Source organism: Capricornis sumatraensis, chromosome 19 (assembly GCF_032405125.1).
Source record: "Capricornis sumatraensis isolate serow.1 chromosome 19, serow.2, whole genome shotgun sequence".
NCBI lineage: Eukaryota > Metazoa > Chordata > Mammalia > Artiodactyla > Bovidae > Capricornis > Capricornis sumatraensis.
Genome location: NC_091087.1, coordinates 40,976,083 through 41,098,551, shown reverse-complemented (window position 1 = coordinate 41,098,551; position 122,469 = coordinate 40,976,083). Strand labels below are relative to the sequence as shown.

General features: G+C 50.1%; 8 protein-coding genes across 14 annotated transcripts; 3 read left to right on the top strand and 5 right to left on the bottom strand.

Moving 5' to 3' along the window:
- Positions 1-1,089: 1,089 nt before the first annotated feature.
- Positions 1,090-12,693, top strand: LMAN1L (lectin, mannose binding 1 like). The gene is made up of 14 exons (XM_068990970.1): positions 1,090-1,267; positions 3,802-3,956; positions 4,071-4,178; positions 4,270-4,328; positions 5,770-5,869; positions 6,241-6,361; positions 7,139-7,194; positions 7,818-7,950; positions 8,228-8,379; positions 9,280-9,354; positions 9,634-9,701; positions 10,574-10,697; positions 11,351-11,482; positions 12,568-12,693. Exons 1-14 carry the CDS (start codon positions 1,090-1,092, stop codon positions 12,691-12,693), a joined length of 1,587 nt encoding a protein of 528 aa, XP_068847071.1.
- A 1,064-nt stretch (positions 12,694-13,757) lies between these two features.
- CPLX3 (complexin 3) lies at positions 13,758-17,066 on the top strand. The gene is made up of 3 exons (XM_068991522.1): positions 13,758-13,921; positions 15,054-15,141; positions 16,842-17,066. Exons 1-3 carry the CDS (start codon positions 13,758-13,760, stop codon positions 17,064-17,066), a joined length of 477 nt encoding a protein of 158 aa, XP_068847623.1.
- Positions 17,067-22,357: 5,291 nt separating this feature from the next.
- Positions 22,358-29,263, bottom strand: ULK3 (unc-51 like kinase 3). 4 transcript variants are annotated; one of them, XM_068991045.1, is made up of 16 exons: positions 29,143-29,263; positions 28,343-28,483; positions 28,138-28,258; positions 27,344-27,448; positions 26,518-26,661; positions 26,253-26,335; positions 25,484-25,639; positions 25,202-25,307; positions 24,956-24,996; positions 24,628-24,730; positions 24,427-24,491; positions 24,263-24,341; positions 24,146-24,186; positions 23,726-23,773; positions 23,508-23,574; positions 22,358-23,388 (listed from the first exon to the last, which is right to left on the bottom strand). In XM_068991045.1, the coding sequence occupies exons 1-16, from the start codon at positions 29,242-29,244 to the stop codon at positions 23,372-23,374; spliced, it is 1,419 nt and encodes a 472-aa protein (XP_068847146.1). In that variant the 5' UTR covers positions 29,245-29,263; the 3' UTR covers positions 22,358-23,371. The 4 variants fall into 4 exon arrangements, with proteins under 4 accessions (XP_068847146.1, XP_068847145.1, XP_068847147.1 ...); XM_068991044.1 differs by having other exon boundaries at positions 22,358-23,574; XM_068991046.1 differs by having other exon boundaries at positions 22,358-23,574; positions 23,732-23,773.
- Positions 29,264-29,999: 736 nt separating this feature from the next.
- On the bottom strand, positions 30,000-53,030 carry SCAMP2 (secretory carrier membrane protein 2). 2 transcript variants are annotated; one of them, XM_068991031.1, is made up of 10 exons: positions 52,896-53,030; positions 40,693-40,761; positions 40,174-40,272; positions 39,508-39,636; positions 37,993-38,110; positions 37,353-37,481; positions 36,539-36,698; positions 35,288-35,389; positions 31,759-31,876; positions 30,000-31,500 (listed from the first exon to the last, which is right to left on the bottom strand). In XM_068991031.1, exons 1-10 carry the CDS (start codon positions 52,950-52,952, stop codon positions 31,366-31,368), a joined length of 1,116 nt encoding a protein of 371 aa, XP_068847132.1. In that variant the 5' UTR covers positions 52,953-53,030; the 3' UTR covers positions 30,000-31,365. The 2 variants fall into 2 exon arrangements, with proteins under 2 accessions (XP_068847132.1, XP_068847133.1); XM_068991032.1 differs by lacking the exon at positions 39,508-39,636.
- A 12,699-nt stretch (positions 53,031-65,729) lies between these two features.
- On the top strand, positions 65,730-73,014 carry MPI (mannose phosphate isomerase). Of its 2 annotated transcripts, XM_068991349.1 has the most exons (8): positions 65,730-65,745; positions 66,243-66,370; positions 67,711-67,911; positions 68,653-68,794; positions 69,400-69,582; positions 70,924-71,097; positions 71,786-71,994; positions 72,294-73,014. In XM_068991349.1, exons 1-8 carry the CDS (start codon positions 65,730-65,732, stop codon positions 72,510-72,512), a joined length of 1,272 nt encoding a protein of 423 aa, XP_068847450.1. In that variant the 3' UTR covers positions 72,513-73,014. The 2 variants fall into 2 exon arrangements, with proteins under 2 accessions (XP_068847450.1, XP_068847451.1); XM_068991350.1 differs by lacking the exon at positions 69,400-69,582.
- A 2,030-nt stretch (positions 73,015-75,044) lies between these two features.
- FAM219B (family with sequence similarity 219 member B) lies at positions 75,045-80,647 on the bottom strand. Of its 2 annotated transcripts, none has more exons than XM_068991257.1 (5): positions 80,452-80,647; positions 80,160-80,247; positions 79,380-79,457; positions 78,894-78,942; positions 75,045-77,079 (listed from the first exon to the last, which is right to left on the bottom strand). In XM_068991257.1, the coding sequence occupies exons 1-5, from the start codon at positions 80,645-80,647 to the stop codon at positions 76,915-76,917; spliced, it is 576 nt and encodes a 191-aa protein (XP_068847358.1). In that variant the 3' UTR covers positions 75,045-76,914. The 2 variants fall into 2 exon arrangements, with proteins under 2 accessions (XP_068847358.1, XP_068847359.1); XM_068991258.1 differs by having other exon boundaries at positions 75,045-77,076.
- A 9,920-nt stretch (positions 80,648-90,567) lies between these two features.
- On the bottom strand, positions 90,568-101,160 carry COX5A (cytochrome c oxidase subunit 5A). Its single transcript, XM_068991300.1, has 5 exons — positions 100,982-101,160; positions 96,463-96,579; positions 94,290-94,411; positions 92,888-93,010; positions 90,568-90,711 (listed from the first exon to the last, which is right to left on the bottom strand). The coding sequence occupies exons 1-4, from the start codon at positions 101,085-101,087 to the stop codon at positions 92,897-92,899; spliced, it is 459 nt and encodes a 152-aa protein (XP_068847401.1). The 5' UTR covers positions 101,088-101,160; the 3' UTR covers positions 90,568-90,711; positions 92,888-92,896.
- Positions 101,161-114,180: 13,020 nt separating this feature from the next.
- RPP25 (ribonuclease P and MRP subunit p25) lies at positions 114,181-114,780 on the bottom strand. Its single transcript, XM_068990842.1, has one exon. The coding sequence runs from the start codon at positions 114,778-114,780 to the stop codon at positions 114,181-114,183; it is 600 nt and encodes a 199-aa protein (XP_068846943.1).
- Between the last annotated feature and the right edge of the window lie 7,689 nt (positions 114,781-122,469).

The window sequence follows — 122,469 nt, the reverse complement described above, 5'->3', positions numbered from 1 at the left end:
TGCTCTGCAGCATGCGGGATCTTAGTTCTCCAGCCAGAGATCAAACCCACGTCCCCTGCATTGCTAGGCGGATTCTTAACCACTGGACCACCAAGGGGAGTCCCAGGATTTCTTATTTTTTCAAAACTTCTTTCATTATGGAAATTATCAAACATATAAAAGTAGAGATTAGAATACAAGGACCCCTCACGTCCCTACTACCCAACTTTAACAGTTATCAACTCAAGGCCAATTCTCTGCCATGCACACCCTGTTCCCCTCTTCCCACCCAAGTTCTAGGAGACTTGGAAGCAAATCCTAATGTTATATCAATTCATCCATAAAGCTTTAGTATAGTTCTCCAGAAGACGTAAGACTTAAAATAAGAAATTCTACCACAATACCATTATTATTCCTAAAAATTCTAACAAGAATCCCTTAATCAAATATCCAGTGTTCAAATTTCCCCATCTCATTTTTCCCCTCACAAGCTCCATGCGATGCATTTATTTGCTCTGTCTCTTGAGACTCCCTTTCTATTTTCACATAATTTCTTTTTTTTATTCTCACATAATTTCTTTGTTGAGGAAACCACGTTGCTTGGAGGCATGAGTGTTTGGGAGTATGGGAGAGAGCTGAGAATCAAGGCAGCGAGAGCAGGACAGGGAAGGATGGGGATGGTGGTGATGGCCAGACAGCAGGGACAGCCATCCGTGGGAAGGAGCCAGGATGCCGGGGCCCATCCCAGGCAGGGAGGAAAGTCAGAGCTGCTGATGGTGGCTCGTCCCAGTGATCCCGAGGAGGCCGTGCAGCCGCGGGGACAGAAGGAAGGAGGAAGGATGGCCTGAGCCTAGGAGCCGGGCAGAGCTCAGGTTGGCAGGAGGTCAGGCTGCCTCATCAGGCTGGAGGTAAAGGGTGGGGCAGGGCCTGAGATCAGGCCTGAAAGGAACAGGATGTCTGTGCTGGGGAGGGAGGGAGAGGACAGTGCCAAAAACCCAGGTAGGTTCTGAGCCATCCTGGCTCCTCCCCACCTGGCCCCGTCCCAGGAGCCCCTCCCTATCCTCCCAGCTGCAAATCCACCCTGGGGCCCAGCTACTAGTTCCCTTCGCAATGAGGGTGGTCCGTGGCCTGGATCCCTTGCTCTGCCTTCTGCTCCTCCTACTCCTGGACCCCCAGAGCCCTGAGGGGGGCCATCTGCCTCAGCGAAGATTTGAGTACAAGCTCAGCTTCAAAGGACCGAGGCTGGCATTGCCTGGGGTTGGAATACCCTTCTGGAGCCATCACGGAGGTAAATGTCGGGTGAGGACCAGCCTTGCCCAGTGTTCTTCAGAGCACGGGAGGGGCTGACCAGCTCCGGGTGGCCGTGACTGGGTGGGGAGTGGGCCTGCCAGTACAGCCACTGCCAAGACTGGGCCAGGCCTGGAGCAGACATGCCAGGGGCCCCAGCACTCCCCAGCCGACCTGTCTCCTGCCCCACCACCACAGCCCCACCCCTACCCGTCCGCCTCAGCTTCTCTTCTCTGCCTCTCCCCTTCTCTGCCCTGGGACTTCTCTCTCCTTCTCTTCTTGCCTCTCCTTGGAGATCCCTTCACCACCCTGCCTCATGGACCTGTGCACACACACACACACCTGCTAATAGGCTCAGACTCACAGACGCAAGGCAGCTTGGATCAGCACAAGCCGATCCTCTGGCGCTACACCGTCAGGCCGTGGCTGTCCAGGAGGCCTGGGGCAGCCTGGAGGGAGGCAGCCTCGTGGCTAGCTGTTTCACCAGAGAGGGCCCCAGCCCTGCCCTGTGCGTGTGTGTTGGGCAGAAGCAAGCAGAAGAGCATCTTAGCCCGTAAGTTGTATTCAGGGCCTTCCAAACCCAGACCTACAAACAATCTGTATTATACTCGGTCTTGTTCTAAAAAGATTTTCGAGGACTTATATGGACCTATGCAACTGAGAGGAATTTAGATTTGGAGTAAGCCAGAAGAATGAGACACAGTGTTAGGACTGAGGCATGAAATGAGTCCGAGAACATGGCTTACTGCCAAAATATATGCTGTGAAGCCTTCCCACTCTTCAGAGTTGAGCCATGAACCGGGTTTAGAGCCTCCTAGCAGCCAAACCGAAGAGAGAAAGCAGATCCATTGTGTATTTCTGTGTCTATGAGATGTAATGTCTGAAAAACAGCATCATTCCTAAGACCACAGCAAATATCCCTTTAAGAAGACAGGCCCTCTTAGCAGGGTTTTAGGCCCAGTTCTCCCTCACAAAGACCCAGGAGGTAAACAAAGGAGGAGGCTGCTCCCCGTAGCACAGAGCAGGCCCTGCCTCAGGTACAGGATGGTAGGACCACACTCGTTGTTCTGGGCCATGCCAAGTCTAGGGTGTTCCAGGACATATGGGGGAGCAGAAGCACATTCTTCAAGGTCACTCAGAGATATGCTCACTGTCCATTCACTCTTTCATCCTTTTATCTGGCTCACCCCCATGTCCTCTGTGCCCCGCCCAGAGACACAGGGCTGAGTCAGTTTTGAGGAGCCTGCAGTCTGCAGTGAGGTCCCCTGAACAATCCACCGGAGGCCCAGTGCAGAAGTGTGGCAGACGTGGGCAACCTCTGCCTCCTGCATGCCACTTCAGAGGCGGTGGTAGCTCCCAAGGGCTCCAGCCCTCCTGGCCTTGCAGCCTCTGAGCCTCCCTGCCCCCAGCTCTGGCCTCTGCTGAGCAAACAGGCTGGATTAGGAGTCTCCAGGACATGCTGGCAGGGTCTGGGCCCTGGGCCAGGTTCCAGGCTGGCAGGCCACAGGGGAGTGGAGGCAGCTGGGGCAGGGCCTCTGGCCTCCCTTCTCTGTTTCCTGCCAAGCCTGCCTCAGTTTCTTGCCCCTTCCTTCCCTCTCCCCCATCTCACCCACATCAGTGGTAATTCTCACATCCACTCCATCCCCACGGCCAGTCCCCTCCTCTGCTTTCATGCTTTCCCCACCTTGAGATGCCCCCTAGGTGCCCCCACCAGGAAGGCTCACCTCTGTCTGGACATACCCATGTGTCCACAGCCTGGAGCCCTGGCCCTCCGCCTGGTTATTCTCTCAGGGTGCTCCCCTGCGTTCGTGGTCTCTGGCTGTCCTTCCCCTCATAGGCCTCTCTTTCCTCCTCTGAGAACACAATGTTCCCATGCTCACTTGCTCAGTCATGTCTGACTCTTTGCAACCCCGTGGACTGTAGCCGCCAGGGTCTTCTCTCCATGGGATTCTCCAGGCAGGAATACTGCAGTGGGTTGCCATTCCCTTTGGACACAAATCTCTCTCATGGTGGAAATGGCTTGTACTTTGGAATCAGAGGGAGCTGGGTTCCCATTCATTTAGTTCCTTAATTTTTCTGAGCCTCAGCTTCCTCATCTATAAAATGGGGCCTTGGGACTTCCTGGTGGTCCCGTGGTTAAGACTCTAAGCTTCCACTGCTGGGGCATGGGTTCGATCCTTGGTTGGGGAACTAAGATCCCCCATGCCATATGGCCAAAAATAGTATAATAAATAATCAAAAGATAAAATGGGGCCCTATAAAAGCAAGCTGCACAGACTTGCAATGAGGCTTATGTGAGAATGCAGGTAAAGCACTCCATGTGTGTCTGGAGACTTTGTTGACCCTCCCTCCATCTGGCAAAGACCCAGTCCCCACTTCTCTGGTGGATTCCACTGTCTGACCAGCCAGCTTATTACCTATTGGCTGTGATGTTCCCTCCTTCTTCCTTCTGGAGCCCAGCCTAGACCAGTGAGAGAGAGCGATGGGGGAGTAGGGGCTGGTGGGGCCCAGGCCCTGAGCTGCCCTGGCCCGCAGATGCCATCCCGGGCCTGGAGGAGATACGGCTGGCCCCATCCATGCGGAACCGGAGTGGCGCTGTCTGGAGTACAACCCCCGTCCTCTTCCCTGCCTGGGAGGTGGAGATACAGATGAGGGTGACCGGGCCGGGGCGCCGGGGAGCCCAGGGCATGGTGAGTGGTCCCCACGAAGGCCCGGCAGAGGGGGTGGGTCAGAGAAGCTGGTGGTGAGCCCGGGGTTCCAGCGTCCTGCAGGGACCCCTGAGCTGAGCAGCTGTGGACCCACAGGCCATGTGGTACACCCGGGGCAGGGGCCAGGTAGGCCCTGTCCTGGGGGCGCTGGACCTGGGGGACGGCATTGGGATCTTCTTCGACTCCTCAGCCCAAGATGCCCAGGTGAGTGGTGGTCTCCTGCCCGTTGTCCCGCCCACACCCTCACCCTCTGCCCTGTGCCCGGGTCTCAGACTGCTTGTCACCTCCCACACAGAACAGCCCTGCCATCCACGTGCTGGCCACAGACAGACACATCCTCTATGAGCCGCTTGGGTAAGAGTCCACCTGGATTGGCCCCTGCCTCATTCCTGGGCTGCGAGGAGCTCGGTGGGTACCCGTGCAGCCCACACACAGAGAGCCCTCCTCCTAGGGTAGTGTGTCCTTGGTGCCCTCTCATCTGAGCTGATGACACTGCCCAGGGCCCTCCTCTCACTAGGTCCCAGCCAAGCCTCCTCCAGGGCCTGGGACCAGGGTTGGCTTGCTCTTCTTGGGAATTACTCCACGGAGTCCTCAATTCAGTGAACCCAACAGCCCCAGGGCAGCGGGTGTAGTGAAATGACGCAGGGTGAGGCCTGTGGTCAGTGTTTTCACTCCCATCATCTCCTCTTGACACTCTTGAGAAGTGGGGATTATTAGGCCCCAATTACAGGTGAAGATGTTGAGCCCAGAGAGGAGAAGTGATTTGCCCCAGGTCACACAGCTGTGCCCGGAGCTGAGATTTGAAGCCAGACTTGCCGGTGGAGGGTCCACGCCCTTTCCTGCACCAGCTGCCTGCCCGCCTGCCAGCACTGTCACTTTCTCTCCAATGACATGGCTCCCCATCCCTCCGCAGCCAGGATGCCTCCTCAGTAGCTGGGCCAGGTCATCAGTGTCTCTTAGCACATCTCTCTTAGCTCATAACAATTAGAATAATTGCTAACATTTATGACCTGAGCTTACTGTACTCCAGGCACTACGCCAAGCACTTCAGGCTCATGGCTTGGTTAACCCTCATAACAATGTTATGAGATAGTTTCAATTATTATCCTCATTTTAAAGATGGAGGATCTCGGGTTTGGAAAGGTGAGGCAACTTGCCCAAGGTCACAGGGGCTCAGAGGGCAAACACACGCCGCCGGGGCCCCTTCCCCTGCTCGGTGCTGCCCCCTCTCGGCCGAAGGCGGTGGTGACGGGCTCGCTGCCGTCAGAGCTTCTGTGTTGTCCACGAGCCCAGACACACTCAGAATGTCTCAGCACTCCTAACTCTCTGGACCAGCTGCTTCACCCCCGCGGGGAGGCGGGCTGGTCATATTGTCCTTGGCTGCTACGATGGGTCTCGTGCTGTCTGTCCTGCTATGGGTCAAGAGTGGCAGAAAGAAGAAAGAGAAGCCGTACCCGGAGGGAAGCCAGTGGGAGAGCATGGAGGCGGTGGTGGGCCTGTGGGATTGTGGGTAGAAATCCCACTGTTGGTCCAGGCTGAGCCCTAGGGAAGCGTCCCAGGGCGGGCCTCGGCCTCTTCTGTGGATTCCAAGTCCCAGCATTCTGCCAGGCAAGGCTCACTTTCCCGCTCCTCTCTCTTCTGGTGCGAGAGCAGAATACAGCAACGGATGCTGGAGCTAGACCATACCAGTGGGGGCGGGTGGCACTGCAGGCCTAGGCAGCACGGCCTCTGGGACCACCCCTACTGGTTAGGCCTTGGGTCCTGTGTGGCCCGGCTGGATTCCAAGTGCCCACAGGGATGGAGGCAGCCTGCTGCTGGGCTCCTGCCGCCAGGACTTCCGGAACCGGCCGTACCCCTTCAGAGCACGGATCACCTACTGGGGGCAGAGGCTGCGTGTGAGTCGTCCCTCCTGCCTTTGTGGGTCTACTGGGGCAGGAAGTGCAGGTTACAGGGCTCAGAGCTCTATGGATTCCCACGATCCCACAGACACACCTGTGACAGCACACGCGGTCCCTGGCACACACGGGCAACACCGATAGGGATCCCTGCTCTCTACACAGACTCTTAACTTGCCTCCAGCACATGCCTGGGAGAGCTGGCACGAGCCCAGGTGTGCGAGCCCCTCCATGTCCCTCTGATTCCAAGCTGCCCGCCCGCCTTCCAGGTCAGGGAGCCAGTGAGTCAGGTGGGGACACTGCCCCCGCTGGGGCTGGGGGAGAGCAGCGGGCTCCCCCTGTGAGGGACTCATGCCCTCTCTGTCCCTCAGGTGTCCTTGAACAGCGGCCTCACTCCCAGCGACCCAGATGAGGTCTGTGTCGATGTGGGGCCCTTGCTTTTGGCCCCTGGAGGTTTCTTTGGGGTCTCGGCGGCCACGAGTATCCTGGCAGGTGAGGGCCTTCTGGGCAGAGGAGCGGTGCCCACTGAACACCCCTTCTAAGAAGCACTAGGGTGGGGCCAGCCAGTTCCTCACTGTGGGACCCAGGAAAGCCACAAACCCTCTCTGGACCTCTGTTACCATCCGGGGAAGGTCGTGTCTGCCTTGCAGAGTTGATGAAAGTCTCAAATGCGGTAAAACACGAGTCACTTCCATGTCACTGTTGGCTCCACAAGGGTCCCTAGCTGGGATCTGTGGGGCGAGAGGAAGAGGGGCAGCTATGAGGGACATCTAGGAAATGGGGCAAAAGGATGTGATGTAACACAGAGCCTGTGGAGGAACTCAGCTGGAGAGCAGGGTGCAATCAGAGGTGGCGTCCTGGAATGCCAGGACTTCGGTGTTTAGATGCTAGGCACTGGGGAGCCATGGCAGGTTTCTAAGGAGGAGAGTGACGTGGTCAGAATCATGAGGCAGCGGCGGCCCCTGTGTCGTTCCTCTGCCAGGAGCAGCCAGGCTCCGGGCCTGAGGGTATTGCTCGGCCTGTGGCCGTGGCTCTAGTCAGGACCAGTTTTCCCATCCACTGGGGGCCCCCCTCTCCTCTCTGTTGGAGTCAACCCTCACAGCCCACCTGTCTGCTTATCTGATCCTCACACCTTTCCTATGAAGAGAGGCAAGATGAGGGTCAGAGCTGCTCAGTCACCCAGATCTCTTGCCTGCCTGGAACATAATGGAGGCCGGGGGTGAGGGCTGAGGGAGTGAGTTCCCTTCCCTTCGCTGCCCTGCTTTCTAGATGACCACGACGTCCTGTCCTTCCTGACCTTCAGTCTGTGGGAACCGGCTCCAGAGGTAATGCTGAACCTGGGCCTTCCCTGGGGGGAGGGCTGGGGGAGAAGCAGCCCAGTTATCCCTCCCCTCCCCTCCGCGGATGCTCTGCTCATGTCCAGCTGTCAGACCGGTCATTCCAACCCTTCTCTCTACCTGCTTGCGGAGCTCTACTCAGGCCAAGCCTTGTGCTGGGAAGTGCTGGGGGCCAGAGGTGACCCAGAGCCAGGCCCTGTCCTCAAGGAGCTGTGGGAACACCGAGGGGTCCTAACCAGCCAGGGGAGCAGGAAGACAGCATGGCAAAGATGAGCCTGAAGGAACAGAGGGAGTGGCAGAGACAAAGGCCTGAGGGCGCTGCTGCGGTCTGGGCCACAGTGGCAGAGACGGGTGTAAAGATCGGCAGTGCAGCAGGGCTGGGAGGACTGGGCCTGGTGTCTGAGCTGAGGGAGAACTCGGTGTGTGTGTGAGAGTGTGTGTGTGGGTGTGAGTGTGTGTGAGTGCGGCGGAGGTACAGCAGGGCTGGGAGGACTGGGCCTATGCCAGGGTGACTGGTCAGGGAGGGGACAGGGCTTGAGGGAGGCCCTGTGGGAAGATTCCTCTGGCCCGCCTCTGGGTTTGGGGCCAAAGTTTGTGTCTTCTTTCTCCAGCCTCCCTCACAGCCCTTCCTGGAGATGGAGCAGCTCCGCCTGGCGAAGCAGCTGGAAGGGCTGCGGGCAACGCTGGGCCTGGGCACCAAGGAAGACATGACTCCAAAGCTGAACTATGGAGTCCAGGAAGATGGTAGGGACCCAGGGAATAGGCAGGTGGGCCAGAGACTCGATTGAGGGTCACAGTATCCTCTTCCCTTCAAACCAAGAGCCCTTTAACCAGCGGGAAGGGGGGCGCCTGAGGAGGCTGTACCTAAGCAGGCTCTGCCCCACCACCCAGACACATCTTTTCAGGGGAGAGTCTTGGAGGCAGAAGCCACACGTTTCTGCCCCTCCAAGGCGGCTTCAAAAGACAGGCTCTGTTGCCCACCCCAGTGGCCTGGCTGTCTCCACTCTGCCCCGATCCCCAGGGGAACAAAGCTCCGGCCTGGAGGAGACACTGCACAGACACAGCCAGATCCTGCAGGCCCTCCAGGGCCTCTCCAAGCACTTGGCACAGGCTGAGCGGCAATGGAAGCAGCAGCTGGGGTCCCCAGGCCAGATCAGGCCTGAGGGAGGCTGGGTGAGTGGCCCCTCGAGCACCCAAGGGTCTGCCTACAGGCCCGGCAAAGCCGAGCTCCATAGGCACCGGATCTGATGACACCAGTGAGCTCTCTCTGTCCAGAAAGAGGGGCAAGCACTCTACCCAGGAACTTGTCTCCCCCAAGTCTGGAGAGATACGAGTGTGTGCATGCGTGCCTAGTCACTTCAGTCGTGTCTGACTCTTTGTGGCCCCAGGGACTGTATCCCACCAGGCTCCTCTGGCCATGGGGCAAGAATACTGGAGTGGGTTGCCATGCCCTTCTCTAGACCTTCCTAACCCAGGGATCGAACTCGCATCTCTTTTGCATTGGCAGGTGTGTTCTTTACCACTAGTGCCACCTGGGAAGCCCTGGAGGGAAAGGAGGGCAGGGGTGAAATGCTGCAGGTGGCAGTGTGGCATGGATCTGCCAGGCGGGGGAGTGAGGTGGGGGTTGGGGGTCTTGGCACAAGCAAAGGCCCACAGAGCCCATGGCTGGGGCTGGGGAAAGGAGTTGCCAGGTATTTAGATGCGGATCTCTAGACAAGTGACAAAAATAGACTGGGTGCTTATTTGCATGTAGCTCCACACGTGATCTGATTCACATACGCTTGCTTAATGCTCAGATGCACCAGAATCCTTGTTTCCCCTCCACTGCCATCCTGGCTTCTCCCCCAGGGAATCACGTCCCGTGGCAGACCCAGCCTGGGGCCTGAGAGCTGAGCTCAGTCAAGATGTTAGATGCCGAGCAGAAGAGGCCAGCGGCTCCTGTGAGCTGGGCTCTGGTAGCTCGAGGTTTGAACCGTATCCTCAGGGCAGAGCAGCTGAACCTGGGCTGCTGGAATAGGGCAGAGGGAAGGGACCAGGTCCTCCAAGGCCATGTCTCCCTGGTCCTACCACCAGGCCCAGGACTTCCCCTGCCAGGCTCCACCCACCCCTGAGAGAGGTGGCTCCCTCTCCAGGCCACTGGGCAAGATGGCAGCTCAAGCTCTGGGAGCTGACTGGCTGGGACCTCGGTTGGGGTGGGGATGAGGAGGGAGGGGGAAAGGGGACTTCTCAGGGAGAATGGTTTGGGAGGAGCGGAAAATCAGAAGCCCCGATGCAAAGGGTCAGATAAACCTAGTGTATCCAAAATGAGGGCCCAGGTAATGGAGTGAGGCCTCTAGAAGGAAGACGGCTGCAAATCCCTGGGGAAGGTGAACTCTAAGAAGAGGGGCTGTGCCCTGGGCCCTAGAGAAGAGGCTGCTACCCCTGCAGGACTCAACCAAGGTCAGTGCCCTACTCCATGGACAGCGGACTCTGCTGCAAGACCTGCAAGAGATGAGGTAAGGGCACCAGGAGAGGAGGATCCTGAGGGAGAGGGAAGAGGAGTGCCCACCCGCCAACTTGCTTCTCTGCCTGAAGACCCCCTCATCAGTCCTTTAATACTTTTCATCATCTCCTGAGCAGCAAGCACAAAGCCTGGAAAACAGGGAGGGGCTAGGGGCAGAGTTAGGTTTGTTGAACTGAGCTGAATTTAACTGAATCAAGTTTAAAGTTTTGAAACTCCTGGTTTAAACGCAACTCCCTGAGACATTCTCACCCCAGGGAGGGTTAGTAAAATTGAGCCTTCCTTCAGTGATAGCTTCTGGAAGGAGGGTACATTTTGAGGGGGTTCTTGGAGGGAACACAACCAAAAGCAGGCCCAGCTGGGGGATGGGCAGTCCCTGACTTCATTTTACCCACCTCCGGCCCCTCAGCATCCCACTCTAGGCCCAGGCCTCTGGAGTTACCCATGGAGCCCTAGGGGCAGGGGGTCACCTTGATGCCATCCATGGGAGGAGAGGGGCTTCAGGCTGCATACTGTGGCTGCACCCTAACCCTAGCCCTTCTCCCTACGTCTAGATTCCCTGGGGCTGGGGACATGAGGAAGAAGAGGATAATAAATCCCTGAGGGCCAGGGATGGAAGGCAGAGCCCAGGGACCCTGGGGTTGGGATGGACAGCTTAAGGGAGATGCTTCTCTGAGCTAAAGTGTCTCAAGGAGAAGCTCTGGGTTGGGGGGAAGACCACCAGTCCCCAAAAGGGGCCTTATGGGTGGTGCCTGGTTCCTCGCCCAGGTGCTGCCTTTGAGGATTATGGGAAATCCATGATCAGGTACTTTGGGTGCAATCAGAAGGGATAATGGGTTCTCTCCCTTGGTTTCCACTCTGTACCAGAGATGCAGCTGCTCACATGGCCTCAAGAGCCCAGGTCTTCTACCTGCCTGTGGGCACCAAGCACCATTTCTCAGAGCTGGCCCAGATCCTGAGCCTCCTGCAGAAGGACCTGCAGGGCCCAGCGGTGAGAGGGACAGGAGCGAGGACCACGCGGCTCAGCCTCCCTCTAGCACTTCCACCGCCCCAAGCCCCTCCTGCCTTTGCCCCTCCCCCGGGACTCCTGGCAGGCACACCTGTGTCCGTGTCTGTGTGTGCGTGCACACGGGCATGCAGGCACACGGACTGCATCTTCTCTCTGCCTTCTCTGCTCTCTGGAGATTCCCACAGACTGTCAGTACCAGCAGGGCCCTGGAGATCACTTGGTCCAACTCCCACAAGGACCAGAAGATAAATGGGAATGGGCTGTGGCCAAGATCATTCAAAGCTTGGTGGTGAAGTCTGCTCTCTCCTGTGCCCTCCTCCATCTTGCTCTTTTCCTCGCCCTCTCCATCACCTTGTCTTTTGCTCTGTATCTCTCTCTCACTTATCTCTAGAGCCTTCGGCCCCTTGAAGATCCCAGGTCCCAGGCCCTCCTGGCTGTTCCCACAAATAGGGACATAGGAGCTGGGGTGGGGAGGCAGCTTTCTACCCTACCCCCTCTCCGAGTTCCCTGGATGACAGCCAGGGTACCCCAACACTGAGAGAGGGAAACAAAACCCCACAGTGGTCCAGATTCTAGGTCCCTTCCCTCCTTCTGAGTAAGAAGCTGATCTAAGATCTTAGAACATCTCTTTTCAGAGAGCAGCAGCCAAGGACCCTCGCTCACCTGGCAGGTCCCCAAGGGTTTCCTCGTGCCTGCAGCCTGGCATCTTCCTGTTCTTCCTCCTCATCCAGACTGTAGGCTTCTTCTGCTATGTACACTTCAGGTGGGTGTTCCCATGCGCAGGACTTCCCGCACCTACCTGGCATCTCTTGGGTCTGGACCACAGAGATTCAGTTTGAGAGAGGGGATACTAAGGTTCCAGTGGGGAGATCCACATGGCCCACCAGCTGGCAAGGAGCAGTGCCCAAGTTAGGGCCCATTTTTTCCATAGAGATGCTGACTACCTGCTCAGCTGCTGGTCCCATCTGAGTCCTCTCTTCACAGAATTCACTCTCTAATGTGAGAAGCTGACAAGTAACTAACAGTCACATCCTTTGTGATCAGTGCCATGACAGCAGGAAGCTCAGGGGCTTAAAAAGTGCTGGAAAAAGCACTAGAGCCAGCTTGGGGGGATCAGGGAATCACCTGGAAGGGATATTTGATATGGATCATCAAGGCAACTAGGAGTGTTTCAAGCCCAACAAGATAAGTAAAAGCATTGATGTAGAGGAAACACCATGAGAAAAGACATGGAAGCGTGAAAAAAAAAAAAAAAAAATATATATATATATATATATAACTTTTGGAGAAAAAGTGGCAAGTTCAGTACTGCTAGAGCTAAATGTTTGTGGAACTGGGCAAAGAGAATTTAAAAGTTTGGGGGCATGTCACAGTTTCTGCTTGATGAATGTTTGTAAACGAGTAAGACACTTAGAGATGTAAGATGTGCTAAGGAGCTCAGAAATGGGGCCGTCGTTGTCGGTGGTATTTCAAGACAAAAGGAATCAGTACAGGCTGTGATGGTCCTGGAGGAGGAGTGGAGTATGCTGAGCTTCAAAAGCAGAGTGGGAGAGGAGATGGCCTGCAGCTGCGCAGAACAGCAAAGGTATGAGGGTGGAAATGATGACAGGCTTATGTTACACAGGAGTGTGATGGTAGTCATAAGGCTGGAGCCACCTGGACAGAATTTGAATGCCAGGAAGAAAGTGTGGTACTGATGGAGCAGACCAAGGGTGTCATAGAAGTTCTCAGAGCAGGGGGTGCTGTGGTCCAGTGAGTGTAGGCCGGTGAATGCAGTAAATATAGAGCCTGGCCTCAAGGACCCAGAAGGGAGAAGCCCAAGTGACCTTCTTCTCTCCCTGGCAGCAAGCAGAAGCTGGACAAGGGCCTTCAGGACTATTTGTCCACATGCAGCCTTCCTCTGAGTTCTACACCACAAACCCCCAGGGTCCTGGGGGCTCTTCGGAGGCAGCCCTTCTCCCCCAGCATACAGGTGTGACCTACTTCGAAGCCCTGATGAAATGTCCACTTCTCATCACTAGGAAGTCAACATGTACCTGGGGGTGGACGGTTTGGCTGGTGTCTTCTGCCCCTGGGTACCTAGCCCCTACCCACACCTTAGCTTCTGGGGACATCCACCTTTATTAAAGGCAATTTCCCTTTCCCCATGCTTTGATATGCTCATTTACCCTCCAGCATCACCTTAATCTCTGAAGACTTCAACTTCTTCCAGATGGTCACTGGGAGTGGGCTCCAAGCAGGCACGGAGGCCCAGGGCTGGCTTGACTGCCAAAAAACCAAATACCCCATAGGCCTGAACTCGGGACTATGGTGGGAGATGGCATCACAGTTGTGCATAATTCTGCCCCAAATTCACCCAAAACAAGGAAGGGTGCCTCCAAGTGCCCTTCCTGGTCTAGCCCAGCCAGCATCACCATGAACTCTCTCCCTGCTCCAAGGGTCAGCAGGGCAGGCGCGTGACCGAGAACTCTGAGAGGCAACCCATGGAGCCATAATTGGGATTCCCCACTCTCTGGTCTCCCTCCCTTTCTCAGCGTCAAGCTCTTTGGGCAGCTGCTAGGGCGGCGGGTTGGAAAGGTTGGGGTAGAGCCCAGGGCTACTCGCACCTCCCCGCTGAAATCCTAGTTAGCCACCGGGGGAGAAGGAAGTAGGGATAGGAGGGTTCTGGGGCGCATAAAAGCACAACTCATTCCCCTGGGGAGCGACCCCCCCCCCCGCCCTGCCCTCAACAGCAGCCCCAATCCGTTGCCGCCAGTGCCCAGCGGAGCTTGGCATGGAAGGAGGCACGCTGGGGAGGCGGGAGTGAGGTGCAGGCACGTGGTCCAGTCTGCTCAGCCCCGTGCATGCCCCCCGCCCCCTGTGAGGAGGGGTTTGGGGCTATGGAGGCGGGCCCGGGCAGGGGCGGGCGGTGGGCGGCGCAGAGCGTGGGGCGCCAGCCTGCGGCGGGAGCTGTCCCTGAGACCTAGTGCTGAAGTAGGAGCGGACGTGCCTGGGTGCCCGCCGCGTGGTAATCGGCGCCCGGTGCCCGGGTCAGCGAAGACCATGGCGTTCATGGTGAAGACCATGGTGGGCGGCCAGCTGAAGAACCTCACTGGGAGCCTGGGGGGCTGCGAGGACAAGGGGGACGGGGACAAGTCGGCCGCCGAAGCGCAGGGCATGAGCCGAGAGGAGTATGAGGAGTATCAGAAGCAACTGGTGGAAGAGAAGTGAGTGGCATCCCTTCCTGACTCCACGGCCCTTCCCACCCCCCAAGAGCCGCCCGGCCCACCCTTAGGGCAGTCTCAGACCCCGAGCCCCTCCCCTACTTTTCCAGAGGAGGTAAGGGCCGGGCCCTCTAGGTTGCCCCCAGAGCCACCCCGTCTCCAACCTAGAACCCCGCTCCACTTTTACATTCGGGCCCAGAGGGAGTGGGGGCAGGGGCGACAGGGGCCTGAGACGAGGTGGGGGCACGTGCATTTCTGACGAAACAAGTAATCCCTTAATCCGATCTGGTCTCAGCCGTCTGTGTCTTCCAACTGGAGCTCCTCTGAGCCTGAGGCTCAGAGCAAAGCGCTGCAGCTGATATAATCAGTCACAGAGACATCCCGAGATGAGGACACTCTTGTGCGAGGACAATGCTGGGACAGAGAGGTACCTGGAGTGGAGTTAGGAGCTCAACTCCACACTAGGCTGCTTGGGTCAGATCCTGGCTTCGCTTCTTTTTTGCTGGGTGACCCTAGGCAAGTTACTTTCTGTGCCTCAGTTTCTTCTTCTGTAAAATGTGGGTGGTGATAAAACATGCTGTATATGTTTATGAGGGTTAATACTTAATGTACATAAACCGCTTAGCAAGACACCTGGCACATGGCAAACCATTAAATGTTAGCTATTATTTCACTTAATCACGATAACAGTTTTGTGAGCTGCAAAATCTTATCCCCATTTTACAAAACAGGAAAGTAAGTGATTTACTCAAAGACAAAAAGTGGTAGTGGAGCCAGGATGCGAACCCGTGTCTGTCCCAAATACTTTTCCCCACACTGACACAACCTGTCAGAAAAAGGAAAAACAGACCGAGTCAGATGCCACCTATGTTAGGGTCCGGAAAGCCAGACAGACTGCCCCGATAGCTGCATCGGGCGACGTGTGTGGAGGCAATAAAGGGCACTGTGATACCCGAGAGAGGCAGTGAAAATTAATCTTGGCTGGTTAGAGCACCCAACATACCGGCCCGCGGCCGGCGGGGGCGAGAGCCAAGTAAACTTCGGCTAGGACATAGAGACCCTTCCCGCCCCTTCCTCGCAGGCCCCGCCCATTTTCTCAGCCCTGATGGTGATTCCGCCCCTGGTGCCCCCACAGGATGGAGCGGGACGCGCAGTTCACGCAGAGGAAGGCAGAGCGGGCCACGCTGCGGAGCCACTTCCGAGACAAATACCGGCTGCCCAAGGTAAGCTTAAGGAAGCTGGGCTGCAAGACACATCCGGGACCCTGAGCTGTGGGCTCCGGACCCCTTTGCCGTACTCCTGGCGCTGCAACTCTCAAGGAGTGTTTGATTAAATTAACGATTCTCTCACTCCTTCATTCATTCACGGTTAATTAGCGCCTGCCAAGGGCCAGGGCTTGACGCTGAGAGGTAGCCCAGAGGTAGTGCAGATGGGTTTGTGTTTCTGGAGTCAATCCAGGCCCCTTCTCTCCTCCAACTCCCACTCACCCAACCCAGAGTCAGGCCTAGGCATATGAAGAGTTGGAAGGCAGTAGATTCTACCTCAGGGGTAAAATCTCTTGGCGCTTCTGAACACCCAGGGAGGGAGATGGACCGAGAGAAGGCAGCACCTTCTGTGTGCTTGATCTTCATGCCCTTACCTAACCCTTCAGTAACTCTGCCAGGTAGCTACTACCCACATGTACAGATAAGGAAACTGAGGCTCAGAGAGATTAACGGACTTGGCTATGGTCAGACACAGCCAGAGAGTGAAGGGAGTGGGAAAAGAGATCAAGCCTGTACCTGCTGAGCCTGCACTTGCTCCCAGACCCCTGGTTGCCTTCCAAAGTATGAAGTCTGTCTGCAGAGAGTAAAGTACCCCCCTTGACTGCCCAAGTAGCTAGGAGGACGTCTCCTCTAGGCTCTGCAGCATCAGATGACCATGTGAGAGTTCTGCTCCTGTTGCCTAAGGAGGGAACTGAGGCACAAGCCACTGCCCCTGCCCAGAAGCTAGACTCTGAGGAGAAAGGGAAGCACAGGCTATACCTGAACTTGATCTTGCACTTGAATTGGAGGATCAGATATGTGAATGTCATATTCACTCATTCAGTACATGTTTACTGAGCCCCTGGCTGCCTCTGATTTCCCACAGAGCACTAGTCTTTTGAAAATCTCTCAAAGGGAGAGTCAAACTCAGCTAGGAATGGATCATCCTCAAATGCTTGCACTAAGCATATAAGAGAAACAACTCTGCCATCAGAGAATTCTGAATATCCTAGGAGAGGGAAGACTTGGCTGTAACTGAGTAGGACATAAAGTGGAAAGCCAAAGAGCCCCCAAAAGGACAGGGAAGTGGAATGACCATCAGTAGGTAGGTGCTGTGCAAAGAGGACACAGATGTTGGAATGAGGGACATAGGTTTACATTTAGCTCCCCCACTTCCAAGTGGTGTGACTTTGGGCAAATTACTAAAGTTATCTGAGCCTCAATTTCCTTATTTGTAAAATGGAGAAAATAATACCTACCTCACAGGGTTGTTGTGAGCATTAAAAGCACTCAGCTCAGTGTCAACCATGTGATAGGTGTTGGATGAATGGAATCCATCACTGTGATGGGTAACATTCTTCAGTGTAGTTAATGACAGTCAACACACAACTTAGCTGACTCAGTCTGACTCCGAAGTATTTTTATGTTGTCGTTACTCACTGAGCTAGTGTCTTACCATCAGTATCTCAGGGTGAAGTCAGGCGGTGTGAAAGGGCAAGGTCTCCATATCCAAGTGTCAAAAGCTTGATCCTGGCATGGAGAAGGGGGGCTGAGTTCACTGGAACCTGGAGTTCCGGAATCCTGGGGCCTGGAACGCAGTCCAGGCTCCTCCTTGCCCCTCAACTCTGAGTCCCCACAGACCTGCAACCCCATCGCACCCCTTTCCCTCTTCCCTTCAGAACGAGACAGACGAGAGCCAAATCCAGATGGCAGGTGGAGATGTGGAGCTGCCCCGGGAGCTGGCCAAGATGATTGAGGAGGACACAGAGGAGGAGGAGGAGAGGGCCTCGGTCCTTGGGCAGCTGGCCAGCCTCCCTGGCTTGGACCTCGGCTCACTCAAGGACAAGGCCCAGAGCACACTGGGGGACCTCAAGCAATCAGCTGAGAGGTGCCACATCATGTGACTACTTCCCTTGGGGTGACCAGACGGCTGGGCCCACACAAGTGCTGAGAACATGTCTCAGCTTCCAGGGACCCATATCCCATCTTGGCTTTGTCTCCTTGCCCCAGGCCAGCCCCAGGACCCTTCTCATCCAGGGCTCCAGTCTGCCTTCTGCTCTCGCCCTCTCCACTGGGAGCAAAGTTCCCATTCCTCACCCTACCCCTCAGGACCCACCATCCCTACTCAGCCTGGGAAGGCCTCCCAGGATTGTAGGAATAGACCTGACCCTCTCTGACCATGCCAAGTTCCTGCACATAGGAGAACCCATAGAGGGACACACAGAGGGACACAGAGATCCTGGTGTGAGCAGAGGGGTATGTCACAGATGCATCCCAGCACACACAGACACAAACACGGGCCAGCTCCCCAGGTGCCTAGCTCCTCTAGACACCAACAGTCAGATATGCTCAGGGGAGCTTTAAGCAGACACTCACAATAGACAGGAGGCCTGAGTTCAAGTCTCCACATTTATTCTCCTAAAACCCACCACCCTTTCTGGGCCTCAATTCATCATCTGTAAAATTGGAATGGACTGGGTGATTTTTAAGACTTCCTAGCTTGGCCTCCCTGACCCTTGAGAGTCAGCCCCACACCCCTCCTTGGGTAGAGCAGCAGCTGCAGCCATAGTCTCAAGCGGCTGCCACTGTGGGCTCTGGCTCTTGGAAGCTGAGTGATGCTATGTGAGGGGCTTAGTGCCAAGGATGAAGCTGGCAATGAACAGTAGCCCAGGAGGCTCCAGGCCTTCTCTGGGCCCAGGGCCCAGACAATTTCTGTTCTGTTCCTGTAGAACTCTCTCTGGATTCCATAGCTGGATTTCCTCTCTCAGTGCAGTGAAAAATAAAAATTCCAAATGACTTGCCTATTTTACTTCCTACTGACCTCCAGGAGTCTCGGGTTTCACAGGCCCCTAACCTTGCCCTTGGAGGGGTATTCTCTACCTCCTCATCCACAGCTTCATAGGAGTGCCAACTCCTATAAGATACTCAAGCAGTCATCCAGATGGGCTGCACCAGGGGAGGCAGGAGGCATTACCTGAGCCTGCAGGAGGGGCTAAGACTCAACCACAGCTGTCTCTGGCACCTGTGCCTATCCCCTTCCACATCTTGGCCATCAAAGGTGTAACAAAACGCAGGCAGGGCAACTGCCTTCCAGCCCAGGCACTGCTGTGTGACTTTGAGCCGGTCCCTTTCCTTCTCTGAGCCTGTTTCCTCCCCCGCTGTGATATTAAGAGCCCCCACTCAATAATAATAACACCTGGTTCAAAGAGTGGCCATTTGTAAAGCCCTTGGCACATGATGGACCATATCAATAAATGGTAACTTGTTCTTAAAAAAAAAAAGTGTAGAGTCCAAATCTCATCTTGCTCACCTATGTGTGTGCTCCAGGGGTGGGGGTTATCCAGGAGACCAACCAGGAGGCTCTGCAAGCAGGCCATCTCAGGGGCCTGAGAGGAACAAGGTGCTCCAGGCAGATCCTGGTGCCCCCGTTTGACACCAGACTGTAGAAAAGCCAGCCAAGATTTACAGGCAGAAGAGCCATCTCGGGGTTTGGTTTCAAGGGCAAAGCTTCCATTAGGCTCCTTTGTAAAATAAGAACAAGAAACATAAAACCTGTGCAGTAGGTAATGCGGGGAGAGGTGGGAGAGAATGAGAGGACAGTGAGTTAGGATGGTGGGGGCAGGGAGGGACACGGGCCCAGGATCTGGGCAGTGATGCTCAGCTGTCACGCTGGGTCTTCTCTCCTGAACACCCCAGGAAAAGGGGCCTGGGCTGCCCCCAAGCGTGATCATGGGACAAAACCCCTCCTGACCTTCCTGGAGCTGGAGGAGGCCAAGTTCTGGCCCCAGGTTGTGGGGGGTGGGGCATGGGCCACCCCGGCAGCATCAGCAGCAAGGCCCACGTCAGCACTCCACCCTCCAGGGGCCTTCTGCCTAATGGGACTGGACAGACCCTTTCCCCTCAGTGGTTTGCAGGACCAAAAGCGAAAGAGCAGGGATGCAGGCCATGGGGAGGCCAGGGGGTGAACAATCACTGAACCCTCACAAAATGGGCTGGCTGGGGCCTGGGGTTAGGGAGTAGGAGGGGGCCAAGCCCCCACTCTGGCTCCTTGCTCACAGCCTGAGAACCTTGAGGGGCCCTGACCTGTCTGCCTGTCCCTGGAATTGAGGTGGAGGGGGCAGTGAAGGCTCTGGGGCTCAGGCAGAGATGGGCAAGGAGGGCGGGCTGAGGGATGCACAGGCTCTGCTCACCTCCCCGCCTCGCTCTTCCTTCCCCTGCTCTCTGGGCTTCCCTGTCAGCCCATGGCCCTCTCATCTGTATCTCCAACCCTCGGTCTCCTTCCTGGCTGACACCCACCCAACACCTACACCCTCAATGTGAGGCTGACCTGGCCTAGCTGGAGGCCCCCCTGCATCTGCCGCACTCTCAGCCCTCAGCCCCACAGTCCACCACCAGACTGCCACTCTCCTCCCATCCTGCTTCTACTTCCACTTAGACCATCACTTTCTTGATTAGTCCATCCTCCCGGTGTGATGTTAGGGTCACAAAGCCACTTACCACCAAAACTTTCCAGACCGATGCAAGTCCCACCATTAGCGCACCATAGTTTAGAAAAGGTATCTTTCTTCTCCCGGCCCCTCCCTCCTGTTCTCTCCTTTCTTCCTTCTCACCCTGCAGGCAGTCTGAGGATACAGGACATGTTGACAGGTGATAAGACAGCCCCTCCAACCCCAGTCACTTTCAGGAGGAAGACAACAGAGCTGGCCGGCCTGCTCCCTCTCACCCCCACCCTCAGGCTCTCTGGCTCTAGAAACAGGGGACTTCAGGGAGATAAGTGGCGACTCCTGGCCCCTGCCGGGCTCAAGTCCCCTTCTGCCTTCACCCCTGCAGACAGCCCAGGCCTGGTTCCCAGAAGGAGGAGGGGTACAGAGAGAAGTGACTTTCTGGAGGCCAGTGATCTCCATGGAGGAGCTGGAAAGGGTGGTGATGGGTTTGGAGTTGAGAGGCTCTTTCCCTTCCCCCAGTGGCCATATGGTCCCTCCTCCACCACTGGAGGCCCTGGCAGGGGCAGGCAACGGGACATCTGGGGGATGTCCATTTGCTGAGCCCGAGCTGCTGGCAGTGCCTACTGACCCAGCTGAGTCCTGAGGCTGGGTTGGGGGTGGGGAGCCACACATGAGGGGAGCGCAAGGGAACCACGGAGCCTGCTGCCCTGCCTCCCACCCGGTGCCTGCCAGACATCACTGTTCCCAGAATCTGTGTGAGGCTCACTGGGTCTGGGGAAGCAGCAACGCCGAGGCTACCTTATCTCTAATCAACAAGAACCGCGCCTCTGTCTGTTCGATCATGACTGCAAGTCTATGTGGGGTCTGCATGGGTGAGTGTTTTTGTAGGTGTCTGTGGCCCGTGGCCTGTTAGTATGTGTGTGTGTGTGGCGGGGGTGGGTGTGAGTTACTCTGGGGAAAGTGCAGTGGCCCCTTCTTTCATACCCGTGCCTCCGGGTTGGGCCATCTCCCTCTCAGGGAGGGCCTGGATGGCAGCTGGCCTCTGAGGACAATGGCCCTTCTAGACGAAGTCCCTCAGGAACCAAGGTTCTGTGTCCCTCACCCCAGTTGGTCAGGCAGGCTGGCCAGAGACGCCTGGGTCCCTCAACCTGCTCCAGAGGCCCATCTGCTTCTCCCAGGGCTGGCCCCTTGGGAGACAGAGGGCCCTGTGCTGGGTGGGCTGGGGGGACTTGGTGGAGGTGAGAGGACAGGGCAGGGTGAGCACCCAGAGGCTGGGAGGGAGAGGTGGCCTGCCCTGTCTTGGGCACTCTTAAAGTGTTAAAGGTGAGAGATGGAAACTCTTGCTCCTAGGAAAAAAACTTATTAAAAAGGATTAGCATTATTTCCCATAGGCCTCTGTCATTTAAAGAAAGCCCTGGGGAGCCCCAACTCCTCTGGCTGGGCTGCCTCCCTCCATGGCAGGTGGCTTAGACACATAAACATCTCACCCAGGGAGGGCCCTTCCCCAGGGCCTCCTCCGCCAGCCTCTGGCTGCAGGTCTTTCCTATACCCAGTGCCCTCATGTGGGCCCACTCCCCGCCACAATCACATGCAGAATGCTATCAGGCCCCTGTCCTCAGATCGCCAATGCAGACACCACAAATAGAAACTGGGGCCTCCGGGGCCAAGCTTTTACCCCATTATCCTTCTATTTGATTAGTCTTTCACAAACCCCATCCTTCCTCATTCCCATTCTCCCTCCCATCCATTTCTCTCAATTTATCCACCCAACTGGATCCATTCATTCTCCTCCTTCCTTCTCATTTTACTCAGAGGGCTTTCTGTCCAGCCCACTCCCAGAAATAATCTGAATGCATTCCTCTGAAAATAAGTTTTGAATTCTGTGTGCCAGGCTCACAGGTTCCCATGGGGCATTTACCTTCATCCTCATTTTACTGAGAAACAGGCTACTCAATGGGTCCCAAACTTCAGAGCCACAGAGCATGGCCAGGATTTTAGCTCTGCTTCCTGCCTTCCGGGTCACTGCTCCACACTGCCACCCAATGGTCAGGCTTCTGGAGAAGTTAGCCCTTTAAGGTCTGCATGGAAGGCTGAGCAGCGAGGGAACTTGGGCCTTGGTGGCTGCCCAAGGGGGTGAGCTCAGTCTCCCTAGGTCCCCAAAGATGCTTCTCCCACCAGAAGGTGGGCAGAGGGCTGCTGGAAACAGCCCCAACTTGGGGGGCCCTGGGGAGCTGAGCATGAGACCCGAGGGGATGCCCTTTCCCTAATCCAGCTCACTAGCCCAGGGTGAGAGGCGGTGCAGCTAGGATGAGGAGTATGCAGCACAGATGTTCAACAGAATCACACCTGCCACCGGGGCATCCTCCCCGTGCAGACAGGAAGGGCCTTCCCTAGGCTCCGAGGCCTGTGCTTGCGGCTCCCCACTGCTCTCCTGGGCGGTGGGAGGCCTGGCAGCCGGGAGAGCCAGAACCCCGGGGGCTGAGGGGCTGAGGGCAGGGAGCAGATGAGGCTTTCACTCCCCTGACCCTGTGACCTCCCCCAGCCTCCTGCATTCCACCCAGCTTTTCCTGGAGCCCCTCTAGCCCCAGCCTGTGAGCTGGGGCTCTCTCTCCTGTTTTTCCCAGGGCAAGAAGAGAAGAACAAATTCAGAAAATAATTTTAATAGAAAAACAATGAATTATATTCTTTACACCCAGTCTCCTATAGGGAAGGCAGACAACTCTTGCCCCAAGGAGGCATTTAAGGACAGAAGGATTAGAAATCACTAACACCCCCTCTGATTGTTTAGAAGAGAAGGCTAAATAACTCCAGGTAGATATATTCGTTCCAGGTTAAAGACACTTTGTTCTCCTGGAAGCCCACGTAGGGGCTTGAGGAGAGAGTAATAGTGCCACTGGAGAGATGGGGAGAACCCAGCCCAGGAAAGGGGAGGGAGCTTGCCTGGGGACACACTCTGGCGGAGCAGTCGTGTCAGACCCAGGATCAGGTCCCTGGATCACTGGTTCCCCCGGAGCCTGCATGCCTCCCCATCCCAGGCCTGGACCAGCTCTGCGGTCAGTACAGGCATTCCTCAGAGGGATGAAGGTGGGAGGGATGAGGATTGAGGACCCATCCCCCTTATGCCCCCCAGACCAGGGCAAGAACAAGGCATGGGTTTCTCAAATTTGCCCCATCTCTACCAAAGATATTATTTTCATGCATGAAGGATAATCTTAAAATATTGAGAGGGTAGGTCGGGGTCAGCTCCCAGGAAGACTGGTTGAGCTCTGCAGGGCTGAGTGGATATGGTGGGATGGGTGGTCCCTGAGGGGTCTTGGAAGCCCTGTTCCAGTGCACAGAGGGAGGTGAGGCTCCCAGGAAAGACAGGGGTGGGCACAGCTGCCTGCTGGCAGGGAGTGAAAAGAGCAGGAATGCCCTGCAGGGCCCTCACCTCACAGTAAAACCAGAAATCAACAGGCTCAGTGCCCAGCAACCACCAAACAACAAGTCACGTGACAGAAACACACTTCTCCCAGGGTTCTGCCCACCCCAGGCCAAGGCCCCGTGCTCCCGGCACACACCATGGGCTCTTAGACTCTCTAGGGAGTCAGGAGTCTCCCAAGGGGTGCTGGGGATCCTGTGGTATGTGGGCGGGGGGGGGGGGGTGTCCCAGAACTGCCCATCCAGGAAGCCTGCTCCTTAGTGTTGCTGAGGGCCACAGAATTCTGGGGGCCAGCTGGGGTGCATCCCCAGTTCCCAGTGATCTGTCTGATCATCCTTCAGGGTCACTGCAGAGTACAAGCTGTGGAGGGGAAGTGGGGAGCGTCAGTCTTGGGTCTCCGGCAAAAGAGGCAGAATCTAGGGCTGCCCCAGTCTTCATCCCTCCTCAAGTGAAGAGTCAGACCCCAGGGCAGGACTCACAGCTACGAACAGACTCCGACAGCCCCTCTTTGTCCAGGGTCTCGGCCTCCCAGTGAGCCTCTTTCATCTGCAGAACATAAAGGACAGACTGTGATGGAGATGCCTTCAGACAGTAACGAGAGGGAGACACAGCACAGGGGGCAGGGGACAGCTAGCCACAGGCAGAGCGGAGCAGAACGCACATAGCTTCGCCCCAGGGTGGGTCCCCACAGGCCCACCTTGACCTGCTCCTTCAGGTATTCAGCCCGAGCCATGAGATTCTGAACCTGCCAAGGGAAGACATGCCCAGGGATGTGGGGTGAGGAGAAGCCTTCAAGTCAAGCTCCTTCTCACTCCTAATGCTCCCTGGGATCCTCTGCCTCATCAGAACAACTTGCCTGAGTCCTTCTCTGCCCCTTCCTCCAGGAAGCCTCCTGACTGCTGCTCAGTTCCCAGACCCTGCCTGTCCCTCTGCCCTGACCCAAGCACCCAAGCCCTGATGACATGCACAGGAGTCACCAACTTAGCAAATCTATGAGGTTTGACTCTGAGACCTGGGGCACCTTGAGGGAACCCAAGGAGGTCCCCACACATGGAAGCAGGGCAAATGGGGACGAGGAACCCTACCCCCCACCGACCCTCCCAACCCCAGTGGGCACCTCAGTGTGAAGCAGCTCCCGCCTCCGGCATGGGGGCTCCGCTGCAGAGAGAGGGAGGGCGCGTGGTGAGGGCGGGGTGGCCGGGGGCCGGTGGGGAGGGTGGGGTTGGGGCCGTACCTGCCAGCAGCAGCAGCAGCTCCCCCAGACTGTGCTGGTACAGGGCCAGCGCGTCCTGCTCCCCGCCAGCCTCTTCTTCCTGCAGCCACATGGACACTAGGTCGTCTAGGGGCGTGACCTGGATTCCTCCTGCCCTGCCCAGACCCCTCCCAGCAGCTCCAAACCTTGGCCATGGCGGCCGAAGCCATTTCCAGGGCAGCCAGGAGGCGCGGCTTGTCCCGGGCCATCTCTGGGATGAGGGGCAAAGGCGCACTGTGAGCACTGTGAGAGGAGCCGTCTGCTTTCTCACCTCAGGACGCCTACCTCCACCTCCCTCCCCCTTGGGCTGGAGGGAAGTGGCCGGGGAACTGGTGGTCAGGGCCTACCTCTGAGCAGGTCTCGGGCAGAGGTCCCCTGCCTCAGCAGGGCCCGATTGGAGGAGGAGACGATGGCCTTGAGCTCCTCAGCTCGGGACACATACTGCCCTACCTGCTGGAGGGCAAGGGGCTGAGGAAGGGCTGTCCCTCACTGCCTCCCTCGCCAGCACCCAGCTCCAGGTTCACCCTCTGGGTCCTCAGTGATTGCCCCAAACTTCAACGTCAGGAGCCAACTGGGGCCGGCCTGAACCCCTTCCCAGGGAGGGAGGCTCCTCTAGAAGAGCCAAACCCCAGAGGCCCTGGACCCCTCCCCATGTCCTCAGGGGACTCTGATCACCTTCGCCTTAATTGCCTCCTTCCGCTGGGCGTCCGCTTCGTCTGCAGAAAGTGGGGGTTTAAATGAGGCCTCTGAAGCGAGGAGACCTCTGCCTCACACCAACCCCTCTGGAATCCCACAAAGCACTGAATTCCAGATTTCCCCACTGTCTTGTCTCCCACAAAATTCTGGAAGGGGAGCTGCTTCTGGAAGCCAGCCACTGTGGCTGTGGCTGACCCCACCCTGCCACACCTGCCTGGCACTCACAGTGCAGGGCGGGCACAAAGAAGTCCAGGGCCTTGCAGTAGAGAGACAAGGCGGCCGCAGCGTCCCCCTCCTGGTCCTTCTTCACAGCCTGCACCACCAGGGCGGTCTGCGGGAGGGCAGATTGGGAGTCATGCCCCCCCCATAACACTCACTGCGAGGGGTCATCCATACCCTGAGCCCACCCTCTGCCTCCTGCTGGGGATGTCACCTGGTCACCAATGAAAGGGTTTCGATGAAACCCCCCACCTGCCCTCAGCCCACCCGTCTCCACTGGCTGCTCACTGCTCGTGCCAGGCTCTCCCCACTGGGCATGTGCTCCAGGTCTACCCAAGGGTGGGCGAAGAAGTCCTGGAAGGAGATGCGGCGGCTGGGGTCCCGCTCCAGGAGCCGCTGCAGCAGATCTCGGCAGTCCTGGGAGAGTTGGGGCCGCAGGGGGAGCTGCAGGGGTAGGGGCGGAACAGATCACACTGGGCTCTGGCACCCTGGCCCCCAGCCCCCAGGGCCTGTCAGGACCACCCTGTCCTGGGGGGCCCCCAAGACACACATCTGACAGATGGAGAATATGAGACAAGGAGGAAGAGTGACAGGTCAGAGTGTGACAGCCAGTGAGAGCCAAGCCTCGTCCCCAGGCTCCTGTCTTTGTGATCCTATGGACTGTAGCCTGCTAGGCTCCTCTGTCCATGGGATTCTCCAGGCAAGAATACTGGGAGTGGGTTGCCATTTCCTCCTCCAGGGGATCTTCCCAACACAGGGATGAACACGCATCTCCTGTGTCTCCTGCACTGGCAGGCAGATTCTTTATGCCACCTGGGAAGCCCTTCTTCCCATGGGGAACCTGTAACAGGCTGTAGGGCATGCCTCTTACTCCTCACTATGGTTGATCTGGGTTCCCGGGACTGAATGGAGCCAACTTTCAGGCTAGAGCGTGCCCAGCTCCACAGTGGTGGCCTGGAGCCCACACCCCAGTCTGTGCAGGTGTCAGTGAGCTCTGCCACCTCAGGGCCCTGACTCCCGCTGCCCCTCACAGTTTCGAAGGCCCTGCTAGACCTACCTCAATAACCCGGTTGCTCCGGATCTTCTCTTCCAGCTCTGAGAACGACCTGGAGGCAAAGGGGGGCTGCCCGAAGAGGGCTTCTGTGGAAGGGAGGCAGAGGGCAGGCTGGGAGGGGATAGGGTCAAGCTGGGCCTGGCCCACTCCTGGAGAAGGGCCCCAGACCAGGAGGGTCAGTGTTCTCATTAAAACCCTTCAGGAGTGGCCCAGTGATGCTCTGACTGAGGCTGCTCTGACAGTGGGGGGCAGGGGACAGAGCTCTCACCATACAGGATGACCCCCACAGACCAGAGGTCTACACGGGCATCGTACTGCCGCTGACACACCATCTCGGGAGCCATGTAGAGGGGGGAGCCACGAAGCACATGCTTCTCATCCCGGGGGGACATGTGCTGTGCAAAGCCAAAGTCTGCAGGCAAGAGGCCAGGCAGCAGGCTCAGTTTCTGCTCCTGCTTTACAGACTCCCCCTGGGCTCCAGGGCAGGGCTCCTCCCACCCTCTAGACTCACCAGGATTAACCCCACTTCCTTACTCTGCTCATGTCGTTTCTCTCACTACAAACCCTTCTACTTCTTTGAGGGCATATATTCTCCCCATCCTGCACAGCCCACTGCACACCTTTTCCCAGGAAGCCCACCCTGATCACACCAGCAACGAGGATAAGGGGTCACTAGGGGTTGACCTCTCCCTCACTGTCCTACTCAGCTCAGTGGACCTCTCTGGCCTCCAGCTTCAAGTCAGTTCTCCTCCAAATTTTATCAGGGGCCACAACTACCCCTTTTCCCACTCCACACTTTCCAACACTGCCCCAGACTGAGCCATAGTTCGGTGATGGATTAAGGACTAAGTCTGGTCACACTTTGAACCCTGACCCCACCCAGGATATCACATCGCTGGAGTTGAGCATCGGTAGCCTGAGAAAGGCCCTACCTTTCGGTGACAGGGCCTGTCCCTGGACATCCCACCCTGTCGCTGTCTGATGACTCAACAGAGGGCTCCATGAGAACCAGGGCTGCTGAGCGAGCCCAGGCAGAAGGAGGCCTCTGCACACCCACCCTCGAAAACTCCACACCTTCCGTTCCAGACTCACACCTGCCAGTTTAAGGTGGGGCTTCTCCAGGGAGCTCAGCAGAATGTTCTGTGGCTTCAGGTCCAGGTGAGAGATGTTCCGTTCATGTAAGAACTGCAGGGCACTGGCTAGGCAGGAGGAACCGTGTAGAGTGACAGGTCAGAGAAGCCTCTCTCCCTTCCCCTCTCTTACCTGCCTGCCTGCCCAACCCCAGTTCTGGCCTGGTCTACCAAATGCTTTTTTTTTTGCCTGTGCTACATCTCAGCTGTGGCATGTGTGATCTAGTTCTCTGACCAGGGTTTGAATCTGGGCCCCCTGCGTTGGGAATGCAGAGTCTGATCTAACCACTGAACCACCAGCAAAGTCCCTACCAAATGCTTTACATACAAGCACCAGGCTCCGCTCCCCCGACTAAGACTTTGCTTGACCCCCACCTCGAGTGACCTCCTTCCTCCCTTGTACCCCTTCACAAGTCTCCCCTCCTCCTAGAAGCCTCCCTAGATGCCCCAGCCCTTTAGGCCCTTGCTCTTCTTCTTGGCAAAACACTTGGGTCTTTGGTATGTTCCACGAGGTCTTTATGTTACTGAATATGTTTCACGTGTGGAAGCTTGTACTCCCCACAGATGGGACTCCTCTCCCATCTCTCTCACAGCATCCTTAAGCTGGGGATGGGCAAAACGAAGAGTGGGCCCTACAAATCCAAGCTGGGATGGCGGGCAACTGCTAAGAGTGTCACAGCTCTAAGCCTGGGGCAGAAGTGGGGTGGGAGAGCAGAGATCATGAGAAGGGGTGTCAGGCTGGGGTCAGAGGCTTTTACCCAACTGCTGCATGAAGACCCGAGCCACCTTCTCAGGCAGAATCCTGCGGGTGTGGATGAAGCGAGACAGGTCACCTCCTGCGCAGAACTCCATGATGAGGTAGATGTTGTCACTGTCCCACTGGGGTTAGAGGCAGAGAGGAGGCTTGAAGAGAGTGGCCCTTCTCAGCCCCCTTTGGGTGGTCACCCCATCCCAAGCCCACACCTGGAAGTCTTTCAGCTGTACAATGTGGGGGTGTCGAATGCCCTTGAGGATCTCAATCTCTGTCAGAAGGTTTTCCACCGATGCCTTGTTCAGACTCTTCTTGGCCACACACTTTATGGCTACCACCTCCCGAGTATCCTTCTGTGGGGACAGGATATTCAAGGGCTCTGCCTTGAGAGGACCAGGAACCATGCATGGCCAGAAGGCTCTGGTCCCCTCTGACCCTGCTCCTCCTCTCTGGGCCTACCCACTCACACCAGCATTCAGGTTGCCCAGCTGCCCTTTCTCAGGGCAGTAAGGCACCCAGACTCTGGAATCCTGGCTTCCCTTACTAGCCTCTCTGCTTCACAATCCCTTTCATTGTATTCTAGAGTGCCCCTGCTAAGGCATGTTATTTACTGTTCTAAACTGCCCACTCTGCTTCCTAAGTGGGTTCAGCCTTCTAGATCCCTGCCCCAGACTCCTCCCAGCCCACAGGTATCCTCCCTGTTTGGAGCCTATTCTTCAGCCACTAACGCCGAGGCTCCATCGAGGTCTTCACTCGTTTCTCCGCACAACAGTGGTGTATATTTGTTTTGAAGACCTATCTGTGGCGGTCACCGCGCACCTCCTCCACAGAAGGTCGACCTGGCACAGGCTAGGCCATGCACCCTTAGCTCACGCCGTCTCAACCTCTCCCCGTTTCCCGGCCCCGTTTCCCGCTTGCTTAGCGTCTGGCGGGCACTGGGGCCAGAACCTCAGAAGTTCTCGAGCCCCCAACTGCTGCCTCGCACAGAAGCCCCGAGGCGCCCCGCACCCACCTTGGCGTAGGCCTTGTACACCGTGGCATACGTGCCACTGCCCAGGCGCTCAGTGAGAATGAAGCCGTCGAGCCGCGGGGGACCCCAGCCGGACCCCGCCATCCCGACAACCCGCGCCCGCGGCCGGGCGCTTCCTGGTTCCCGGAGCCGGGGTTCCGGCCAGGAGCCTAGAGGGGAGCGCGCGCGCGCGCGGCGGTAGCACCGGACTCCACACTGCCCCGAGCGGCGCCCGCCGGAAGTGCAGCGAGGCAGGCTGGGCGGGGCCCCGGCCCCCCACCGCCCCCGCGCCCCTCCCCTCCAGGTGCTCCAGGTGCGGCTCCTGGGAGCTTCCGCCTTCACCTGCACAGGAAATCAGATGACTCGCCAGTACCCGCAAGATCCATTTGGAGATACTCAGGTCCTTGCAGGCCTAACGGGAATTAGCAGAGGCCAGCGGACGAGGTCCCCCGGGAAATCCCATGCAGGCTGGACAGTATCTTATTAGAGATCGCCCAAGTGAATGGGATAGGAGAGAGAAGCCCCGTTTAAGACGTGGATAGGGTGTGTTCAAAGAGGCCCCTCTCCTCCAAGACCAGCAACTGTGAATGTGGAAGTACTGGAACAAGAAAGTACCATGGAAGAGGACAAGCAATCTCAGTAAGGGGCTCGCCCCCAGGGGTGAGGGACTGAGCCTGCCCAGACTGGCCAGGGAGTAGAGTGACCAGACACAGCACCTTCACTGTCTCTTCTCACCTATGGCTGGCCTGCCTCAGCCCCTACCCTATGAGCCACTCCCAACTTTCCAAATACAGCAGACGTCAGGACCAGTATTGTCTGAAAATGTCTTTTGTTTTTATTTAGGGACAAAATTGAGACATAACATATACATTTGTACACGGAGAAAAAAAATACCAGAAAGGAGTTTACAAAACCTTGGTCACTGCCATCCTCATTCAGTGGCTCTGGGGCTGTGTCAGCTGGCAGCTTCAGGGCTGCCTCCGGGTAGGCCCCAGATGCCCTGGGTTGGACAGCTTTTTGAGAAGTCCCCTCAGTCTACCCACCCACTCCTACCATCTCTGGAGGACAGGATACAGGTTTTAACCTTGAACTCCTAAGCACCCATCAGAGTGACACAGATCCTGGGGAATCCTCAGGACTAGTGGAAGGTGATCTAGGCTCTACTTGGGGAGTATGGGAGAACCCTGGGGGATTAGTCTGGAACCCTCAAAAAGGTGACCTGAAGAATGAAGTTCTGAACTCATTCCCCTTGCCCTCCCTAAGAGTCATACAAGCTAGATACTGCTGATGGTGGGGGGGAGGGATGGGCAAGAGTATGAGGCCAAGCTAAAGGGCAGCTGTTCCTCAGAAAGAGAGGAAATCAAAACAAATAGGGCCAAACAAACCATACCAGGACGATCAGACCCACCCTAATACAAGACTGCCAAAAGCTGGGCAAGACAACTTCGGGTCAGTGTCCTCTATCCCTCTCCATCCCAAAATCCCAACCAACCCCATTGCACATTCAGTAAGTCTAAAGAGGGAAGGGCTTAAGAAGGGCCCCAGAGGGCACCACGTACTGCCCACATCGGGAGGATGCAGGGAGCCTAAAGGGCTAGGAAACTGTTCATTAGAAACATGAGGCAGGACAGAGGCTAGAAGCCCAGAGTTCACCCTAGAGTGATCTGAGGAAGAGCCCAGACTGCAGCTCATCTAAAGGGGAGCCCTTAGGAGGCTCTCAGAGTCTGAGCAGGAGGAAAGGGCAGGACTGTGGAAGTCACAGGCTGGGTCCATGAAGCCAGATTCCGGTCAGGCCTGCTGGGGAGGAGTGGAATCTCAGGACTCCAGCAGAAATAAAACCCCAGGTGGTTGGGCCCAGGACAGCCAGTGATCCCAAGTATGTACGTTTGTGTTTGTATGTGTGTGAGTACATGTGTGTATCTGTGTATGGGAAGAAGAGAACTTCAGTCCCACTGCTTCCAAAGAGACAAAAAAATCCTATCAAACCACCACCAGAGAAGAAAAGACAGCTTTGTTTTTTTTCTCGTGTTAAAAAAAGTCCCTGTCCCTCCCTCCCCTTTCCTCAGGTGGAAGGGAGAGATGGTTGCTGAGGGAGGAAGAAGAGCCACGGGCAAGACCCTCCCCAGGTCTATGCTGGGCATACCCAATGCTTAAGGCACCCATGGAAAGTGCAGCTCAGAAGGCAGGTGAGAGAGAAGGCCAGGGCAGAGGGAGGAATCAGGAGGACTAATTCCCCTGGAACGCTCCTTGGGCAGCAGATGAGGCAGCACTGCGGAAGGTCCTGCTACTGAAGATGCCCTGGGAAAACTCCTCCTGGGCCTGCTGGAAGCTGGCCCCCGTCCTGCGGTACAGGGAGTGCACCTGCAGAAAGAGGCTGTGGTGAGAAAAGTCCACCCGCCTGGGGGCCACCAGCTCATGGGCCCAAGGCAGCCACCATGGACCCCAGCCTGTCTGACCTCCCACCCAGAGCCTTGGAGGAAGCTGCTGGAGCTCTGAGGACCCAGGAGACGCAACTGCTGTAGTGATGAACATCCCCCATGGAGAAAGCAGGAGAGAGGTGCCTACCCCAGGGGCTGGGGCTTCCTTGGGTTTGCAGTTGGCCCAGCACCCACCACTTACCCGCTTCAGGAGGAAGAGTGAGAGCACGGCACAGAGGGTGAAGAAGCCAGCCACCACCATCATGATGACCGACACAGCCAAGTTGTGCTTCATCGTAGACAGGGCTGCAATCCAACCACTGCAAAGGGGGAGGAGGCCGGGGAGAGCATAGTGGGATTAGGCCCCAGAGCTCCCTGTGAGAGGCTCCTCTCCAAGTGGCCACTGTGTGCTGAACACCACCTGGGCATCTCTGGGCAGCACAGAGCCCTGTGGGCCAAAACCTTGGCCTCTGAGGCCAGGCCTCTATAAAGGCCATCAGGCCCCATAATGCCCATAGGGAATCTATGGGCCATGTGAGGCCTGGAAGGGAGGATGTGGCTGCTGCTTTCACAGTTAGGAGTAACAGTGGGTAGAGCCCTTTAGGGGGACAGAGCCCTCCCTCTGGGAAGGAGGATCACTGGCCAACACACTTCATTCATCCTCTCACCTTAGCTCCCCACCCTGCAGCCCAGGGACAGCCCCGCTGTCTCCAGCCAGTCACATCTCCTTCCTGAGCCCCAATGTTCTCATCTACAAAGGGGACATCCTCACATTTTCTGATTTTAAAACTTAATACAAAGCTATAGCTATCAAAACAGTATGGTACTGGCATCAGGATAGACATATATTACAGATCAATGGAATAAAATTGAGAGTCCAGAAACAAATCTATATAGTTATCATCAACTGATTTTAGACAAGTGTGCCAAAACCACTGAATGTTGAAGAATGGCCTCTTCAACAAATGGTGCAGGACAGCTAGATATCCACATACAAAACAACGAAGGTGATCAACACAATATTGTAAAGCAAATATCCTCCAATTAAAAATACATTAAAAAAATTAAAAGAAAAAAAAAAACAATGAAGGTGCACCCTACTTCCACCATATAGAAAAGCTAACTCAAAGCTAACAATAAGAACTAAAACTATTTAGATCTCATTACAATTAAGAACCTTTGATCATCAAATGATATTATCAGGAGTGAAAAACAACATACAGAAAGGAGAAAATTTATAAATTATATACCTGACAAGCAGCTATGCAGTATCCTGAATATATGAAGAATTCAACAGACAATCCAAATACTAAATTAGAAAACAATGTGAATAGATATTTCTCCAAAGAAAATAAGCAAGCAAATAAATGATGGCCAATATCACAATTATTTAGGAAAGAGAAATCAAAATCACGAGTTACCACACTTCTAGACCGGCTATGAAAAGAAAAAAGGAAAAAAAAAGAAAGGAAAATAGTAAGTGTTAGGGAGGATGGACTGGAACCCTCATACACTGCTATTGAGAATGTAAAATAGTTTGGCCTGGACTTCCCTGGTGGTCCAATGGTTAAGAATCCACCTGCCAGCCCAGAGGACACAGGCTCAATCCCTGGTCCAGAAGATTTCACATGCTGTGGGGTAACAACGCCTATGTGCCACAACTCCTGAAGCCCGAGCATTCTAGAGCCCAGGCTCCACAACAAACAGCCACTGCAACAAGAAGTCCACGCACCATAACTAGCGAGCAGCCCCAACTGGCCCAATTAGAGAATGCCCGCAGCAACAAAGACCCAGCACAGCCGAAAATACATACATAAAAAGGTTCAGCCACTGTGGGACCGAGTGGCAGTTCCTTAATAAATTATACATAGAATTACCATAGGACCCAGCAATTCCACCCTCGGATACACACCCTAAAGAACTGAACGCAGGTACTCAAAAACCTATACACAAATGTTCACAGCAGCAAAAAGGTGGAAACCCAAATGTCTATCAGCTGATGAGTGGATAAACATGCAGTATATCTCCAAGAACTATGGAATATTATTTGGTCATAAAATGTAATGAAGTACTAACATGAACTTGAAAATATGATGCTATGTGAAAGAAGCCAGGCACCAAAAGCCAAATGTTAGGCTCAGTGGTAAAGAATCTGCCTGCCAACCCAGGGCACGCAGGTTCAATCCCTGGTCCAAGAAGATTCCACACGCTAAGGAGCAACTAAGCCCATGTGTGCCACGACTACCGAGCCTGTGTTCCAGAGTCCAGGCGCCACATCTGCTGAAGCCTTTGAGTCCTAGAGCCCATGCTCTGCAACGAGAGAAGCCGCTGCAGCGAGAAGCCACACAGGCTGCAGCTAGAGAAAAGCCCGCGCAGCAGTGAAGACCCCGCACAGTCAGAAATAAACACATAAATATAGATATTTTAAAGCCACATACGATTTCATTAAAATGAAATGTCTAGAATAGGCAAATCCAGAGAGGCAGAAACAGCTTAATGGTTGCTACAGGCTCAGTGAATGAGGGAATGAAGAGTGACTGCTTAATGGGCACGGAGTTTCCTTACAATGTGATACAAATGTCACAGTGTGATACAGAATTAGGCAGTGCTGATGTCTGCAGGACACTGTGAATGAACTAAATGCCACTGAATTATACCAAGTGGTTTAAGTGGTAAACAAAATGACAGATTTTATGTTATGCGTATTTTATAATCAGTAACAAAAAAAGGAGGCGGGAGGACATCCACCCAATCCTGGGTGTTCTGAGGTGAGATGAGAAAGACACTGGGAGGCTGGAGGCCTCGGAGCTCAACCAGGCAGACCCAGGCAGGGCAGTGAGGGGCGGAGCAGGACCAGAACTCAAGCCTTCTGGCTCCCAGTCCAGGGTGTAAACAGCAGTTGTTAATCACAGTCTTTTACCAGGATCTCACTGAGGGTAATGAGTAATGAAACTGGGTCACCAGTCAAACAGAAAAGGGGCCAGGTTAGAAATAGCAAGGCAAGAAGGCAGAGCGGAGGAAGGCAGCATGCACTGGCTGCGAGTGTGAGGTGAGTCACCCCTCCCCGCCACTCTGGACTTGCCAGCTCCACTGGAGGGCGGGGACCAAAATAGTGCAGCCCTTCCAGGCTCAGGCTTTCAGCCAAGTGCCAGCCTGACCTTTCTGTAATGTTCCCTGTGCACTGGAGCAGAAAGGAAAACATCAGCCATCAGCTTTTCTCTTTGAGACCAATTCTGAGCTGAGAATTGCAGCAGCCGGGACTCTCAAGCCAGCTGGATGCTCAAGGAGAACAGCCCGAAAGAGCCGATCCTCGAGGGGTGGAGGGCTCCACCTCCTGAGGTTATAGGGCCTCCAGAAAAAGTCGCAGCTCACAGTTTGTAAAGGCCAGGACATCCATGGGCAGCCTCCCAAGCCTCGGGGCTTGTCTGGGGGTGGTAGGAGCAGCCGCAGGCTCTAGGAGGGCATGGCAGGAGAAAAGGACGAGGGGGCCCTGCAGTGCAGGACACAGCCCTGAGAGCCTAAGGATTCAGGCCAACTCCACCCACGACACTCCAGAAAGGGGTGAGCAAGGCGAAACAGTGAGTGGCTACCAGGGAAGAAGTGGAAGGAGGCAGACCCCCGCTGACCCATCACCCCTCTCCCAGCCCATGGTGGAAGATGGGTCATCAGTGGGGCCTTTCTGGGAGCAGGAGAACAGGGCCTAATCCCCTCTGTGCTGTCCCATGTCTCACCTGTCCCCAAGGCTAGGGATGCCGATCAACTGGATGATATAGATTCCTATTTGACAGAAAAATACAAAGAAGAACACGAAGAAGCTGAAAGAGTTGTCAGACCTGTGGAGAGAGGGGGAAATGAGAAGTCACACAAGGGCTTCGGGCTCAGTCCTCATCCTTTTCACTTGCCAGGACACCTTCCTCACTAGGAGACAGGAGGGAGTGTGCCAGAGTAGACAGAGCTCCAGGGGTCAGCCACACTGTCCATGAGGATAGGGACACACAGACACCCTATAATCAAAAAGGACTTCCTTCCGCTGCCTTCCAATTTAAGGGGTCAATGCTTGACTGCTTAAAGAGCTTATAAATAAAGTTGCTCACCCCAAGGACAATGTAAAAAACCTAACAGTCCATTTCCTGAAGTTATTTCCATTTCATTACAGGTAAGAAAATCTAAGCCTGTTATAAAGATAATAAAACTTTAAGAATCAATCTGTAGGCCTGGGTGGAAGAAAAGACATCTAAGGAGTAGGGAACACCAGATAAAACTGGTGTTTTGAGAACTTCCATCTCACCGTGGAGGGCTAGAATACAGTGAGGGTGCAGGTTTTGCCTGCTGACTACATGGGAGGGTTTGGCCACTGCTCCGCCCCCTCTTTCCCAGGACCTGTTGGGCTCCCTGTCTCTCCTCCCTTCTCTTCACTCCCTACTGGGCTCAACTAGGAGTTGAGCATCAACTCCTAGTCTCAATTCCAAAAGTCCTAGTGGTCTGTCAGGTGGATTCATTCATGTCCACAGTACTGGCTCTAGGGCCACTGGTCAAATACTGGCACTCATCGAGGCTCAAGGGTTACTGGGGAGGTGGGGAGAGGGGCAGATATGAGCATGGAGGGATAAAGCTATTGAGAGCTTATCTGACTGTTATCAGACTCTGTCTGGCTATCACAGGCACACAGCCTCTCCCCAGGGACTAAAATCCTACTGAACCAGACAGACTGGGAGCAGGGGGAAGGCAAGAAAGGCTCTTGATTTCCTCTCTGGGTCTCCTGAGCCTGGTCCAAGGATAGGGCCCAGAACAGACCTCTGGTACAACAGAGGAGAAAGCAGCTGCTGATCCCTGCCCGCTCTCGCTAACGGTGGGGATGGGAAAGTGAATTTCCCCACCATTCCATTCTGCTTAAGACTGGGAGGGGGGCCCAGGGCTGATGGGTTTTGACCTGCTACCCGATGCCAGCCATATATTACTCACCCCTGCCCAGCCCCACTCACCTGAAAGCCTTATAGATGGGTCGATACCAACAAAGGAAGGCACACGGGGTGAAGATCACAAACCACAGGATGGAGAGGCCGAAGTCTACTCCCCTGGAGGTGTCGACTAAGAACCAGGCCAGGCAGGCAAGTAGGTTCAGAAACAGTGTCACTGAATGCACTGCGGAAGGAGAGGGGGCCAGAGAGAGAGGCTTGTGCCAAGGTGACCGAAGGCTTCCCCTCTGAGGCAAACCATCCCCTGAAGAGGTCCACGCTGTGAGAGCAGCTGCAGAAATACTAGCGGACCTTGGTCTGTACACAGGCAGGGTGTTCTGAGACCTTAAAACCAGGGAATCTTCAAACTCAGGTTATCCGAGGAATGGCAGTGGAGGGGCGGATACAGATACAAGGGCTGAGCTTTGGGGAATGAAGTCTTTCAGCAGGGTTTCCCCTGCTTGTGGAGAGCCCCCAGTGGAGCTACAAGAAGTCTTCTCTCCTCGCTCCTCATTCCTAGGAGCCGAGGGGACCGTGGAGAGGATAGGCCTTCCCCTAAGGAGGGCTGTTCAGTGCAGGGAGCTCTGTAGGAACTCTGAAGCCTCCGGCTAGTCCCACCCTACCTGACATAGGGTCTAGACTGGCCCTTGGGGATAGGTTCCCAGGATAGGGAGCAGACTGTGGAGGGCCAGTTATGTGGGCAGAAGGCACCCCTCAGCCCAGCCCAGACCAGCCCAGAAAGCGGCTGCAGCCTGCCAGGAGGAGCAACCAGAGCATAGCCAGCACGCTCGAGTCACAGCCCACTTCACCCGGAGCTTGAAGGGGCAAGAGCAAGACTCACGCATCCAGAGATAGTACAGCATCTTGCATATCCGCTGGTAGTCGGCAGGGATCTCTGTGGAGAAGTCCTGATAGAAGCAGGGCTTGACAGGGCACCACACAGGCAGGGGCGGCCAGTTGTTCTCTCTCACTGTGTGGGAAGAGGTGAGGAGGTGAGCCCGGCTTTAGCAGCAGCGTGGCGGGGTACACATGTGGGTCAAGTCCCTGGGCCAAAGCAGGGCTCCCGGCAGGCGCCAGCAGACAGGTCTCAGGGTGTATGGATACAGAGTGGGATGGGGAAAGGATGACGGGACACAGACACCCCTGAGCTCACTCCAATACAATGGACCCCAAATGCACTGGGAAACACAGAGTTTGATGGCCTAAGTGACTACTTTTATTAACAACCAGACCATAAGCACAAGGGGGCATCATCATGGGTAAGGAATCCTGGGACCAAGGCCCCCACTCTAAATTCCAGAGTGGGGAAGGAGTGCAGAAATAATCTACATCTATTAGGACCGAACGGCAAGTCTCCTGACCTTCACCTTACGTGGTGTTCCCCAGGACAATGCCATGACAGAGCTCAGCAAAGCTCTGAGGCTGCCCTGGAACAAGCGGGCTCAGGGAAGTCCTAAGCCAGGTAGCACGGCCTCCCTTACCATGTAAGTTGGCCACTGTGTTCTGAAGCTCCCGCTCCTTCCGCTCCAGCTCGGCTGCTTTCCTGTCCAGTTCTTCCTGCTGCCGGAGCAGGCTTGCCTGGGCTGCAGAGGCCACAGCCTGCAGGGTGCAGAGGAGGTGGAGGGCAGCCAGACACAAAAGACAGTGAGACAGTGTCAGTCTGAGCTGAAGTCGGAGAGGCCCTGCCCCACGCAGGGAGGGCCCAGAGGCAGTCCCAGGCCCAGTGTGTCATGGATACCCAAGACCACCATAGAGAGACCAAGGTGACCTGCCCCCCACCCCCTCCACACCACCTCTGGCCCCTTAGCCATCACCAGGGCTCTCCTCTCCCTTGTATCCCTCAGCTTGAAAGAGATGGGAACTATCCCCATATTGGAGTCATTAAAGTTCAAAGTGACTTTTGAGGTAACAGCAAAGGGAAAAAGACCTCAGAAGGGACCAACCTATAGCCAGAAAGCCAGAGACTCAAGCCTCATTTGAAGAGCATGGAGTGTGCATGAGTGTGTGTGTGTGTGTGTGTGTAGGGGAAACAGTGCAGACCCGCCAGCAGTGAGACAGGAAGGGAGATACTTGAGGGCAGCCTTGTGCGCCCAGAGCCTCGGGATCTATATTTAAGCACTCTCCTCCCACCCAGGAGCTGCCCAGAGGTACAGGTGAACTGTGACCCAGTACCACCCAGCAGCCCTTTAGGCTTGGCTGTGCTTGGCCTTACTTTCATGACGTGCGGAGTCCAAGCTTACCCCTGTCCAGGCAGTGCGGGGAAGGCGCTAGGAGACTACACACGAGGCTGAACAGAGCTGGGCTTGGGCACGGTGTTCCAGCCTAGGGCCCTGCTCCCCTTGTTGGGACCTGGTTCCTCCTAAAGTCTAGGGAACAGGTATCAAACTGGTCCTCTGATGGGGTGACAAGGCAGGCACACCTGCGCATGCGTGTGTGAGCACATACACCACACACACAGCTTCTCCTTCTCCCTCTCTAAAAGGAGTTCTCCAAAGAGTTACGGCTGCCTTCAGGAGGTTTTTCTCTTTGGCGGCGGGGGCGGGGGCAGTGCGGGGGTAGTCTTGGCTCCCTGGCCAGGGACTGAACCCACGCCTCCTACAGTGGGAGTGTGGAGTCTCAACCACTGGGCTGCCAGACAAGTCCCAGGAGGTCAATTTCAGGCAATGGGGGCAGAAGCAGGACCAGAAGTGGCCACACTAGACCACACTGGGGTCCCAGCCTCCTCTCCGCAAGTCTGCAACTTCAGCTGAGTAGGCCCAGGTCCCTACAGCCCACCACTCAGCTAGACAGAAGTCACTCCTGCCTCTAAGTCTCGCCTCACCTCCACAGGGCTCTAGAGCCAGGGGTGGGGCCCAGGGACCCGGGCAGGGGCCGCACGTTCAGAGGAAGCCCAGCCAGACGACAGGAGCAGCCTGGGGCCCACTGGTGCCCACAGCCCAGCTTGGGTGGGCCCCGGGTGCCCTGCCCTCCCTCGTGCTCATCTACTCTTCGCCTACCTTCGGCAGGTCTCGCAGGTAGCTGTCTCTGAGAATACTATCTCCTCCTAGCAGCATCTGCCTCTCTGAGAGCTCGCTCACTGCCAGGAATCTGGTAGGCAGGAACCTGCTGGCCTGTCTAAGCAGGAGCTGCAACACACAACTCCACTGTCGGCCACGCTCACCTGGGGGCCACGAGGAGCGTGGGGTGGGGCTGGGAGGCATGGAGGGGAGTGTCGGGCACAAAGCACACAAGGCTCAGAGTACTGGTGGAGGGACAGAGGGAAGCAGGAAGGCGGGCCAGAATAAACGAGGTTTAAAAAAAAGAAAGGGAGAGCGCGGGGAAGAGAGATTCTGGGCCCTGGGGAAGAGAGAACAAACCAAAGGCCCGAAGAGGATCTGGAAGGACTCAATAGGGGTAAATGCTCTTCCTGCCACCAAGGAGCCTGGCCTGGTGAGTAGAGCTTATTTCAGGTGGTGGTCACGGGGTTAGGGGAGAAGATACAGGTTGGTAGAGCAGACCCTCCACCTGCAAGTGACCAGCTCCCAGGAGATGACCCAGAGGGCCCTGGAAGGGGAGCCCGTGATGAAAGCCCTCTGCCCTCTCCTCAATCTTAGGGCTCAGCCACCAGTCTGGGTGTGTCCCTTTGTGGAAAGGAGAGGCCAAAGGGATCTTGTCAACAGTACCTGGGGGGTTGGCTGGGTGGGCTCCACTGAGGGTTGGAGAACTGCTGGCTGCGAGGGCCCGGGCATCTGTGAGACAGGAACCGTTGTCGCTGCATTTGTCTGCATGGGGCAGAGCGGAGGAGGGAGGTGAGTGGGCCTCCCCCAGTTGGCCACGTAGGGACAGACCCACAGCCGGGAGAGTGATGTGTCCTTGCCCGTTAAGGGCGCTCCCTCTGGGCCTGCCTCCGCAGCTTCGTGGCCAACAAGCCTCAGGTTCTGGGCAATGTGTGGCCTAACCTAGGACCCTGGATCCAGACCTTCCCAACACTGCCTGGCCCTCCTCTTCGGGGAGGAGCCCAGATCATGGATCCTGAGGGGAGAATGGATGGGTTCCTCTTCCATACCCCACCCCACTGAGTTCACATTAGGACTGTCCCTTTAAGGAATAGAACTTCTCTGTCTCTGCCAAGTCTCCTTACCCAGAGATGCCAGCACCACCCAGAGGACCCAGGGACTCAGAAAGAGGGCATGCCCACCAACCTCTGAGAAAGGGTTGAATTCAGCCAAGCCTCCTTGTGGGGCATTGGTCAGCTGGGTCACAGAGGGATCCTGAGAAAGTGAAAAAAGAGTCATCAGACACTGGGGAAAAAGGAGAGTCTTGGTGATGGGGAGGGAGACCACCGTCTCTAGGCCCCTCCTGGGGCTACCTGGCTGAAGTAAGCCTGTTGATGGCCCTTCCTAGAGTGCTGGAGAGCCTCTCCTGAAGGCTCCTGTGCCCAGCCCCTGCCATACCACAACTGCAGTCATTTCTCCCTTGCTGGAAAAGGAGGGCTTCAGCCCAGATGACTTGCCAGAAGAGACCCAGAGCAAGGTTTACATCCTGAGGCCCAGGAAAAGACACCACAGGTGTTCTCTTTGGAGCCCCTGAGAAATTCAAAATGTTTAGGGAATTCCCTGGTGGGCCAATGGCTGGAATTGGCACTTTCATTCCTGGGGCTATGTTCAATCCCTGGTTGAGGAACTAAGATTCCCTAAGCCATGCAGCGTGGCCCTCCCCCACAAAAATAGAAAAGAGATTGAATATGGTTTAGCCTGAAAACTAGTCCAAGCAGTATACACCTGAAGTAAAACAAACTGAAAGGATGTGTTAGCAAGTGGGGAAGTCCACTAGGTTACAGACTGCTTCTGAATGGACCTGACTGCTCTGTGGGACCCAAGTGAGCCAGCAGGGTCTTTTTTTTTTTAAAACAACAACAACAACAACTGTACCACACAGCATGTGGAATCTTAGATCCTTGACCAAGGATTGAACTCTGGCCCTTGGCAGTGACAGCACTGAGTCCTAACCACCGAACCATCAGGGAATTCTGGAACCTATAGGTTTGACTCCAGAGGGGGGTGGAATATAAATGTCCTCACCACTTTATGGCTGCTCTTTACTGGTACTGGCCACTTGCCAGATTCAGCTCCCTCAGAAAAAGGGGAGTCATCTGGGACCCATCAGCCTGCACTGAATGGATCTGGTGTGCCTTGGACACACACGGACACACACGGACACACACACACGCCCGCACACACACACACACACACACACACACACACATTGACTACTTAGAATGAGTTCCTCTAGGATTGCCTTGATTGCCTTTTTTCCTCTAAATTACTTCTTCCTTTAAATTTAACTTTCAGTTTTGAGTCACTTGGTTGACTGTTGAATCAAATGATTCTATGGTTTTACAGGTGGTCTCCTGGAGATGCCAGATGGGATCAGCACAGCCCAAGTACCAATTGCTAACACCTATAAAATAACCCCCACCTCCTAGAGGAGACTCTTAAGAGTTCTTTGGACTTCACCCTCAAAAGTAGCTAAAGAATTCAAATGACAGGTTATCCCAGAAAATCTTCTGCAGTTAGTGAAATTTAGGGTGTAACTAAGAACATTCAGAACACACAGTTTACGTGGGGTGGGCCAGCATGATTATAAAATGACAGTAATTAACGTGTACATGCTCTGTTAGGGAAGACTAAGGGGAAATAGGTATTCAGCCTAGAAAAACATTTCTCAGTGGATTTCCTATGAAGTCAATGTGTCTTGAGCTTAACTTTGAAACAAAGTTAAAAACGTTTTTTAAAAATAAAGTAAAATAAACTGGTTTAAAGTATTTACCTTCAGGGAGGGTTTGTTTTTTTGGTGGGGGAAGCGGGTGGGGGAGGGTGGGTAAATAAGATGGTATGAGTGGATACTTTTCACTTTATAACCTTTCTATACTGTTTTGTTATTTTTATTATTTTACAGAAAGCATTTATTCCTCTCATTTTCTAAAGGACAATTTAAGGTTCTGGAACAAAAACGTGCTGCTGGCTGCCAGTGCTGATTTTATTAAACCATGCACACTTGCGAGGAATACAGATTTGAAGGACTCAGCTGAAATGCCAAGAAAATGATGTTTTTGGATTTTTTTCTCCCCAGATTCTTTTCAAAAAATGCAAAAATGTCCTCAGAACACAGCCTTTCCCCAAGTTTTCATCCTTCCCTTTTCGAGGCCAACCCCTCAGGCTGAGGGCCTCACACAGGGCTCCCTGCCATCCTCTCTAAGGGTGCTGGCCTGGGGCCGGGCTGGGCATCTAACGCAGCTCCTGCACACTCGCACTCCCTTCCCTTCCCCACACAGAACAGGTACGGGGCTCAGGTCCAGCCCAACAGCGACGCCTCTGGGAGAAACAGCTGCCCCCAGACTCTGCCAAGGCCTCAGCGAGGCTCCCCTGTCAGCACAGCTCACCCCTAGTTCCTCACGGCTCATCCAGATGCTCCTGGCCTTCTTGCCAGCATCCCCTCCAGCAGCAAGCCTTCACAGATTGGATTCTTAAACACAGTATTCAAAGTAGACAGACTCTCAGAGACCCAGGCCTCAATTTTCAGACGTAGAAATGGATATTCGCCACCCTGCAGGACTGGCTCCCTTATCTGAACATTTACACAGCCAAGGGTCAGCGCTAAACATGCCTCTCTCTCTTTTTAATATTTGTTTATTTATTTGGTTGTGCCGGATCTCAGTTGTGGCACACAGGATCTTTGGTGCGGCATGTGGGATCTAGTTCCCTGACCAGGGATCGAATCCAGGCTCTCTGCACTGGGAGTTCAGTCTCAGCCACTGGACCACCAGGGAAGTCCCTAAACGTGCCTCTTTCACACATTCTGCCATCTTCACACCGAGGCCATCTGTCCCTAGAGGGCAAGCCTGTGTCTGCAGGGCCCCAGGGCCTGGCCCAGAGCTGGACACACAGCCTCAACCCACTTCCTGTCTCCCCCGCACCCCACCCAGTCTCCTCCGCAAAGAGGCAATGTGGCCGTGTCCTTTCTGCTGGACACCATCCTTGCCAGGTGGCTCCTGCAATTTGGACAAAGTGACAAGGTGAGGCTCGAGAGGCCAGTTGGAGGAACTGGCCTTGAGGTTTTTTGTTGGCTGAACGACTAGCAGATTTCTCCCAGAATTACTGGGCTGGCTTCCTGCAAGAGAGATCTAGGGCTCGGTATCTGCTCCCCTTTCAGACTCCACAGACATCAAGTCACAGCCCAGTAAGTGAGCAGAAGTCACTGAAACCAGATCCACTGTCCAAGGGACAGGTTACTCGAGTCGGTCACTACAGGACAAGGGCAGAGGGGCAGCCGTGGTAGCAGTGTCAGGAGCCAGCATACCTGCTTGGCTGAGCTGTACACCTTAAACAGGCAGCCTCCATACCTGTGAAGGGATGTCATTTTCTTACCAAGGTTAGCCAGAAGAGGATTCTGGCGGGTGGGGGTACTGATCACCCTGTCCAAACTGACCCCCCTTCTTTTCTCAACAATCTTAAGGACTTGGCCCTGGGCCCCTAATCAGGCTCACCACAAACAAATCCTGCCTCCTCTAGCAGGCTGTACACCGCGGCCAGCTGCCTCTGTGTCTAGTTCATACTTCTGGCTCCTAGTGCTTGGTGGAGGGCCTGATGCAAGCAGAAGCTCGGGTATGTCTGGAATAAGGACTGCAGGCTGACGGCCCTTCTCTGCTTTCTCTACGAGGTACTGCCCAAGTGCCAAGGCACAGAGAAGGGGAGGGCCGCCTGCATCAGAGCAGCAGCCCCAGGGGCTAGAAGGAGTCTGCTTGGGGAAAGGAGCCTGGGACACTCTGGGAGACACGGGTGCTTTCCATCTGAAGAGGACCTAGGCACTTTCTGACAGATGTGTGTGGTTTCAAGAGAGACTGAGGCCCAGTGAGAGAGCAAGGGAGAAGGGACAGACACGGGAGCTGACATGCAGAGTGTCCACCATGCGCAGGATCGTCACACAGTGCTGCTGCTGCTGGTCATCCCAGAACTGGCCACTGTGCCACACCACCGGAAAAGAAGGCTCTCCCAGCCTTTCTCAACCTGGGTCCTTAAGAGAGTCAAGCCCCACTGCCCCAAGCCATCCACTGTCTGCAACGACCTGCCTTCTTTCCTGTGTATTAGAACAGTCCTGGTGATGTTCCATCCTCGGGAAAATGGAGAAAACAGTAGTTCCAGTCAGCTTCTGTGTTTTGTGGCTCAGCTGAGGAGCCCTGGCTGAGAAAAGCTACAACCCACCTCCTCATTCAACCTTACAACCACCCTGTGAAGGAGGAGTATGAGGATGAAGAAAGGCCCAGCTCAGAGAGAGGAAGACCTCAGGGACTGTAGTGGTTGAGCCCAATTTTGAATCCAAGTCTGTCTTTCTCCAAAAACACAAGTGATAAACCCACATGGGGCAGTCTCCCCAAAGCCTGGCTCAGGAACTGACCAACAGAAGGTGCTCGGTCAACACGGGGTTGAAGGGTCAGACAGGACGACTGGGGCCGCTCGGCTATTTGTTCCTGAACTTCAGAGCAGTCCTTCTGGGAGAACACCCTTGGAAGGACACTGGCAGAGAATCTTGTGAGTCAGGACCACACTGACTGGCCTGAATGAGGACCATCAGCTTTCCCTTCGAGTCACAAATAAGCCAATGGCAGCAATCTTCCTTCCCACTCACCAAGCATCAGCCAGCTCGTAAGTGGGTCAAGCATTTAACAGCATGGTGACAGCTAAGTCTCACCTACCAAGAAGTAAGCTGACACCCCCTCAGCGCCCAAAGGACTCAACCGGCTCACGCCCGTGACTGAATTCCTAACAAGGAGAATGCGCCTGGTCGCAGTTCCTTTCATGCAGTGAGCAGCCACACATAAGGTGAGGGATACACTGAGAGAAACAGGGTGCAGCTCCCTTCAGGAGACCATAGTCTGGGAGCTGAGACAAGCGCACACAGCACGAGCGGCCGTGGGAGGGGAGAGGAGGCCGGGCGCGCTCGGAGGAAGGCGAGCACACACCCAGTCGGGTAAGCTCGGGCCATACAGCTCCGGGGCAGGGGGCACTTGGTAGAGCTGGGCTGTGAGGACTGAGAAAACGAGGCGGTACAGCTGGGCTGTAGTTCTGCTGCCGGGGGTAGGGGTGGGGCGGGGGAGGGCCTTGAAAAACATGCTTGTTTCCACTGGTTTGGCAACCCCTTTCCACACATCTCCCAGGTCTCGGCTGTGCTCGAGTTTACAGCGACTTTTCCTTGCTTTCCCACCCTCCACTCCACCCAGGCTCCCAATGTGAGGTTTATTTCAGGCTTCAAATAAACACGTTAAATAAATACCTCATAGACTAAAAAACAAAACCAAAACTTGGCCACTCCCTCTGCGAGGCAAAGAGTCACCACTACTTTGGATCGTCTGTGAAGTCCTGTTTGCTTTAGTGACCAGGCTGTGTCACAGCACAAGAAGGAGCGGTCATCCCCAGGCTGGCTGGCTGGGTCCCAGGCGAACGAGGCGCCACAGTTAACCTTGGTTTCTCTGAGCAACGGCCCGAGAAGCCATCCAAAGGAAACATGACAAAAACATGTGAAAATCTGTATCTGCAAAAGTATTCACTGCACTGGCATTTACAACAGGGGAGAAAAAAGCAGGGAACAACTTAAGTACCCAGCGACAGTGAGCTCCAGTACGTTTCGGTGCACATCCCCTCAGTGGCCTAAACAGTCACTAAAAATCACTGTTATGAACACAGGGCAGCATTACAGAAACAGCTTGGTTATACGAGTATCAAATGACGATTCCATCAGAAGTACTCACAACAGAAAACACATCAAAACAACAATGGCTGCAAAACACTAGGAGAAACAGGGATGGTTTAATTTGTTTTCCAAATTTTCTATAATGTGATTATGTTATGTTTATGTTAAACAAATACATACACACTTCTTTTTTAACAAGAGAGCCTGAGAACCCATCAAATGAGCAAGGTGCACCTTGGGGCCTCCCTCTCTGCCACAGCAGCGATGTACAGACGCTCCCAGAAAAGGGTCCAAGTCCCTGGCCTGGCATTGAGGCGCTCCATGACCTGGCAGCAGCTTTTCTCCAGGTGCAGCCTGTTCCCCATCAAATGGAGGCCCCTGCCCTCTCCTTCCACCGCGGTCTCTCTACTCCCTACACAAACCATTCCACACCAGCGCACGGTGAGGGTACCAAGAAAAGGCCTTGGTTCCTGCCCTCAAGAAGCAAATAGCACAGAGAACACAACAGAAGCCAGGGCAAGAAGTGACAGCATGTGACCAGTGCTGAATAAGGGCACAGGCAAAGGGCTCGCAGAAGAGGGAGTGAAGAGGTTGTCTGGAGACTCGGGGAAGGCTTCTCTGAGGTGGCATCTGAGCTGGATCTCAAGAGAGGAAAGAAATTAAGCAAGCACTCAAGAGGGAGAGGAGAAAAGCATGTGCAAAGACATGGGATCTTTAAAAAGACCTTGCATACGTTCAGTGAGGAGGATCAGGAGACTACAGAGCAAAGTGTATATACAGAGAGAGGAGCACCAGGGACCCAACCTGAAGATGGCTGGGCCAGACTGCAGGCTGTGGCAATGGGGGCAACAAGAGATTGTGCAAAGCCTGTGCGTTCAGTCATATCCAACTCTTTGTGACCCCATGGACTGTAGCCCACCAGGCTTCTCTGTCCCTGTGGGTTGCTATTTCCTTCTCTGGGGGATCTACCCGACCCTGGGATTGAACCTGTATCTCTTGCGCTTCCTAAACTGACAGGTGGATTTTTACCACCACGCCACCTGGGAAGCCCTCAGAGGTCGTGAGCAGTGATCATCTCTGCCAGCAGCGAGGAGAGCGCAGTGCTCAGGGAAGGAGGATGGCAGGAAGACTGCCGGGGACACAGAGTCCACATGGGTGACAGTGAGGCCTGAGCTAAGGGATGACACAGGGGATGGAGAAGAGCGAACGGGCTCCGGAGGCCCTCCTCAGGTAGCCGCTCCAGGCTTGACCACTCCACAGGGTGGTCAGGGAATAGAGTTACTGCAGGACAGGGACACAGGGGAGGGGAAGGGGGGGGAAGGGGCGGAGTAACCGAGGCTGCCAGCTCGGGGGACCTGCAAACAGTGCCACCACTGAGCACGACAGGCGGTCATGGGAGAAGAGAAAAGGATTTTCAGGGGCGGGTGTGTGGGGGCAGGGAGAGGATCTGGGAAGGTATTGATTCGCATCAGAGAGACTGAGAAAATGCATCTGGGTGGAATGGGCGGAAATGTCCAGGTAAGAGCTGGAAATACTGGTTTGGAGCTCAGGAGAAGGTGAGGGCTAGAGCTCTAGATCTCAGACCACTGGAATGTGGATGCTACTCTGAAGCCATGAAAGTGGGAGGACTTACTCAGAGAGGTACACACTGAGAACAAAGTCAAGGACAGAACTCTAGGACACCCCCAAATGCAGGAGACAAGAAGAGAAAACAGGCAGAAGGAGGTCAGAGTTATCAGTATAAAGAGGCCAAGGACAGAGAGAACTTCCAGGAGACTGGTCAGACAAGCTGGTGCACCACAAGCAGCAGACCCATCATGGGCCCACAGATCCCAGAGAGTCCACAAGAGTGAGGTGGCGCGGGGGGCGTGGAGCTGAGAGTGTGCGGAAGTGACTTAAGTTGGTGCTCCTTCACCTGGAGTACCTTCTCGTGCCATAGGCTTTCTGCTCCCAGGACCTCCTACCACAGGACTCTGCCCCGTTCTCCCTCAGATCCCTCACAGGCCCTTTTGGCGAGTTCTGACTGCCCTTATCACATCAGGACATGCTGTCAGGATAAGCGAGCATTTCTTAGCTCTCCTGTCAAATTAGAAGCTCTAGCGGGCCATGTGCCCACTTATCCTGGTCTCCTGCACAGGCCTCAGAGCAGCAGGGGCTCAGTGATGTGCATGAGTGTGTCAGCATCTCATAGGAGCACTGCTGGACGGGTCACATCTTGCGAATTTATGTGCACGGCACTCTTCTCTGGACCAGCAGCAAATACCCCTTGTTTGTCCTGGTTAAATATTACCATTTCTCTGAACCCAGGATTGTCCTACTCCAAACGGCTCCAAAGAAAACTTAATAGACATGTAGGGTCAAAGTTCAGCTGTATCACTGGCCAAGGGCTTTCTAACACCCAGACTACCTCCAGATGCAACTATTAAGGCAAAAATACCTTCCCACCCCAACCTGGGCAGCTGCCTGGAGTCAGTTAAACTGTATGAACCTTGCCATTTTCAAGTTTCTTGAGACAATGCTCCTGTTCCCAGGAGCAAGTTCTACCAGGTCCAATGGGGGGTTCTGAGAATTCCCAAAGCTACAGTCAAACTGAAGTCCACCCTCTCAGGGAAGTGACACAGCCCTCAGTGTCTCTGCAGGGAACTTCATGTGACTGTTCACGCCCAAATCACGTTTCTGCCACCACTTTCTCCTCCCACAGGAGAGAAATGTCTTAAATCCTTGGGAAGCAGCCATACCACCAAGATTATCTTTTAACTGCAAGGAGACAAGGTGTGAAAGTGATATGGTGTGATTTGGCAACTCATGAACGCTGAAAGGTTTTCTCTGTTTGGAACCACCAGCTAGTTCGCTCCCAGATCAATGTCGACTGCCTGGGGTAACCTAACAGAAACAGCAAGCAGCAAAGCAGCCCAGGCATTTGCTGGGGTCTGCTGTTTTTCAGTGGACTGCTGAAAGAGAAAATGGGGAGGACCACGCCCATCTGGAGCCCTCAACCTCTCCATCACCCGGCATCACACTTTCTGAGAAACTTTTGGGAACAGACATGCTGGAATCAATAGAAAGCAGAATACCCAGATGGTACACAGCAGATGCACCATAATGCACAGAGGGATTAGGGAGTGCCAGGGGAGGTTGGGAAACCAGCCACTCTCGGCTTGCACTTTCCTGCTTCCTCCTAGGAGTTTGGTAAAAAACCTCTGCTGCACTCTTGTGACAACTTTCCACTTACAGTCTGACTCTGCATGAAGTTTTCAAATAATTCCACTATAACCGTACAAAAGGAGGAGGTCATAAAAGCCCACAGCCACAGTTCAAGTATAAGGAAGTCAATCTAAAAGCACACCAGGAGCTTCAGGGGATATTGCAAGAGTTAGAAGAAGGATTCCATGGTTGCCAAACTCTGAGAAAGGCTGGATCAAACAAAGTTGGGCAAATATCTTTACTGCAGGATTTCTCAGAGCCTTTAACAAATGAACGAGCCTGGTCAACCTTCAGGAAAATGATTCCTGACTTTATTTGACCACAGAACCCTGAGCACCTTTCAGGACTGGCATTACTCAGAAAACATGCTATATTAAAATATCATCTAGCGCAATACAGGAGATTTCCTGGTGGCTCAGTGGGGAAGAGCCCATCTGCCTGTGCAGAGGACAAGGATTCAATCCCTGGATCTGGAAGACACCACATGCCATGAGGCAACCAGGCCCACGTGCCGAGCAACTATTGAGTCTGCGTTCTAGAATCCATGCTTCTCAACAAGAGAAGCCACCACAATGAAAAGCCCAAGCACCGCCACAAAGAGTAGCCAATGCACAGCAATAAAGATCCAGAGCAACCAAAAATAAATAAATCTTAAAAAAAAAAAAGGCACAATACAATCCATATTATTCCAGCCCCACACACCGAAAAACAACAAAAAAGCTCACTTAATTTGTTACTTTCATCCTTACCAGTACTCTCATTTTAAAAATGGTAACAGTGGTGATGATGTTACATTCTTTTCTTAGCTGGCCTAAGTAACTGCCAGAGCAGTTTAAAATCTTTAGAACAGCACTAACCAGAGAAGACAGTCCAGATCTGAGTCCCTTCCTGCTTCAATTAGCTAGTGACTCTGGCATGTCCCATCCTCACTGCATTCTTGGTTTCTCATGTCTAAACTGAAAGGGTTAGAAGAGATTTCTGAGGATGTTCCCAGCTCTAAAAATCCACCATGGAACTCCGAACACTAAGTATATTTTCGTAAACCACCATGGAGAGAAGGGGAAAAAAAAAAGACTCCTGAAGGCCGGTTAGGTGTGAGTTTCTGGGTCTATAGCCTCTCCACCTTCTCTCTTCTGAGCTCTGTGCCAACACCCTAAGTAAATGAAGCTGGGCTCACACCCAGCCCCCCAAGGGCTGTGCCTTCCCAGTGTCCCAGCCCTGGAAGTCAGAGAAGCGGAAACCACTATCACAAGGAGAGGGAGGGCAGCTCTCCAGGAAAAGAAGTTTGGGGGCCTCACACCCAAAGCTCCTTCTCCCTCCACAGCTGTGCGCCAAGAGGAAAAACCCAGCGCAGAGTCAGGAGGAGCAGAATCGCAGCCAACTGGCTCTCGCCTTCCCCCACAGGCTTCCCCACCAGATGTTACTCTTTACAGGACCACAACTGCTTCCTGTCCTGCCATATCCTGGGGCTGCCTGATGGACAGACTATCTTGCTTCAGTGCAGAAGTTACTTCTACCACAGTTTGCACAATCATTTCTGGGGTTGGAGATGTGGTTTAAGACTTTCAAGCTGCTATTAATACAGGGCAAAATTTAGGCCAATTATCTAGCCCACTGCTAGCCCTGAAGACAAGCTCTCTGCATCTCTGGAAATCTGACTGCCCCTTTCGGATACCAGTAGACATTTGATTTCTGATTCTGACAGTACAAAAAAAGAAAGAAAAAGGCACATCATTACACAGCACACATACCAAAAGGCTTCTGAAAGTGAAGTCGCTCAGTCATGTCCTTGACTCTTTGCAACCCCAAGGACTGTAGCCTACCAGGCTTCTCCGTCCATGGGATTTTCCAGGCAAGAATACTGGAGTGGGTTACCATTTCCTTCTCCAGGAGATCTTCCCAACCCAGGGACTGAACCCGAGTCTCCCCCATTGTAGGCAGACGCTTTAACGTCTGAGCCACCCGAACTCCAGTATCATGCAGCAGTTTTGTAACTAAAGCAAAACAGTTATCTGAAGACAATGGCACAGAAGAAAAAAAAAAGCAAACGTCCTTTCTTTACTCAAATAGAGATTACTGCATTACATAAAAGATAACATCCTCCAAACAGTTCTGTCAAGAAGCATGAAGTTACTAGAGGAATGTTAGGAATTCCCTGATGCTACCAAGCTATCAAAATTTGCCTCAAGGGCTCCCACTGGCTAAGTCACCTTAAAACCAAGAAAGAGATGTAAAATATTCACTCTCTGACATTCATTCTAGTCTCTTTTGTGTTTATTCTGACCCTTGAAAGAAAGGATTCAAGGTGGAAAAGCTCATGCTGTGTCTTGCAGGAAGGACTCCCTCCAAGGACTTCCCCTACACCTGCAGGAAACTTTAAAGTTGCCAATGACCAAAATAATGAACAAGCAGGAAGAGTTCACATGCCTGGTGACATCCTGACAAAGCAGAAAGCTCGAGGCTCATAAATCGCTAGTCAGCACAAGCAAGCTTCCCTAGAACTGGTTTTGAGCATACACAAAACAAGAGGTACCGGAGCTTTCGAGTTAAAGGAGTCCCAACCCCTCATCATGGAAAAGAATAACCCTATGCTCTCAGCTCAAAGGTGGGAAGGTTTTGGCTTTTATTTAATTTTTTTTAAGGTTTTGGCTTTTAAAAGGAAGTCTCTTCTTCCTTGGGCAATTGTTAAAAAGTCAGACCAGCTCATAGATCAGTGCATCTCATCTACCCTGCCACCACACACAGGTCCATCAGACCAACATTCCTTGCACTTCAAGTCCCTCAGAGGCTCCTCACTTCTCCTCCCCCTCTACCCTGGGCTCTCTCATCTAGCCAGAGCCCAGTCAAAACTAGATCCATGGCCAAGGTGTGTAATTGTCATCAAGGCCATATTTCAACTTGGGTTACCAGCCTTCCCTTTCTGACAAATCTCAGGGGCTCTCCTATATCTTATAGACTAGTTGGCTGTGTGTGTGTTGCGGGGGATGGTCTTGGGATTTTCTCACATTTCTCCATCCCTCTACAGGCTTCCACCTCCTCATTATGTTGCTGTCACCCTCTCTCCTAAAGTGATTCAAGGCTAGCGTCTCCCCAAGACTGCGGGATGTGGCAGTCACACTTTCCCCTCAGGTGAAGTCGCTTCTCTCCCTGAAGCTGGGGGCTTCCCTGATCCTGTGCGCCTGTCCCCTTCCCCAGCGGTATCCAGTTAGAAGGGCTACGTTCCTGGGAGCTAGACAGTCCCACCCTTTTCCCAGAGTACAGCGCCCCGCCCCCTCCGCTGTTCCACCTGCTGCTAGTCCCGCCCGCCAGGCGCTACGATAGGACAACCCTCGAAGCCCGCTCTCCCATTGGGCAGACAGCCCGTCCCTCCTACGCCATGTCTCCCGGCTCTGGCGAAAGAGGCCCGGGCGGCGGCCTTCGGGCACTGGACAGAGCTGTAAGATGAGGGCTCTACCTGGAAGGGGTTTACGTCCACTGGGTCCGCGAAGGGGTTGGTATCGAAGGACGACATGGCGGTCGGGGGCCGACGAGCGAGCTCCGAGAGCGTTTCTGCCTCCGGGCACCCAGACCCAGCGGCGCTCTCCGTGCTGACCCTCCACTTCCGGGAGCGAGGCGGCCGTTCTGGCGCAGGCGCAACGCCCTCCCAGAGGGGCGTGGTCGTGTGACATCACAGAAGTCCGCTCCGCCCTCCTGCCCAACCCACTGTGGAGCCTGGTGGTCATTCACTTCCCTCTGCTTGCTTATTCCTTGTGTCTGTGCTCCAGTGGTCGGCGAGGCACCGAGGAACTTGGGAGACGGAGGAGGGGCTGGAGCCGTTCCCAGCTGCCTCTCCGTCAGATAGGTTACAACACTGTGTTAGAAACTCCTCAAAGTAAACTCCCAAAAGTGGGGCTGGAAACTTAACCCCTTCAGCTTTCTTGGAGGGCAAGTTTGGGAAATACTCCCTGGTTCGGGCAGGGGACAGGAGTTCCAGCCAACGCGGGGAGTGGGGAGTGGAATTCCGACTCAGGGGACTTCGCCAAGCTAGGAAAGGGTTCTTTTGGTAGGGGCCGAGCAGAGAGGATCTTTTCGAAAGAATGGACTGTGCAGCTGTCCCCCATACTAGCTGAGCCCTGCCTCTCTTAGGCCTTGACCCCCGACGTCAAGTTTTATCGTCTTAGGCCTGAGGATCCCTGAGCTCAGACAGGTTTAGGGCCTGAGCTGGGATTAACCTGGGCATCCAGCATTTATTAAATGAATGAGGGAGTTCAGCAATAGAGCCATCAGTATGTGGAAGATGGCTGACTCATTCCCCACAAACTCAGGTTATTTATTCATGTCTTTGTGCATTTCTGCTGTAACTGAGTCCAGCCACTCCTCCATACCTTACCCTGGACAAGTACAGGGCTGCTAATTGGTCTTTTGTTGTTCATGTTGTAACCAGAGATTCATTCAAATGGGGCAAAATCACTATGGAACTTTGAAATCTTTCAGTTACTTTCCATAAAGGTCCATATTCTTAGTTTGACCTCTAAGACTTGTAATATCTACCCTTCACCTATCAATCCTTCCCATTCCTTCTTGTGCCTTCCCCTCCACTACACCCCACGCCTGAGCATCCCAGCCCTCCTAGTGGCTTTACAGGTCCTCAAACTCATTTGTTCCTTTGCCTGCCTCAGGACCTTTGCACTGGACTCTCCCTCTTCTTGGTATGCTCATAGCACGTGCGCTCATCATCCCCTAGTTAACTCCTACTTATTCTTCAAATCCAGGCTTATGGATCTCTTCCTCAGAAGTAGCCACTCTTATAGATTATATCAGCCCCTCCCCCACAACATAAACCCTGTGCCTTTCCTTCATAATACCTATTGCAGATTGTAATTACATATGTGTAAAGATGGTTATTTATGTCTGTTTCTCCCACTAGACTGTAATCTCCACAAGGGCAGGAATAGCATCTGTTTTGCTCACTGTTGTATTTCTGGCACTAACATAATACCAAGCAGATACCAAGCAGATATTTCATAATTATGAAATATTTACTATTTACCTCATCCACTTTTCTGAGGGTCCAGCTCAACTTTTTTTTTTTTTCAGGAAACATCCTCAAGTGGAAGAACAGGAGGGATTTATGTTTGTGTGCCCTTAGAAACTTCTTACCCCTAACCCCCATGGCTACCTCTCCGATCACAGTGTAAGCACACTTGTGTTTCATCTTTACTAGTGACACAAAACATTTCTGTGATCAGACATATAGGGTTTTTTTTTTTCCCCACACTAATCAATTTTCTGACACGAGTTGGATGTCATTCAATTTCGTTCTGACACTATCTACCTGGATTTAGCATCAGATCCCACAACTTAAGTAAGCACTCAGTCCCACAAGACTGCCCCCACTTCAGAGACCAATTTCAAATCCCAGGGTGTCATCACTTGTACTTCTGTAAATCAAGGTCCCCATCGGCCCCCTCCTTAGTTTTAATAATTTGCTAGAATGGCTTCTATAACTCAGAGAAACACATTTACTTATCATTAGGTTGGTGCAAAAGTAATTGCCATTTTGCATTGTTGAACTTTGCCGTTTGATATTGGAATACATTCTTAAATAAACGTGCTTATGTGACATCATTTTAATGTGCTTTTCTCGCTTAATGTTTGTGTGTGTGTGTGTGTGTTGGTTTTTGAGGGTTTTTTTGCTAATGACATCACTTGCTGCTGCTGCTGCTAAGTCGCTTCAGTTGTGTCTGACTCTATGCGACCCCATAGACAGCAGCCCACCAGGCTCCCCTGTCCCTGGGATTCTCCAGGCAAGAACACTGGAGTGGGTTGCCATTTCCTTCTCCAATGCATGAAAGTGAAAAGTGAAAGTGAAGTCGCTCAGTCGCTCAGTCGTGTCTGACTCTTAGCAACCCCATGGACTGCAGCCTACCAGGCTCCTCTGTCCATGGAAGTCTCCAGGCAAGAGTACTGGAGTGGGGTGCCATTGCCTTCTCCTTATTGCTTGCTATGTATTATTATTTTAAACTAGGGAAATGATGTTAGACAAAAAGCAAATTCAAGTGATTTTCTGATTTGAGTTCAAAATGGGTTGTAAAGTAGCAGTTAAAACTCACAACATCAACAATGCATCTGGCCCAGAAACTGCTAATGAATGTTCAGTGCAGTGGTGGTTCAAGAAGTTTTGCATAGGAGACAAGAGCCTTGAAGATGAGGAAAATAGTGGGAAGCCATTGGAAGTTGACAAAAAACAATTGAAAGCAATTATCAAAGCTCATCCAACTACATGAGAAGTTGCTGAAGAACTCAGTGTTGACCATTCTCCAGTCATTTGGCATTTGAAGCAAATTGGAATGGTGAAAAAGCTCAATAATTGGGTGCCTCATGAGCTGACCACAAATCAAAAAAATCATCATTTTGAAGTGTTGTCTTCTCTTATTCTATGCAATAACAGCAAACCATTTCTCGACTGTATTCTGACATTATGAAAAGTGGATTTTATAGGACAATCGGCAATGCCAACTCAGTGGTTGGGCCGAGAAGAAGCTCCAAAGCATTTCCCAAAGCCAACTTTGCACCAAAAACAGGTTATGGTCACTGATTAGTGGTCTGGTGCCAATCTGATCCACTACAACTTTCTGAATCCTGGTAAAAACATTACATCTGAGAAGCATGCTCAGCAAATCAATGAGATGCACCAAAAGCTGCAATGCCTACAGCTGGCATTGGTCAACAGAAAAGGGCCAATTCTTCTACAGGAAAATACCCAACTGCATGTCCCACAACCAATGCTTCAAAAGTTGAACAAATTGGGCTATGAAGTTTTGCATCATCTGGCATATTCACCTGACCTCTTGCCAGCTGACTACCACTTCAAGCATCTTGACAACTTTTTGCAGGGGAAAATGCTTCCACAAACAGCAGGAGGCAGAAAATGCTTTCCAAGAGTTCGTCAAATCCCAAGGCATGGATTTTTATGCTGCAGTAAACTGGTTCCAAATTGGGAAAGGAGTACGTCAAGGCTGTATATTGTCACCCTGTTTATTTAACTTACATGCAGAGTACATCATGCAAAATGCCAGGCTGGATGAAGCACAAGCTGGAATCAAGTTTACTGAGAGATATATCAATAATCTCAGATATGCAGATGACACCACCCTTATGGCAGAAGTGAAGAGGAACTAAAGAGCCTCTTGCTGAAAGTGAAAGAGGAGAGTGAAAAAGCTGGCTTAAAACTCAACATTCAAAAAATGAAGATCATGGCATCCAGTGCCATCACCCCATGGCAAATAGAAGGAGAAACAATGAAAACAGTAACAGACTTTATTTTCTTGGGCTCCAAAATCACTGCAGATGATGACTGCAGCCATGAAATTAAAATACACTTGCTCCTTGGAAGAAAGCTATGGCCAACCTAGATAGCATATGAAAAAGCAGAGACATTACTTTGCCGACAAACGTCCATCTAGTCAAAGCTATGGTTTTTCCAGTAGTCATGTATGGATGTGAGAGCTGGACTATAAAGAAAGCTGAGCACCAAAGAATTGATGCTGCGGTGTTAGAGAAGACTCTTGAGAGTCCCTTGGACTGCAAGGAGATCCAACCTGTCCATAGTAAAGGGAATCAATTCTGAATATTCCTTGGAAGGACTGATGCTGAAGCTGAAACTCTAATACTTTGGCCACCTGATGTGAAGAACTGACTTATTGGAAAAGACCCTGATGCTGGGAAAGATTGAAGGCAGGAGGAGAAGGGGACGACAGAGGATGAAATGGTTGGATGGTATCACCGACTTGATGGACATGAGTTTGAGCAAACTCCGGGAGTTGGTGATGGACAGGGAAGCCTGGCGTGCTGCAGTCCATGGGATCGCAAAGAGTCAGACATGACTTAGTGACTGAACAACAATGTGATTTAAAGTTCACAGTCTGAAACTGAAATTATATTTGCATCAGCCTAATATATAGTAAAGAAGGTGATAAAGGATACAGATGAATGCCTAGTTGAAGAGAAACATAAGACAAGATCTGGGTTCTGAGTGCAGGAGCTTCTGTTCTTGTAAAGCTGGGGTTTGTCACCCTTCTGATTAGGCAATGTATTCACCAACACTGAAGCTCTCTAAACTAGCAGTTCAGGATTTTTTTAAAAAATAATATGACTTAAAATTTTTATTAATTTATTTTGGCTGCACTGATTCTTTGTTGCTGCAGTCGGGCTTTCTCTAGTTGTGGCAAGTGAGGGCTACTCTTCTTTGTGGTGTGCAGGCTTCTCTGGCTTCTCTTGTTGCGGAGCATGGGCTTAGCTGTGCCGCAGCATGTGGAATCCTTCCGAATCAGGGATCGAACCCTTGTCCCCTACACTGGCAGGCAGATTCTTTACCCTGGATCACTAGAGAAGTTCAGTTCAGGGACTATCAGTGCAGGGAGGTGTCATCATGCAGGCATGATCAACCCTTAATTCAATCTCTCCTCTCACTATAAGATAGGAGATGTGGCTGAAGATTCAAAGCTTCTAATTGTGGCTTCATCTTTCTGGTGACTAGCCCTCATCCCAATGCTATCCAGAAGCCCCCAACAGTTGCCTCATTAGGACAAAAGATGCTCCCATCACCCAGGAAATTCCAAAGGATTTAGGGGTTCTGTGTCAGGAACCAGGGTGAAAGACAAAGTATTAGAACAAAAGATGTTCCGAGTAGTCTCACTGCTTAGGATATTACAAGATTTTAGGAGCTCTGGCCAGGAGGCAATGATTCTATGACAGTATGACAGGCAGCATGCAGAGATCTTTGCCGTCTGCAGCCTGAGAGGAGAGCAGTCCACACAACATGGGGCTGTCCTCCCACCACCTTGTTTGCCCAGCCTAGGACATTGCTGGACTAGGAAGAATGAATGGAATTCTATTAAATGTATCCCCAATGTGAACCTTGTCCACCCACTTATCTCTGAAGACCGCTGGGTTCTGTATGCTTCCGTGTGGGAGACATCAAGCATTTATTCACCCGTTAACTTATTTGACAGGGGAGGAGGTATAGCAGATTGGAACTCTATGCTCTTGAACCTGTTACCTTTTGGACACCCATTCTTCTTATGTCAAAATAAGGGGCTAATGAGAGTACCTATCTCATAGTGTTGCTTCCCATGTAGCTCAGCTGGTGAAGAATCTGCCTGCAATGCGGGAGACCTGGGTTTGATCCCTGGGTTGGGAAGATCCCCTGGAGAAGGGAAAGGCTACCCACTTCAGTATTCTGGCCTGGAGAATTCCATAGACTGTATAGTCCATGGGGTCGCAAAGAGTCGGACACGACTGAGTGACTTTCACTATCTCATAGGGTTAACTTGAGAATTCTTGCAAAGGGTTAGCTTAGTATTTGTGCATGTGTGCTAAGTCGCTTCAGTTGTGTCTGACTCTTTGTGACCCTACAGACTATAACCTGCCAGGCTCTTCTGTCCATGGGATTTTCCAGGCAAGAATACTGGAGTGGCTGCGCAGGCACAGGAGGGCCTAGAGGAGCCCTCCCACGTTGAAGGTCAGGAAGGGCAGCACTGAGGAGATACCCTTCGTTCAAGGTAAGGAGCAGTGGCTGTGCTTTGCTGGAGCAGCCGTGAAGAGATACCCCACGCCCAAGGTAAGAGAAACCCAAGTAAGATGGTAAGTGTTGCAAGAGGGCATCAGAGGGCAGACACACTGAAACCATACTCACAGAAAACTAGTAAATCTAATCACACTAGGACCACAGCCTTGTCTAACTCAATGAAACTAAGCCATGCCCACAGGACAACCCAAGATGGGCGGGTCATGGTGGAGAGGTCTGACAGAATGTGGTCCACTGGAGAAGGGAATGGCAAGCCACTTCAGGATTCTTGCCTTGAGAACCCCATGAACAGTATGAAAAGGCAAAATGATAGGATACTGAAAGAGGAACTCCCCAGGTCAGTAGGTGCCCAACACGCTACTGGAGATCAGTGGAGAAATAACTCCAGAGAGAATGAAGGAATGGAGCCAAAGTAAAAAGAATACCCAGCTGTGGATGTGACTGGTGATAGAAGCAAGGTCCAATGCTATAAAGAGCAATATTGCATAGGAACCTGGAATGTCAGGTCCGTGAATCAAGGCAAATTGGAAATGGTCAAACAAGAGATGGCAAGAGTGAATGTCGACATTATAGGAATCAGCGAACTAAAATGGACTGGAATGGGTGAATTTAACTCAGATGACCATTATATCTACTACTGTGGGCAGGAATCCCTCAGAAGAAATGGAGTAGCCATCATGGTCAACAAAAGAGTCTGAAATGCAGTACTTGGATGCAGTCTCAAAAATGACAGAATGATCTCTGTACGTTTCCAAGGCAAACCATTCAATATCACAGTAATCCAAGTCTATGCCCCAACCAGTAATGCTGAAGAAGCTGAAGTTGAACGGTTCTATGAAGACTTACAAGACCTTTTAGAACTAACACCCAAAAAAGATGTCCTTTTCATTATAGGGGACTGGAATGCAAAAGTAGGAAGTCAAGGAACACTTGGAGTAACAGGCAAATTTGGCCTTGGAATGCGGAATGAACCAGGGCAAAGACTAATAGAGTTTTGCCAAGAAAATGCACTGGTCATAGCAAACACCCTCTTCCAACAACACAAAAGAAGACTCCACACATGGACATCACCAGATGGTCAACACCGAAATCAGATTGATTATATTCTTTGCAGCCAAAGAAGGAGAAGCTCTATACAGTCAACAAAAACAAGACCAGGAGCTGACTGTGGCTTAGATCATGAACTCCTTATTACCAAATTCAGACTTAAATTGAAGAAAGTAGGGAAAACCGCTAGACCATTCAGGTATGACTTAAATCAAATCCCTTAGGATCATACAGTGGAAGTGAGAAATAGATTTAAGGGCCTAGATCTGATAGAGTGCCTGATGAACTATGAAATGAGGTTCATGACATTGTGCAGGAGACAGGGATCAAGACCATCCCCATGGAAAAGAAATGCAAAAAAGCAAAATGGCTGTCTGGGGAGGCCTTACAAATAGCTGTGAAAAGAAGAGAGGCGAAAAGCAAAGGAGAAAAGAAAAGATATAAGCATCTGAATGCAGAGTTCCAAAGAATAGCAAGAGATAAGAAAGCCTTCTTCAGTGATCAATGCAAAGAAATAGAGGAAAAAAACAGAATGGGAAAGACTAGAGAGCTCTTCAAGAAAATTAGAGATACCAAGGGAAGATTTCATGCAAAGATGGGCTCGATAAAGGACAGAAATGGTATGGACCTAACAGAAGCAGAAGATACTAAGAAGAGGTGGCAAGAATACACAGAAGAACTGTACAAAAAAGATCTTCACGACCCAGATAATCACAATGGTGTCATCACTCATCTAGAGCCAGACATCCTGGAATGTGAAGTCAAATGGGCCTTAGAAAGCATCACTACGAACAAAGCTAGTGGAGGTGATGGAATTCCTATTGAGCTATTTCAAATCCTGAAGGATGATGCTGTGAAAGTGCTGTACTCAATATGCCAGCAACTTTGGAAAACTCAGCAGTGGCCACAGGACTGGAAAAGGTCAGTTTTCATTCCAATCCCAAAGAAAGGCAATGCCAAAGAATGCTCAAACTACTGCACAATTGCACTCATCTCACATGCTAGTAAAGTAATGCTCAAAATTCTCCAAGCCAGGCTTCAGCAATATGTGAACTGTGAACTTCTAGATGTTCAAGCTGGTTTTAGAAAAGGCAGAGGAACCAGATATCAAATTGCCAACATCCGCTGGATCATGGAAAAAGCAAGAGAGTTCCAGAAAAACATCTATTTCTGCTTTATTGACTATGCCAAAGCCTTTGACTGTGTGGATCACAATAAACTGTGGAAAACTCTGAGAGAGATGGGAATACCAGACCACCTGACCTGCCTCTTGAGAAACCTATATGCAGGTCAGGAAGCAACAGTTAGAACTGGACATGGAACAACAGACTGGTTCCAAATAGGAAAAGGAGTACGTCAAGGCTGTATACTGTCACCCTGCTTATTTAACTTATATGCAGAGTACATCATGAGAAACGCTGGACTGGAAGAAGACTGCTGGGAGAAATATCAGTAACCTCAGATATGCAGATGACACCACCCTTATGGCAGAAAGTGAAGAGGAACTCAAAAGCCTCTTGATGAAAGTAAAAGAGGAGAGCGAAAAAGTTGGCTTAAAGCTCAACATTCAGAAAATGAAGATCATGGTATCTGGTCCCATCACTTCATGGGAAATAGATGGGGAAACAGTAGAAACAGTGTCAGACTTTATATTTTTGGGCTCCAAAATCACTGCAGATGACTGCAGCCATGAAATTAAAAGATGCTTACTCCTTGGAAGAAAAGTTATGACCAACCTAGATAGCATATTCAAAAGCAGAGATATTACTTTGCAGACTAAGGTTTGTCTAGTCAAGGCTGTGGTTTTTCCTGTGGTCATGTATGGATGTGAGAGTTGGACTGTGAAGAAGGCTGAGCGCTGAAGAATTGATGCTTTTGAACTGTGGTTTTGGAGAAGACTCTTGAGAGTCCCTTGGACTGCAAGGAGATCCAACCAGTCCATTCTGAAGGAGATCGGCCCTCAGATTTCTTTGGAAGGAATGATGCTAAAGCTGAAACTCCAGTACTCTGGCCACCTCATGCGAAGAGTTGACTCATTGGAAAAGACTGTGATGCTGGGAGGGATTGGGGGCAGGAGGAGAAGGGGACGACAGAAGATGAGATGGCTGGATGGCATCACTGACTCGATGGACGTGAGTCTGAGTGAACTCCGGGAGTTGGTAATGGACAGGGAGGCCTGGCGTGCTGCGATTCATGGGGTCGCAAAGAGTCAGACACGACTGAGCAACTGAACTGAACTGTCATGCCCTCCTCCAGGGGATCTTAACCCAGGGATCTTCTCAACCCACATCTCTTATGTCTCCTGCATTGGCAGACAGGTTCTTTACCACTAGCATCACCTGAGAAGCCCTTTGTATTTAATACATAACAAACAAATGTTATCTGCTATTACTGGTTGAATGTCAGCTGAGCACTGGCAGAAATGTGAAGCTGAATTAGACATATAGTCTAGAAGGAGAGAGAAGAAAGCAAATTATCACTAGATAATAAAATATGATCAGTTCTATTAGATCTAGACAAGTAAGAGTTAAGGGTGAAAGGTTCTAGGTTCTCCAGACACCCTAGTTTCCCTTCTAGAGAGATATATTTTTCTGTATATGGGAGGGTGGGGTGAGGCGGGTGCTCTGTCCCAACAATCTAAGTTCTCCCTTCCCCGTGAAAAATACTGTGAGGAAGGAACTCTAACGTTACTTCAGTGGTAGTGGTGTTAGGAGGTGCCCCAAGAAGCCCCTGTGCCCAGACTAATCCCTTATTCTTCCCTGAGAAGGTCCATTTGGCTGGGCGAGTGGGAATGAGAGGAAGAGAGGTATTCAAAGTCAGGAGGTAGGTGAGATGTGCAGCTTGTATGTTTCGTTTTATTATTCTTTAGTGCACGGTGAAGCTTTCTTTGAAATGCAGGTAGATTTATCTGAGTGAGGGGACTCTTGCTGCTGCTGCTGCTAAGTCGCTTCAGTCGTGTCTGACTCTGTGCGACCCCATAGACGTCAGCCCACCAGGATCCCCCGTCCCTGGGATTCTCCAGGCAAGAACACTGGAGTGGGTTGCCATTTCCCTCTCCAATGCATGAAAGTGAAAAGTGAAAGTGAAGTCACTCAGTCTTGTCCAAGTCTTAGTGACCCCATGGACCGCAGCCTACCAGGCTCCTCCGTCCATGGGATTTTCCAGGCAAGAGTACTGGAGTGGGGTGCCATTGCCTTCTTCGAGGGGACTCTTAGGGAGGTCGTTATCAATAGCTAGGCAGAACACTGCAGAGAAAACAGTGGCCTCTCTTTCCCCTGGACATGTATGAGGCCATGGGAATCAGTGGGGGTGGGTGGCAGGGGGAAGAGAGGGCAGAATCAGGATTACAGGTCGTCACTCCAGGTGCCCTGGTGCTTTAGCTGCTATGTTCCTGGGATGCCCTCTTCCTGGGCTGTTGACTGAGGAGGTCTGCATGTTAGAGCCTTTCTCTACAGGATATAGCAAGGTTACTCCACAGCCAAGGTCCAGCCCAGCTTTTGCCATGTAGGGCTCCTGATGACGTCCCTTGACTTCTGCGTATGTGGCTTGTGAGCAACTCAGCCTGGAGGAGGAGCTAGGGTTCTGAGTCCTGCAGTACTTAGGGTGAAGAAAATCAGAAGAACACCAAGCATTGACTGCCTTCCCGAACCACATCATCCCATCCAACCCTCCAACAAGGCTTTCAGTCCAGCATTATTATTCCCACTTTACACACGAAGAAACTGAAGCTCAGACAGATTAAGGGCCTTGCATGTGACATTTACCATCATCACCACGCATCAGTGAGTTCCTGCTTAGATCATAGCAATGCTTTGCTCAGATCTGCTAATGAACACCTGACATCCTCATAATAGTCTACAAAGTACTGCCCACTGCCTTTCCTCTCTCACCACCACACTTTCACCTTTCCTGCTCACTCTGCTCCAACCAGTCTGGCCTCTTTGCTATTTACTCCGAAAATGACAGGCACATTTCCACATTCCCACCTTAGGGCCTTTGCTATAGCTGTATCTTCTGCTCAGAGCATTCTCTCCTCCTCACTTCCAAGTCCACAGTCAATTCTCACCTCAGTGAGGCTGATCTAGGCAACCTTTTAAATTCTACTGGCTGCCTTCCGCCTCCACCCACACCCCTTACTTTTTGTAGCACTGACTTTTCAACTTGCTATGTGATTTACTTGTTTATCATACTTGTTTGCTGTCTTCCTGTCACCAGAATGTAAGCTCTACAAAGACAAAATAGTTCTTATCTTGCTCTTCCTTGTGTCTCTAGCCCTCAGAACAGTCTGTGGCATTTATCAGGTTCTCAGTAAATATGCTACTGTCCAGGCCTGGCAAGTGCAACAGCCCCGCGCGGGGCACCTAGTACTTCGCAGCCTCCTGCCCCCCAGGCTAGGAACCTAGGGCGCTGGTCACTGCTTTGTTCCTGCCTTTGTCTCCACCATGATTTCTGCGAGGCCGCTCCAAATGTCCATCTGCTGCTGCTGCTGCTGCTAAGTCGCTTCAGTCATGTCTGACTCTGTGTGACCCCATAGAGGGCAGCCCACCAGGCTCCCCTGTCCCTGGGATTCTCCAAGCAAGAACACTGGAGTGGGTTGCCATTTCCTTCTCCGATGCATGAAAGTGAAAAGTGAAGGTGAAGTTGCTCAGTCGTGTCTGATTCTTCACGACCCCATGGACTGCAGCCCACCAGACTCCTCCATCCATGGGATTTTCCAGGCAAGAGTACTGGAGTGGGGTGCCATCGCCTTCTCCGAAGTGTCCATCACCTCATGGCAAATTGATGGGGGAAAAATGGAAACAGTGGCAGATTTTATTTTTTTGGGCTCCAAAATCACTGCAGATGGTGACTGCAGCCATGAAGTTAAGACACTTGCTCCTTGGAAGAAAAGCGATGACAAACCTAGACAGCATTTTAAAAAGCAGAGCATCACTTTGCTGACAAAGGTCCCTATGGTCAAAGCTATGCTTTTTCTGGTAGTCATGTATAACATGTGAGAGTTGGACCATAAAGAAGGCTGAGCACCGAAGAATTGATGCTTTTGAACTCTGGTTTTGGAGAAGACTCTTGAGAGTCCGTGGGACAGCAAGGAGATCAAATCTGTTAATCCTAAAGAAAATCAACCCCGAATATTCATTGAAATGACTGATGCTGAAGGTGAAATTCCAATACTTTGGCCACCTGATGCCAAGAGCTGACTCACTTGAAAGACCCTGATGCTGGGAAAGATTGAGGGCAGTAGAGGAGGGCGACAGAGGACGAGATGGTTGGATGGCATCACTGACTCAATGGACATGAGTATGAGTAAGCTCCGGGAGTTGGTGATGGACAGAGAGGCCTGGAGTCCTGCAGTTCATGCGGTCGCAAAAAGTCTGATAGAACCTAAGAGACGGAAAAAGAACAACAATAAATATGTGTCCGGTGAAGGAACGAGCAAAAAAAATGCTGAGACCTCAGACTGCCGGCTGGAAGGCTCTGGACTTGTGGGGGTTCCTTCTGAGAGCGGGAGTGTGGGAGAGGGATTTAGCCTGCCCGCAGTGGCCACACCTGGCACTCAGACGTCCGAGAAGGCGAGGGAAGAACTACATTTCCCATGAATCTCTGAGCGCAGAGAGGTCGAGGGTGCTGCCGGGAAAGATATACGTGCTAGAAGACCGGTCCGAGGCCTCGAGGATGGCCGCTCAGCGAGGTGGGCTGTTGACTGGGGTGCCATCGAGAGTGGGGATGGATTGCGCCCGACCCTTCCTGACCTAATACGGCAGGTCAAACTCCGCCCCAGCCCCTCGGGGCTCTGCGGAAAGATGAATGGGCGCCGGGAAGAGGAGGGGGCACCCGCGATGGGGATCGAGCCCTTATTGCAGCCCTCGAAAGGGGGTTTTGAGGGGAGACGGTTGCACCTGGGTTACTTCTAGACTGGGTGCAGTGGAATAGGTTCCTCCCACGCCCTCCGCGTCACCGTAACGCAGTTATCTGCCTCAGGTCAGCAAGAGATCCTTACTACCCGTCTTACAGACGGGAACATCGAGGCATGCAGAAGAGAAGGGTCTCAACTCACAACCTACAAACCCCTTATTTGACTCTATCCCTCAGATAAAACCCTCAGCTCAGGTCTGGTTCCCCCGGGACAGGAGGGTCAGGCCTCAGGAGTGGGGTGGAAACTAACGCTCTGTCTGTACCCCCACCCAGTATTCCCACTTTCCTGTGTGGTGCAGCAATATGCCTGGGGAAAGTTGGGTTCCAACAGTGAAGTGGCCCGGCTGCTGGCCAGCAGTGACCCCCTGGCCCAGATCTCAGAGGACAAACCGTATGCAGAGGTGAGACCCCGGCTGTATTTCAGCCTACTCGACCAGCAGGTGGGAGGAAGGGACTCCTCTATCAAAGGGGCTGAGGCAAGTCTTGTGAATCTGAGGGGAAGGGGAGACAGAAAAGGGAGAGGAGGCCTTCTTAGGGCTTCAGATCTGTGCAGGTTGATGAACCCAGATGGCAGCACAGAAAAAAGTGAGGTTTTGTCATAATAGACTGAAATTTCCAGTACCCTCCTTCCTTCCCCAAGGAACTGTCAGCACTTACTGAATTTTATTTTATTGAAGTAGAGTTGATTTACAATGTTGTGTTAATTTCTTCTGTACAACAGAGTGACTCAGTTATATGTGTGTGTGTGTGTGTGTGTGTGTGTGTTAAGTCACTTCAGTCGTGTCTGACTCTGCAACCCTACGAACTGTAGTCTGCTAGACTCCTCTGTCTGTGGGATTCTCCAGGCAAGAATACTGGAGTGGGTTGCCATTTCCTCCTCTAGGGGATCTTCCTGACCCATATTCTTTTCCATTATGATTTGTCACAGAATATTGAATATAGTTTCCTGTGCTATACAGAGGGGCTTCCCAGATGGTGCCAGTGCCTGCCAATGCAGGAGACATAAGAGATGTGGGTTCAATCCCTGGATCGGTAAGATCCCCTGGAGGAGGGCATGGCAACCCACTCCAGTGTTCTTGCCTGGAGAATCACATGGACAGAGGAGCCTGGTGGGCAACAGTCCATAGGGTCACAAAAAGTCTAACACAACTGAAGCGATGTAGCACACACACACGTGCTATACAGTATGACCTTGCTGCTGCTACTTTTATTTTCTGTTTTTAGCACTTACTGAATTTTAATTCAGCCCTCGTTGACAATTATAATTTTTACTTTGACTGACTTTTTTAATAACCTAAAATACACAGTTATCCTGCCCATTTAGTAAAGGAAAAGCCAAAACACAGGAAAGCATTAGCTTCTGCTTCGGAGATTGGAATAAATGAATGTTAACCCCTCACAGTGCCATTTGAGAGTTAGAGCTTTTCAGTGACCTTGACAGTTGTAGGTTTCGTTCTCGTCATTGGACAGATGAGAAAACTGAGACCCAGAGACAATATATTAAAACTAGCCCAAGCTTCCACAGCTGGTTGGAGGCAGAGCCTCAACTAGAGCTTTCCTGGTACTCTGTGGTCTGCTGCCCCTGGTATGTCTGTGATGTTATGAACATTTATACCCAGTCCTACGAGGCCTGTCTCAGGACTTGGCTGCCTTATGGGGAGCACAGGGTAACGGAGCAGGGCAGGCAAATGGGTGGTGCCAGGTTCTGCCTTTGTCCCTCCCAACTTTCCTGTTTTTATAGCTGTGGATGGGGACCCACCCCCGGGGAGATGCCAAGATCCTCGACAACCGCATCTCACAGAAGACCCTAGGCCAGTGGATTGCTGATAATCAGGACAGCTTGGGTTCGAAGGTCAAGGACACCTTTAATGGCAAACTGCCCTTCCTCTTCAAAGTGCTTTCAGTTGAAACGGCCCTGTCCATCCAGGCACACCCGAACAAGGTACAGCATCAGAGTAGCGCACGGAGGTCAAGTTAGAGAAGAGCTTAAGAGTCAAGACTCTTGTACAGCTTTTACTTCTGGTTTTACCCTGCCCATACCAGGCTCCAGCCCAGAATTAAATCCGAGCCTGACAACTCCCAGTTTAGCTCTGCAAGGCCTATTGCCAGTGACTCATGTGGCAACTAAGTCTAAGTGGACAGCTGATCAGCTTGTGCCACGGCAGCTTCTCCACGCTTGTTTCTGGCTCCCCTCAGCAAACCCCAGCCCAGCCAATTCATATCTGCCCTTTTTCCACCTGACTTTCTCGGAGTTCACCTTCCAAGGCACAGCAGTTACCCTAGTCATGGCCTTAATTCCACCTCTGTGGTCTTTCTGCCCAAGCCTGTGTGTGAGTCATAGCTTAAGCATTTGTCTGTCCAAACTTCATGAGCAAAGAAGACCCAGAGAAGAGAGGGATTTACCCAAAGTTACACAGCTTGTTTGTGTCAGAACTTGGCTTGGTATTTGGGTCTTCTGGTTCATGGTCCTCTTAAAGTCTGCCCCAGCTCTCCCCCAGAGTTGATCCATGTGCCTGCCTTGGGTTGGCTGAACCCTGAGTTTCTGAATTATGCTTTGACTGGGCTCAGTGCCAAAGGCAGGAAGCTGACTGGGGAGGGTCAAGAACAAGGGCTGGTGGGGACTGTTGTCTTGCTGGGTGATGGCTGCACCTAACCAGCCTCCTCTCCCTTGCCCATCCCACAGGAGCTGGCAGAGAAGCTGCACCTCCAGGCTCCACAGCACTACCCTGATGCCAACCATAAGCCAGAGATGGCAATTGCCCTCACCCCCTTCCAGGGCTTATGCGGCTTCCGGCCAGTTGAGGAAATTGTGACCTTTCTAACAAGTAAGGTTGGGCAAAATGCTAAGAGCCTGCATACTGGACCTAGGATGCAAGGGCAACCCGGGGCAGAGCTGGAGGCTGAGCACAGGGGCTGAGTGTCCCAGGAACTGAAGGGGCTGGTTGACCTCATGAATTTTAAAAATGATTTATATATGTATTTGGCTACATCAGGTCTTTATTGTGGCAGGCGGGATCATCACTGCATCAAGCAGAACCTTTCATTACATTGCACGGGCTCTCTAGTTTGTGGCATACAGGCTCCAGGGTGCTCAGGGTTAATTGCTCTGCGGTATGTGGGATCTTGGTTCCCCAACCAGGTATTGAACCCTCATCTCCTTCATTGCAAGGCAGGTTCTTAACCACTGGACCACCAGGGAAGTCCCGTGGCCTCATGAATTCTTGATGTTCCTGGGGGAGGCTCGTGAGACCAGGCTCAGGTGTGGTTGCTGAGGGCTGGTCATGAGCAGTAAGTTTTCACGGCAAAACTTACATAGCATTGCCTGGCTCCTTGGTTAGGAATGAGACGGGGAGGCCTCCTCCAGCTTTCCACGTTTGCGGGTTCCATCTTAACCATACCTGATGCAGGTCCTGGCCTGACCTTCCTGCAGAGGTGCCGGAATTCCAGTTTCTAATTGGAGACGACGCAGCAGCGCAGCTGAAGCAGAGCCTGAGCCAGGACTCCGAGGCCGTGACTTCTGCTGTGCGGAGCTGTTTCTCCCACCTGATGAAGAGCGAGAAGAAGGTGGTGGTAGAGCAGCTGAACCTGTTGGTGAAGCGGATCTCGCAGCAAGGTGGGTGTCTTAGGCCTGAACGCAGTGCCCCTTCCTGGGCCCCTGGCAGAGTGGCTCGGCTGTAGGAATAGGGTTCTCTACCCCTTTACCCAAGTGGAACACCAAACGGGTCTGACTTAGATGGTCTGTTAGCAACTTAGCATTTCTTTCCCAGTCTTTCTGGAACAGGGCCCTGCTGCTTCTTACCTGGTTATCTCCTTTAGATGGGTGGAGACAGGCTGGCCTGGAAAAGTACTAGGCTCTCACCTGGGCATTCTGAGATTTCTCGGCCCTAGAGCTGCTGTCCAAAGGGTTTTATACTTTGGGGCTGGAGAACAGGAAGGAGATAAAAGCATCCAAAAACCTGAAGTCCTGAGCTCTCAATCAGTAGATCTTTCCTTAAATACCTGCTCTGGGCCCAACCTTGGGCTAAGAAGGAGAGTTCAGGAAATGACTTTGATGGGTGTGGTTGTGTCAACTTTGGGTTTGGAAGTTAATACAAGCAGTAAAGAGCAGGGCAGAATGGACTCTGCTAGGAGCTTATATGGAACACATGATGAGCTCCAGCTCCTTCTCCACTCTGCTTTTAGAGACGCCCCCACCACACACACAGTTAAGGAAACCCAGCTCACTGCCCTCCCCTCCTCCCTGCAATTCCCACCAAGCCTTCCCTCACCACTCTAGCCCAGACTGAGCTCCTTCTCCCCTGGTCAGCCTGGGACACATTTCGACCCTTGGTTGCATCCTGCCTCATGCTCTCTGGGGTGACCAACCATCACTGTTTGCCTGGGACTGAGAGATTGTCAGTGTTAAGGGGAAAGGCCTGGGCTAACTGGGACAGTTAGTCACCCCATGGGGAACCCTTGGGTTCTCTCCTAACTAGATTTTTAAGCTCCTAGAGCAGTCATCTCAACCAGGGGACACTGGAAGTGTGGAGGCATCTTTGGTTGTCAAACCTGGGTTTGGGGTGCTAGTGATGTTTTGTAGGTGGGGGCCAGGGATACTACTAGACATCCTATAGTACATAGGACAGCCCCCACAACAGTTACCTGGCCTCAAATGTCAGTAATGCTGAGGCTGAGAAGCGCTGTCTAAAAGGACTACACTCTAGCCCTTTTAGTGGCCGGTAGAGTGGTGGGCATATCAATAGTCAAAATGGGGCAAATGGCATCTGTGTAGGCTGGAATAGCAAGGAAGGCTGGCCCCCACAGGGTGGGGGATGTGACTAGAACATGCCCACCTGTTCCTGGATTCCTGGACTAGGGTCTTCTCTGGGACGCTCTCTGGCCAGGGGGTGGGGTGGGGAGCTGTGAATGCCCTCAAGGGTTACTGAGTAGCCTTGGGGTGCTCTGTGCCCCTCAGTGGCTGCTGGAAACAGCATGGAGGACATCTGTGGGGAGCTCCTGCTGCAGCTGCACCAGCAGTACCCGGGTGATATCGGATGCTTTGCCATCTACTTCCTGAATCTGCTTACCCTGAAGCCGGGGGAGGCCATGTTTCTGGAGGCCAACGTGCCCCATGCCTACCTGAAAGGAGGTGAGCCGCATTTCAGCAGTGAGCCCCACGGCCCACCCCCTCAGGCCTTGTTTCTCCGTCTGGACAGAACAGGAGGTGTTGGTGGAGGAGACTGCCTTTAAAGTCCCACCCAGCTCTGAGCTCCCAGGACTCCTGGGATCAGCAGGGAGGTGACCAGTCGGGAGATGAATGCCAGCTCGGTGCTGGACACTGATTGGATTCTCACACCACCCCTGTGAGCTCAGGACACCCTCATGTTAAGCCCTGTCAATGTGTGCCAACCGCAGTTTGAATCCAAGCCTCTGTTGGATCAAGGCCATTGTTCTCGCCCCTGCATCACAGTGCCTTCACACGTCTATCGCATCTATGCAGAGATTTTTGTTAAAAAACACATTGCCACAGAAGGGTGTCACACTTTGATGGTTGGCTGCTTATCCACTTGTGGACAGGATTCTTTAGTAGAAGGGAAGAATACAATGCCTCCAGAGGGTTGGAGCTCCCCCAGGGGTTAACATGACTCCCCTTGAGAGTGGTGGGTGACATCACCTGTTTTTGGTAACTGTTATCTTAGCCCATTCTCACAGAAGATGCTGTTCATACAGTTTCATCTAATGCTGCTGGGAGCTCATGGCACTCAGGTTAAGAAAGCCCAGCCCTGGAGAGCCAAACTCCAAGGCACCCTTAGCACATGCCCACTGTCTGTCCCCAGACTGCGTGGAGTGCATGGCATGTTCAGATAACACAGTGCGTGCTGGCCTGACACCCAAGTTCATCGATGTGCCAACTCTGTGTGAAATGCTCAGCTACACCCCCAGCCCCAGCCAGGACAGGCTCTTCCCTCCAGCACGGAGCCCAGAAGACCCCTACCTCTCTGTCTACAATCCCCCTGTGCCAGACTTCACCGTTATGAAGGTGGAGGTGAGTGAGGGCTGTGGTTTTTCTTGTGTGGCATGCAGAACCCTGGCAAGGCCCCCGTGTGGGGTATGCCCGGGGCTGGGCTTCCTTTCTGCCATGCTCACGTAGTGGGCAACTGCTGCAGGGCCTGCCTGTGCCTCTCTGTACAGGGACCAGATGGGCCTTCGTGCCGGTGAAAGCCTGAGCAGCAGGGCAGGAGGCGGCAGAGCTCCCCCTCTCACTGCCCTTGGGGTGGTCCTGGGACCCCTGGGAGCTAACAGCAGCTCAGACCCTGCTCCGTTGTGTCGTTTCTTCCTGCCCAGGTACCTGGCTCTGTCACTGAATACAAGGTCTTGGCCCTGGACTCTGCCAGCATCCTCCTGGTGGTGCAGGGGACAGTGACAGCCAGCAGCCCCACAGCCCAGGCAACAATCCCCCTGAAACGTGGCGGGGTGCTCTTCATTGGGGCCAACGAGAGTGTCTCACTGAAGCTCACTGTGCCTGAGGACCTGCTGATGTTCCGTGCCTGCTGCCTGCTATAGAGGCCACAGCCTTCCTGGCTCTCCTGTGCTAGTCACCCTACATCCTGGCCAGCCTCACCTCCGCAGACCCAGCCCAGATCCCTTCCCTGCTCTGGGCTCTTTGAGTACACCCTGAAAGACTGGGGGAGAAGAGCTTGAAGGTGGTGACTCCTGAGCAGGCCGAGGCTGAACTGTCTTCTTCCTGGTAGGAGGGGCCCATGTGAGGACTGAGAGCTGATACTCCCCTTGGATCTCGCCACACTGGAGCCAGGCTCTCCTCAGAGCTCAAGAACAGCAGCCCTGTCCCAGCCTATGGCATTAGGCAGACTGGTGAGATCTAGGATTAGCTCAGCAGCAGTCACAGCAAGATAGGTAATTAATCTGTAAGAATATAGGCTTCTGCAGTGCAGAGGGAAAAGGGTAGCCCTGGGGCCTGATGCCGCTCCGTTAAAGCAATTAAAGATCACTTGTTTGAGGTCTGTGGGCTAAAGAGCACTCAGCCTTTGGCATTTCAGTCCCTGAAGTGGGCTGAAGGAGCCCTCCCTGGATGTTGTCCAGTTTTTGCTTTATTCAGGTTTCAGACAGCTCCCTGAGGTAGGCAGAGGCTTCTATGGGACAGGTAGCCCACTGTAGCCTCAGTGGCAGAGCTTGCAGGCAGGCCTCAGGCCACCTAGCCTTGCATACAGTGGAAGGTGTGTCTAAAAAAAGGAACTGTCGGTGCAGGATTCTTCTCTCCAATGTTTTAGTTGGCTTTAGGGCGAGACAGGGAACCCTGGTGTGCTGCAGTCCATGGGGTCACAGAGTCAGACACGACTGAGCAACTGAACTGCACTGAACTGAGGGCAAGGGCTGGGCTTCCCTAGTAGCTCAGCTGGTAAAGAATCTACCTATAATGCAGGAGACCCCCGGTTCGATTCTGGATTGGGAAGATCCCCTAAAGAAGGGACAGGATAGGCTACCCACTCCAGTATTCTTGGGCTTCCCTGGTGGCTCAGACAGTTAAGACTCTGCCTGCGATGTGGGAGACCTGGGTTCAATCCCTGGGTTGGGAATATCTGTTGGAGGAGGGCATGACAACCCACTCCAGTATTGCCTGGAGTATCCCCATGGACAGAAGAATCTAGCAGGCTGCAGTCCATGGGTCACAAAGAGTCAGACATGAGTGAGCGACTAAGCATAGCATAGGGCAGGATCATGCACTAAGATCAGCAGCCTGAATCTGGCCACGCCCTTTCTTTGCATACCATTCAGCTGCTTTTCAGGCTACAATGGCAAAGCTGAGTCAGTGCACCAGACTCTATGGCCCGCAAAGCCAAAAGTACTCACTGGTCCTTCACAGAGAAAGGTTGTCAACCACTTCTTTAGAGCACATTCAGTCACTGCAGAAGTGGGGAATGAAGGACAGGACAATCCAACTTGTGTTGTGAAGAGAAACTTAGTTCCTTTTCTCCTTCGATGGCAGGAAGAACCTACACGGGCATCTACTGTCCCTGTGCTTACCCTCTAGAGGTGGGACACCCTCTGCAGGAGGTTGTATAGCTGTGTTTTGCCACTGTGGTTTCTGACTGCCAGTCTTAGCTCCTGTCATCCCAGACTAAGCAGACACCCAGGCTAGTGGCTCCTTCCTGTTGGTAAGGGATTAGTCTCACACAAAAGCATCTTTCTGGGCCATTGCCCACATTGCTGCTACTGCTAAGTCGCTTCAGTCGTGTCCGACTCTGTGTGACCCCATAGACGGCAGCCAACCAGGCTCCTCTGTCCCTGGGATTCTCCAGGCAAGAATACTAGAGTGGGTTGCCATTTCCTTCTCCAATGCATGCATGCATGCTAAGTCGCTTCAGTCGTGTCCGACTCTCTGCGACCCCATGGACAGCAGCCCACCAGGCTCCTCTGTCCACAGGATTCTCTAGGCAAGAGTATGTCCACATTAGACCTGTACAATAGAATTCCAGGAAACTACCTGCAAAAAATTTTAGCCCATCTGTTTTGGGGTTTTTTTTCCTCCAATAAATTTTCTTCAGCTGAAAAAAATCAAGCAAACAAAAATACCTCCCATAAACCAAAAACAAAAAAACCTGAGAAGGGTCTGCCAAAGGGAACTCATTCTAAAGGGAAGTGATAAGGTAGCTCAGTGATAAAGAACGCACCTGCCAATGCAGGAGACATGGGTTCGATCCCTGGGTTGGGAAGATCCACTGGAGAAGGAAATGGCAAACCACTCCAGTGTTCTTGCCTGGGAAATTCCATGGACAGAGCAGCCTGGTGGGCTACAGTCCATGGGGTCACAAAACAGACATGACTTCCATGGTCTCCAATGAGGACTGAAAATGGCACCCACTGGGAACAGGAGAAAGGAGGGGTGGCCCTTGGCAGAATGGTCACAGTTAGGGCTGTTAGGCTACTTCTTCATTTCAGAATTCAGAAGGGGCAATGGCCATGGTCTAGGCTTTTCTTAAAAATCCTGTGGCAACACAGAGACAGCTCAACACCATGACTGTATTTATTTCTACAAACTTACAAAGCTGTAGAAGCCTAAGCCAAGAGTTCTGTAAACGCCATACAGTACCACTCCTATCCATGAGATAAGGCGTCTCCCCAGAGTGCCGCCACCTGCACAACACCCCAGCACTCTTACTATTAAGGCAGTTTGGTTCTAGACACCTTGGTGCTTTTATTGGTGACTTTCTAGCCCATGGCTTCTTAGCCCCAAGCAATTGACCATTTCTACCCTGCCTTGCTATATGACGTTCCTGCAACTTTTTCTACAAAGGTAATGCCTCTCACTCAGGGTCAACCGGCCCTGAAACATTCCAGGGAGAGGTGTAGCCAAATACACCAGTGTGGCTTTATAACAACAGCCACTGGAGGAGGGCCTTGGTATTGGGGGCCCACTGCCATCCTCACCCCCAGCAGCTGTCAAACACTCTGTCCTAACAAAATGAAGCAAGAAGCTGGGCAAGTTCCCAAGTCGGGACCACACCTCAATCCTGACCACCCTACCCCTGTCCACTCCCATTCAGCTCCATCTGGTTTTAGGTAAGGCAAAAAAAAAAAAGAACCAGTGAAAAATTCCAGAGAGACGCCTGGTACAGCAAGAGATGCAATCTAGTAGGGGTCACGGGAGATTATGCCTGTCCTTGCTATGTTCAAAGTGGGGGCTGAAGGTAAAGCCCAATCTTGAGTATCCACTGTGGTCAGAGGAATCTGGATGCAACAGAATGGCTCTCACTAGGGTGGAGGGAGGCCCTCTGCAATGGCAAGATTATCTCCTTAGGTTGGGGTGGGAGGGATAGCTGGGAGCTTTCACAGGTCCCTCCTCCTCATCCTGTCAGCCTATGTCACGGCCCACACAGCTGTGCAGCATACAGTTCACCCACTGCTGCTGCCCAAGTGTAAAATGTTAAACAAATGAGGGAATTCCCTGGTAGTTCAGTGGTTAGGATTCTGAACTTCCACTTGAGGGGCCTGAGTTCCACCCCTCCCTGGTTGGGGGACTAAGATCTCACAAACCAGAAAAAAAAAAAAAAATCCAAACGGGAAGGCACCTTACTGCTCCTGCAGCTCCCTCTGCTGGTAACCAGAAACTGCAGGCTTCTGTGGCCAGCGCCAGAACCTCCGTTCAGCCTTAGATCAAAGACTGGAGGAAGATACTAGCTGAGACCAAGGTGAAGAACGGCAACCAAGGGAAGAAATTTTGTCTACCTGGTGGAGCAGAGTTAGTTTTCTCTAACTAGGGGTGGACTAACCAAGTTACTAAGCTCACCCAGACACATGGACCAGTTGGGAATGCTCAGCTTCCAAGGATTCTGGAAGCCTTGATCAGGCTGTGCCAGCGAGCAACTTGTCGTACTCTGCCACAGTCATACAGGAACAACCGGCAAACATGTAACCCATCTTGGAGCCTGAAGAGAATATGGAATTTCCTGAGCTGAACTGGCCCCAAATAGTTAAATTCTTTTTCACAGACTCCCAGCTTGCAAGCCATAAAGTGCTATTTTCTGCCTCCATGCAACACCAGCCAGCACAGCCTGGGCACAGAAGCTCCCTTTTTCCCTCCACAGGGCATCATGACAAATACCAATCAAGATGTCTGCAAGTTTCTCTCCTCGCCAGTTTTGTCACTCAGCATAAGAAACAGAATTCCTATGTTCCTGCCCTTATTAAAGCGGTTTCTCCAAACGCTACTCCGACAGCAGAGGAGAACTGCAGGACTCCCCCTGTCACCCTATGACCCAGATGGGGGCCTCTGGCCTGAGAAGCACCAGGTTTGGGGTAACTGCAGTCACTGCCTTTCCCAGAGGGTCAGTGTCTCCAGTGATCCTGGGGTTGACAGCAGTGGGTTCCCACCGCACTCTTGTGACCGACACAGGGTCAACAGGACTCTGCAGGCATGGTGAGCAGGACCTGTCCTAGAGGGTTATGTCTACTGGAGGGTACAGGACGAAGAGGCCCCAAGACAGCACCAGCAGCAGGAGCACGTTGAGGTCATAGGCTTGGGGGGAATTAGGTCCAAGTCCTCATCATCTGGAATCTCATCCAAGTGATACCCGTCCTGGAGCAGCTGCCGGCTCACATCCTGGTTCACCTGCTAAGAGCAGGAGAGGAGAGAACTATAAGCCAGGCCACAAGGCAGAAATGACTGCTGCCCCAAAAGCAGACCCACATTGCCTCACTGGAGCTTACTGTCCATTTCCTCCTGTCTGTGCTCCACCCTCAGGCCAGGCCTGCACATCCCTGCACTACAGGAAGAAGTGCTACCTTTTCCTACCTGTGTCTCACCCAGCAGGGGGTGGGGGACATCCGGGGACTTGAGCCAGGACTGTCCAGGCTGCACTGTCACGTGCCCCAAGGAAGCTGCCCTCACTAAAGAATCCCAAGGCCGGTGATATAAATGTGAGATTCGAGGTTATGTCTGAAAGTCAAGCCCTGACCATTACCACTGTGAACCCAGATTGGTTCCTATGAAGGCTGAAGAGTATGGAACAATGGTACCAGAACAATGGGGTAGAACCGTGGAGGAAAATGGGTTAGAGTAGAATAGGGTGGGGAAGAGCTGCTTCTGCACTGCCAATGTTTCTCTTTGATGCCAACAGAGCTCATTCCTTGCAAAGCAGAACTTGTCAGCCTGGCTTCACCAGTTCCACTGAGCAGAAGGCACATGAGACTGGGGAGTGTAGGACTTCTCTGGCTCTTGGCTTATTTTTCTTTTCTTTGTTCTAACAATCTTAGGCACCTAGATATTCAAGGAGGATACAATTTGCAAACTGTATTCTCTGGCAGAAACTCGGGGTGGCTAAGGGTTTCCAGGAACATGAGGAAGAAATACCAGTGGTATACAGTTAGGTCCCCAGCACTTCACCTCTGTCAAAAGCAGTAAGCCACAGATGCCAGAACCTTCGGTCCCTGTTTTACTCTGGGACAGTCACTTGTCCAAAAGGCCAGCCCAGGAGTATCTATCTCAGTCACAGTTCCCACAGATGGAACAAAGAAGGAACAGAATTTATCTGGCCTGGAAGTAAGCAAGCTTGGAGGATGGAAAGGGGAGGGACAGGAATGCTGATCTCAGGTAAAAGATGATCAAAAGAAGGCAGAGTAGAATTACTCTGTCACTGGAGACAGGACTAAGACCACCAAGTCCAACCTGCAGGAGACTTTTCCAGTTAACAAGGAAGACTTCTCTATGAGCTACCTGAATTGTGCGTGTTGCAGGGGAAGACAGGCAGCAAGGTTTCTTGGAGGTAGTGAGTACCCAATTACAAGAAGCATTCAAATAAGCATTTAGCTGAGATTCATTGAGAGGATTCCTTTTCTAAGTGGTGGCTTGGATTAGAAGACTTGTGAGGTCATTTCCAGCCCTAAGAGTCTAGGGATTTCCCTGGTGGTCAGTCCAGTGGTTAAGACTCTACACTTCCAATGCAGCGGGTGTGAGTTTGATCCCTGGTTGGGGATTGATCCTATATGCCAAAAAAAAAGGTCTGTAGTCTCCTCGGTGACACCAGTGGTAAAGAACCCGCCTGCCAATGCAGGAGACATAAGAGACTCTGGTTCAATCTCTGGGTCGGGAAGATTCCCCTGGAGGAGGGCATGGCAACCCACTGCAGTATTCTTGCCTGGAGAATCCCATGGACAGAGGAGCCCAGTGGGCTATAATCCATAGGGTCACAAAGAGTCAGACACGATTGAAGAGACTTAGCATGCAGTGCACCCATAGTCTCCTGGACTTTCAACAGTCCTCTTCAGACGCCTAAACTTCTGCTAGGGGAATAGGGCAGAGTAGACTGGAGAACATGCGGGAAGTCTGATACAGTGCCATGCGTATGGCAGGAACTAGACAAGCGTCTGGCAGCGGCTATGACACTGCCTGCAGCCTGGCCCCGCCACAGAAAAGTACTCTGGACTTGCCTCTGCAGAGGAATACCCGGAGGAGTATCTGGATTCCAGCTCTCCATCACTAGGACAAGAGGAAGACAGTCAGTTCAGGGAGATGCCTGCGGAGCACAGCTACAAGTGGCAAGGTGCACAACATGCAAGGGGTTCTGGAGGACTTGTGAAGCAAAGACCACACACCACAGAGCTCAAACCCATAATCCGCCATGAGTATCCATGGCTCCTTCTTGGCTCCAGCAGGGACAGAGTCACTTTCACTAATAATGCAGACATAATAGGGCAGGATGACTCCCCCAGACAAGGTTGGTGCTTCACATCCAAGAGCAGCAAGGTCACCTATGAGTCCTCTAAGCAAGCCATCCCGGAAGAGACAGTGCTCTGAAGCAGCAGCCCTGGAACATGCACAAAAGGTCTTGGAAGAGACAGGGAAAAAGCGAAGCAAGTCGTCTGCAATGTTATCCAAGGCACTCCCCAAGGGGTATTTCCAAGGACAGCACTTACCTGTCAGAGTCGAGGGACACCAGGTTTTCATCTGGACTCTGACTAAGAGCAGTGTAGCCCTTGTTAAACTTCACTGACCTGAGGGGAGATGGGGGAGAGACCAAGCATAGATGCAATGCCAGCATTTCACAGGGAAAGCCAGCGTCCTCGCCCTTATGGGGAAAACAAAAAAACTGACTGCACTGCTCCTGGCTTATCTGCTACCTGGACAGCCACCACTGCCTGCCGTGGATCCCGCTACAGCTCCTTAGTATGTGCACTTCCCCACACCGCTCCCCCTGCTGCTTCTGAGGATAAGCACACCTCCTCTTCTAAGAATCAGGAAAAGCCCCATCTCCCCATCTTATTTAACCTGAGAACAGAAAAATCAAAGTCCTTAGGCAAATTCCTTTAACTGCCTTCGCTCAAGCCCTGGTGAAGATCCTATCCAGCCCTCAGCGCTTACCGTTCTGTTAAGGAAAAATCACAGTCCTAGCTGTTCCCACGCTGCTCTCCATCCTCAATCCTGGGGACCCCAGCCACTATGCTCCTCCCTAATTTAGACAGTGATTGACCCTACGAACTGACAAAACTCATAACAAAGCTCTTTCCTCGACACCATCACATCCTGGAAAGGAAAGAAAAGGTCGTTCCTCTTTCCATTTTTAAACAGTGAACCCGACAGGCCGGCGTCAGGGGAATGACTAACTCGGCTTTAAACGTGGGTACCCGGTCTCCCAGCCTGAGCACTAGGGCCTACTGTGAAAACGCTTGCACAGAGGAGGTGGCGCCTGCTGAGACCTTTTCCCTGAAGAGTCGGGGCGGTTCGGCGCGGCCCCCAGCATGCCTTTTCTCCGCAGAACCGCCTTGGCCAGGTCCCGGTGCTTCTCTGGAAGTCAAAGGGCCCAGATCAGCGGGCTCATCCCTACTCCGCCGTGTCTCCCAAACGCCAGGGGCCCGCTCTCCGAACAGATTTTCGGGTGCGGGAGCGGGCTGCATTTGCCCCTCCGGGGTCGCCCCAGCGGCGCTCCGGAGCCAGCCCGGGAACGCGGCAGCCCGCCCAAGCAGAGACCCCTCATCCGGCCGCACTCACGCAGCTTGGCCTGAATGGAAGGCGCGCGCGCCACCATGTACGGGCCCCGCTTCTCCACAGCCGCCGGGATCCGCTCCCACAACCGGGGGACTCCAATGCCGCTTCGCCCGGAGGGCAGCCCCGCAGCTTCCGTCCCGCTGGGCCGGGGTCCCGGGATAGAGGGCGCAGCATGCCCGTCGGGATCCGCGGTCGCCATCGCCCGGCCACGCCCCGCCGAGCCGCGAAGCCCCGCCTTCTGGCTAACCAGCCGCCAGACGGCAGGGAGGCGGTCCCTCCTGGAGCAAGATGGCGGCGCGCAGGCGCGGGCCGTGGCCACCCGAGCTTTCTGGCCCCGCCTGCTGTGGGATTGGCACAACTGTCCCGCCTTTCCGGGGGTTAGGTTGTTTCAGTTCCTCCGTTCTGGCGCTTGATTGTCTCTGGCAGTCGGCCTGAACCTGGTGATGTCAAGCCAAGTTCTATCTCTGGTCGAAAGTAAATATCAGTATTTCCGGGGAGCTGCGGGTGTGCGCCCGCACACTCAAAGCCCTGATGCCTGCGCTGTCTCCGCAGTGTCTCCGCACTGGTCCTCTCGCCACAGCCGGAACACCCCAAGGGCGGGCCGGAGAGAGGCTGGATTGAATCGGAAAGCGAGCGGTAGGAGAAAGGGAGTTAATAACGCCCTTCTCCAGAAGATGAAACAGGTCGGAGAGAAAGGTTCAAGGACCTTGTGGAGGTCACACAACCAGAGGCGGTTCCTTGGCTGATAGATATAACACCAGACCCTCGTTATTGCCAGCACTGCGCAATGCCCGAGACCTTGGATGAGGCCTGACCCTCTCTAAGCCTCAGTTTCCACGTTTCAAAATGCAGCCAACATCAGTACCTGTCTTATAGCGATAACAAAGACAAAATAGGACTTGGGAATAAAAGCGAAAGCGCGCTGAGTTTGTGTCGGGGCACAGGACTGTCGTGGCTCTTGACTCCTCTGGTCCCCAAGGGATGTGGTTTTGGCTGGCTGGAAAGTAGTTCTAGATCCTTGTAGTAATTGCTAAATCTCATGAGGCTATCCCAAGGCTAATTTACTAGCTTTCACAGGGTAGGTCAACAGTGCACAACTTAACGAATCCCCAGGGCCACCCGAAGAGTGGAGCGGGAGAGTGCCCTAGATGGGCTAGGAGAAGCACAAAGGAAAGCCAACTATTTTGATAGATTCCACCGCTGTTTTTAACTTCCAGAAACAACCATTTCATATGGTTTGACAATATTTAATCCTCCTGACCTCCCAGTAAAGCACTGTTACTCCCATTAAGCAAATGAGAATTAGATTTGGTCAAGTTCACCAGTAAAGTGGTAAACCTAGAATTTGAACCCAGCTCTCTGTGGACTCTGAAGAGATGGTTTTTCTCATAGTTGTCTGTTAAGTTGATGGAGACCTCACCAAGGGGCCAAAGAAAATGTGATCAAAACCCTCTTGATGTCACAAAATCTGAGGAACTTGTAGGGAAAGAGTCTGAGTGCCCTCATCCATGACACTCCTGGGTCTCCTATCCTGGGAATCCAGCTAATTGCCATGTGGTTGAATATGGGCCCTGAATACAGATAACTTGCTCTGCCATTTACTGGTAAGTTATTTAACTCTTTATGTCAGTTTCTTTAACTGAGGAATGGGGATAATAATAGTACCTATCTAATAGAATTATGAGGTTAAATTGTAAAGTGCTTGGGACGGTATTAGCATATAATAAGTGCTCAAGAAATGTTACCTCATGAAGTTTACACAGTGTTTTAAGGATTTAGTGTTTCTTGGCTTTACACGCTTCCAGGACAGACCACCTTAATGATATTTTTATCCCTTGTTTTCAGCACAAAGTCATAGTAGTACATATTTGTTTAATGAATGTCCTATTTCCCTTTTTAACTTTTAGTCTATTTAATCATAGAACTTTGGGGCTGGCAGGAATCTTACAGATTATATAGTCTAAATTCATTTTATTATGAAGAAATTGTGATTACCCAACTGCCTTGATCTGGGTGTGGCAGTTCACTTTTTCCACTTAATATACTGTATTCACTAGGAAGCTAAGAAAAATGAATAACTTCCCATTGCCCAAAGCAAATAGCAAAGATTAAAACCTAGGTTGTAAGGGGGTAAGTCTCCAGGGCAAGAACTGCTGCAGCACATAGGGCACGAAGCCTGTCTTCCTCACCCCAGCTGCTCAGACTCTAACCCAGAATGTCTGTGCTGGCTTGCCTGCTGGGCTGGAGATCTGTAATTCTTCCGTTAGCAGAGAGAAAAAAAAAAAAAAAAAGCTTTATTCGTCTACATGTCAGGTGCTATGCTGAACCCTGAAGATCTAATGATGAACAGGACAAAAAAGGCACCTCCTAGTCTCTGATTCGCAGTCTTTTATTCTTTGTTGTGGGTTGGGGGAGATTCTTGACTATTAGGAGTTAAGACTCCTACCCTCATTCATGCCCCAAGGAGCAGTCACATTTATGTTTTTTTTAAATGTTCATAGAATTTTTATTTGTAAAGCAAAGAGGTCGTCTTAGATGGAGTCCACAGGGGGCTCTGAAGTATGAACAGTACCACTGAGTTAAGCCCAAGTCACATTCTTTATTTTTGACTCCAAATCATGGGAATCCTACCTGTCCCCCAAGTTTTCTGGTCCTGGGACAGATGAGTCTTTATGATCAGTTGAGAATTCTAGTTCTGCTGTCCAGTTAATTTTAATTCCCTCATCTAGATAAGAATCTGGGATTAGGTATAGAAAAGAATGGGAGATAGTGGTGAATTAATTTTTTTATTGAGGTATAATTGACCTCTAACATTATGTTGCTTTCAAGTGTACAACATAATGACTTATTTGTACACATTGTGAGTGTATACATTATGATAACTGCAGTTAGTCTAGCTATATTGTCTTTTTTCTTATGATTAAGACTTCTAAGGTCTATTATTTTAGCATCTTCAGAAGTTCAGTTCAGTTCAGTCGCTCAGTCGTGTCCGACTCTTTGCGACCCCATGAATTGCAGCATGCCAGGCTTCCCTGTCCATCACCAACTCCCGGAGTTCACTCAGACTCACGTCCATCGGGTCAGTGATGCCATCCAGCCATCTCATCCTCTGTCGTCCCCTTCTCCTCCTGCCCCCAATCCCTCCCAGCATCACAGTCTTTTCCAATGAGTCAACTCTTCACATGAGGTGGCCAAAGTACTGGAGTTTCAGCTTTAGCATCAGTCCTTCCAAAGAAATCCCAGGGCTAATCCTTCAGAATGGAGTGGTTGGATCTCCTTGCAGTCCAAGGGACTCTCAAGAGTCTTCTCCAACACCACAGTTCAAAAGTATCAATTCTTTGGCGCTCAGCCTTCTTCACAGTCCAACTCTCACATCCATACATGGTCACTGGAAAAACCATAGCCTTGACTAGACGGACCTTAGTTGGCAAAATAATGTCTCTGCTTTTGAATATGCTATCTAGGTTGGTCATAACTTTTCTTCCAAGGAGCAAGCATCTTTTAATTTCATGGCTGCAGTCACCATCCGCAGTGATTTTGGAGCCCGAAAAAGTAAAGTCTGCCACTGTTTCCACTGTTTCTCCATCTCTTTGCCATGAAGTGATGGAACCAGATGCCATGATCTTTTCTGAATGTTGAGCTTTAAGCCAACTTTTTCACTCTTCTCTTTCATCTTAGCAGCTTTCAAATATGCAATACAGTATTAACTATAGTCACCATGCAGTACATTACCTCATCATGACGTTTTATAACTGTAATTCTGTACCTTTTGATCCCTTTCACCCATTTTGCCCACCCAGCTACCCACCCTGGCAACCACTGATCTATTCTTTGTTCTATCTGTGAGCTTGATTTTTTCTGTTTCTTAGATTCCAAATATAAATGAAAGAAGAAATGGCAACCCACTCCAGTATACTTGCCTGGAGAACTCCATGGACAGAGGAGCCTGGCAGGCTAACAGTCCATGGGGTCACAAAGAGTCAGACATGACTGAGCAACTATCACTCACTCGTTGATACAGTTTTTCTGTCCCTTATTTCACTTGGTATAATTCCCTTAAGGTCCATGTTGTTGCAAATGGCAGGATCTCCATTTTTGTGACTGAATAATATTCCACTGTGTGTATCTACCACAACTCTTCTTAATCCATTCATCCACCAATAGAACTTAGGTTGTTTCCATTTCTTGGCTTTTGTAAATAGTGCTGCTACTAACATTTGGGTGCATTTATCTTTTCAAATTAGTGTTTTGGTTGTCTTCAGTTAAATCCCAGAACTGGAATTATTGAATAATATTGTAGTTCTATTTTTAATTTTTTGAGGAACCTCTATACTATTTACCATAGCACCTGTGCCAGTTTACATTCCCACAGTGCACAAGGGCTCCCTTGTCTCTACATCGTGCCAATATCATCTGGTCATTTTGACAGTAACCAATTTGACGGGTAAGGTGATTATCTTATTGTGGTTTTAATTTGCATTGTCTTGATGATTAGTGATTTTGATCATTTTTCTTGTGCTTGTCAGTCATCTTTAAGTATGCTTTCTTTGAAAAAATATCCATTGAGATCTTCTGCCCATGTTTAAATTGGAATTTATTTTGGATATTACTCCTTACCAGATAAGTGATTTGCAAATATTTTCTGCCATTCAGTTCAGTTCAGTTGCTCAGTCGTGTCCAACTCTTTGTGACCCCATGAACCACAGCACCCCAGGCCTCCTTGTCCATCACCAAAAACTGCCAGAGTTCACCCAAACTCATGTGCATTGAGTCAGTGATGCCATCCAGCCATCTCATCCTCTGTTGTCCCCTTCTCCTCCTGCCCCCAATCCCTCCCAGCATCAGGGTCTTTTCCAATGAGTCAACTCTTCGCATGAGGTGGCCAAAGTATTGGAGCCCAAAGTCTGACACTGTTTCCACTGTTTCCCCATCTATTTCCCATGAAGTGATGGGACCAGATGCCATGATCTTCGTTTTCTGAATGTTGAGCTTTAAGCCAACTTTTTCACTCTCATCTTTCACTCTCATCAAGAGGCTTTTAGTTCCTCATCACTTTCTGCCTTAAGGGTGGTGTCATCTGCATATCTGAGGTTATTGATATTTCTCCCGGCAATCTTGATTCCAGCTTGTATTTCTTCCAGCCCAGCATTTCTCATGATGTACTCTGCATATAAGTTAAATAAGCAGGGTGACAATATACAGCCTTGATGTACTCCTTTTCCTATTTGGAACCAGTCTGTTGTTCCATGTTCAGTTCTAACTGTTGCTTCCTGACCTGCATATAGGTTTCTCAAGAAGCAGGTCAGGTGGTCTGGTATTCCAATCTCTTTTAGAATTTTCCAGTTTATTGCGATCCACACAGTCAAAGGCTTTGGCATAGTCAATAAAGCAGATATAGAAGTTTTTCTGGAACGCTCTTGCTTTTTTGATGAATCCTTATCTGCCTCAAAAGCCTGACCTCTTTTTATGCTGGTCAGATATATGTCTTTAATGTTATGGACTGAATTGTGCCCCCAACCACCCAAATTTGTATGTTGAAGCCCTAAACCCTAACGTGCCTTTATTTTGGAGCTAAAGCTTAAAAGGGGGGTGATTAAGGTTAAATGAGGTCATATGGGTTGAGCTGTAATCCTGATGTCATTATAAGAAAAGAGACACCAGGGAATTCCCTGGCAGTCTAGTGGTCAGGACTCTGTTTCCATTGAAGGGGGTATGGGTTCAACCCCTAGTCGGAGAACTAAGATCTTGCATGCTGCGCAGCATGGTTAAAAAGAGACACCAGTGTATACACACAAAGAAAAAGAGCTTTTGAGGACCCTGAGAGAAGGTAGTTATCTGCAAGCCAGGAAGATGGAACTCATCAGAAACCAACACTGTTGGCACCCTGATCTTGGAATTCCAGCCTCCAGAACTGTGAGAAAGTAAATTCTGTTTTTGTTTTTCAGCCATGCAGCTTATGCTATCTGTTTCCCAACCAGGGACCAAACCTGGGTCACAGCAGTGAAAGTGGTGAATCTCAACCACTAGACCACCAGGGGGCTCTCAAACTTCTGTTAAGCCTGTGGTATTATGATTTGGCAGCCCTAGCACACTGGTACAAATGACATTCTCCAAATTTTCAGGATCTACTTCCAGAGCTTAATACTTGCTCTAACATATTTAATGTTTTTTTTTTTGGCTGCACTGGGTCTTGGTTGCTGTGTGGAGGTTTTCTCTATTTGCAGAGAGCAGGGGCTACTCTTTAGCTGTGGAGCATGGGCTTTCTGTGGTGGCTTCTCTTGTAGTAGAGCACAGGCTCTAGGGCACATGGTCTTCAGCAGTTGCAGCACAAGGGCTCAGCAGCTGTAGTCTGTGGGCTCCAGAGCGTGGGGCTCAATAGCTGTGGCACACAGGCCCTGCTGCCCCACAGCAAGTGGGGTCCTTCCGGACCAGAGATTGAACTTGTGTCCCCTGCGTTGCAAGGCGGATTCTTAAAACTAGCGGACCACCAGGGACACTGCTTTGTTTTCTTAAAAACATTAACTGACTTATTTGGCTGCACTGGTTCTTAGTTGCAGCACACAGGATCTTTAATATTCGTTGTGGCATGCTGGATCTTTAGTTGTGGCATGCAAACTGCTAGTTGCATATGGGGTCTAGTTCCCTGACCAGGGACCAAATCTGGACCCCCTGAATTGGGAGCTCAGAAGCTTAGCCACCGGACCACCAGAGAAGTTCCACTAACATGATAGTTTTAGAATTAAAATGCTGGGCAGAAAGCTAGTCATAAATAAAAGCATGACCACCACTGTGGAGAGCTAAGGCTGGCAGAATTGTCATCACTTTTGTTCTGAACAAACTTTCTAAACGTAGGAAAATGATGTGAAATTGGGCCAAATGAACTTGCCTTTTCAAAACACAAAGATGGACTCCACTTGGTGCTAAGGACAAGGGCCCTGGCATCTGAACAAACAGGAGAAACTGCACTGGTAGCTAGCAAAACTTAGGGAAGGATGGCTAGGCTTAAACCATTTTCCCAAGTATTATGATTATAAAAATGACTGTAATAAGACCTAATCTTACTAAGCTTTCCTTGTAAGCCTGCAAAGTTGCTCCCATTTTCAGATCATAAAACAGAAGCACAGGAAGGCGCTTATCCATAACTTATCCATAGTCATATAGCTGCTATATAGTAGAATCAGATTTGAACATAGGTCTGAATACAAACCCACCCTATTGCTACACTGTATTACCTTCCATCAGCTGATGGGTAAATGTAATTTTTGAAAAAAATGCTAGGACATACAAACATAATATCCTTCTTGAGGGGATACAACTGGAATTTCACATCATCTATATAGTACTCCCTTATCCATGGGGGGGATTCATTCCAGGACCCCTAGTGGATTCCTGAAACTGTGGATAGTACCAAACCCTATAAAACTATGTTTTTTCCTATACATACCTATGATAAAGTTTAATTTATAAATTAGGCATAGTAACAATATACTATAAGTTATGTGAACATGGTCTCCCTCTCCCTTAAAATATCTTACTCTACTAATTTAATGCCTTTTCCATCTTAACTAAGCACTAATCACTCACTGTGGCTTAAACTTTTGCAGTTTAAGGTTCAACAGCAAAACTAGCACACAATTTTTTTCCTTCTTCACAGTATCACGGATTGAAGAGTTCTTAGTCTAGATCTTAGCTACCTCAGCACAGGACATTTTTTTCCTTGAAAGGAAGCACTTTATAGGTTCTCTCTGACATATGCAAATTGGCAGTATTACTACTCTTGCACTTTGGTGATATTATTATAAGTAAAATTTCTTCAACACAGGCACCATGATACCATGACCATCAATCTGACAACTAAGACAGCTTCTAAGTGACTAATGGGATGGACAGGGAAGGTGAGAGATTTCATCACACTACTCAGAACAGTGTTCAATTTAAAACTTAGGTTATTTCTGAAATGTTCCATTTAATATTTTCAGGCTGTGGTTGACAATGAGTAACAAAGTGCAGAAAGCAAAACTGCATATAAAGGGTGGGGTGTATTCTTGTCAAAAATGTTTAACTGGATTTAAAAAAGAAAAATATTTAATTGGCTGTATCGGGTCTTAGCAGCAGCACGTGGGATCTTTTGCTGTGTCACAGGGGATCTTTCACTGTGGCCCAGAGTCCACGGGGCTCAACTTAGTCTAGTTGCTCCATGTCGTGCTGGATCTGAACTCCCAACCAGGTATCGAACCCATGTCCCTTGCACTGATTACAAGGTGGATTCTTAACCACTGGACCACTAGGGAAGTCCTGTTTAACTAGATTTTAATGAACAACCAGGAAGATGCAGATGCAGGACATTCTATTCTACCCCAACTGGCCTGGACTCTTCAGAAAAATGAATTGTATGTATTTTATGCCAAAGTTCTTGAAGCATATTAATGGTACTGTGGTTACTTAGGAGAAATTTCTCTTAGATGTTGCTTAAGTATTCAGGGTTAAAGTGTTATGTGTGCAACTCACTTTCAAATGACTGAGGGAAAAGTGTACATAAAAACAAATGTAGCAAACCATTAACTGCTTTGAAAATTTTCAAAACAGAAAGTAGGGAAAGAAAAAGCTAGAGATCCCATTCTGTTAGGATAGAAGCCCTACCTATCATCGACTTGTGTCTCTCCTATTCTAGCACCATCTAAAAGATGGCCATAAATACTGTTAGTTTATTTCACATCTCTACTTCTTAAAAAAAGGGGGAAAGAAGGATCTTTTGTATTAAACCTCATCAAAACTGATTCTACTTTTTTCCTTCTTTTTGGCTGCACAGCATGCAGGACCTTAGTTCCTTGACTGAGGAGACCACAGATTGAATCTGTGCCCCCTGCAGTGGAAGCACAGAGTCTTAACTGCTGGACCACCAGGGAAGTTCCCCAAAACTGATTTTACTAACATTTTCTTACATGGCTTTAGGAGACAAGACATCAAAATTAAACCTAATATTAGTACAGTTCACCTGATGAAGCAGTCAAACTGGCTGTACTAGAAGTCACTCAAACCTATAACCTCTTTATCCAGCAGCTGGCTTCCAGTATTATGGGGCCTCTGAAGTAAGACAAAGCTTCCCTGGTGGGTCAGTGATAAAGAATCTGCCTGCCAATGCAGGACACTTAGGTTTGACCCCTGGGTCAGGAAGATACCCTAGAGAAGGAAATGGCAACCCACTCCAGTATTCTGGCCTAGGAAATCCCATGGACAGAGGAGCCTGGTGAACTACAGTCCATGGTGTCACAAGAGAGTCAGACACAACTGAGTGACTAAACAACAACAAAGACAGGATTGTGTATTTTATTCTCTCAAGAAGTAAACCATTTACTCAGTTCTTTAAGCAGAAAGCCTCCAAATCTACCACAGCAAATTCTTTGATGTCCAAGGCTAATACTGTACTGCTAGGGAAGAACAGGTAGGGAAGACGAGAAGCACTAAGGGGCTGGCTTCTACAGAGCACATCCTAAAGATTATCTCAATGACTACTTTAAAAACTTTATTTCACCCATTTTTGGAAAGGTACACAATTTGATCTGTACCCACAGACAACTAACCCTCTAAGCCCAGAGTACTTGCTGGCCCTGTCAGCAAGAAAATTCTACACTGGACTTCCCCAGTGGTTCAGTGGTTAAGAATCTCCCTGCCAGGGTAGGGGACACAGGTTCGATCCCTGGTCTGGGACCACCCTACATGCTGTGGAGCAATTAAGCCCATGCACCACAACTACTGAGCCAGCATGCTGCAACTACTAAAGCCTGTGCTCCACAACAAGAGAAAGCCTCTGCTTGCTGCAACTAGAGAAATCCCGCATGCAGCAACGAAGACCTTACACACACAAATAAATAATTTTTAAAAAAGAAAATTCTATATAAAGTTACTTAAAAAAAAAAATTTAGCTAATTTACCAGCAAGTGCACCCAAATACATTAATGTAGCTGACTCATGTTGGATGGTTTCCAGAGAACTGAAGCAGTTCTCTCAACATATAATGTGGCAACCAAACAGTGAAACCAATGACCCTATAATAGTTTTTCCCCCCTGCCTTTCAATGCAAACACAGAAATACCTAATTTCAGTTCAAACTCATTTCCCTTTTATTAAAGTCCAAGTTACAATACATGGTTTGGTACTCAACAAAGGAAAACTTGTTTGAATAAGGTAATATGTTATCATCAGTATTTCCAGGTGACTGTTTATAATCAAGTAGCATTATCAGTAAGTCCTTGGGAAGCCCATCTGTAAGAGAAAACATGAAAAATTAGCTGGGAAGTAAAGAAAAGATAGAAATCTTACTAAAAATAACCTCTAGAGCAACAGCCCAAGGAAATCACTGCCTCTGTGTAGTCTCTTCTGCTCTTTCTTAATCCGGCCTGAAATCAACACACCAGGTACAAGCTGTTTGGCTTTTTTGTTGATTATCCACCTGGTAATTATTGAGGTAGTATTCTTTTCTAATCAGAAAAGTACTGGGGAGCTGCCCTCTTAAAATTTTTTAAGTAAAAGAAATACAGTGTTACTGCAGCTAGAAAATATCCTTTTCACATTTCACAAATATGTGCTATCTGGTTTCAGGGAGGAGGAAGAGACAGTGGTGATACAGAGATGGACAAAGATAAAATTAAGACTCTTGTTTCAAAGCAAGCTGTAAAAAGAGATCTCAAAATTGAATTCAAAACCTCAGGCATTTTCTGCTCAGTTTGTGGTAGGAAGATTGAATGTAGGTATTCTTTGAGTTTAAGATTTTTAGAGTGTGGAATTAGGTGTTCACTAATTACTTTGCCAACAAAGGTCCGTCTAGTCAAAGCTATGGTTTTTCCAGTGGTCATGTATGGACGTGAGAGTTGGACTGTGAAGAAAGCTGAGCACCGAAGAATTGATGCTTTTGAACTGTAGTGTACTCTTAAGAGTCCCTTGGACTGCAAGGAGATCCAACCAGTCCATTCTGAAGGAGATCAGCCTGGGATTTCTTTGGAGGGAATGATGCTGAAGCTGAAACTCCAGTACTTTGGCCGCCTCATGTGAACAGTTGACTCATTGGAAAAGACTCTGATGCTGGGAGGGATTAGGGGCAGGAGTAAAACAGGATGACAGAGGATGAGATGGCTGGATGGCATCACCAACTCGATGGACGTGAGTTTGAGTGAACTCCGGGAGTTGATGATGGACAGGGAGGCCTGGCGTACTGCGATTTATGGGGTTGCAAAGAGTTGGACACGACTGAGTGACTGAACTGAACTGAATGGTACTCTAACCATGCTCACTGGTTCTTTATCTTGTAAGGATCTGATACTAGCTTTTTAAATAATCTTGGGTCCACTTTTACTGAAACTTTTATAAGATAGCTTAGTTCCACCTTTTAAAAATAAACTTCTTACTCTTAGGAAGCAAACCTTCTATTTAAGCCTCATTATTTACATCTGAGAAATAAGACTATGGCCTTAGTAAATGCTTTAGTACTGCAATGCCTACAAAGGATGTGTGGCATGGTAAAAACAATGGACTCTGGAGCCAGACTGCCTTGGTCTAAATGTGGGTTCTTCTACTACTTGTATGACTTTGGATAAGGTGCCTCATTTTCCTCATTAGTAAAATACTAAAATGGGAATAAGTGTAATAACAGTAAGTACTTCACAGGACTGTTCATGAGGATTAAATGAGTTTGTAAAGCACATAAAACAGTACCTCATACATAATAAGAGTTATATACACTATATGTGTTTGTTAAATAAAATAAATATAAGCGTTATTACTTATGTATTTTTTTCTGTTTTACAAAGGATTTTCTGCGTACTGCTCACTATTCGGCAATCTTGTGACTGGTTTTATTACCTAGTCTGTATTTTCCACAAGGTATCAAGTTTGTATGTATTATCAATGAATATTACCTATTATATTTCAACTTGGGCATACAAAAACAGAAGCATCAAATTAATAAAACCCTGATGTTAAAAATAAAGATGTATAAAAGCATGCATGATGAATACCTGGTATGTAATAGATTGCCTTAATTAAGGAGAGGTTATAGAGCTGGAATTAGGAAAAAGGTACGGAGAGGGCTTCAACTCTATGTGAAACCTCTCATATCTTGGGGGAGAGGGAGAAACTAAAGCAAATATGGCAAAAATAATATCTCAAAATTTGGGTATGGTTACATTTATTCCCTATGCTATTCTTTACCCTTGAAATATTTTATATTATATAAATTTTAAAGTAGATTTTTTAACTTGCCTTTACACCAATAAAAGAACAATTATAACAACTAGAAACAACAACTCTAGCTCTTTAAATTAATCATCACAGGTACTCTCTAAGCTCACAGCCTCTAACAAAGCCATGAAAAGGTCTTTCTCTGAGAATACTGTAATGCCACTCATTCACCCCTCCTTTCTTGCCTTATTCAGGTATACCTTACCCATGAGGTTTACACTTTGTCAAGGCCCAGTTCCTCTGGAGTGGAGATTCCCAGTTCATTCAAAGTTGGTCTAAGTTCCTGGATGACATAGGGATAGATTTCCTTATGAGGTCCTGCTTTGTCCTGATGGCAAAGAAAATAGTCACATTTAGCGCCGAAAAGCTGTCTCTATTAACACAATGAAGCTGAAAATGCTTTCAGTCATATGCAGAGGCTAGTAGCAGAGAATACAAACCACCCACTTTGAAGTTAACATATTCGTTCAAAAGAGAGAGCAACTTTTACATAGGCACTATTCAAGGCAGACTGCTAAGACACTTGGAGACTAAGACTACTAAATCCAGGGGGAAAGAAACATTTTAAAGCCTTGAGTTACTGGAAAAGAAGGTGGTGATGACAGAATTTTGTGATGGCAATTAAACGTGCCCAGCAGGCAACAGGAATAATCAAGTTAACACGAAAAAAGTTTCTTAATTTGCCTCAATTTGAGACCCTAACTGAATTAACTACTGGTGCTGAATGGATTGATAGCCCACAGAACCCTTAATTATCTTACCCATTTTAGATAAAGTATTGTCATACTTTCCCTCTTACAGACCTTGCATTTCTTTCCTATAGAATATAAAAGTCTTTTCATGGAGAGCTACACGTAGAGAATACTTATTTCCAAGGCAAGAGAGCTTTGAGGAATACTTACCATAATATACAATTATACCTATATTGTCACAACATTCTTCAGAGACAAATATTAGAAGGTCAAATAGACTAAGACAGTGTCAAGTTATTATATTATTCTTCTCTCTAACAAATTCTAGGTCTCCTTAAGTGTATTTTTTTTAATTATAAAATTCTTATTTAAAATTCAATGCATTAAGTTGTTCATTATAGAAAAATTAAAAACTATAATCAAATAAGTGAGAGGAAAGTATATATCCTTACATTTTGACCATTCTCTCTATACTTTTTAATAAAAAGGGGATATACCACAAAAAATTATTTCACAATTTCCTTCAATTAATATATATCTTAAATGTTAAATACACTTCTACAGCATTAATAATAATCTCCTCTGGAAAGTCCCATTTTAAGAAGCCACTGGCAATACTTAATTTCATATCACAAGCAGCACAAAGATAAACTGCAATTTTTTTTTTTTGCAATTCTTAATTATTTCCTTAAGATAAATTCTCAAATGGGATTGCTGAAATTCTAACAAGATAAATTCCTGAATAAATTCTCCCAAATACTGTCCAAAGAGAATATAACCACAATGTACATTCCCTCTAACTATATAAAAACTAATTTCAGGCATTTTAACAAATTCAAAAATACAGAATACGCTAATACCTAATCAATAGCCCACCTACTTCCAGAACAACCTTAGCATTGTTATTTCACTGACCTTAACAACCTCTAGGATGCGAACTGCACTAGCAAAATCATTTAAACGTCTGCATGCCCGCAAAGCAGCATCAATGATTTTGGGCTCTGGAACCAGGTCATAGCCAACAAGTGTATTCATCCCTGTCAAATTAAAAAGAGGGGTCATATCAATCTGGAATATCCTCACTTAAACTGCAATTTACTTATCCATATTTTTTTATTGAACTATAGACATGTGATCTTGTCTGTTTGATCCACTATTTTTTTTTTTGCTTTACCACACGGCACGCAGAACTTCTCTTCCATGGATCAAACCTATGCTTCTTTCAGTGGAAGCGTGGAGTCTTAACCACTGGACCACCAAGTAAATCCCTGGGCCCCTATTATCTCTGCTACTGCTGCTAAGTCGCTTTAGTCGTGTCCGACTGTGCAACCTCATAGACGGCAGCCCACCAGACTCCTCTGTCCCTGGGATTCTTCAGGCAAGAATAATGGAGTGGGTTGCCATTTCCTTCTCCAATGCATGCAGGCATGCTAAGTCGCTTCAGTCATGTCTGACTGTGCAACCCCATCAACAGCAGCCCACCAGGCTCCTCTGTCCACGGGATTCTCTAGGCAAGAATACTGGAGTGGGTTGCCATTGCCTTCTATTATCTCTAAAATGAGATAACTGGGAATTCCCTAGTGGTCCAATGGTTAGAACTTGGCATTTCTACTGCGTGGGGCCTAGGTTTGATCCTTGATTGGAGAACAAAGATCCTACAAACCACATAGTATGACCAAAAAAATAATAACCTTGAGAGTGATCTTAAGTGCAAACACTATTTTCAAAATTAGCTGGTTTCTTTTCAAACAAGACGGTCATTTTCAACTCATATCTTTAACTCTTAGTACAATGTATGTACTTTGACTGCTTTAAAATAGGTCTGACTGAAAAATAATCTAAAAACAACCAGGGAAATGCTTAAGGAGAAAGTAATGAAGCCCAAATGAGGACTTTAAGGCGATATAGAGGACCATTAGTGCAGAGTCAGAAACATTCAACCAGAAAATACTGAGCATGATTACTTTTGGCTCTGCACAAAATGACACATCATAAAATTTAAGATTCTCTAATGGGAATACAGAACTGTTCTTTTCATTACTTCTACTCAAGATTATCCAATAAGAATTTCCCTAGCTGCAGCAAAATGGAGTCATTACATGCCTGTGGAGAAGTATGAAGCACTTAGGTTTCTGGCTTTTATTAATTTTAAAATATTAAAACAAAGGACAACAGTGACTGCAATGCTAGAATATAGTCATAGAATGAATTCTTCATCTGAGATAAACAACCGCCTACACTTAAAATTATCTATCAGTCTACTAGCTTGGTTATTAATGCTATTTACTCATGTTAAATGCACATTTACAAATTTAGGATAAACAAGTTCTAGCTTACTGATAGGACACTTACTCAGGACAAGACAGATAAATCATAACCAAGAATAAAAATAACAAAAATCCAAAACTATTGCCAAGAGGGGAAGAAAACCAAATGACTACTTATATAAATTATCTATTTATTAAAAGTTACACAATTGCTAAATCTTGCTCACCTTGGCCTATCTCTAGAGCAGTGATGATTTTGTCCCTCAGGAGACATTTCTGGTTGTCACAACTGGGGGTTTGTGGGGGCGTTAGCATCTAGTGGGTAGAAACCAAGGATGCTACTAAACATCCTACAATGCAAAGGACAGCCCCTGCAACAAAGAACTGTCTGTCTGGCCCAAAACATCAACTGTGCCTCCTTCAAAACCCTGCTTTACAGGAAACACTTACTCTGGAAACTATAAACTTTCCTAATTGCAAGATGCATGACAATACCCAGTCTACATGATACATGTTTTCAAAATACAGCTGACCCTTGAACATGGATCTGACCTCTATGTGTCCACTTACACAGAGATTTTTTTCATAAATACTACATGATCTGAATCCATATATGGAGAACCTTGGACTCAGAACTGTGGATCAGGAGGGCCAACTGTAAAGTTGTATATGGATTTTCTATGTGCAAGTGGGCATCAATGTCCCTAACCCCCAAGTTTTTGAAGGGTTAACTGTAGTTACTTTTAACAGAGTAGTGGAAGACTGCACAGCAGTTCATAATTCTGTATTAAAATAGACACATATGCCTGTGTTCCAATTACCTTTACGCAACTCCCAAGCATCAATATCTGGCTTATTGAAGTATGTCACCCAGCGAGCATCAAACTCCTCGTCTGTCTCATGTGACCCATGGGAGTAGCAGCGAAGTGACTGGACAGCTACAGGGGAGGAAGAACAGTAACTTCAATGTACAGAAGCAGGACTTGACTGGTTTTTTCCTTTTTGGGGTTTGTCTTAAAATATACACAACACAAAATCTACTATCTTAACCATTTCTAAATGTACAGTTCAGTGGTATTACATTCACTCAATGCTTAGGTTTTGAATCAGGTATGCATGTCATGGTAGAAAAATTATTCACCAGGTCAAATGAAATAAATCTTATGTACTGATTGGAAAAAAACATCTTAAAAAACTTAAGCACAGAGGGAATTCCCTGGGGGTCCAGTGGTTAAGGCTCTGAGCTCCCAGTGCAGGGGGCCTGGGTTTGATCTCTGGTCAGGGAACTAGATCCCACATGCCACAACTAAGAACCTGCATGCTGCAATGAAGATCCTGCGTACTGCAACTAAGACCCAGCACAGCCCCCAAATAAAAAAATAAGCACAGAAAAGTAAAACAAAAAGTACTACAGATGTATGTTTATGCTTTTCTCATTTATGTGTAATGCTGGTGTGTAACTGTTAACAGCGGTTATCTTTGGAAAGAAAAATTTTCTTTATACACTTATTTTTATGATAAACAGTATTAATTCCTAATTTAAAATAACATTCATTCTTGGGAATGCCCTGGTAGTCCAATGCTTATGACTTTGTACTTCAACTGCCCAGGGCCTGGGTTCAAGTCCTGACTGGGGAACTAAGATCCCTTAAGTTGCACAGCCAAGAAGTAAGTAAAATGATGTCCATTCTGTTTATTTTGGCTGTGCCATGTGGCATCTTAGTTTCCAGATCAAGGAGGAACCTGTGCCTCCTTCAGTGGAATCACAGAGCCCTAACCACTGGACTGCCAGGGATTTTCCTCCATTCTAGTTATTAAGCAAATTTCTAACATATATTTTCTTAATTTAAAAAGTCACACTGAGAGGCAATGCACCACCACAAGTGAAGAGTAGCCCCCACTCACACAACTAGAAAAAGACAGCTAGAAGCAATGAAGACCCAGAGCAGTTAACAACAACAAAAAAAGTTCACTTATACTCAATGAAAAAAGTTTTATTAGATTTCTAAGGAGTGAGATTTTTAAATATAACACTATCAAGAAAACAGGACACCCTTAGCAGTCTGCTTCCAATCTATATACCCTTTTCCAGTACCATATGAAAAGCCTTTCATTTTCAGTTTCTGCTTGTAACTGGACAGTGAATTCGGAGTTAAGAGATCTAAATTCCTTCTGAATAGCCTCTGAATGGGGCAGGAGGTGGGAGAAGGAATTTTTATCTTTGGGTTTTAGGAGGCAGTAGAGCCTAGTGGTCAGATACTTCTAGGCTCTTCACTCTCTTGTTGTTAATTAACTCAGGTTTTATATTCCTTATCTGTAAAATGCAGATACCACTACCTTAGCAGAGTATGATGATTACAAATGAAAGCCAGGTTAACATTTTGCCTAGGGCTTAGTAACCTTGTAGGTATGTACTCATTGTAGCTTTAAATTAATCCTTATCTAGAAGTGTCTTAATTGATTTATTTATAGAAATCATAATTTGTAGAAATAAAACATTCTTCAAATTGCACCTCTTATTGTATGAATTATAAGAGCTTGGTATAATTTCTAGTTATTTTTAAAGGCTTAACATATCAAAAACAACCTTTCAGCCCACCATCACCCACAATTTGTAAACCATCTTTTTCAAAAAATAAGTTATCCTTAACTGAATAAAGTGCAAGTATATAATTGAAGTATAAACTGTTAAGCAGTTCCTTATCAAGTTAAATATACACCTACCAAACACAGTAATTCCACTTCTAAGTATTTACTCAAGAAAAATGAAGTATATAATTCTCTCCCTAGAGGCAACTATTAAGTGTACCTTCCCAATCATCCAGTAAATTGTTTCGTGATAACGAATTTCTTTTGCTCACTGCTGGGCATGGATTTCACTAGATGACTGTGGTTTTGTTTTCTAACTGTGAAAAAGATGACCAACAAATGCAAATCCTAGTCAGGGAGATCAATGGATCACCTTCAATGATTTGTTCACCTTCCTTCTGAGAGTCCCAAATTACGAACTGGTTTTATTAAAAAACAAAGACAATGCATGAGACAGCTATTTAGAAAACCAAGCAAGCACTGGAAACACACACAGATCCCAGGTTGAGGAAAACACACTTTCCCAATGGTTTACATTATATTCCTTATTCCAGTCATAAGTAAAGCAGGATCTAGTCTTCTAGTTATGGACATGCTTAACATTCTGATTTTTAGGTAAATTATATCCCTCACACTACCCCAATGTACAGCATTTCCACCTAGTTTTGAGGCTTGTATGGTAAACTATTTTGGAAAACAATTACTCGGTGTTTTTATATAAAGGTTTCAGAGTAGAAAAAGGGAACCATCTGTAAAAAAAAAAACTGGGACATTTCTAGGGCTACAATCTAAAAATCTAACACTGCTTTTTGGCTTTCCGTTAAGCAAACATATTTAGAAAAATTAAGTGGCTCATTAATTCCCTTCAATAACTAAACAGCTCAGACAAAGCTCAAAGAACAGGCATTTTGGTGGTGGTGATTCTAAGGCATAATGGAAAGAACTGACTAATGTAAAGGGTACATAAACAAGCTCAAAGACAGCTATACAGAAGTACAAGGTTTAGGGGCCCAAAAGGTAGAAATCTATAAATGTGGGAGTGGTGCAGAAAAGGTTGGAAGGTAATTAAAAACGCTACTTAAATTTAGCCCTCCACCAAGAAAGCAGAAACTCTTCCCACCTTTTCATAGCCTATCAGGGTAAGGAATAGGGGTGAGGACTGTGTAACTTTTAAGGGTTGGCTGGAGAATCTAGCAATTATTCAAAATATTTAATTATCTAATTCAGTAGTTATTGGAAAACAATTCTGTTACAAGGTGGAGTCTGAAGTGGGACAAAATAGGAAGTTTGGGTTGCTACTTATTTACAGCAAACCTGAAGCTCCCCAGGTTAACCCTTCCAGAGCTCTTTCATTCTTGGATAGCCTCATCCAAGAATCTTAAGCCTTTCTGACTTTTATTTGCATGAAATTTCTTCAGTCTCATAATGATAATAAACCTCACCTATAATATGCAAAAATGAAAGGCACTATAAAAATAAAGCAAATATGTTTCAAGCATTTGTGCCAGGAAAGGTGCTGAGAGTTAACATTATCTCATTTAAACCTCACAACTACTAAATAGTATCCCAATTTTAGACTTAGGCAACTGAGTCTTAGGGTTTAACTAACATGTCCAAGGTCACACAGCTAGAAAGTAGTTGACATGAATGTAACCATGACTGCCTCCTTGTGGCAAATATTTAGGTTTATGGGACAACACCTAAAATAAAGTTTTTTGTATATGAATTATGCTTAAGAGGACGGCTAGAATGATTGGAGATAAATCACTGTCTAATCTTAGCTAAAGTTTGAGTTCATACGTTTAAATATGCATGCTTAGGGGCCAAATTTCATTATGTAGCATATACTACCATCATGGGCCGAAACCAAAGTGCAGTTAAAATAATTAAAAGTGCTAGACACGAAGTCTCCAGGAACAGACATAACCGGAAGGCAGAACAAGAGACAGGAATCAACAGAACATCTTACACTCCGCAATCAGGCTTCTAACCGGAAGCAAAAACATAAAGCTTCCCCATATAGGCAGAACCCCCTATTTCTGGGTCTGTGATATCCAATTCCTGAAATAAGAGTTTTATTATAAGATCTATCAAGTCAGTCCCTCTTCCAGGCCTCAGGAAATAACTACACACGTCGATCTATCATAAAAGTTTAAGAATTAGAATGTGACAAGGCAGTCTCTAAAAATACTAGAGTGGTCTGGTTAAGTGACGGACAAAACGCTAACCGAGATACGTCTGATGAAAAGACTGTAATTGTCACACACGTAAGTATAACGTGTTCTTGGAAGACGTTGGGGGCGGCGGTGCCGGGGACCCCGGAGGGATCACCCCCGCCCCTACCCTGAGCTCAATGTCACCTTCGCCGAAGCGCCGCAGGCCGGCGGTGGCCACTCCTAGTCAGGTGGCCGCAGGGTCAGCGCCGGGGCACGGTCACGGCCTGGGGACCGAAGGGGTCCGGTGGGCACGGGAGGTGCGCTGAGCCCCCTCCTTGGCGCCCACAGCAGGTCCACATTTGATCGGTCCGCGGTGCCCGCACCAGGAAGTCGCGCCTCGGGGGGCCTCGGGGGCGCGCCCTCGAGTCTTTCACAACTCGAGGCGGCGGCGAGAACGGCAAGCGGTCACCAGGTTCAGCCGCCGGCCCGCAAGACAGGAGCTAGGCCTCTGGGAGGGCCTGCCATCGCGTGGCGGCGGGGGCCCAGGTCACCGCAAGGACACGCGGGCGCGGACAGCGGCCGGCGGGAGCCTTACCGGCGGCTTGGCCGGGGGCCGGAGTGGGGAGCAGGAGGCTTCGAGGGCTGGCCCGGGCGACTGCGGCTGCAGCTACAGAGCAGCGGCGGACAGCAGCGCCTAGCATGACGGCGATGGCGGCGCACAGGTTAAGGCTGAAGAGAAGCCGGGTGTGAGCCCACGACCGCTCGGGAGCTCGTGGGGGCCGTACTCACGCACCGACGCACGGTGGGCGGAGCATAAGGGTCCGCCCACTGCGGCCTTCGCGCCTCGGCGGAAAGAGGGCATCACGGGGCCAACGGCAGGCTACGGCGGCGCGCTGAGGACAAACTATTTCGGCGTCGCTTCCCCACGGCTTTCTGGTCCCTTGGACGGCAGGGGCCGTCGTGGAGCAAGGAATAGAAGGAAGGGGAAGAGCCGTCAGTAGACAGCGCAGTTCAGATCCGGCTCGGGAGACGACTCCTGCACCTCAACCTGCGAAAATAACACTACAAATTATAATTTAAAAAATACCTTCTTTGCTCTTTCCTTCCCAGGTTTGAGCCTAAAATAAGAGAGTGGGACAGAACAACTGCCTTCGTATAAAGGACCTTATTGGTAACTTTTCTTATACTAGAAACCCGCAAGCATTCAAAAGAGTCCAATCACTTGACTTTACAGAGAACAAATGGGCTCTCAAATTAGATTTCTTGCCGGCAGTCGAGGCTCTTTTCACCGAATTCCCAGTTCCAGCACTCACCTGGATATTTCTGCTGGCCAGCGGTGGCCACTGCTAGTCAGGTGGCCTCAGGGTCAGCGCGGCCTGACCCTGACATACCCTCCTCCAGTCTCTACAGGAGGGGTTGTTGATTAAGTTGCAAGATTTTTTTGGGGGGGGGTGCAGGGGGTGCTTCTGGTCTCAGTTGTGTCACGTGGGGTCTTCATTTCCTCATGCAGGATCTTTTTTGTTGGCCAGGGAGGCACTCCCGTCTCTAGGGTTCGTGGGCTCAGTAGTTGTGGCCGCTGGGGACTTAGTTGCTCTGCAGCATGTGGTATGGTAGCTCCCCAACCAAGGATTGAACCCTCATCCTCTGCAAGGGGCTTCTTAACCACTGGGCCATCAGGGAAGTCCCCAGTGCTAAGACTTTTAACATCTAATTTGGCCTCATTAACTGCATTCTGACCTTGAGTTCCTCAGCAGCGGGACCACTTTCCCCAGGCGTGAATTACCTAGCTGCCATGCAATGTTAATGAGACAAGTCTCTTGTCTTGTTATCCCTCATTCTCTATCCCTGGAACTACTGAGGAAAGAAAAGATGGGGATTCAGGCTTTGCTTCCTGACTCTAGGCCCTGTCTCTAGGGTTTCAGCAGATAACCCTTTTCTGCCTCCTCCCTAGCAGTATGGCTTTAAGGGGTATGAGCCTGGCTGGGAAAATGATAAAAAATCTTTTTCGAAAGCACTGTCTTCATTTTCTCCCACCAAAATGTTGAAAAGACACCTGGGGAAGATATGACCTCTTTGATTTCAATTAATAGTCATTAAATTGCCAAGCACTGGAAGCCCAGGAGATGGCAGGGCTCTCAAGGTTAAGAAAGCACTGGAAGGGACTTCCCGGGTGGTCCAATGGTTAAGAATCCGCCTGCCAATTCAGGGGATATGGGTTTGATCCCTCCTCTGGGAAGCTCCCACGTGCTGAGGAGCAACTAAGCCAGTGGGCCACAACTGCTGGGACCCCAGTGCCTAGAGCTAGTGCTCTGCAACAGGAGAAGCCACTGCAGTGAGAAGCTCAGGCACCACAAGGAAAAGTAGCCCCCATTTGCCTCAACTAGAGAAAGCTGGTGGGTGACAATGAAGACCCAGTGCAGGCAAAAACATAAATCAATAAATGCATTTTAAAAATAAAGAAAAAGGACTGGAAAAAATCTAGAAAGAGGTGGGTATATGTATATGTGTAACTGATTCACCTTGCCGTGTAGCAGAAGTTAACACAACATTGTAAATCAACTATACTCCAATTAAAATTTAAAAAAAAAAAGATAAAAAACTTGAGGAAGAAAGCAATGCATTGGGAGTTCCCTGGCAGTCCAGTGGTTAAGATTCACCGCTTTCACTGCTGTGGCCTGGGTTCAGTCCCTGGTCAGGGAATTAAGATCCCTCAAGCCAAAAAAAAAAAAAAAAAGATCCCTCAAGCCTTGCTCGGCTAAAAAGAAAAAAAAAAAACAAAAAGTGCTGGCTATATGGCACTTCAATCCCAGTCCCAAATTGTAAGGTACTGTACTTGTCTTTGCCTGCAGTACCTTAGATTGGCTACTGCAATATTGTATGTTTTCGTTGTTGTTTTCAAAAGCAATTATGATCACAATTTTGTGCCACTGCAAGCTACAAACTATTTATTATCCCATCTAAGCCTCATAACAGTGTTGTGAGGTGAGTATTTACCCCTAGTTTATGGATGAAGGAGTAGACTCAAAGGACACTTGCCCAAGAATCACACAACTGATAAATATTAAGAATAGTGCTTTCTAAGCCCTTATTACCTGTATTAGCTGTTGTGTTGGTTGCGCTGGATCCTCATTGCTGTGTGCAGGCTTTCTCTAGTTGCGGTGAGCAGGGCCTATTCTGTATTGTGGTGCACAGGTTTCTCATTGTGGTGGGTTCTCTCGTGGACCACAGGCTCTAGGGCACATGGGCTTCAGTAGTTGTGGCACCAGGGCTCAATGGGCTTTAGTTACCCAAGGTATGTGAAATCTTCCCAGACCAGGGATTGAACCTTTGTCCCCTGCACTGGCAGGCGGATTCCCATCCACTGTATCCCCAGGGAAGTCCCTGTATTAGCTTTATTATTGCTGAATGATAATTTACCACAAACTAAGTTTAAAACAATACCCATTTATTATTTCTCATTTCTGTAGGTCAGTTATGCATTCATAGCATAACTGATTTTTCTTCTCAGGGTCTTACAAGACTGAAATCAAGATGTCAGCCAGGTCTGCGGTCTCACTTGAAGCTCAGAGTCCTCTTCCAGGCTTGTTTAGGTTGTTGGCAGAATTCAGTTTCTTGCAGTTGTAGGACCAAGTCCCCATTTTTTTCTTGCTGTCAACCAAGGATCACCCTCAGCTCCTAGAGGCCACCCTCAGGGCCTTACCACATGGATCCTCTATAGGTCCCCTCACAGTACCACCATTTATTTCTTCAAACCAACAGGAAAGTGTCTCTGATGGTTCAGTTCAGTTCAGTTCAGTTCAGTCGCTCAGTCATGTCCGACTCTTTGCGACCCCATGAATCGCAGCATGCCAGGCCTCCCTGTCCATCACCAACTCCCAGAGTTCACTCAGACTCACGTCCATCAAGTTGGTAATGCCATCCAGCCATCTCATCCTCTGTCGTCCCCTTCTCCTCCTGCCCTCAATCCCTCCCAGCATCAGAGTCTTTTCCAATGAGTCAACTCTTTGTATGAGGTGGCCAAAGTACTGGAGTTTCAGCTTTAGCATCATTCCTTCCAAAGAACACCCAGGGCTGATCTCCTTCAGAATGGACTGGTTGGATCTCCTTGCAGTCCAAGGGACTCTCAAGAGTCTTCTCCAACACCACAGTTCAAAAGCATCAATTCTTTGGCGCTCAGCCTTCTTCACAGTCCAACTCTCACACCCATACATGACTACTGGAAAAACCATAGCCTTGACTAGACGGACCTTAGGTGGCAAAGTAATGTCTCTGCTTTTGAATATGCTATCTAGGTTAGTCGTAACTTTCCTTCCAAGGAGTAAGCGTCTTTTAATTTCATGGCTGAAATCACCATCTGCAGTGATTTTGAAGCCCAAAAAAATAAAGTCTGACACGATTTCCACTGTTTCCCCATCTATTTCCCATGAAGTGATGGGACCGGATGCCATGATCTTCGTTTTCTGAATGTTGAGCTTTAAGCCAACTTTTCACTCTCCTCTCTCACTTTCATCAAGAGGCTTTTTAGCTCCTCTTCACTCTCTGCCATAAGGGTGGTGTCATCTGCATATCTGAGGTTATTGATATTTCTCCCGGCAATCTTGATTCCAGCTTGTGTTTCTTCCAGTCCAGCGTTTCTCATGATGTACTCTGCATATAAGTTAAATAAGCAGGGTGACAATATACAGCCTTGATGTACTCCTTTTCCTATTTGGAACCAGTCTGTTGTTCCATGTCCAGTTCTAACTGTTGCTTCCTGACCTGCATACAGATTTCTCAAGAGGCAGGTCAGGTGGTCTGGTATTCCCATCTCTTTCAGAATTTTCCACAGTTTATTGTGATCCATACAGTCTAAGGCTTTGGCATAGTCAATAAAGCAGAAATAGATGTTTTTCTGGAACTCTGTTGCTTTTTAAATGATCCAGCAGATGTTGGCAATTTGATATCTGGTTCCTCTGCCTTTTCTAAAACCAGCTTGAACATCTGGAAGTTCACGGTTCATGTATTGCTGAAGCCTGGCTTGGAGAATTTTGAACATTACTAGTGTGTGAGATGGGTGCAACTGTGCGGTAGTTTGAGCTTTCTTTGGCATTGCCTTTCTTTGGGATTGGAATGAAAACTGACCTTTTCCAGTCCTGTGGCCACTGCTGAGTTTTCCAAATTTGCTGGCATATTGAGTACAGCACTTTCACAGCATCATCTTTCAGGATTTGAAATAGCTCAACTAGAATTCCATCACCTCCACTAACTTTGTTTGTAGTGATGCTTTCTAAGGCCCACTTGACTTCACATTCCAGGATGTCTGGCTCTAGATGAGTGATCACACCATCGTGATTATCTGGGTCATGAAGATCTTTTTTATACAGTTCTTCTGTGTATTCTTGCCACTTCTTAATATCTTCTGCTTCTGTTAGGTCCATACCATTTCTGTCCTTTATTGAGCCAATCTTTGCATGAAATGTTCCCTTGGTATCTCTAATTTTCTTGAAGAGATCTCTAGTCTTTCCCATTCTGTTGTTTTAGGCATCTTATTAGGCTCCAGGCATAATCTCTCTTTTGATTAACTCAAAGTAAATGGATTAGTACTAACCTTGGGAATGATATCCCATCACTTTCACAAATTCAGCTCTGTTTATACAAGGCATGTACACTAGGGGACATGAACCCTGGGGGCCATCTTTGAATTCAGCCTATTACCTCACTTAGGTCAGGAAGCCTCTGCTTATTCCCAAGTTCTTCTCCAGTTGTGCCCCTGCAGCCCATTCTGTCTACTTCCTCTGGGAAAGGTTTAGACCAGACATCTTGGTTCCTGCCCAGGGCTGTTAGGGTCTTTTGACTTTATCTTCAGCCCTGAAATCCTTTGCTATCCCAGTGGAGAAGCAGCAGTTGGACTTTGATACCTCAGGGATGTCATCATTATCAGTTGATCAGCCTATCAGCTTCCTGCTGCAGCAGAGTCTTCCTCCTGAAAGAGTTGTGATGAGGCATTTCCTCTGATGTGTACAGAAGGGAGGGATTATTGAGGAGCTTGTACGGACACAGACATTGTTCCATCATGTGACTTTCTCATAAAGTGAAGTTCACATGCAAGAAAAGTTCTTATCTTCTCTGGTGGGAATTAAGCATGCTTTGGGGGAAAAAATGAATCCTGTCATTTCAAGGCTGGAAGTAGCTTGTGGCTCTTAGTCTGACTGATCCTATGTTGCTTCCATTTCCAAGTCCCCACTTGGGGACTTATAGTGATGCGAATCCCAACACTAGCCTGCTTCAGAAAAGGAGATGAATGTAAGAGGGCACCTGAGAGAATGACATTCTTGCTACTGTTAAATTACAGCTCTGCTGCAGGGCCTTAGGCAAGGTATTCCAATTTCCTGAACCACAGTTAATTCATCTATATAATGATAATAATGATGGAACCTACTAATTTGTTATTGAGAAAATTATATAACATAGTACATGTAAACTACTATGTCCTGCCTGGACATACCTCAATAAATAGAACTCAATAAGTGGTGAGTGTAGCATTTTTCTGTTGTAAATTGTAGAAAGTTCTTTTCCGAGGGCATGGCAGGTTGTGCGACTAGGGACAGGTATGGAGGTGGAGTGGATAAACACACCACATGGATCACCTGGGAATCAGGGAGAAAAGGTGGCAGGAGGAGGTAGCCTTCAAAGATGATCCTGCTGGGGGCCACCATCCAATACAAGTGTGTGCATGCATGCTCAGTCACTTCAGTAGTGTCCAACTCTTGGCAACCCCATGGACTGCAGCCCGCCAGGTTCCTCTGTCCAAGGGATTCTCTGGAAAAGAACACTGGAGTGGATTGCATGCCCTCCTCTAGAGGTATCCTCCCAATCCAGGGATTGAACCCATGTCTCTTATGTCTCCTGCATTGGCAGGTGGGTTCTTTACCACTAGTGCCACCTAGGAAGCCCATTGAATATAGGTAGGAGAGCTCCAATAGTACTTTTTCATAATTAATAATACTTATTATGCAATTTCCTAAGTTATTACTTTTATGATCATAACATCATTAAAGGATATAATTTTTGATTGAAATAAAATTTACAAACCAGAAAATTCATCCTTTTAAAGTCTATAATTCAGCATTCTTTTATTTGCTATGTTGTATAAACATTGTCACTATCTAGTTCCAGAACATTTTCATCATCCCAAAGAGAAACTCCATATCCAATGGCAGTCACTCTTCATCCCCTGAACCCCACCAGCCCTAGGCAACTACAAATCTACTTTCTGTATTTATAGATTTGCTTCACTAGAAATTTCACATAAATATGAATGTCCTTTGGGGTCTGGTTTCTTTCACAGGACTTCCCTGGCAGCTCAGCTGGTGACAAATCCACCTGCAATGCAGGAGACCCCGGTTCAATTCCTGGATTGGGAAGATCCGCTGGAGAAGGGATAGGGTACCCACTCCAGTATCCTAGGGCTTCGCTGGTGGCTCAGATGGTAAAGAATCTGCCTGCAATGCGGGAGACCTGGATTCGATCTCTGGATTGTGAAGATCCCCTGATACGGGAATGGCTACCCACTCCAATATTCTTGCCTGGAGAATCACATGGACAGAGAGAGGAGCCTGGAGGGCTACAGTCCATGGGGTTGCAAAGAGCCAGGCAACTTTCTTGCACTTAGTATAATGTTTACAAGATTCATCCATGTTGTAATCAGTTCTTCATTTCTTTTTGCGGCAGTTATACTCCATTATATGGATATTCCACATTTTGTTTACTCATTCATCAGTTAATGGACATTTGAGTTTTTCCCACTTTTTGGCTATTATGAACAAGGCTTCTGTGAACATCTGCGGGCATGTTTTCACGTGGACACATGTGTTCCATTATTTCCATTATTATATCTAGTGATAATATATGGGTCATAAGGTAAGTCTATGTTTAACTTTTTGAGGAACTGCCAAGCTGTTCCAAGGTAGCCTGCATCAACATTCCCGTCAGCAATGTATGCAGGTTCCATGTTTTCTGCATCCTTATAATTTTTTTAAACAAACAAAGCTGGGTTTTTGTAGTTGTCTGAACTGGACCTCACACCCGCAGTTTCCTGTCAAGAAACAGGGCCCAGGGCTGGGGTGCTTTGTGTTCTGAGTCCACTAGCTGCTCTCCTAAAGATTTTTTCCTGTGATGGGGATTTAACTTTGGGTCTCTCTTAAGAATGAGTGTGCCGCTCCTTCTAAAAATTATCTCACCGACTAGTCAACCTCGATTAACCATCAAAATCACTCAAGGATCTTATTGAAATACCCATTTCCAGGTCCTTCCTGGGAGATTCTGACCCTCTTGTTTTGAAGTTCATCCCCAGCAATCTGTATTTTTAAAAAATTGTGGGGTAATTAACATATAACATGTAATCTACACATTTTTTTCAGTTGTAATGCAAGGTCTATTTTATTTAGAAATCAATCAGTTTATACCAATTAATTTATAACAGCAATCTATATTTTTGACAAGTGCCCTAGGTGATTCCAATGAGTAAAGATTGGGAAGGCTGGTATTATCCCCACAGCAATCTGGCCCATTTTGCAGATGAGAGAGCTGAGGCTCAGAGAAGAATAACTTGCTCTAGATCAGAATCAGCCTCATTTCCTGCAAAGCCTATCATCTGTTCGATATGACACTGTTCAATATGATTTGTTCACATTTGCTAGCAGAACTCTGAAAAGAGCCTCTCACCATGCAAGACTAGACTTTAGCAAACACCCCATATTCCTTTTCCTTATTCCTACTGAAGGTGGTAAGAATACTGTATTAGTTTCTTATGGCTGCTTTCATAAAGTACCACAGACTGGATGATTTAAGACAGCAGAAATTTATTTTCTCACGGTTCTGGAAGCTAGGTATCCAAAATCAGGATGTCTGCAGAACCATGCTGTCTCTGATGGCTCCAGGGAGGACCCCGTTCTATACCTTTTTCTTCGCTTCTGTTGTTCACTGGCAATCTTTGGCGTTACTCGGCTTGCAGCTGCGTAACTCCAGTCTTTGCCTCCATCTTCACATGCTGTTCTTCCCTCTATGTGTCAGTCTGTATCTTCTCCTCTTCCTATAAGGACATATTGGATTAAGGACTCTTCCTATTTCAGTATGACCTCATCTTACATATTAATTACACCTGCAAAGATCCTGTTTCCAAATAAGGTCACATTTACAGGTACCAGGGGTTAAGGCTTCAAAATACCTTTTGGGGGGACACAATTCAACTCACAGCGTCTATGATAATCAACAGGAGTCAAAAACAACACCAGAATCCTCCAGTTAGGCATAAACATGGTGACCCTTAGCTTTTTCAAAAAGAAGATAGAACCCAAGGGTCCATATGGTGGGGATGGGGGAAGCTTGGCCACTTTCTGGGGATGGACAGTTAAGGGCTTTGATGTGGTGTCAGAACAGTTCAGAAATCTCATTCAGCCAGTCCTTATTCACTCAACAGCTTATCAACTGCTCTCACTGGGATTCCTGCATTCCAAGAGCTAGGTAGAGAGCAAGGCAGGCAGGATCCATTTAATCACAGCTTCTGGTTTACTGGGGTGACTGACAACCAGAGGTTCACACTAATGAGGGCACAACTACAAACTAAGATAAACTCTGACAGGAAGAAACCCGATGTCACCAAGGAGACCTTCCTGTGACTGTATTTCGTCCTTCCCTTTTTTCAATTATCCTTTTCCCTGGGAAACCTGTAGGTATTTCAACATCTCAGTGAAACGGAGGGGACTAGAGCGTCCCTAGTGGCCAATATGGGCATAGCAGGGATCCAAACTAGAACAAATCGAGTGGGGGGCTGGGAGATGAAGGGCGCTAGTAGGGGAGATGCCCTGGCCAGGTGGGTGTGTGTCTCACCCAGGTCTTCCTTTAACTGTGCAATGAACATGCTCTGGGAGATTCACGGACAGTGGACAAGAGCTTTAAAGCTTTTACCAATTTGAAGCTGCAGATCCCTCTAACTCACCCCTCTTCCCTACCAAAATCCATCTATTATTTGGTCTCTCCTGTGATGCCAGAAAGGCAGGCTAAGTTCTGGCCAAGCTAGGGTTAAGCCACAAAGAGCAACCCTCCTCTATCCTGGCTGTAATGGCAATGAAATCCTACCTAGCCTGGGTAGCTCTCAAATCTGTCTCCATCTCTGGCCCCACTACCAGGGCTCCATCTCCTACCTCCCTGCTGTATATAGCAAATGCAGTCAGGCCCCTTCCAATTCACCTTCCACCTACACTGGTGCCAGAAGGATCCTTCTCACACATCAATCAGACCAAGGTGAGACTTGCTTGGTGGTCCAGTGGCTAAGACTTCCACTCCCAATCAGGGGCCCCAAGTTCCAGCCCTGGTCAGGGAACCGGATCCTACACACCACAACTAAAGATCTCGCTCAAGTGCTGCAACTAAGGCCCAGTGCAGCCTAAATAAGTAAATGCTTTGTGCTGTGCTAAGTCGAATCAGTCGTGTCTGACTCTGCAACTCCATGGACTGTAGCCCATCAGGTTCCTCTGTCTATGGGATTCTCCAGGCAAGAATACCAGAGTGGGTTGCTGTGCCCTCCTCCAGGGGATCTTCCCAACCCAGGGACCAAACCAGAGTCTCTTATGCCTCCTGCACTGGCAGGCGGGTTCTTTACCACTAGTGCCACCTGGGAAGCCAAATAAGTAAATAAATATTTTTAAAAATAACAATGGAATATAATGAAAAGAAAACAGACCAATACCAAAAAAGACCAATGGAATATAATGAAAAGAAAAGAGACCATTGCCTCCCCCGCTTTCTTCAGGGAGGCTCCTTGTGACCTGGCTCCCAGCTCCCACCTGGTATTCCAGTCCCACCTGCTTTGGCTGAGCTTTGTTCAGACACTTGTGGCTGCCTCAACACCAGATGCACCATCACCTCTCTGCCTGGAATTCCTTGTCTAGTCCCGTCCGCTGGCTAACTCTGTCTGGTCACCGCTGAGCCAGCTCCATCAGTACCTCTGAGTGAATTAAGTGCCTCTTCTCAGAACTCCCTTCTCCCACTATTACTGCATTGTGCCATGACTTTCTTTTCCCTCTCCCCTAGACCGGGATATCCTTGCAGCAGAAACTGTGTCTGATTATACTGTGATTCTCCCCCCCGACTCCCCACCCAACTCTGTGCTTAGACTGGAACCTGGCACAACAGTGAAGTCCCAGTTGGTGGTCCACTGCCCATTTAACCACATGCTCTGGCCTTAGATTATATATATTTATGTCCCCAAGTGGATTCTGATTGTGTGACCAGATAGTTTTGGGGGTGTGAGTCTTCACTGCCACCCCTAGCTGGAAGTGTCCCCAAAGGAGGGCCCAGAAAGCTCTTGGATAGAGGTCCTACTGGAAAGATGGTGTCTCACAGTGGGGCGGGGCACTCCCCACTCCCTCCCATTCTGCCACGAGTCAGTTCTTGAAGTGAGCTGTCTCTGAGGTGCTCCCGTGGCCACTCCCTGCCTTATTTCAGCGCTTCTCAATTTCCCACCTCAGCCTTGGAGTTGAGGGTGGATAGGGGTATCTGTCACCTCTTGGGTCAGCAGGGCGAGAAGATCTAGTAAAGCAGGGGTGGGGAGCTCATTCATGGATGCTGGGTTCCACTGGCACCCGTGAGCACCTATCAAAGTCCTGGGAACTGAAGCTGCTGGGATGGAGTAAAGGTGCAGAAAAGACAGCCAGTTTCATAACCCACTTTCTAGCATGGGAGGCAGAAACGCAGTCCACCATGTGAGCAGGGTAACACTCTGAAGGTGGGGAAAGAACATGCCCCTCTCCTCTCCACACCACAGGGTGTTTCTAGGCTGGAAGGTGACTCACCTGACCCAAGACATCTTCAATGAGAAAGCTTGCATTATCCTGGTGACCCAGCAATCAGGACTTTAGACACTAGTGATCTTGGAAAATTGACCCTCTTCCAGAACCAAGAGCCGTCTCTCCTAAGACTCTACCATGCAGGACCTCTTCTGCGTTGGATCATTTAAATTCAGATGCGGATGCCCAGTGCCAGCCCAGGGCAACCTTGTTGTCCGGACAGTTTACATTCTCTCCACACTTCCTGCGCTGCTCCTGAGAGAGTCAGACTCACACACCCCAATCCCTTGGCTCTCCCTAGGGACTCATCAAGAACAAGACATTAGGGAGAGCAGCCAGTGCCAGAGTCTCTTTGACAAGGCCCACCTATCCAAAGCTCAAGCAGAGCTGGGGGTGAGGGTGAACTCCCTGAAGAGCCCCTTCTATCAACTGCAGAAACCTACCTCTTGTTACCAGCAGAAGGATTTATTTCAGCTTTTAGCCTACAAAGTGACTTATATATTTCCCCATCTCCTCCTTTCCAAGGATGCTGTTAAGTTGCAAAGGGACAGGGTCTGCTTCTATGATCTTGGAGCTACATGCCCCTCCCCTCATGTTTGCTAGAGTGCTTCCAGTACACAGCACTCCTTCCACCCTCCCACCTGACTTGGAGTTGGGCAGAAAGGCTTATAAGGCTGTTATCTCTCAACCGACAGCTGTGCAGGGCCAGAGGCAGCAGCTTATCAGGGAGCCTGCAGTGATTCACAGCCCAAGTCCCAGCTTCTCTGCTGAATAGTAATTTCCAGCAGTGGATTTGTGCTGTCTCTCCTCCCCCTCTCCCAAGGGTGTGCTGTCCTTTCTCAGAGAGAGAGAGCGAGCAGTGAAGGGTAGATTCTATCCATGGGGCTGGGGAGCTCTGGGCCAGCCGTCTGGTAGGGCTGTTTATTGGCAGGAGGCTGCAGGCTTAGGGAGCCCAGTTGGATCTGCCACCCTTGGCAGTGACCCCCAGGATAGTTCATTGATGCTTCCCTTCCTCCCCCTTCCAGAAAAGCAGTATGCTGCTCCCTTTCCCTTAGTGGTAACACATAAGGTGACCAAGGTCCCCTTCTGGCCACAAGCCCTGAAGCTACTGGAGCTAGCCAGGGAGGGCTGAGAAAGAGGGAGGAACCAGACACTAGGTAAGGTGCTCCCAGCACCATTTCAAAGCTGTCCAGTTTCTGTGCCTGACCCATAAGACTCCAAAAGCTAAGAATTCCAGGCTGGAGGGGACTGAGACACAAGGGGGCAGACCAGAGCAGTCTCTACACAGGCAAGTGGTTAGAAAAAACCCAGGGACAGAGCCATTTTTGTGTTTGTTTTATTGGAAGCAAGACTCCAGCTGTGGGGCTCAGGGGAGGCGGCATGGAGAGTTCTGTCCTGGGTCTCTCCCTCTGGGCCAGCATGGGGAAAGCAGGATGTTAAAAGAGCCTATGGAGACGCCCCTGCCACCATGATCTCAGGATGCTCCTTAAAAGCAGGGAAAGGAAAACTAGAAACTGTCCTGGGGTCAGGGGCAGAATAGCCCCTTACCCCTTGCCACTCAAAATCCCCTGCCCTCAAGCAGTGGTTTCCAACCCTTTGTCCTCTGCTGACAATGGTGGGGTGGTTTCAAGAGCTCTCCTCAGCTTCCACCTTCCTAGCCCACTTCAAGAATCCTACATGAACCTTTAACCCTTGGGGTTAAAAGGCTCAAGAATCCCATTGCCCACCATTCCCTCCCTGAAGACGGTCCCCGTATGGTTCAGAAAAGCTGAAAGTTTCGTCAGGCAACACAGCTGGAGGAGCAACCCCACCACGAAGCTTCCCTGGGGTCCCCCCTTGTCGCCTTGGGGTCTATGCTGCCACGTTGTAGGTTCCAGAGTACCAAGGCGTGAAAGGCTAGAGATGCGTCTCAAGGTCGAAGCTCGGGGGTAGGATCCAGCCCGTCCAGGTGGCCCAGAGGCCGGAGTTCTCAGGCGGTCTGGTCCTCTTCAGCAGCACCTGGCTCGGGTTGTGACCTCTTCGCGGAGCTCTCTCCAGCAGCAGGTTCCCCTAGACTCCTCTTGGACGTCGGAGCAGTTGGCTGGGACGAGGGGCCGGGATGGGGGTTCGGCGGCTGGTACCCGGGTTGGCGCGGATCCAGGGCATCCTTGGAAAGTAGGATGGCGAGGCTGGGCACGTTCTTAAGTACACTGAGACTGGCGGCTGGCTCGCCAGGCTTCTGCCCCGGTGTGGGCTCCGGAGGGAGGCTCTGCCACAGCTCGCGCACGCTCTGGTAGCGCAGCCGCGTGACCTGATGCAGACCCGCCAGGCGGCGCTTAAGGATCTCGGCACACGTGACGGTTTTGGTGGTGGCTCGACCGCAGCCGCTGAAGACGATGGCGCGCGTGGCTGGCTGCGCCATGCTGGCAGTGGCGAAGGCCAGCAGGTTCCGGATCTTGCTGCCCTCCTTGACTCGCATATGCACGGCGCCCGGCGCCAGATCGGCGAAGGGGCCTGAGCCCGGGCCGCCCTCCTTATCCCCGCTCCCCACCGGCGCCTCCTCGGAGCGCACCTTACGGAAGTTCTCCATGCGCCGTCGTTGCGGGGACGCGGGCTTCGCCATCGGGCCGCCTCAGCCCCGGCACTGCATGTCGGTGGGTCGCGTCCCGCAAGGGCCGGCAGGGGTAAGGGTGCGGGAGCGGCGTGGACGCTGGCTGGCCGATTGGGACGGTGCGATCCTAGCCTTCCACTTCTCTCCACTGGGCGCTGCTCTACTCGGCGATCTCGGCGCCCTGTGCTACGCGCCTTTAGCCGAGGCCCCGCCTCAGAGCCTGGGAGCCCCGCCCCTGCCGCCGGGCCCCGCCCCTTACCCAGCCCTGCCAGCTCGCGCCCCAGCCTCACCAGCAATTCGCCCGCATCCACTCTGGTCCTCTGATATCCGGGTTTGGGAGGTGCGCGCATCGCGGGATGCCATGGCAGTGCCAGGAGTGACCTGCCAGCTGAAGTTTCCATATAATCACCATCAGCCCTCCCTGAGCCTACCTTCATAAACCTGCAACCTAAATAAAAACTGCATTTGCTGGGCAAACTCAGCTTCAAGCCGGGTCCCCGAGCCCTTCCGCGGTTCAGCTGAAGGCCACCCACCCCTTGCCCGCTCCCAATGAGAGATTTCAAAGCGGCCTTCTGGGGACTGGGACCTCTTTCTCCCACTCCTAGAGGAACGACACCCCCACCCCCACCCCGTCCCTTCGCTCCCGAGCCGCTCTTCTCGCCTGAAGGACAGCCTGCACGCTGTCAGCAGAGTGTAGTAGGCGCCGTCTCCGCTCCGCGTCTGCCCTCGACGACTATGTCTCGGCATGGTCCTCGCAGGACAGCCGGAGAACTGAGGTCTCAGCCTTGCCGCGCCTGACCGGAGCTGAAGGCTCCCAGACACCCCTGCTCTGCGAACTGAGGCTCTGGGCCAGGCTGTCCCCTGGGATGAATGGGACGAGAACAATGAGACCCCCTTCTCAAGAGGAGTTAAGCTCCCTCCATCCACGCCTGAAGGTCGAGTATTAGAGCTGCATGCCCTAGAGTAAGCCAGATATTGTCCTCTGCTCACGTGGATCCCCTTTCTTCTCAGGTGGAATTTGTTGTTAGTCAACCGGGCCCCCTGGTACCCAGTGGGGTCCTTTTCAGAAAAGAGGCTGGGTAAAAGCAGGTTTTGAGGGAGAAGGGAGGTAGCTGGGAAACGGAAATCTCGGGGACAGTTACTGGGTGCCCCTCCCCTGGAACTCCGCAAGACCGAGGGAGTGGCCCGGGATCTCTTTCCAGGAGAGATGGACAGTGAAGGGAGAGATGAGATTGGGCTTTAAAGGATTGCTGATGAGAGAGCGGGTTTGTGAAGAAGCTGTATTCTACCTAGAACTGCCCCAGGGCCTCGTCCTTCATCCTTCCACCCCTCGCGCGACACACAGAACTGAAGGTGGGCCAGACCTGATCCGGGTAGGGGTGACTACGATGGGGCGTGGCGGGGTGGAGTCCTGATAGCTGCGGCAGACAGGAAGCCCTTGAAGTGCTGGGGTCATCCCAGTGCATGGGAGAGCTGGTGCCGAGTCTTGAGACGGGGCTGCTGGGGTCCCCCTCCTCTCCTCCAGGCTGCTTTCGCCTTCTCAGTCTCTCGTATCTCCTAGCGCTCTGCCCTGCTGTTTGGAACCCGGGACTGACTCCAATACGGCCCTTTGGAAGTGACTGGAGAGCAGGTGGACTTTTGAGCCCCAGTACATGAATGACCATCCTCTTCTGGGATCTCCTGCTCGCACGCTGGGGAGAGAGGCTCTGGAGGGCGCTTTCGGCTCGGAATCTGTGTTTCTGGCCTGTCGCAGCTCCCGCGGCCCCACCCCCTACCCCCCGAGGAACAGCCGTAGGAGTCGAAGGGCAGCAGTCTGGTGAAGACACAAGAATTTGCAGCACTTGGCGAGGCTCAGGGGTACTCAGGTTCTGTAAAACTGGGGCAGTTGTGGGCCTTAACGGGCATCAGTTTCGTTAGGCCTGAGAAGTCCCCAAACCGCTGGAATCTAAGTCCGAACCGGTTGGTTACGGAAGAAGAGAGCTCTCCATCCACGGGGGTATGTAAGCCTAGGCTGAACGTTCACTTGGAGGGGATTAATCGGGGGTCTGCAGTTTGGAGGAAGGGGTCTGGGAGCTCCGCGTTTACGTCTGTTGAGGATGAGGCAGTTCTGCATTCGCCCGGGTTGGCCCTGGAAAGCCTCGCACCGCCATCCCCCTCCACTGCCGCCAGCTGGAGAAGACTCGGTTCACTTCGCTCCCCAATCGGTGAAGGGAGGCTGCGGAAACGGCCCGCGTCCCCTCCCGTCGCTCCCCTCCCCTTCTCCAGCTCCCTCTGCAGCACTTAAAATGTAAATGTACATCATGATTAGCCGCCGGGTCGCTAATTACCGCTGAAGCCATTCATTACCCTGTCAGCGCGCGTCGCAGCCCGCCGGCTGTGCTCTCCTGCCGGGCCGCGGAGTGGCAGGGCTTAGCGGGGAACGAGGACGGGGAGGGGAGCGGAAAGATTGAAAGCGGGGCGGGGAGGCGGGGGCACTGTAAACGAGGGTAGCGAGGTTGGCAGAAGGCAGCCAAGGGCGGGAGAGGGGCCTGTGCGCTGGATGGCCAAGCGCGGGGGTGGGGCAGGGAGAGGCAGAGATGCATTAGACAGTTAGCAAGAGAGACGAAGGGGAAGGAGCAAGGATAGCAGGGGAGGGGAGCGCTGTGGGAGAGGAAACGGGGAGAGAAGCGAGGCCCAGGAAGCACACGCCGGGGGAGGCAGGGAGGAACGGGGGAGGGGGACAGGGGGACCCGGCAGACGCAGCTGGGAGGAGAGTAGAGGGCTCAACTCTTGGGAAGGTGCCTAAGTTGAGCATTTGTGGCGCACACTCCACGACAGAAACGTGGAAAGAGAGTCAAGACTCTCTGTTAAAAAAGCCTCACAGTAGGACCACAAGTTTTTTTTTTTCAAGTGTGTGCATGTTTATAGATGTAAATGCATTTTAAAATCATTTTTGTTTTTTTGTAGTATGTGGTGTTTTCTAGTACACACACTCTGAAGCCTCAGTTTGTGCCTTCAGAATACAAAGTTTAAGCCTGGAGGCTTGGAACAGACTGTGTAATGAGGTCCTGACCTTGAAGTCTGAGCTTCATTAGCTTCTTTTTGCCTCTGTGTGACTTTGGGCCGTTATACCCTGTGCCTTGGTTTTCTCAGCTGTAAAATGGAACTAATACAGGAACCTGCTCATAAAGCAGTTGTGAGACACCTAACAGTCTTAGAACCTCGGCTGGTAAGTTCTCAGGAAATGTTGGCTGATGTTATTTTTCACATATTATTTGTGATTAAAATAAATTTTAAAAATTTATAAAGGGAGAGGGGAGGAAGAAAGGGAAAGAAACGGGCAAAGCCTTGGAAATAGCAGTTTTCCTAATATGTAGAGGATTAGTGAGTGGCAAAGTAGACTCTTTTCACCTTCCAAGGAGTTGGAGGGGTGACCAGGCTGGAGGCCAAGCCTTGCCAGTGCAGTTCCAGTCCCTCATCTGCAAGACCATTGTAGCAGTACACCTGCCTCTCATGGACAAGTTACTTCTTACCCAACCGTGGGAAGAAGAAAACCCCCGCTGCAGGGCAGATCTCTTCCTCCTCTGTCTCCAGTGGCAGAAAGAGGATGAGGTGCCCCTAAAACCCCTGGTCCTAGTCCCAGTCTGTTCAGGCAGGGGCTTGGGAGACGGGAACTAGAAAGTCAGAGCCAGAAGGAGGTCACATTTATCAGGCACCCACCACAGTGCCCAGCATTGGGCCAGGCACTCACATCTATTCCCTGATTTAATCTTTAAAATCTTCCTTTTTATCATTGTTTAACAGATGTGAAAACTGAGGCACAGAGAGATTAAGTATCCAGCCCAATATATTTAATACCACAGCTAGAAAGCAGCGACCACAGGTATTTCAACACAGGTGTTCGATCTCACCTGTGCGGTGTGAGCATTAGTCCCTCAGTCTTGTCTAACTCTTTGTGACCCCATGGACTATAGTCCACCACATTTCTCTGTCCATGGGATTCTCCAGGCTAGAATACTGGAGTGAGTAGCCATTGACTTCTCCAGAGGATTTTCCCACCCAGGGATCAAACCCATGTCTCCTGCATTGCAGGCAGATTTTTTACTGTTTGAGCCAACTTCATTCACCTGAGTATAAGAGAAAAGGAAACTTCCCAATGATTTGAGATCTCCAGCAAAGGTGTGAGTTGGTTTTGGGCAAGAGAGGCAGTTCCTACAATGGGGATGAGGTGTTGATTATTTATTGCTGCATCAAAAGTCACCCCCAAACTCAGTAATTTAAAAACATTCATTATCTTACCCAGTTTCTTAGGGTTAGAAATCCAAGAGCAGCTTATAGGGGTGGTTCGAGCTCAGTGCCTCTCATGGGTCTAGAGCATCTGCTCTCAAACTTATTCACGTTTTAGTCAGAGGCTTCAGTTTCTTATAGTATGGATTGCTCCATAGATCTCATGACAAGCAGCTGGCTTCTCCTGAAGCTGAGCAGGGGAGGGGAAGATGGGACAGGGGGCGGGAGCAGGGAGAGAAACGAGATAGAGACAGACAGACAGACAGACAGACAGAGAGAAGACAAGCAGGAAGCCACAATGTCTTTTATGGCTCCACCTCCTCAGAAGGGGAATTTGGTTTAATTTCTTGAAGTGAGTAGTATCAAAGAATGTGTAGGCATTTCAAAACCACAGCAGAAGGGGTGTGTTTGGGAGGCAAATTCAAGAGAAGGAATCAGGACTCAACATATTGAAGACATAGGTCGAAAGACTTTGGATCAGAAGAGCTGGATTTATTTGTTTGTTGTTAAGTTGATGCGTCATCCTAAAAGATGAGGCTGTGGAAGTGCTGCACTCACTATGCCAGCAAATTTGGAAAACTCAGCAGTAGCCACAGGACTGGAAAATGTCAGTTTTCATTCCAATCCCAAAGAAAGGCAATGCCAAAGAATGATCTAACTACCACACAGTTTCACTCATCTCACATGCTAGCAAAGTAATGCTCAAAATTCTCCAAGCCAGGTTTCAACAGTATGTGAACCAAGAACTTCCAGATGTTCAAGCTGGATTGAGAAAAGGCGGAGGAACCAAAGATCAAATTGCCAACATCTGATGGATCATAGAGAAAGCAAGAGAGTTCCAGGAAAACATCTACTTCTGCTTCATTGACTACACTAAAGCCTTTGATTGTGTGGATCACAACAAACTGTGGAAAATTCTTCAAGAGGTGGAAATACCAGACCACCTTCCCTGCCTCCAGAGAAATCTGTATGCAGGTCAAGAAGCAACAGTTAGAACCAGACATGCAACAACGGACTGGTTCCAAATTGGCGAAGGAGTATGTCAAGCCTGTTTATTGTCACCCGGCTTATTTAACTTATACGCAGAGTACATCATGAGAAATGCCAGGCTGGATGAAGCACAGGCTGGAATCAAGATTGCTGGGAGAAATATCAATAACCTCAGATATGCAGATGACACCACACTTATGGCAGAAAGCGAAGAAGAACCTCTTGATGAAAGTGAAAGAGGACAGTGAAAAAGTTGGCTTAAAACTCAACATTCAGAAAACTAAGATCATGGCATCTGGTCCCATCAGTTCAGTTCAGTCACTCAGTTGTGTCCAACTCTCTGCGGCCCCATGAACTGCAGCATGCCAGGCCTCCCTGTCCATTACCAGCTCCCGGAGTTCACTCAGACTCATGTCCATCGAGTTGGTAATGCCATCCAGCCATCTCATCCTCTGTCATCCCCTTTTCCTCCTGCCCTCAATCCCTCCCAGCATCAGAGTCTTTTCCAATGAGTCAACTCTTCGCATGAGGTGGCCAAAGTACTGGAGTTTCAGCTTTAGCATCAGTCCTTCCAAAGAACACCCAGGACTGATCTCCTTTAGAATGGACTGGTTGGATTTCCTTGCAGTCCAAGGAACTCTCAAGAGTCTTCTCCAACACCACAGTTCAAAAGCATCAGTTCTTCGGTGCTCAGCTTTCTTCACAGTCCAACTTTCACATCCATACATGACCACTGGAAAAACCATAGCCTTGACTAGACTGACCTTAGTTGGCAAAGTAATGTCTCTGCTTTTGAATATGCTATCTAGGTTAGTCGTAACTTTCCTTCCAAGGAGTAAGCGTCTTTTAATTTCATGGCTGAAATCACCATCTGCAGTGATTTTGGAGCCCCCCCCCCAAATAAAGTCTGGCACTGTTTCCCCATCTATTTCCCGTGAAGTGATGGGACCAGATGTCATGATCTTTGTTTTCTGAATACTGAGCTTTAAGCTAACTTTTTTACTCTCCTCTTTCACTTTCATCAAGAGGCTTTTTAGTTCCTCTTCACTTTCTGCCATAAGGGTGGTGTCATCTGCATATCTGAGGTTATTGATATTTCTCCCAGCAGTCTTCTTCCAGTCCAGCATTTCTCATGATGTACTCTGCATATAAGTTAATAAGCAGGGTGACAATATACAGCCTTGACATACTCCTTTTCCTATTTGGAACCAGTCTGTTGTTCCATGTTCAGTTCTAACTGTTGCTTCCTGACTTGTATATAGGTTTCTCAAGAGGCAGGTCAGGTGGTCTGGTATTCCCATCTCTCGAAGAATTTGCCACAGTTTCTTGTGATCCACACAGTCAAAGGCTTTGGCATAGTCAATAAAGCAGAAATAGATGTTTTTCTGGAACTCTATTGCTTTTTCCATGGTCCAGCGGATGTTGGCAATTTGATCTATGGTTCCTCTGCCTTTTCTAAAACCAGCTTGAACATCTGGAAGTTCACGGTTCATGTATTGCTGAAGCCTGGCTTGGAGAATTTTGAGCATTACTTTACTAGCGTGTGAGATGAGTACAACTGTGTGGTAGTTTGAGCATTCTTTGGCATTGCCTTTCTTTGGGATTGGAATGAAAACTGACCTTTTCCAGTCCTGTGGCCACTGCTGAGTTTTCCAAATTTGCTGGCGTATTGAGTGCAGGACTTCCACAGCATCATCTTCTGGGATTTGAAATAGCTCAACTGGTCCCATCACTTTATGGGAAATAGATGGGGAAACAGACCATCTGTAAATATTTTCTTTATTTCTTGGGCTCCAAAATCACTGCAGATGGTGACTGCAGCCATGAAATTAAAAGATGCTTGGTCCTTGAAAGAAAAGGTATGACCAACCTAGACAGCATATTAAAAAGCAGAGACATTACTTTGCCAACAAAGGTCTGTCTAGTCAAGGCTATGGTTTTTCCGATAGCCATGTATGGATGTGAGCTGGACTATAAAGAAAGCTGAGCACCAAAAAATTGATGCTTTTGAACTATGGTGTTGGAGAAGACTCTTGAGAGTCCCTTGGACTGCAGGGAGATCTAACCAGGCCTTCCTAAAGAAAATCAGTCCTGAATTATTCATTGGAAGGACTGATACTGAAGCTGAAACTCCAATACTTTGGCCACCTGATGTGAAGAACTGACTCATTAGAAAAGACTCTGATGCTAGGAAAGATTGAAGGCAGAAGGAGATGGAGACAACAGAGGATGAGATGGTTAGATGGCATCACTGACTTGATGGACATGAGTTTGAGCAAGCTCCGGGAGTTGGTGATGGACAGGGAGGTCTGCCGTGCTGCATTTCATGGGGTCGCAAAGAGTCAGACATGACTGAGCAACCGAACTGAACTGAAATGGATCCAAGAGGGGCAACTTTTCTAAGTCTGTTTT

Bases quoted from the DNA above. Each gene is read 5' to 3' on its own strand.
- LMAN1L (XM_068990970.1), top strand. From the start codon at position 1,090: ATGAGGGTGGTCCGTGGCCTGGATCCCTTGCTCTGCCTTCTGCTCCTC. The intron at 4,329-5,769 runs GTAAGAGTCCAC...AAGTGCCCACAG, and splicing joins ATCCTCTATGAGCCGCTTGG to GGATGGAGGCAGCCTGCTGC. The intron at 7,951-8,227 runs GTAGGGACCCAG...CCCGATCCCCAG, and splicing joins CTATGGAGTCCAGGAAGATG to GGGAACAAAGCTCCGGCCTG.
- CPLX3 (XM_068991522.1), top strand. From the start codon at position 13,758: ATGGCGTTCATGGTGAAGACCATGGTGGGCGGCCAGCTGAAGAACCTC. The intron at 13,922-15,053 runs GTGAGTGGCATC...GTGCCCCCACAG, and splicing joins AAGCAACTGGTGGAAGAGAA to GATGGAGCGGGACGCGCAGT. The intron at 15,142-16,841 runs GTAAGCTTAAGG...TCTTCCCTTCAG, and splicing joins ACAAATACCGGCTGCCCAAG to AACGAGACAGACGAGAGCCA.
- ULK3 (XM_068991044.1), bottom strand. From the start codon at position 29,244: ATGGCGGGGTCCGGCTGGGGTCCCCCGCGGCTCGACGGCTTCATTCTC. The intron at 25,308-25,483 runs GTGAGCAGCCAG...GCCCTCCCGCAG, and splicing joins GGGAGAGCCTGGCACGAGCA to ACCGCCCTGGTGGTGCAGGC. The intron at 24,342-24,426 runs GTTTGGAGCTGC...ATGTGGCTGCAG, and splicing joins CTTCGGCCGCCATGGCCAAG to GAAGAAGAGGCTGGCGGGGA.
- SCAMP2 (XM_068991031.1), bottom strand. From the start codon at position 52,952: ATGTCGTCCTTCGATACCAACCCCTTCGCGGACCCAGTGGACGTAAAC. The intron at 36,699-37,352 runs GTGAGTCTTGCT...CTCCTTCCGCAG, and splicing joins GCTGTACTATCTCTGGATGC to TGCATTCAGTGACACTGTTT. The intron at 31,877-35,287 runs GTGAGACATGGG...CCCCCTTTGCAG, and splicing joins ATCCCTAGCCTTGGGGACAG to TGGTTGGATTGCAGCCCTGT.
- MPI (XM_068991349.1), top strand. The intron at 71,098-71,785 runs GTGAGCCGCATT...GTCTGTCCCCAG, and splicing joins CCATGCCTACCTGAAAGGAG to ACTGCGTGGAGTGCATGGCA. The intron at 71,995-72,293 runs GTGAGTGAGGGC...CTTCCTGCCCAG, and splicing joins TCACCGTTATGAAGGTGGAG to GTACCTGGCTCTGTCACTGA.
- FAM219B (XM_068991257.1), bottom strand. From the start codon at position 80,647: ATGGCGACCGCGGATCCCGACGGGCATGCTGCGCCCTCTATCCCGGGA. The intron at 79,458-80,159 runs GTCTCAGCAGGC...ATCTCCCCTCAG, and splicing joins CCCGACTCTTCAGGGAAAAG to GTCAGTGAAGTTTAACAAGG. The intron at 77,080-78,893 runs GCAAGTCCAGAG...TCCTGCTCTTAG, and splicing joins CCGGGTATTCCTCTGCAGAG to CAGGTGAACCAGGATGTGAG.
- COX5A (XM_068991300.1), bottom strand. From the start codon at position 101,087: ATGCTAGGCGCTGCTGTCCGCCGCTGCTCTGTAGCTGCAGCCGCAGTC. The intron at 94,412-96,462 runs GTAATTGGAACA...TTAATTTGACAG, and splicing joins TGCTTGGGAGTTGCGTAAAG to GGATGAATACACTTGTTGGC. The intron at 93,011-94,289 runs GTCAGTGAAATA...CTTTGCCATCAG, and splicing joins GCATCCTAGAGGTTGTTAAG to GACAAAGCAGGACCTCATAA.
- RPP25 (XM_068990842.1), bottom strand. From the start codon at position 114,780: ATGGAGAACTTCCGTAAGGTGCGCTCCGAGGAGGCGCCGGTGGGGAGC.